The sequence below is a fragment of the Cetorhinus maximus genome, chromosome 13 (genome assembly GCF_964194155.1).
Source record: "Cetorhinus maximus chromosome 13, sCetMax3.hap1.1, whole genome shotgun sequence".
In the NCBI taxonomy this organism is placed as follows: Eukaryota; Metazoa; Chordata; class Chondrichthyes; order Lamniformes; family Cetorhinidae; genus Cetorhinus; species Cetorhinus maximus.
In genome coordinates this window covers 78,819,645-78,963,823 of record NC_135891.1, presented here as the reverse complement: position 1 = coordinate 78,963,823, position 144,179 = coordinate 78,819,645, and the positions used below count along the sequence as shown (strand labels likewise).

The window sequence follows — 144,179 nt, the reverse complement described above, 5'->3', positions numbered from 1 at the left end:
CTGTTCTGCAGTCCATTAAAATGCTCATGACGTTGCAGTCTGTGCTGGGGGGTGGTGAATAGCTGTGGAGCACTTGGTGGTACTTTGATGCCTCTGTGTTGCTTGAGTGGGCAGATAAGCTAGAAGCCCAGCTCCAATCATATCAATGGCTACAATTGAACTGTCTCAGTTGCAGAGGAATGGTCAGTTTATATAAGGTGCCCCTAATACCTGGCCGCTTCCCTCGCCCACCCTAACCCCCACCCTGAATGCTTATGCTCTATATTCAACCACAAGGCAGCCCTACCACCACCCCCCCCCCAACAACAAGTTGCCTCAAAAGCAGGGCTGCCCTTGACCCCCAGCACCCCCCAGCCCCCATCCCCCATCCCACCAAACACACCTCAAGCTTGAAGTTCAACAGACGACCCTGGCGAGTGCTGCACAACTGTACACTCACCTCGAGTGCCCTCAAAGTGCAGGCTGCCAACTGCACGTCGCTTATGTGCTGTTGTGAAACACATCGGCGTGCTTTCCCGCTGACTGGACGGACGATCCAGCAGGGAGGAGGAACAATTCCGGCGGGCTGGCCTCATAATGACATGCTGATATACTACAATGAGATTCCTGACATCCGACAGCAGGAAATGCAGTCCAGCATCGACGGGCTGAGCAGACAATCGCCAAACTGGCTTCATGCCATTGTGAAACTGATTGTGCCGTGTTGTCCGCTCATGCCACCAAACATGCCCGACGCCAGTATGCACGGAAAATCCCAGCCTATGTGTTAGTTGTCCTACCAATACCAGGTAAACTCATAAAAGCCCAGTTCAGTGGCCCATGTAGAGTAGCAAAAATCACTCGGGAAAGGCAACTATCTAACTGAGACCCCAGATTGGGGGAAAATGCAAAGGCGCTGTCATGTCAACATGATAAAGCAATATCACAGCCGAGGGGGAGACAAGCAGGTAATGATCTGTCCCATTGCCTCCAACCTAGAGGACGAGGGTAACATTGGGGATGAATTGGAGGGAAATGTGGGTGATGCCCACACTGAACCCCCTGCTACCCGGTTAACCAACACAGAGGTACTAGTGAACGTAGCCTCCTTATTCACCCACCTAAGAACAGAACAGTGAGCAGACTCGACAAGGCTGCTCACTGCATTTAAAGGCTTATGCAGAGAAAAGCCTGACTGCGCCACACTAGCTTGACATGATGTGGATGTGAGAGAGGCCCCTCCAATAAGGCAACATCCCCATTGCCAAGGCCCAGAAAAGCCAGCCCAGGTTTAAGAGGAGATTAGCTACATGCTGGAGCACTGACTAACAGAGCCTAGCAGCGGTAACTGGAGCTCCCCAGTTGTGCCCATACCCAAGCTGGACAGCTGCAAAAGGTTCTGCATTGACTACTGAAAAGTTAATGCAGTGACCAGAGACGACTCCTACCCGATACCCCGGCTGGAAGACTGCGTAGATAGGGTAGTAAAACAGCCTAATTTACAAAGATAGATTTACTCAAGGGATACTGGCAGGTTCCCTTGGCTGCCCATGTGAAGGAAGACGTGTGTGTGTGTTTTAAAGAAATACAAGCAAGGACACTGAGCAAAAGGTGGCTGATAATGTAAAGAAACCACTTTATGGAAATTTCCTATGTGGATTATACTGACAGACCTGTCCTGAGAGAAGCTGGAATGTCACACCTGAGAAGGTGTCATGGCCTTCTTCAAGCAGAGGCACTTAAAAGGGAGATCGGAAAGATGCAAAAGACTGAACTTTAATCTCCTGTGGTTGAGGAGACAATAGACTGATTACCACGTCTCAGCAGTCATCTAAAATCCATCTCCTGTTGATTCATATCTCAGAATGTGGGAAATGGTCAGAGATGAAAGAAAACAGACTCTGGGTGCAAGACATGTTTCCCCCCCCCCCCCCCCCCCCCCCGCCCCTTTCAGGAATACACAGGGAAGAATGGGCTAAAAGGCTAGCTGCAGAGCAGTGTGCTGGTGTGCTGTGTGTGACAGCAAGAAGATGACCAACTAGTCACCCCTGTAGTTGCAGGTGAAGTCTCTCTCTCTCTCTCAGGCTCAGCAGAAGCCACAATCAAAAAGGAAATAGGACAGCATCTTCAGCTATCCTGTAGAATCATGTGTCTCCAAACAACTGCAAAACTGCCAAAGTCAGCTCTACTGGAATCATCCAACTTAACTGCTGCAATGTTTCACCATCTACGCCTCATGGACATGCAAGGGACTGATTTGTATATGTTTTTTAAATTTTTGTTTGGGGCTCTTAACTTCTCGTTTCTGATCTGTGTGAATATGTGTTGTGTTTTTATTAGTTTTCTCAGGTTTTTAGTAACTAATAAACGTATTCTTTCTTTGGTCCCTTCAACGAGAAAGCCTGGTTAAATTGGCTCCTTCTAAAAAAAATACATTTGGACTGGGGAAAGGTATCCACGAGGGAAGAGGTCCCTTTTAAATTAACCTTATTGCAACCAACCGAGGGGGTTGAATAAAGAAAGGAAGCCAGTTCATTCCTCCTCACCTGGGAGCATAACAAAAGTTCAGGAAGTTAACACTTTGGGGGACAATGGGCTTTGGATCGCTCTGCCAGGGAGGGTATTGGAAACATATCAACCATCACGTTGTTAGAATGCTTTAGGGTGCATATCAAAGTAACCTAGCATCCTTTTCCTTCACTTTTTTTTTAGCAATGGAACAACAGGAGGAAGAGGAAATCATAATCTTTCCTCATTGTATGAAGAACAGAAAGTTTAGTTAAGCAAGGACAAGGGGGTGATACGCACTCAGGTTAAGCAAATACCCTGATAAAAGACTAGTTTCCAAGACATCACATACCACAGTAAATGCTAATGATTCAGCCTATGCATTTACAAAGCTGGTAGAACAGAGACAAAGGCTGAAAAGATTAGAAGCAGGCGAACCACCTGAAAACATGACCTGGGTAAAAAGTGCAGCTATATCTGTACGTAAGCCAATGGTTGCATTAAAATATAAGAAAGAACATGTTCACCTACCCCCACCCCCACCCCAACCACCTACAAGTGCACAGTAAGCACAGGGTGACCAGCAGCTGTGCAGGGAGCCTGGAGGGCTGTTATGTTACTGGACTAATTAATCCCATGGAGCATGGATTCAAATCCCATCATTTCAGTTAGAGAATTGTACATCAATTTTACAAAATTCTGAAAATAACATTCTGGTCTCAGTTAAAGTGACTATGAAGCTGTTGCATTGTCAGGAAAAGCCAAAAGGATCATTCATGTCCTTTATGGAAGGCAACCTGTCACCCTTAGCTATTCTGGTTGATATAAAGGTGTGATTGATTTGTAATTGTCCTCTGGAGTGGCCCTGATCACAAAGTCACTCAGTTATATCAAAATCTCTGTTCAAGAAAATGACCCACCTGCCCACTACCTTCTCAGGGTAAGAAATGCCAGTCTTGCCCGTAATGCCTGAGAGTCTATTTTTCTAAGCCATCATAATTGTACCGTCACTGTCTCTCAATATGCGGACATTGTCACTGATTGGCAACCAATGCTGATAACAAGAATCAGTCTCCCCCACCTTGTCCCTAGTTACTGATTTTCTTCACATCCTTTGGAACAATTCAGCTCCATACAAAGCCCTTCCACATCATTCTGCACCATCTTTGAATATAGCTGTGATGTTTTCAGTTTCCTGTTTATTAATGAGTATGGAGGCTAGCAGAGGTCCCTGTGAGCCTCCTCTCGTCACTGCTGCCTCGCACAAGCTATGCTCATTTATCACTTGTCTTGTGCTGTGTAGCCAATTATCAGTCCAATTGCCTACTGTAAAAACCAGTGTATAAGATACCACTAATAACAGAGCACATTCTGTTTTATCTTAATAACAGTGGCTTTTCTTTACTTTAATCTACAGTACGGCATCTTTGAAAAACATATCCTTCTTCTCCTCTACTTTTTGTATCCAAGCATTCCCAGTCCAAGTACGGCACAGGTTAGACACAGAGCAATGCTCCCTCAGTCTTATTGAGTAGAGTCATAGAGTCATAGAGTTATACAGCACAGAATCAGGCCCTTCGGCCCATTGTGTCCATGCCGGTCATCAAGCACCTATCTATTCTAATCCCATTTTCCAGCCCTTGGCCCGTAACCCTGTATGCTATGGCATTTCAAGTGCTCATCTAAATACTTCTTAAATGTTGTGAGGGTTCCTGCCTCTACCACCCCCTCAGGCAGTGTGTTCCAGATTCCAACCACCCTCTGGGTGAAAAAATCCCTCCTCAAATCCTCTCTAAACCTCCTGCTCCTTACCTTAAATCTATGCCCCCTGGTTATTGACACCTCTGCTACGGGGAAATGTGTCTTCCTATCTACCCTGTCTAAGCCCCTCATAATTTGGTTTACCTTTATCAGATCCCCCCTCAGTCTTCTCTGCTCTAAGGAAAACAACCCCAGCCTATCCAGTCTCTCTTCATAGCTGAAACGCTCCAGCCCAGGCAACATCTGGTTAATCTCCTCTACATCTTCTCAGTGGTGCCTCCTGCCTCCTGCCACCAAGCCAATTTTGGATCCAATTTGCCAAATTGCCCTGGATCCCAAGGGCTCTAACCTTCTTGACCATTCTCCCATGCAGGACCTTGTCAAAAGCCTTATTGAAGTCCATGTAGACTACATCAACTGCACTACCCTCATCTACACGACTAGTCACATCCTTCCTATGGTGTAGCAACCAGAACTGCACACAGTACTCCAGCTATGGCCTAACTAGCATTTATACAGCTCCAACATAACCTCCCTGCTCTTATATTCTATGCCTCTGCCTATGCCTTCTTAACCGCCTTATCTACCTGTGCTGCTGCCTTCAGGGAATTATGGACATGTACACCAAGGTCCCCCTGATCCTCTTTACTTCCAAGGGTCCTACCATTCATTGTGTATTCCCACGCCATGTTAGTCCTCCTAAAATGCATCACCTCACACTTCTACTCCCTGGTCAGGTACCAACTGGGTTTTAAGCAAGGTGAAGTGTTCTCTATTCTGCCCCAACAAAATGATTCAATCCAATTCTCATAAGAATGCCCATCCATGGCATGTAACCACAGCCTCCGTAGCTCCTAATGTTATTCCTGAGCAGAGTTGTCAAGGTAGATTTGCCTGGCCCCTTCTACCCTGGTGTTGGACAGGTTGCAGAGCAGGTATAGCCTCACCTCCCTCGTTAGTTTTGGTTTGATAAGCATGCCTCATAATGCAGCCCAGCTACACGTGCCCTGCCCTTGTTCACCCACTGGGAAACCCCAGGGCAACGTAGAAGGGCTAGATACCTGGCAAACCAGGCCACCTCCCCCTATTTTTCTGACCATCGCACTCAGGGACGATGGCTATTTTACAGGGGAAAATGTCAAGAAAATTGACCACACTAAATGAATGCTACTTTATGCTGAATTAATATCTTGGAGCAAGTGACCAAGAATTGGGTCACACTTGCCTGCAAACCTGAAGATTGATGCTTCATGCCCTCACACAGGTGACCAACAGGATTTCAGTAAGTAACAAAGGTTGACATTTGAATGGGCATTCTGTCTGCTGAGTAGATCGGTCACTGAATTAATCTGTCACACCCATTGGAAACCGTGTTGCCTTTGAACTAATTTCACTAAGGACAGAAAAAAATGTTTGACTAGCCCTGGTGGGGCAAGGTCTAGACTCAGGTTCCATAGAGAGAAGGATAATTTTCTCTCCCCTGCACTAACCAGGCCTCAATCTCCTGCCCTTCTTAAACCAGTCTGAGTTCCCAGAGGATCGAGCGACCTTTCCAAGATTATTTTCCCCACTGCCGCACTGTGAAAGATACCCAGGAGTAGCTGGAGGCAGGACACATACCGCTGCAAATCTCCACAGGATCGAAGTCCACATAACAGGGCCTTGTCACATTCAAAATACCGTTACTCAGCTAATGTTATAGCCTGGGGTCTACTTTCACACAACATCTCTTTAGAATTTCGAGCTGAACAAATACAGTGATATTCTGCACGACTGCATATTCTGCAAATTCCACTGACAACACTGTATAACAGCTGGATCTGGGAAAGTCAGCCCCATATGAACAAGTTTATTCAGCAATGAAATAGAAATTAAACATTCTTTTTTTAACGAGTATCATTGATGACTTATCATTTTGTTTGATTTTCCATCAGTTTTCATACTTGCATTGTCCTTGTACATTTCTCTGTTTACACAACATGAGGGGAAAATGGCATTATTAAAATAGATGCACCAGCTGTGTCATATATAGAAAGAGAAAGAAAGCCTTCCATAAAGGTAGTGCTTTATTAAGCCTGTGCCCAGAAGTAACAGGGCTGAATCTTAAATCTATTGGTGGGGTGAGGGAAGTGGAACAGAAACTGAGTGGTCCGCTCGCTCCCACCACCTGCCGCCTCACCTCGTCCAGTCAAGCATCAGGTGCCAATTAGTGGCTGTCCAGTAGGCAAGAGCAAGTGGGTGGGGGGCTAGGGGACAATGACTCCTTGCCCAGTCGGGACTGCGGGCTAGGGTGGCAGGCAGTGGCAGGCAATGCCCAAGCAGGAAGTCAGCCACAGCTACAAATTTAAAGGTAAAAGCATAAAAGCAAAATACTGCGGATTCTGGAAATCTGAAACAAATAAAGGAAATGCCGGGAAAACTTGGTGGGTCTGACAACACTCATGGAGAGAGAAAAACAAAGGTAACGTTTCGAGTCCGAATGACCCTTCTTCAGAGCTGGGGAGAAGTGGAAATGTGAAGTGGAACTGGAGGAACAGCACCTCATCTTCCAATTAGGCACCTTTCAGCCTTCTGGGCTTAACATTGAGTTCAACAACTCCAGACCATGAACTTTCTCCTCCATCCTCACCCCCTTTTTTTTATCACTTTTCTTCTACATTCATTTTTATTTTTTATCCACTCATTTTATTTTGATTGTTATTCATTCGATTGGGGCGTTAACAAGCTCAATAGCTTAGTAATTAGTCATTTCAAAATGGCAGGGGGGCTGCTGATTTCCATGCCTGCTCACCTTCCAGAATTTTGGAGTAGCAGGGTGATGTCATATTGCCGACCCAACGTCATCACGCCCTATTTTACGTTCGGGCAGGGGAGGGGATGCCCCACCCGATTTCCAAATGCACATTCCAGCCCATAGGCCTGGAAACTGAATTGTGCTTTGTCCATTTTACAGGCATGATGTGGATATCTAGAGGTCCAATGCGGCAGGCAACATGTGCATGCTCATTTTGCCCTGTGACTCTACTGCTCACTACAATGGAAAAGGAGTCCCGAATTTCTGTGTGAACAAAGCATTGAGCCCCTTGATTATTGAACTCAGGGACCTAATGCATGGTTGAGGCTCCTTTGCAAAATTTGGCCACCTCAAAACCGCAGCTTTCACTGGGTATGCTTTGTTCTATTTGTTCATATGGCAGCTAATGCATGGGTCTTAAAGACATTGTCTGCCCAAAGCAAGGTTGTTCACCTCTGCCTGCTGGTTTGGCTGTGTGGGTACCAGCGGGTGGCCACATCTCTTTCACACCTGAGCCCATTTTTCTTGCTTGTATTGCCTGCACCTCACAAGTAGGTTTCTTTGGTGGCCCCAATGATGCTTAATGGGGGCATCAGGGAAACAAGTGAAGGCTTAGGGGAAGCAAAATTGAAATATCTGCCAGAAAGAGCTTCAAAACTGACAAAACAAGCTTCTATTTGGCCCATTACTTATCTGTGCTGCTCAGTCCTTATGGATACTCAGATATATTGCATTGTTGCCATAGGTATGATGCTGACAGTGGATCAAGATGAGGGAGGTGGAAGAATAGCATTTCTGTGGCACTTAGTTACAAATGGGGTCTTTTTTTGCTTCCTCCAGCAAAAACAAGTGCTAAGTGCTACTGGAGCGGAGGTGCCCATTCATTTTATACCTGGAAATGGTTGATGAAGGAAGGATGATGGGGTGGGGGGGGGAGGGGTGACAGAGTGGGGCAGTGTGTGTGTGGAAGTTGTTTAAATCAGAAGACCAGGGACTATGAATCTGACCTCCATAGTAATCAGAACCATTAGAGTCACCCAGGCTCACCTTAGGCATGAGATGGCACAGCCTCAAGTGCTACCCTCCCCAGCTCAGGCAGTAAAAACTCTTGTGGGAGACAAGTACAGAATCTGTGGCTAATTCCAGGAAATAAGAAATTTCAGCACACCCCTCCCCCGACTCCCCAAGGTAATCAAGGAAACTCCTGGAGACCATGCTTACCCATAATGTATCAGTAGACGTACTTAAGCTACCCTCTTTCCTTCCCAGAAATAACCAACTTCAACCATTGGGCTGGTTCATGACATCAAAGGCCCCCTATCTCACTTTACTTTTAAATCTGTTCAGTCGGCCTGCCTGTCAAACATGTTTCCATCACCTTGATAATGATGATCTGTGTTGTATTCACTGGTGGCAATAAATTTGCTTTTCTCCTGGGTATTGTTTTCTGGTTGCCATAGCCACGGTGTTGACAGCAGAAGGAAGTTGCAGTAGGCATTAGGATGTCCTTTCCATGTTATGGAGCTACATCGACAGAAGAACTGGCCATGTGGTCCAACCAGCCTGTGCCAATATTTACCCTCCACATGAACAAATTGTCTAATCACATTTAGACCCTATTAAGCTCTTTTTCCTTAATCATTATTCCAATCTCGTGCTGAATGTTGACAGAGCTTCTGTCTCAGCCACTGATCCTGGAAATATTTCCATCGCCTCAAGATTTCCTGTGTTGAGGAGGTTTCCTGCCCTCCGTCCTAAAGCTTTCACATTTAATTTTCTATCTTCGGCTCCTCCTTCCAGATCCCTCGATTACTGGAAATAACTCCGCTTCTATCTATCCTGTCCTAGTCTTCCTTAATTGCTCTCATAAAAAAGACTCAAAGCCTTTGTCATATTTCTAACTTCTCAAATCAGAAAGAGAAAAAGCAAGAATCTGGCATCTTACTGAATTATGCTAAAGAGGAGCAGCTTCATCGGACTGCCCTGTCAGAAATGCTTGTTCAATGCTAGTGAGGTGGCAATCTGGCATTGCATCTCCCAGAAAAACGCTCCTCAATTGTCTAATGGAGGTTGTCTACCTGCCTACCCATTGACATTGAAAAGTTCCAAGGTTTGGATACTCCCAGTCAGAACCTACTTTTGCTGAACCCTATCCTGGAAGGAAACATTGGGGTTTACCTGACTGTTTAGAGCCTTCCTTTAAGTAATAGTGTTGCCTTTGACATTCAGATTAGACTTGGGATGCAGTGGTGCTTGGAACAAGAAGAGAGGGGATGTGATTTTTAAAGTGTATTTATTCTTTCATGGGATGAGATTGTCACTGGCAAGGTCAGCAATTGTTGACTATCCATAATAGCCCTGAACTGAATGGTTTACTAGGCCATTTCAGAGGGCAATTAAGAGTCAACCACATTACTGTGGGTCTGGAGTCACACGCAGGCCAAACATGTAGGGTAAGGATGCCAGATTTCCTTCCCTAAAGGACATTAGTGAACCAAAACAAAAACAGAAATACCTGGAAATACTCAGCAGGTCTGGCAGCATTGGCGGAGAAGAGCAAAGTTGACGTTTGGAGCCCTCATGACCCTTCAACAGAACTAAGTAGAAATAGGAAAGGGGTGAAATATAAGCTGGTTTAAGTGGGGGGGTGGGGTGTTGGGACAAGCAAGCAGTGATAGGTGGAGATAACCAAAAGATGTCAGACAAAAGAACAAAGAGATGTTGAAGGTGGTGATATTATCTAAAAGAATGTGCTAATTAAGAGTGGAGAGCAGAACAAGCAAGGTAGCTCTAGTGGGGGTGGGGTGAAATAAACCATGGGTGGAATACATTTAAAAATAATGGAAATAGGTGGGAAAAGAAAAATCTATATAAATTATTGGAAAAAACAAGAAGGGAAGGGGAAGAAATGGAAAGAGGGTGGGGATGGAGGAAAGAGTTCAAGATCTAAAATTGTTGACTCAATATTCAGTCGGAAGGCTGTAAAGTGCCTAGACGGGAGATGAGGTTCTGTTCCTCCAGTTTGCGTTGAGCTTCACTGGAACAATGCAGCAAGCCAAGGACAGACATGTGGGCAAGAGAGCAGGGTGGAGTGTTAAAATGGCAAGCGACAGGGAGGTCTGGGTCATGCTTGCGGACAGACCGAAGGTCATCCAGTCTGCATTTGGTCTCTCTAATGTAGAGGAAACCGCATTGGGATCAACGAATGCAGTAGACTAAGTTGGGGGAAATGCAAGTGAAATGCTGCTTCACTTGAAAGGAGTGTTTGGGCCTTTGGACAGTGAGAAGAGAGGAAGTGAAGGGGCAGGTGTTGCATATTTTGCGTTTGCATGGGGAGGTGCCATAGGTGGGAGCTGAGGAGTAGCGGGTGATGGAGGAGTGGACCAGGGTGTCACGGAGGGAACGATCCCTACGGAATGCCACCAGGGGGGGTGAAGGGAAGATGTGTTTTGTGGTGGCATCATGTTGGAGTTGGCGGAAATGGCGGAGGATGATCCTTTGAATGCGGAGGCTGGTGTGGTGATAATTGAGGACAAAGGGGACCCTATCGTGTTTCTGGGAGGGAGGAGAAGGCGTGAGGGCAGATGCGCGGGAGATGGGCTGGACACGGTTGAGGGCCCTGTCAACTATCGTGAGTGGAAAACCTCGGTTAAGGAAGAAGGAGGACATGTCAGAGGAACTGTTTTTGAAGGTAGCATCATCAGAACAGATGCGACGGAGGCGAAGGAACTGAGAGAATGGGATGGAGTCCTTACAGGAAGCGGGGTGTGAGGAGCTGTAGTCGAGATATCTGTGGGAGTCGGTAGGCTTGTAATGGATATTGGTGGACAGTCTATCAGCAGAAATTGAGACAGAGAGGTCAAGGAAGGGAAGGGAAGTGTCAGAGATGGACCATGTGAAAATGATGGAGGGGTGGAGATTGGAAGCAAAGTTAATAAATTTTTCCAGGTCCCGACGAGAGCATGAAGCAGCACCGAAGTAATCATCGATGTACCGGAGAAAGAGTTGTGGGAGGGGGCCGGAGTAGGACTGGAACAAGGAATGTTCCACATACCCCATAAAGAGACAGGCATAGCTGGGGCCCATGTGGGTACCCATAGCCACACCTTTTATTTGGAGGAAGTGAGAGGAGTTAAAGGAGAAATTGTTCAGTGTGAGAACAAGTTCAGCCAGACGGAGGAGAGTAGTGGTGGATGGGGATTGTTGGGGCCTCTGTTCGAGGAAGAAGCTGAACACCCTCAGACCATCCTGGTGGGCGATGGAGGTGTAGAGGGATTGGACGTCCATAGTGAAGAGGAGGCGGTTGGGGCCAGGGAACTGGAAATTGTTGATGTGACGTAAGGTGTCAAAGGAATCACGGATGTAGGTGGGAAGGGACTGGACAAGGCGAGAGAGAAGGGAGTCAAGATAGTCAACAAATGGGGGGGGCAGGAACAGGCTGACACGATCGGTCTGCCGGGACAGTCCTGTTTGTGGATTTTGGGTAGGAGGTAGAAGCGGGCCATCCGAGGTTGGGCGACTATCAGGTTGGAAGCTATGGAAGGAAGATCTCCAGAGGAGATGAGGTCCTGGAAACAATGGCTTGATGTTTAGTGGTGGGGTCATGGTCCAGGGAGAGGTAGGAGGAGGTGTCCGCGAGTTGACGCTCAGCCTCCGCGAGGTAGAGGTCAGTGCGCCAGACAACAACAGCACCACCCTTGTCAGCAGGTTTGATGACAATGTTAGGGTTGGACCTGAGAGAACGGAGTGCAGTAAGTTCAGAGAGAGACAGGTTAGAATGGGTGAGAGGAGCAGAGAAATTGAGATGCATTAGTGAACCAGATGGGTCTTTACAACAATTGATGATAGTTTTATGGTCACCATTACTGACACTAGGACCGGGTTTTTGCCATGATGGAGGGGCTTTCTGTTGTGGTGGAAATCCAGGAAATAGACAAAATTTCTGAGTCCCACCTCCAAACCTGGCATTTCCCACCTTCACAGGGGTAGGACTGAAGTTGAGCTGGGGTTTGCATATGCATAGTTCGCGGAGGCAGCTGGCCATTTAAATCACCAGCTGCCTCCACTGAAGATGGATTTTTGAACCCTAGCTACGTGACTCCCGGAGTGCACAGAGCAAGCCATGTTAGAGGAGGCCTGAACTTGGCTAATTCTTTGAATGGCTAGGATACCCCTCTGGGGAGGTAAGGTACCCCTTTGGATAGGGTCCCAGGCATCTTTGGGAGAGGTAAGACAGTCTTTGGGAGAGGTGTGGCATCCTTTAGGATTGTTAGGATTAAACATGATTATGCACAAACTCATTGGAATTGTCAAGCTGTCAAGGAAATGTCAAGTTGTCTAGGAACTGTCAAGCTGTCCAGGAGGTGTCAAACTGTCAAGGAACTGTCAAGTTGTCCAGGAAGTGTCAAAGTTGCTGAGGAAGTGTCAAAGGATGCTAGGTGAGTTGACATAGAGAGGGTAAGGGCAGAGGGTGGTAGTTGGGGGCTATGGGGTGGCATCATTTGGTATAAGGGAGGGGGGCCATGGAGGTGGGTAGAGGGGCATGGGCTGGCATAGGAGTTCTGAAGGGCCATGATGGTGTGTACTGGGGTATGGGTTGGCATAGGTGGAGCATAGGGAGCATGTGGGGGATGAGGGGTGAGGGCTGGCGTAATTTCTTTTTGTTTTTCTTATTTAAACACAGTGCCAGAGCACAGTGGCAAGCCTGGCATCCAGCCTACCTCCACAGACATTCTGGGTTCACCCCCACCTGACCTAAAATCCAACCTGGGACATTTTGGGCATGGGCTTAGCTTTTAATTTTGGATGATATTAATTGAATTTAAATTCCATTAGTTGCCGTGGTGGGATTTGAACCCGTGTTCCAAAAGCATTAGCCTGGGCATCCGGATTACTATCCCAGTGACAGTACCACAATCTCCCCCTACTCTTGGGATTGGTGCTTCACCCCCTGTATTCCTGGTGGCCGGGTGAGGTTCCAGCCTGTTGTCCTTTGGATAAGATGTCGAACCAGTGCCCAGTCTACAAAGAGAGCCCATGGCACTATTCAAAGGAAAACAGGGAACTCTCCCCATGTTCAGACTGACATTGCCTTTCCGAGACAAGTCTACCAAAGTAAAAACAGGAGCAGGTGAACTGATTCACTGCACGTGGGATCTTGTTGTGTACAAATTAGCTCTAGTGATTGCCTGCTGTAACTTCACTTGAAACTATAATTAATATCATGTAAAACTCTTTGGGATGCCATGGGGGCATGAAAAGACAATGTATTCTTGAAATCCTTGTTCTAATTGCTAGTCACATGACCCTCCACCACCGCCCCCACAGGCCCCCAAAAACCTCATGCTTATATCTTTACAACTTTGTGCTGCATATAATGCCAATTATCACATTTGGCTTTTATTGGTTCCCAGAATCATGCAACACTATAGTGTAATCTACATCGACAAGTGTAGAAACAGGAGAAGGTCATTCAGCTTCTTGAGCCTGCCCCATCATTAAATTAGATCATGACCAATCTGCACCTCAACCCCATTTACCTGCCTTTGCTCCATATGCCTGACACCCAATAAAAACCACCCATCTCAGTCTCGAAAATTTGACCTCAGGTTAAGATACAGGTCAGCCATGACCTAACTCAATGGTGACACAGACTCAAAGGGTTAACTGGCCTTTGCATGTTGCTATGTTTTCAATCTGAACCCACCCAACGCCTCCACACTCATGCTTCCAGTATGGGCTGCTGGAGAGTAATCATCAACAGGACCTTAGCCAATTCCCTCATGCCCCCAACCCAGGAATACTGAGGCTAAATGCAGCACTCCTCTCCCCACCCCCTCCGTCTGCCTGAAATCAACAACGTCCCACATGACCTGAGATCAAACCTGGACTGAAGCATTGAACACATTCACTTTCTGAGATACTGAGGGAGCTGCTGGGTGTAATCTTTTTGTTGTTTTTTAATTTATTTTTTGCTTCCCTGCAATATTAAAAAACTCTGAGACGAATTAACAGATCTCAGCCAGGATAGCAATGCAGAGGTATTCAGTGCCTCCAGGCTAGGGAATAATACATTATATGTGTACATGCCTGGATTGGATTTAACTCTAATGACCACTATGATTATTGGTCCGACCACCCAGGCGCACTTGTGAAAAATGGTTGTTTTATCAAGATAGTTGAAAACTGTCAGCAGCAACAGAACAAAACTCCAGCATAAGTACTTTCAGCAGAGAGGAAAAAAATGGAAAAAGATAAGTAAAACTAGACAACTTTCAAGCATGAGGGAGTTTCATTTTCACGTGTCCAGAGAGAGACACCTGGGGAAAACATTACCTGGCACAAACCCTAACTAAGGAAATCTCAACCTGGGAGAAGATTAATGTGGGACAGCTCTGAGGCAACCCACATTTGGAGTAAATCCAACTTGGGAGTGAAACCTGGGGTAACTCCTTGCTTGCAATAATTAGGATTCTATTTGTGGACATGTTGTCTCAAGTTGTAACAAAGGGTAAAATTAAGATTGAGCATAACCAAAATCCATTAGGCAGTGGCACAGCTGGCACTAATTATTACTGCCATGGGTATTGCTTATTGAGTCCTCAGAACCACCCACAACCCTAACCCAAACCTTTTAGTAACCACACTGTTCATGCAAAGCTTCAAATATCTTATCCATTGTCTAGAAGATCTTCACTTTGCTCAGGATGTCCACTCATTAACTCATTTGCTTCTTCATTATCGTGTCCAGTCTTCACGGTCTACGTTTTCCTCTCGGATCACCCCCACGTAACTCAGCCTGTGCGCGTTTCGCATGCAATCAATTTGACTTCGGCTTACCTGGGCAATATATACGGATTCAGCGGTGAGGAAGTAGCAGGAAGGATTAATATAATATCTGAGAACCAGTGATCCTTCCAATTTGGGTGAGGAAGACAGCTTTTAAAGGTTTGTAGCCGTGTAAATTTGTGGCCTGTTTGTCATTGGCAAAAACGGCAGCAGAATGGTGCAGCCCTGCTCTTGGGAGAAGAAACAGAGAAAGATCTGGATTTATGCAGTGTCTCTTACAACCTCAGGGTGTCCCAGAGTGCTTCACTGCCAATGAAATACTTTTGAAGTATAATCACTGTTGTAATGTGGGGAGTGCAACGTCCAATTTGTACACAGAAAGATCCAACAAACAGCAATGAAAGAATAAGCATATTTTTTGTGTACCATTGGGTGAGAGGTAAATATGGACACTGGATACCCCTCAACCTCCAATGCAAAGTTTCAATTGGCTGTTCTCTGGGTCAAATATCCATCAGGCAAAATCTCTGGAACTGGAAGTGGAGTTGCTCCCATAGTTTTTAAATGGGTCCACCTATTTTGTATGGGATTTTCCCGTCTTTGCCAGAGAGATCCCTGGTAATGAACATCAACAACAGCCGAGGGAAGGTCTGGCATTGACAATCGCTGCTCCAGATTTCTCTCCTTAACTCCTCAGAAAAGGATACATGTGATACAATAGGCAGAGGGGAATTGGCTCCAATTTCATCAACACTCTCCTTGTTGAAATTCTAACCTTCATCCTATGTGAACTCCAAACTATCCAAGACTCTTGTCCCGGCCACAGGATAGGAAGGACTATATTTATATCTATATCTATACCTATCTATATATCTACTAGGCTACTTAATAAAATTATTTATTTTAAAAATGGAGAAGGCTTTACTCTGACTGGTCATGACTCATACCAGAGGAATTTCTAACCTTCTGAAACCAGCAGGGACTTTGTTTTCTTTAAAGAGGTGCTAATGTGACTGCCAACAATCAAATTCCAAAGAATGCACCAATGCCCTTTGGAATTCAAAGGCAGCGCTCCAACCAATGGAGACGAGATGTCTGCAAAGGGCAAAAGACCTTAAAACACCTTTTTAAAATTTATTTATAGAATGTGGGTGCAACTGGCCAGGCCAGCATTTATTGCCCATCTCTAATTGCTCTTGAGAATGTAGTGGTGAGCTTGTTGTAAGCCTCAAGTTTCCAGACCTGGGAAAATACACCCTTTGTCCAACACCCAGGAGAAGGAGTGGGAGGTATGTCACATGATCTCCCCCAAGCTGTTAGAACATGTATGTGAAACTGAACCCAAGCAGTCTCCCATGTTACCATCTAACAGCAGAAAGAGCTCTGTCCAGGTAAAGTGTCTGACCCTCATCTACACTGTGAACTACTGGAACATTAGAACTCCTGTATCTGTGCCTATAAGGCTCATTCATCTCTACTTGCCTTCTCCCATTTCAAAAATCCTCGCTTCTGGAAAGTCGGATCACCGTGCAACAGTTTCAGCCTACTAACATCGGAAGGAATACGCCACTGGACTTTTGACTCTGGACTCTGGACTCATGTGAAACTATAATTCTTATTTTTATTGTTGTCTTGCCCTGTACCCCTTTCTTTCCCTTATTTTCCTTTTATTGTATGAGTGCAAAAAGGGGCGGACACTGAGAAACGCCTTTCCCGCGTTTTGTGTGTGTGTAATTTAAACCACCCTCTTATTTTACCTTACCCTGAGTTTGCTGTGGGGTCAGTAAGAGAGGATTGGATCACTCCAAAATGAAGGATTGGGAAAAATACACCACCACCTATAAAGGGGGAAATTATGAATCAAAAACACCTTTCTGTTTATGGACGGGTAGTGAGTGGAGAAATCGGGGATGTTTAAATTAATCCCCCTCCAGTCCATAACAGGAATTGGGAGCTCAAGTCCGGAAAATCCCAATTTGAACTTGGCAAGAGCCCAAAATGGATACTGAAAGAAACCGATTGAAAGCCAAAGAGGGAATATTCAGTGGCTGGAACTAATTTTAAGACATGTAACTTACCACAACAAATTCCTTGTCCTAACGCTAAGAAAATGGCAACATTTGATGCCCAAATATTTGTTCAGCAAGAGAATGCAAGCGGGGAATCGTTGGCAGCACTTAGCGCAGATCAATTGAAAGCTGTAGCTAGGGCGATGCAGTTTAAATTTCTCAGCAAGATCAAAAGAAAGGAAAACAAAAACAGAATTACCTGGAAAAACTCAGCAGGTCTGGCAGCATCGGTGGAGAAGAAATCAGTTAACGTTTCGAGCCTTCACGGCCCTTCGGCAGAACTGAAGCATAGTTAGGAGAGGGGTGAAATATAAGCTGGTTTAAGGTGGTGGTGGTGGGGGGGGGGAGAGAGAAGTTGAGGGTGTGGTGATTGTGGAGATAAGCAGTGATAGGAGCAGATAATCCAAAGATGTCACAGACAAAAGGATCAAAGAGGTGGTGAAGGTGATGATATTTGTCTAAGAAAAGTGCTAATTAAGAATGGAAGATAGGATACTCAAAGTACAGCTCTAGTGGGGGTGGGGTGGAAAAGACTAACAAGGTTTTAGTTTTAGATTTAAAAACAATGGAAATAGGTGGGGAAAGAAGAATCTATATAAATTATTGAAAAAAAGGGGGTGGGGGGGAGAAACGGGGTGGGGATGGGGGGAGGGGGAGTTTAAGATCTAAAGTTGTTGAATTCAATATTCAGCCCGGAAGGCTGTAAAGTGCCTAGTCGGAAGATGAGGTGCTGTTCCTCCAGTTTGCGTTGGGCTTCACTGGAACAATGCAGCAAGCCAAGGACAGACATGTGGGCAAGAGAACAGGGTGGAGTGTTAAAATTGCAAGCGACAGGGAGGTTTGGATCTTTCTTGCGGACAGACCGCAAGTGTTCTGCAAAACGGTCGCCCAGTTTGCGTTTTGTCTCTCCAATGTAGAGGAGACCGCATTGGGAGCAACGAATGCAGTAGACTAAGTTAGGGGAAATGCAAGTGAAATGCTGCTTCACTTGAAAGGAGTGTTTGGGCCCTTGGACGGTGAGGAGTGAGGAAGTGAAGGGGCAGGTGTTGCATCTTCTGCGTGGGCATGGGGAGGTGCCATAGGTGGGGGTTGAGGAGTAGGGGGTGATGGAGGAGTGGACCAGGGTGTCCCGGAGGGAACGATCCCTACGAAATGCCGTCAGGGGGGGTGAAGGGAAGATGTGTTTGGTGGTGGCATCATGCTGGAGTTGGCGGAAATGGTGGAGGATGATCCTTTGAATGCGGAGGCTGGTGGGGTGATAAGTGAGGACAAGGGGGACCCTATCATGTTTCTGGGAAGGAGGAGAAGGCGTGAGGGAGGATGCGCGGGATATGGGCCGGACACGGTTGAGGGCCCTGTCAACGACCGTGGATGGAAAACCTCGGTTAAGGAAGAAGGAGGACATGTCAGAGGAGCTGTTTTTGAAGGTAGCGTCATCAGAACAGATGCGACGGAGGCGAAGAAACTGAGAGAATGGGATGGAGTCTTTACAGGAAGTGGGGTGTGAGGAGCTGTAGTCGAGGTAGCTGTGGGAGTCGATAGGCTTGTAATGGATATTGGTGGACAGTCTATCATCAGAAATTGAGACAGAGAGGTCAAGGAAGGGAAGAGAAGTGTCAGAGATGGATCATGTGAAAATGATGGAGGGGTGGAGATTGGAAGCAAAGTTAATAAATTTTTCCAGGTCCCGACGAGAGCATGAAGCAGCACCGAAGTAATCATCGATGTACCGGAGAAAGAGTTGTGGGAGGGGGCCGGAGTAGGACTGGAACAAGGAATGTTCCACATACCCCATAAAGAGACAGGCATAGCTGGGGCCCATGTGGGTACCCATAGCCACACCTTTTATTTGGAGGAAGTGAGAGGAGTTAAAGGAGAAATTGTTCAGTGTGAGAACAAGTTCAGCCAGACGGAGGAGAGTAGTGGTGGATGGGGATTGTTGGGGCCTCTGTTCAAGGAAGAAGCTAAGGGCCCTCAGACCATCCTGGTGGGGGATGGAGGTGTAGAGGGATTGGACATCCATGGTGAAGAGGAAGCGGTTGGGACCAGGGAACTGGAAATTGTTGATGTGACGTAAGGTGTCAGAGGAATCACGGATGTAGGTGGGAAGGGACTGGACAAGGGGAGAGAAAAGGGAGTCAAGATAACGAGAAATGAGTTCCGTGGGGCAGGAACAGGCTGACACGATCGGTCTGCCAGGACAGTTCTGTTTGTGGATTTTGGGTAGGAGGTAGAAGCGGGCCGTCCGAGGTTGGGTGACTATCAAGTTGGAAGCTGTGGGAGGAAGATCTCCAGAGGAGATGAGGTCCTGGAAACAATGGCTTGATGTTTAGTGGTGGGGTCATGGTCCAGGGAGAGGTAGGAGGAAGTGTCTGCGAGTTGACGCTCAGCCTCCGCGAGGTAGAGGTCAATGCGCCAGACAACAACAGTACCACCCTTGTCAGCGGGTTTGATGACAATGTTAGGGTTGGACCTGAGAGAACGGAGTGCAGTGAGTTCAGAGAGAGAGAGATTAGAATGGGTGAGAGGAGCAGAGAAATTGAGACGGCTAATGTCACGCTGACAGTTCTCAATGAAAAGATCAAGAGAAGGTAAGAATCCAGAGGGAGGGGTCCAAGTGGAGGGAGAATATTGGAGGTGGGTAAAAGGATCCGTTGAATGGGGAGAGGACTCCTGCCCAAAGAAGTGAGCACGGAGACGAAGACAGCGGAAGAAGAGTTCAGCATCATGCCGAGCCCGAAATTCATTGAGATGAGGGCGTAAGGGTATGAAACTAAGTCCTTTGCTGAGCACTGAACGTTCAGCATCGGAAAGGGGAAGGTCAGGGGGTATAGTGAATACGCGGCTGGGGCTGGGATTGGAAGATGGGGTGAGGACGGAGGGACAAGCAGGGGTGGAGGGTCCCAGATGGGTGTTGGTGTCGATGAGTTGTTGGAGCTTGCGTTCCTTAGCACTTGAGAGAAAGAGAAAAAGTTTCTTGTTGAGGCGACGGATGAGGCGAAGAATAAAATGAAACTGGCGGCACGCACAGCTTTGAAAAAGGGTGCGGCGGTGCTGTTGGAGGGAGAGGTCGAGTGTGTTCATATGGCGGCGCATGGCACTGAGTATGGATCTCAGCATGCGGCGCATGGCACTGAGTGTGGATCTCAGAATGCATTCTGAGATCCACACTCAGTGCCATGCGCCGCCATATGCTCCTATCACTGCTTATCGCCACAATCACCACACCCTCAACTTCTCTCTCCCCACCCCCCCGCCCCCCCACCCCCCCACCACCCCACCTTAAACCAGCTTATATTTCACCCCTCTCCTAACTATGCTTCAGTTCTGCCGAAGGGCCATGAAGGCTCGAAACGTTAACTGATTTCTTCTCCACCGATGCTGCCAGACCTGCTGAGTTTTTCCAGGTAATTCTGTTTTTGTTTTGGATTTCCAGCATCCGCAGTAGCTTTTAGCTTTTTGTTTTTATCAAAAGAAAGGAACTAATCCTGGTGTTGGTAGAACATCTGGGTATGACATTACCAGTAGAGCAGTGAGATGGAGAGCTCAATCGTGGCCCTGAGTTGCCTCCCCGAGCCAATTTCAAGCTGGAAAAGCTTCAATTGGAGCTAGAATTTCAAGTGAGGGAAAGAGGAAGAGAGGGGGAAGCTCAAGAGAGGGAATAAGAGAGGGAATGGGCTCACCAGCAAACGATGTTGGAGATGATATTAAAAGCTCAAGAAGCAGAGAGGGAATTCCAAAAGGAGATGAGGGAATTAGCTATATTGCGGGTAAACGACTTGGTGAGGCCACAGGTACTGTACCCCATGGAGCCAGAGAGAGGTTGAACAACCCAAACGGTTCCAGCAAAACTCCGCAGTGTGGCAGAAGGCTGAAAAAAGTTCAGAGACCCTGCAGGGGGCAAAATAACCCATCAGGGATAGGGTGGCTCAGGGAAAGCCGTCTGGATTTCAAAAGGCTGAGGTTAGGCCAGTAAAATTCAAAGAGGTCAGGAAAATGGATTTCAAAACAAGTGAAGTGAGTGACCCCAGAGGCCGAATTGGCCAACATCTATTTCTTTGCTAAACTAAACAGGGAGCAGGGCCTTTCCCAGGCAGCAAACTGATAGTGAGGGAATCACCTCACACAGTCAAAAAGCCCCTTAGCAGAACAGTAGAAGTTAGCCAACCCCATGTGAGTCAGGGTGTCCCAGAGGACATTGGTCTGAATAGGGACTGACTCACCCTATAGTAACTACAATGGGGAAATCATTGCCTCGTGAACAAGCCCACGCCAGCCATTGCACAAAAGGCAGAGCAAGTGTTGCACCTTACTCCCAGGCACCCAAAACAGGTGAGGAGCACTCATCTGAGGAGCTGAGGGGAAGCAAAAAGGCTGGGATGGGAGTAGCAAAGGGTGGATGAGATGCAGCCAAAGAGGGGCCCTTCTCCCTAGTGATAAATAGGGGCACAGAAAGTCCCCAAGCTCAGCCAGCAAATTTCAAAAGAAGGGAGATCCTATCCCTGATGGATGGGCAGGAGGCCTGGCTGTCTGAAACCTTCTTTTCAATTTTAGAAGAGGGACACTGGCCCAGCCAGCAAACTTAAAACAAAGGGATCGACATCCCTGCTGGTGAGTTGGAGGCCTGGCTACTTAAACAAGCCTTTCTGAATTTGGAGGCAGACCCGGGGGACTCCCCAAGTATCGCAGAATGAAATAGAGACCAGGGAAGCTCTAGAGCAGGGGAAGAAATAGTAAGGCTGACACCCCATGTAGCCAAGAAGCCTGAATAGGTTATTAAGCCTGGAAAATAAAAAGGTTAAGGACTTGCCTGAAGTATGCCTGGCAGAAACCTTCTTTCTGACTTTACATAGGGACAAAGGGAGTTCCCAAGCCAATAAGAAGAGAGGGAGGGAGATGCCTCCCCCAGTCGAAAAGCCTCCAGGGAGGGTAGCTGGAGCTGCACCTGCGCTCGAGGGTAGGGGTGTTCCAGAGGACATGGAATATGTTAGGAGAGCGCCCCCGCCCCCCCCAATGCCCGAGCAGGAAGCCAGTGATTGATTTCGCTGACCACTTTATGGAGAAAAATGTGGAGCAGAAAAGTTCCCAAATTAGTCCAGAAAGAGAGAGGGTGATGCATCACGGAGTTGTTAAGCCACCTGGAGACACAGCAAGACTGGACCATTCCCCAGAGGGCAGTACTGTCCCAAAAGACTGAACCTATCACATGACTGAGCAGCAGAGGGGCCCCAACTAGATTGGACTCCAGGCTCACCCACCATCATGCAGAATTGCCAGAGGACTGGACAGAGTTAACCACCCCCTTTAAAATGATCCATAAGCCCCCACCAGGCTACAGCCCTGGCGCCATATCCAGCATGGATGCGGGAGAGGCCCCTGCCAGGAGGCCATCATCCTGTCATCCCAGCCCAGAAAGGCTGGCCCAAGTTCAAGGGCCAACTGCCCACCTGCTGCTGTACCAACTAAAAGCAGTTAGCTCTGGAAACTGGAACTCTCCGGTTGTGCTAGTACCCAAGCTGGACACTGAACTGGAATCCCCTAAAAAGTTCAAGGTCCCTTTAAAAAATCCCATTCTCCAGACCCTCAGCTGAACCCCAGTCTCTGGGCTCGAACATCTGAGCCCACAAGTTACCAGGAACTAGGCTGGACAAAAGCAACTCAGTCCTATGATCCCAGGGCCTGGCACTCACAGAGTGAGATGTGCAGCACTCCTCTGCGGATCACCCAGAGCAGTCTGACCATCAGTCGCCCCCAGTGCTAACCATCCTGTAAAATCCCCAGACCCTTTTGAAGATATTTAATCAGGAGGTTGGAATGCCTGACCCCTAAAAGAGGGAATTCAGAACTCTAGCACCGAATAGACTTCCCCAGGCAGATGAATTTCAGATCCTTCCAAGTCACCTAAACCTTCCCAAATCCCAGGACTGGATCATGTCCTGGCAGACACCTTGTCCCAGGTTTAAACCACTAAACAAAAATGTAGCAAGGCACTGCCATTTCGCCTGCTACCTGAATGCCTGATGTGCCAGTGTGAATGGGAGAATGTCTGTATACTTCTGCAATTCCTATTCTTCCTTTCCTAAGACCACATAAAAAAAATTGAAACAAATTGGAATTCCTTTCATTTTTCTCCAATGGGGGCGGCGTGTCCCGGTGAGAAAATAGGATCTACATCAACCTGGCGAATTTATAAAATTATTACTTTTATTTTCAAAATGTACAACCCTGACTAGCCATGACTCATACCAGAGGAGTTTCTAACCTTCCGGAGCCAGCAGGGACCACATTATCTTTAGAGGCGCTAATGCCCCTGTGACTGCCAACAATCAAGTTCCAAAGAAATGCACCAATACCCTTTACATTTCTAAGGCAGAGCTGTGGCCAATGGAGACGGTGTGTCTACAAGGACAAAAGGAGCCCTGACTCTTCTAATAAACACCTCAAAGTTCCAGACCTAGAAAAATACATCTTTTGTCCCACATCCAGGAGAAGAAGTGGGAGGTATGTCACATGACCTCCGCCAAGCTGCTAGAACCTGTAATATTGCCGTGTGGAACTGAACTCAGGCAGTCCACCATTTTATCATCTAACTGGTAGCAGCAGAAAGAGCTCTGTCCAGGTGAAGTTCCTGGCCCTCATCTACACTGTGAACTACCAGAATATTGGAACTCCTGGACCTGCGCCTTTAAGACTCATTCATCGCTACGTGCCTTCTTCCAGCGGGGAAGTCCTCGTTTCTGGAAAGGCGGATCACCCTGCAACAGTTTCAGCCTGCTAACGTTTGAAGGAATACACCACTGGACTTTTGATTCTGGGTTCAGGACTCATGTGAAGCAATGAAATAGCTCTTATTTTTGTTGAGATCTTGCCCTGTACTCCTTTCTTTCCCTTTTCCTCTTTTATTGTATGAGTGCAAAAAGGGGCAAATGTTGCGAAACACCTTCCCACATTTTGTGTGTGTGTAAAATAAACCAACCCTCTTATTTGACCTTATCTCGAGTTTACCGTGGGGTTATTAACAGAGGATTGGATCACTCCAAAACTGAAGGGTTGGGAAAAATACACCGCTACTTATAAAGTAGGAAATCAGAAATCGAAAACACCTTTCTGTTTATGAAGGGGTAGCGAGTGGACAAATCAGGGCTGTTTCAATTAATTACGGACCCTCTGGGTCCATAACACTCTGCTGGATAACCTGATCTGCATTAACCTAGGTTTGCCGTTTCCCATCCTCAGTGACCCACACTGGATTCAGGTCTCCCTACTAATTGAATTTAAAAGGTATCCCTTGATTCACAAGTCCTTCCAGAGATCCTCTTTTCTCTCCTTCTCCAACCTCCTGTACCCTCCAGTTCTCTGATTTCGACAACCTATAGATGCTTTTTTCCTTCCTCTCACCCATTGACAATGGAGCCTACAACTGTATCATCCCTTCCTTCTTCAAAATTCCTTGCCAGACCTCTTCACAGCCCTTGGGCTTTAAAAAAAACCTTCTTAAAAGCCATCTCCCTGACCAAGGCCATCCCTCTGACCGAGGCCATCTCCCTGACCAAGGCCATCCCTCTGACCGAGGCCATCTCTCTGACCGAGGCCATCTCCCTGACCAAGGCCATCCCTCTGACCGAGGCCATCCCTCTGACCGAGGCCATCTCCCTGACCAAGGCCATCCCTCTGACCAAGGCCATCCGTCTGACCAAGGCCACCCCTCTGACCAAATTTTCATTCCTCCCCACTAACCCTTTCCCTGAGGCTCAATTCCTCCACTGTGATTGGAATGATGTCCTACATTAAAAACAATATCTAAATGCAACTCGCCATTCCAATCCACCACACCTTCTCCGTTGGAAACAATAAATCAAAAATAGAATGACTTATTCCTGCAATTCAAAACTGTGAATTGAACTAAAATAAAACTGAATTATCCAAATCATTTAAGTTAAGCTAAGTAAGCAACATTGTAAAAATTGAATAATCAAATAATTGAATAAATAAAAATATAGTTAAGAGTGTATCACATATCACTTGGTTTTGAGCATGGATAAATGTAATAACAGCAAATCTGTTGCATTTTACCAGTGCACTGAGGAAAATATTTTTCGCAAGTGAGTTATGATCTGGAATGTGCTGCCTGAAAGCATGGTGGAAGCAGATTCAATAATAACTTCAAAAATTGAATTGGTTAAACACAAAGTGGACAAATTGCAGGGCCATGAGGAAAGATCAAGAGAGTGGGACTAATTGGAAATCTCTCTCAAGGAGATGACACAGATCTGATGGACCGAATGGCCTCCTACTCTGCTGGATCATTCTATGATTCAGCAGCACCTGATTAATTTTGGTTAACTGGCCTAGTAACAGATATGGAAGCTGATCGTGCTGAGGCTTGTCTCATGGGAATGCCTAGTTTACCAACAACAATTTTAAGGTAAACCCCTTGACATTGGGGAAGAAAGAGCGTTACAACAGTTTGAAGTAAAAGCTTAAGGATTAAGTTTCTAAATATTTTCAGCACAAATAACAGTGAAAACTGGGCAGACTGAAACAAAATAATGCAAAGGACTTCAGAATCTTGGGAGGCAGCTCCTCCAGGCTGAGGGAGAGGAGGCCCTGACCTAGGCCTGTGGCAATATGGCCCCCTCCCTCTGGCCTCTTTCAATACTGGGAAGGGTTTAGTTGGCACAGAGAGCCATGACAATTTAAATTATAGCAATTTAAGATCCCTTCATCACCCAATCCTCTCTCTGGTTCCCATTAGACACCATGAGTAAGCACAGCTGGTCAAATGTGGCAGCCATTTTGTGCAGAACAGGATCCCACACACCGCCCTGAGGTGAGCAATCTGTGTTCGCACTCACAGGGGAGGAATATTGACCAGGGAGTCCCAGTCTGAATCCTTTCCCCCATCGGTCTTCCCTCGTGCTTCCCGCCCCCCCCCACCCATCCCATCCACTCCCAATTCTTCTTCCAATGCCATCTCGTGCCTTCCAGCAACTCTGAGTCCTCGGTTCAATGCCTCGCCCGAAAGATGAGGCTCGTGAGTGTCGTCTGGGGTAATGGGGTTTTGAATCCTGGAGTCGGGCTCCAGAGCCCGCTTTTGACCCCCCCAGCAACTAAAACAACTACAGGCCAGGCAGTTTAAATTCAGTGGTGGGGAATATTCAAGAAACAATATTTCAGGACAAAATTAATAGTCACATGGACAAATGTGGGTTAAGTAAGGAAAGCCAGCATGGATTTCTTAAGCCATGTTTGACTAACTTGCTGAAGTTTTTTGAGGAGATAACAGAAAAGGTTGATGAGGGTAATGCTGTTGATGTGGTATATATGGACTTTCAAAAGGTGTTTTATACAGTGCCACACAATAGACTTGTGAACAAAATGATAGCTCTTGGAATAAAAGAGACAATAGCAACCTGGAAATGGAATTGGCTGAATGACAGGAAACAGAGGGTAGGAGCTAATATATATTCTTCCTGCTGGAGCAAAGTTTGTAATGGAGTTCTCCAGGGGTCAGTGTTGGGACCCTTGCTTTTCCTAATATATATTAATGACCTAGACCTTGGTGTACAGAACACAAAAATTGGAAGCATTGTGAACTGTGAGGAGGATAGTATAGAACTTCAAAGGACATAGACAAGTTGGTGGAATGGACGGACAGGTGGCAGATGAAATTCAATGTGAAGGAATGTGAAGTGATTCATCTTGATAGGAAGAACATGGAGAGACAGTTTAAAATAGGGGGTAGAACTCTAAAGGGGTAACAGGAGCAGAGGGAGCTGGGTGTATATGTGCATAAGTCATTGAAGGTGGCAGGTAGAGAGATAGCGATTAATAAAGCATAGAGTATCCTGGGCTTTATTAATAGAGGCATAGATTACAAGAGCAAGGAGGTTATGTTGAATTTGTATAAGTTCGACCTCATCTGGAATATTATATCCAGTTCTGAGCGCTGTACTTTAGGAAGGATGTGAAGAGAGAATGCAGAAAAGATTCATGAAAATGGTTCCTGGGATAAGGAACTTCAGTTGTGAAGATAAATCGGAGAAGTTAGGACTATTTTCCTCAGAGAAAAGAAGGTTGAAAGGAGTTCTGATAGAAGGATTCAAAATCATGCAGGGTCTGGACAGAGTAGATAGAATGAAACCGTTCCCACTCATGAAAGGATTGAGAACAAGAGATTTAAAGTAATTAGTAAAAGAAGATATGAGGAGAAGCTTTTTTCTTTTTTAAGTATTGGGTGGTTGGGGTTTGGAACGCTGTGCCTGAGTGTGTGGTGGAGGAAGGTTCAACTGAAGCATTCAAAAGGGAATTAGACTGTTATCTGAAAAGGAAGAATGCGCAGGGTACAGGCAGAAGCCAGGAGAATGGCACTAGGGGAGTTGCTCATTCGGAGAGCTGGTGCAGACACAACGGGCTGAATGGCCACCTGCTGCGCTGTAAAAATCCTGTGATTCTGTGGTTCTGTAAGTAAACTCTGCATTTAAAGACCTTATATCCCAGTTTCCATGATTTTTCACACTAACTGCAAAGCCTATTTGCCCAAAATAATCCCCATTTCTAACACCAACCACATCTCCTGGATGGAATGGTGATTTTCCACCAATTGTATCTGTTTGGAGGGTGAGGACCCACGTTGTACCCACGATCTTGTGTGCACAGGCACCTGTGGTACCTGAATTCAACATTAATCACCTGTAACTATGGAAACCAGCTGTCAATTGAAGGCAGACCCCGCTGCGTTTTTCCTGCTGCTGTTGTAATTACTTTAAATTCAGTTTAAATTTGGCTTAAATTGGTCTAAATTCTGTCAAGTACAGCAGAGTAGGACACACTTGTGTGGCTTCAATTGCCTGCTGATCACAGGTCATATGTACCAAGGGCGGATTAAAGCAGTCAATTGATGCCAATTAAAAAGTAAGACCAAGAGCATTAAATCAGTCAATTGAAGAATGGCTCATTCTTCCTGATGCCACTCCTCCTTCAGGTGTCCAAGGATGCTCTATACCAGTCACCAACTGATTACCATTGACTTTGCTACTTTACAGCGCAGACTCATGAGAAATTTTCAAGTTCAGGTTTTCACCTCAGCAAACCCGGCTCACATTCTGGGTGCATTTTACCAATTGTGCCCCTAGCAGATGCTCCATACCCGGAGCATGTTAATAACTAATGTGGGAAGGACAAATTGGTTTTGTCTTTGTGAATATTTTATACTTGCTTCTTTGTCTATGGACTAATTATACTATACTTTGTCTTTTATAAACATATAATGTATGTGTGTGGGTGTCTGTGTATACTATATATATGCACAAATTGGTGCCATTTGCTACATTACAACAGTGAGGCCACTTCAAAAATAGTTCATTGGCTGTAAAGTGCTTTGGGATGTTCTCTGGCCACTTGTGCATCCCTGATTTTAATCAATCAACCATTGGCAGTTCTTGCTTCATCTGCCAAAGCCTAAAGATCTGGAATTCCCTCCCTAAACCTTTTCACCTCTCTACCTATCTTTTTTTCTTTTAAGGTGTGCCTTAAAACCGACCTTTTTGACTCAGCTTTTGACCTTTTTCCCTCATTTCTCCTTATGCAGCATTGTCAAATTCTGCTGTATGGCACTCCTGCCATGAGACATTTTTATTAAGTTAAGGGCGCTATATAAATCCAAGTTGTTGTTCTGAAGTCATCAAAGATGCTGTATCAATGCAAGTATTTTCCTTATTCTTTCATGCATACATACATGCACACACGTGCACAGATACATATATGTGCACATATGTTTTAGACATAACCTATCACAGTAGCTGAAAGCGGGCGTGTGCTTAAAAGCTATTTAATTTTCAAGGACTTCCTTGTAATGCCCTGAAGAATGACCACAACCCTCCCACTCACGCCTGCCGCGAAGAAGGGGTTAAAGGTATATCATCACGGCTCGGTGTGGAGTGAGACATAGAGGTGATGTGCACAGCCTTTAAGGCTGGTGTTGGGAAGGCTACTGGCTCTCAGGAGTGAGATTGCTGTGTGATTCAGTACAGTTTGCAGGTTGAATGCGGGCCATTATGCTGGGGACTGCCAGCTGCTGCTCCATGTGTTAATAAACCGTATGCTCTCCTCTCTCACTGCCTCCTGTTGGATGTGATGGAAGCTCCTCTCCTCCTCTCCCTTTGTTTGACACCATCTCTCCCAAGCCCGGAGATTTCTCTCTGGTAACAAGCGGCCGCTGATTGCTCTGTGCTCGCAGTGAGCCAGGAGTAATTGTCCTGGCTGCCCCTCCAGCAGAGGACAGGGAGGAGCTGCTTTCTGCCCTGGCTCTCACACTCCCAAATGCGGTGGACTGGTCTGGAGATGGCGAGGGGATCCCGCAGCAGCTCCGCCTCGGTTCCTGGCGAGATACAAGGATGAGAACACCCCTATCCTGCTGCATTTTCCTGCCAACATCTGTCTGGATTCCCTCCACCCTTCTCTCCGCACAGGAGACAGGCAGATAACGAAAGACTGCACAGAGGTACCCCCGATCTCTGCATCTTCTCAGTTAACAAAAGGTGAGCAGTTTTTAACAAATAAATCTCTGGATTGCCTCCAGACAGGCTGGCTGAATGAATCAAAGAGGCAATGTGGCAGGGCTTTGGCTGGAGTTTCTTTGTATCGGTGCTCGGGGTTGTGTTATAAAGGGTGGCCCCTCCATTCTTTGTAACAGAAAATTAATCTCACACAAAAGTGAGGCACTCCTGTCAATAAATGGACATAGCGAGCACCCAACTGCTTTCCGGCCACTCTGTGTCGACTTGCACCCCAGCCAAGCCTGCCTGCCTGCCTCCCCCCTTTCTAATTTGTGCCATGTGTCCTCTAACTTCACTATGGGGTTTTTTTTTTTCACTCACTTCGGTGATTGTGGACCGTTCGCAAATCTCTGAGCACTGCGGTTTCTGTCCTCCAGCCCCAGGATGGCGAGCAGACAGACGCTTACTCAGCTGCCAAAGAAATCGCACATCACAAATGACATATTAATGTGCAGCTTCATCTGAAGTGCAGTGACTGTTATTTTTCCCCCCTATACAGCAATGGGATGAATAAGCACTGAATGTGTTATTTTCAGTGGTGTTAGTTCAGAGGGACGTTATGGGACACCCCCATGTCCCCACCCCTTCAAATAGTCACATATAGCCTTCACTATCCACCTGAACCACCTTGTTAGCTCCAACCTTGGTTTAACTCTAACCTGAGGGTGACAGCTCTGATAGTGCAACAGTGTGTGTGTAAGAGTGGTGGTTAAAGTGGCAACACCTCTAAGTCTGAAGATCAATGTTGATCCCCAATCCAGGGATCACCACATGATCCAGGATGACCTTACAGTGCAGTACTGAAGGAGTGCTTCATTGTCAATGGTGATTTTGGATGAGACCAGGGCACATCCGTACTCTCAGGTCCCATGTCACTATTTGAAGAAGAATATAGTCATTATAGCACAGGAGGCCATTTGGCCCAAGAGTAGGGGCGTTCTCTCTGCAGCCCCTGCCAACATTTATCTTTCCACCTTTGCTTTACCACTCTGCTGTTTGTGGAATTTTGCTGCTGCATTTACTATTTAAAAATAGTGACTGCATTTCATTGGCTGTAAAGTGCTTTGTGACATACTCAGTGGAGGTGGGGGGGTGGGGGGTGGTGTCATGAAAGGCACAGCATAAATATAAATTATTTCTTTCACATCAGTACTTCACTGGAACATTAGCCTAGGCTAGTACGTTCAAGCCCTTAGAGCAAAACTTGAATTTATGACCATCTAACTCCAAGCTGAGCTCCCTATGAAACTGAGCCAATGTATAATGCAGCCAGGTCATCATCCCAGCGTTTAAGGTAGCCATTTGAAAGTGAGTAAGCAATGTTAGCCCATGTGTGTGCAAAGAATGGCCTGTCTGATGGTAGTATAAATACAGGAGGGTGTGTGAAGGTGGGGTGAGGGGCATTATATGTCATTACAGCAGTGACTGCACTTCAGAAGTCATGGGCTTTGAAGCATTTTGGGACATTGTGAAAAGAGTTGTGTAAATATATGTTTTCTTTCTGTCTCTCATGTTGTTTGCAACACCATTATCCATCTTTCTGGTTATTCAATCTGATCAATGTACAATGCCAGAGGTTTAAAAACATAAATTGTACAAGGTGAGGTTCTTGTACAAGGTGAAGATGTTCACATCACAATCTGGGCTGCTCAATTCTCAAACCTTCCAGTCAAACTTCTTCGTTCCCTTTTGCTGCAGTTTTTCACAGGTTAAATCTCCATTTCTGGCTGCTGCAGCGGGTTATATACTAGATGCTTGCTTCGAAAATCTGGGTTAAATGTAACCAAGACAATTGATATGTTTGTGTTCTTTGCCTGTATGAAATGAGCTTTGGCAGTCTTGGTCCCTGTGGACATAGACCCATAACACAAAGCTGCCACTAAATTGGCAGGCTATGCAGCATCACGGACAGGAAGGGCCTTTAATTTAAACGGCCCTGATTTCTCCTCTCATCACCCATCCATAAACAGAACGGTGTTTTGAAATGATTCCCCCTTTATAAGCATTGGCATGTTTCCCAACCCCTCAGTTTTGGTGTGATCAATTTTTTTAATAAATAATGCAACGGCAAACTCGAGGTTGGATGAACTCAGACAGTTAGTTTATTTGCACACACTCAAAATGGGGGTTCGGGGGGGGTGTTGCTATGTAGCCCCCTGTGCACTCAAACAGTAAAAGAAGGATAGAGAAAGAAAGACTTACAGGGCAAAGACCACAGAGGAAAGTATTATTTTTTCACATGCGCCCAGGGTTCAACCATCTATTCCCTCACAGAGGTTAGCAGGTTGAAAACTGATGCTGTATAATTCACTTTCACAATGTTCAGCTTTCCAGTGGAGTTGACTTCACACAAGGTAATGGGCAGGCAGAGATGAATCAGTTTTGTAGTTCCAGTAGAAACAATGTAGGTGGGGCCAGGTATTCGGCCTGGGCAGAGCCTCTTTGCTGTGCTGCTGCTGGAGATGTTAAAAATGACAAACTGAAGGTTTTTCAGCGTAGCAAGGCAAAATTACTGGTTACACAAGCTAGAGCAATCCATGTCACATGACTCCCACCTCTTCACAGAGTCTTTGATGAATCGTGTGTATCCCCTGTCTGGGTTCCTGAGATGCTTAAATGTTTCAACCATAAAGACTTGAAAGAAAGGTTTTGGGGTCCTTTGTCCTAGCAGATGAATAGGTTCCAGTTGACCAGTTGACTTCTGAAATGCAGATGGCCTCTGCATAGTTCTCTTGGAATTTGTTCTCTGAAGCCCGCAGGGGTTGTTAGTGTCACTTCAGAGATAACGAGGTGCGAGTTTCCCTGATACTGCCAGAAAGTTTCTTTTGTTCATGGGTCACAGACCGACATAGCTTCAGGCATTTTAAAGAGCGTACAGCTTTTAAAATTTTAGAAATTAGTCATGAGGCTATCTATCTATATCTTTAGTGTGAGCTCTTAGTCCCCTGACAGCAGAAAGGCCACAGGGTGGATTGATGTAGGATCTTGAGAAGAGTCTGAAGCTGGACAGAGTGAAGGAACTTCACTCAGCACCTCAAATGGCTTAAGGCTGTTTGATGATGAGAGGGGTGCCCTGAGATGAATTCTCTTCCATATTAGTGACATCTCTTAGGTCAATTAGTTCAAACCCCACAAAGAAAAAACATTTTTATTGACATATTTATTGATAAAGCTTTCTGGCAAAAGAATCTCGGGCAACCTTGGTGCTTGGCTCATGCTGTGTTATCCCTTTTGCAGGGTGGTTTCTCTCCCATGGCTATAGATTCAGTGGAGCTTGCACCTTCAGGTCATTTTAATGGGTCTGACTGGGCAGCAGCCTGTGTTTGAAAACCAGGGCAAATAACTGCATTCTGACTTGAGATTATTGACCACCAGCTTTGCAACCTTCTCCATGTTCATAGACGATAGCTGGGAGCTCTCTCAGGTGTGATAGTCTTTCAGGTGCCCTTGCAGGGGGAGGAAAGAGGTGCCACTTCCCAATTTTAGCTTCCATGGTTTTGGTGTCTGACCATCTCAGGTCCTTTGATCTGGGGCGGAGGGGAGGGCATGGGTGCAAGGACTGAGGACTACTCATTGCGGATACTGCTTAGCCTAGGACTTGGCCATCAGAGATCCAGAACAGTGAGGCTGGACATGCAGAAATGTCCCTCCGCCTCACTTGCTGCTCCTTTAAGTACTCACACGATTGCCCTATGCTAAAATAAAATCCTAGAAGACTGAGGACAATTCAAAAGGCATTGGGACCCAACCTACCAGAAAGAAAACAATTGTATTTATAGAGCACATTTCACAACTTCAGAATGCCCCAAAACATTTTTCGAAAGCATTTTATTGGCTGTAGTGTAGGAAATGCCACAGCCTAATTTTCAAACAGCCAAATCCCACAAACCACATAAAATGCTTTTGGGATATTGGTTGCTGGGTAAATATCAGCTAGAATGCCAGGAGGGAGATTTGAACCCACAACTTTCAGACTCAAGTGTTACCAAACTGAGCCACTGATCAGGTCTCCAACCCTTATTCGTCTGCTTTGCTTTTGAGAAATAAATGTGTCCTGGGTGCAGAGGGAAAGCATCATGGAAATAGCATGGAACACAAAATAACCCTGAGGAACTGACCAAATTGACAACTGAAAAATAGAAAAAACACACACATGTGGGAGCAAATCTCCATTATCTAGAAGGACCAAGGCAACAGGTGCATGAGAACAACATCACCTCCAGGTTCCCCTCCAAGCCACACAGCATCTTGACCTGGAAATAGATCAGTTGCATTATTGCCGCTGGGCCAAATTCCTGGCATTTCCTTCAACGGTACTGTGGGAATACTTTCACCACATGGACTGCAGCAGTTCAAGAATGTGGTGCACCAGCTTCTCAACAGCAACTAGGGAATGGCAATAAATGCCAGCCTTTCCAGTAATGCCCACATCCTGAGAATGAATAAAGGAGTGCAATGCTGCAGTGTAATTGTGGAGGTTAGGGGTCTTTTATATGGAATATTAATGGACCCTTCGTAGCCAGCGTATTTGCCTTTATTGAATGGTTTAGTTTACATCGTTAATGAAAAAATGAATTTTCCACAGTTTAAAGCATTGAAAATAAGTTGCTTCCCACCCTTCACGTCCCCATACTATTGCAATTACGACTCACCAGAACCGACTCTTGATAACGCTCAAGCCTCCGAGTGAAAAGGTTGTGGGATTAGATGCCATTTCAGAGATTTAAGCACACAATACAGCACAGCACTGAGGGAATACTGCATTATCAAGGTATGGCCCTTTGGACAACATGATCAATAGATAGTCCTTCTGTCCTCTTATGTTGACATGGAAGATCAGGGAAGTTCTTCCCAGTGTGCTGGTCACTATTTATGCCCCAACCATGAAACATGAAAACAGATAATCTGGACGTTATCACATTATTATTTTCTGGATTTTTCTCATCCATAACTATCTTGCGATCTTGCAATGCGTGAAGCACAACTTGCACTTGTAAGCCGTGTGTATTTGTTGTGCTTAGTCAGGTCAGAGTGCACTTTGTGCTGAGCCTGTTATGCAATTGGCGCTCTCAAAAGAGAATGAATAATTGTAATATTGCGGATTGCAGCCTCACTGAGAAACAGGCTATCTGAAGATCCTAAGTCCTGTGTACGTTCTATTTGAATAATTGAAAAATGCCTGGTTCAATCAAGAATGGGTTTATGTATTTACACCTGCATAAAGAATTCTGAATAAATAGGAAGTGGCTCAATTAACTGGTTTTTCCCATATGTGGATCAGAATCTGTTCATCTGGACTCGGCTAGACTGCTGATGGGATGATATTGAATCTTGCTTTGAATTGTCAGCTGCTTCACAAGCATTTACAATTGACAGAGTGGCTTTTCATTAAGATTGTTATCCTTTCAGATATTGGTGGAACCTCTTGAGCTCAGCCTCACTTCATGAAGCTGCTCAACTGTGTGGAGTTCAGTGAATTTAAAAGGAAGAGAAGAGAAGGGTTGGAAGGAATCCCAATTTGTGCCACTGTCCGTTTTTTCTTCTTGTCACATTTTAACTCTTGTTCTGTTTCTTTCTCTCTGTCACTATGGTTACAAAGCAAAGGAGGAGGGTATGGGTAGTTTCACAAGGTTTGCAGTAAGATGTGTGGGTGGGGAGGCAAAATTTGGGGGCGGAGGGGTGAGGGAATTAGAGAGAGAGGGACAGCTGAGTGTGAGAGAAGGTAAGAGGATAATGGCCAGAGACAGTGAAAAACAATTAATTGGACAGAGAATGTTACATCTTAGACTGTTCACCTGTGAGTAACGTGCTGATTATTTCAATTCCATTTTATTTATTTAAAAATATCAGAATGACAGTAGATTAATATTTCAGGTGTGAGTCCACCATTACACCTGGTGAAGAATCTTTTGTTCTTCAGGGTCGCTGATGCACCTACTGTCCATTTTCAGCCTTTCCTGTTTTTAGTTTAGATGAACAGCGGTTGCTCTGATTTTCTTTTTGCAAGAGGAGCAATATTCTCTCTCAGAGAGGCAGTTAACATATGTGATGCTACTTCTGTGCAATGACCGTTACCCTACCTATAAAAGCAAGACTGTTCTCCCTGGTGTCGTGGCCCACACTTATCCCTCAACCAACATCACTAAACCAAAATGTAAGTCTTTTTTTTCCTATCTGGCTTTCTATTGCTCCCCTCCTCATTCCAGAAAAGGACGCCCTTTCCATTCAAGCTGGTTTTATATTGCCGCCTCTGGTATGTGTCATAGCTCTGGTGCTCAAATGGTCAGTTGTCATCCCAAATGTGAAGAGATTGGATTTGCCTAGATCAATGCCCAAGCCTATCTTTTTGTTTACTGTCCTTGAGCAAATGGCGGCCAACATAAAAGCAACTACTGTTTCTGACTGTCTTTTGGAAATTCTCTAGGGTGTGAACCAACGTCATAATATCATTGGGTGTCATTAGCATTCTCATGGATGAGTTATAGGGTTGCCAACTGTGATTAAATGTTTTCCTGGACGTTTCATCCCATGCCTTTCCTCCACATTCTGGCCATTAGTTGGCCAAGACGTCCATCCTTGTGACGTACTGTCTTTCTACTCCAGTTGGAAAGCAATAAGACTCATTACTCAATTGGATGATGCTTGACTGTCAGCTAATCAGCCTTTTTCTCTCATTTTCAATATTTTTATATCTGGTAAAGAGAAATGTTTAAAGAAACCAACAAATAAAAAACAATCTTTTTTAAAAATTTCCTGATGATTTTTCTCCAGGATTATACACAGCAGTGTCCAGGAGATGGATCTTCAATTGCTGGAGACTCCAGGCCAATCCTGGAGGGTTAGCAACCCTGCCAAGTTAGTAGAATTTGGGCTCAAGTCCCACTTGAGAGACTTGAGTACACAACTTATGCTGACATCCCCAGTGCAGTACTGGAGGGGTGCTGGACTGCAGGAGGTGCCTGTCAAGTTCACCTAAAAGATCACATACTCTAAAAAAGAACAGCAGGAGAGGCCAATAATAGTCCCCCAGCCAACATCACTTGAATACAGATGATCTGGCCATTATTATATTACTGTCTTTGGAAGCTTGCTGTGCACAATTGGTTGCCTTTTTTCCTACATTGCGAGTGATTACATTTCAAATATCCTCCTTTCTCTGTGGTTTTGAGAGAATATTTTCTCTGGAGTATTGTTGGTAAGGGCTGTGTCTACCTTTCTGCCAGTTTCTCGTTCACCCACAGACACTGCTATCTCTGCCTACCTTGTATTAGTTTTCTGTCAGTAATCCGCTGTATTCTGTAGTTGGTGGTAAGAACATCTTGGACATCTTTGTGGGTATTTATGGATGAAAACTGCATTATTAGGCTAAGCACCAGAGGGGAGAAACTTCTTTACACAGTGCATAGTTGTGATCCGGAATGGATTGCCTGAAAGGGGTGGCTGAAACAGATTCAGCATTCAAAAGAGAATTGGATACATATTTGAAAGAGGGAAATTGTCAGGACTATGGGCAAGCAGTAGGGGAGTGAATATCTCTTCTGCACTGTGTGATTATACATGTTAAGAACAACTCTTGGACGTCACATTGCTCAACAACTTGCCATCCACTGAGAGTTGGATCAAACAGATAATAGTCTCCTGATTGCATACACACAGGGCCATAGCCTTGTCTGCTATTCAGTACCTCATCCTGACTGTGCTGTAGTGCGGTGGCAACCCGAAGGAAAGGGCAAAGGTGCCATTGGAAAATGGGTGTGAAAGGGAAGGCGGGGACCAACTCGAGTGATAAATGTACAGTAGCTGTGGGGAGGATAGGTTTGGAGATAAGTAGTTCAAGGAGGCAGCATGATTGGAGAGGGGGTGGGGTGGGGGTGGAGTGGGCAGGTAAGGGGAGTTAGAGATACTTTGCTGATCCAGTTTAATCAGGAATGGGTGGATAGTCTTAAGAATGATTGCAGAAGGCAAGAATGTAATGAGTAGCGAAAGTGTTCCAGTACATGCACATGAAACTTATTTAGATTCAGCTGCTACTGCACTGACTTTCAACGTTCACCGTCAGTTAGAGTATGTTACATACAACACTTTTAGAGCTACTTAAATCTATGCAAACTGATGGAGTTAGTTCCACCTTCCAGTTTGTGCGATTTGTGCTGCATGGAAATGAATTTCACTTGTGCATTTGAAGCATGGAGAGTAATGAGGCAGGACGCCATGTCGTAGAACATTCCTTCATTAACGCAGTGCTTGGGAGAAGCAAATTAGCTCAGAGCTGCTTCTAATTGTTATTTTTATGCTGACTTGCTGCTGTGCTACTCAAAGGATTAGATGGAAAAGCCTTCAGGCCACAGCTGTCAAGGGGCTGTGCCCAAACAATGTGAACTGTGTGAAATCAGAGTTTCACTAGCTGACGTGCCTCCACTATTAAGTCAGAAGGTTTGGCCGTTCATTATTTAAACCTCAATTAAACTGTGAGGGGAGCGGGTACCATGGCCATTTGCAAATCATTGATGCCAAGCCAATTTTCACCTGCTTCACCTCCTGGGTGCAAATTGGAGCTAAAGTGGTTATCACGATGCTGCCAGACCTGCTGAGATTTTCCAGGTAATTCTGTTTTTATCATGAGTCTCTGCTCTCTAGGCTTCATACTGAACTTCTGTGGTGTTCATGAGGGAGCAGAGGACAGAAACGTTATTTCAATGATTCTGGTACATCCCTTCCAATCTCTTCAGCCAACCATTGGCAGCCGTGACTTTGGTTTCCTGGGCGCAAACTCTGGAATTCCCTCTCTAAACCCCTCCACCTCGTTATCTCTCTCCTCATTTTGAGACCCTCCTTAAAACTCAGAGAGAAATAGAGTTAATGTTTCGAGTTCAAAATGACTTCTTCAGAAGATCTTTTTTCTGATAATGCCTCTTGGGACCTTTTACCATTTCAAAAGTGCAATATAAATGCAAATTCTTATCACGAGGTGCGACTGATATCAGTGAACCTCCTGGTTCCTTGTCCTGTGTCCCCAGTGATCATTGGGCTGAATTCAACAAAGCCAGATGATTCTAAAACCAATAGCATTTCCTACATTGTAACAGAGACTTCACTTCAGGTGCATCATTGACTTCATTGGGGTGTCCTGTGGTCATAAAAGACAAGCTCCTTCTTTCAGTTCTGTCAGTTGACAATAGAAGAGCTACCTGCCCTTCCTCAAAAGTGTCCCAGGACCCTTTATGCCCATCTGAGTGGGCAGAGGGGGCCTCCATTTAATCTTCGCTCAGAAGGTTAATGCCTTTCCTAAGGCACAGCTCCCTCACTATTGTGCTGAAGTGCCAGCTTATTTTACACACTCAAGTGTACAACAGGAATTGCACTGATAGCCTTCCGACACAATGGGTGAGAATGCTACCACTGACTCAAACTGACACTTGGAGTTGCTATTAGATGTACTGTCCCCACAGTTTATAAAGTGTGTGTTGGTGTTGATGCAATTTGCCTGCTCTGAGCATTAGGTGGCTTAAAGAGGTAGCACTATTATAACTAAACAAAATTGTAGGTCATCACCATAAAGGCTGTAATCCAACACCATTTAGAGGGATTAAGTACACAAGATAATTAGACCTGAACAAGGTGCTATTTATTTATTGTACATGTTTGTTACTGCATTCAGAATTGAGTAGTGCACTCTGTAACCCAATACTCGTTCAAGCTGATTGAATGTACAAGGAAATTGCAACTTAAGGTGCAAAGCACTCAAGCAAGCATCTGTTTCTGCTCAAAAAAACCTGGAGTACTTGAAACATGGGAAGCAGAAACTTGAAATTGACTCTACAGAAATAGAAAATGGTTAAAGTATTGCCTGATTTAAACATGACCGTTTAAGTGGTGGAGACTGTATTTCCCAATCTCTCTCACCTACCAAGGTTGAGTCATACCAGACATGCTGTTCATCTCTTAGTAGTATGAAGTAATTTTGTTGGGAGATGGGAAATGCATTAATATTTGTTGTTTTGAACTCAGGGATATATTCCTGAGGTGGGTTTACAGCCAATGTTCAAACCAAAAATGGAAACTGGGAGACTGCTCAACCAAATCCAGAAATTTCCTAGACTTGAGTGAATAGTTGGCTGTTGGTGATAATGAGTCCTTGGCTTGCAGGGTGAAAGGTGGTGCGTTAACACGTGTAGAGGATATCCTGGTGGTGATGAAGGACAATGGACATGCAGAGGGACTGTGTGACATGAATTTTTGACAATCATTAACTCTGTGGTCAATGTGAAGCTGTTTCCTTGGCATTGTCCCCGTTTGACTAGACATTATTGAGTCTACTGTGATCCTATTGAGCTTTATGATTGGTTGTTTTACATGGGAACACATCAAGTTGTGAAAAGAGAAAATAAAAATAAATTGCAAATGTTGAAACTGTGGAATAAAAAGCAAAAATAGCTGGAGGCACACAGCCAGCCCATGAATTCTGTAAAGGCCTCAGTTGCTTTTACCTAGTGTAAGACCCACACTTGAGGCCCCATTCAGCCAAATGTAAAACTGCCAAGGCTTGCTAAGATTGAGTGCCAGAAAGAGATGTTAGAAGAAATTCTTTTGAACTGTTGCATCCTTTGTTTTCTGGAACCTGATCACTCACTTTATCTGTCTTGCCACCTCGCCCATCCTTTCAAAAAGCTCATAGGTTTCCTTCTCTTCCCGCTCCAGCCTCAGTTTCTTTAGCTTCCCTTGTCCAGTCAACAATTTAGGCTGAATTTTGTACTCGCAGCAGGGGCCACATCGATTGACCCAAAAATGGGGGGAGGGACAACCTCAGGAGCTGCTGGCCAATTGGATGTCTGGCAGCTCAGCAGACTCAGCAATGCCACTCGGAGCCATGGCCACTATTGGCGCTGTGCCTGGAAGACGAGGACACCATGGGAACATATCAGTTAGCAAGACCCTGGAGAGGGGCATGGAGGCTGGGGGCAGGGGGGGTGATTGGTGAGGGCCATTGCTGCTGCCGGCTCCCTCCATGGGCCAAAGGGTGTCTGAATAGGCAGCCTCCCACCCTAGAGGCTGCTAGGAAACCTGGTGGTCTCTTTATGTGCTGAAAACCTCCTTCCCTCACCCCCACCACTCCCCCAACCACTGGTAAAATTCCAGTGACTGTAGGGGGAGGCCCTTAATTGGCTCAATTGCCCTCTAGGCTGGAAGGCCATCCAGCACCTTCCCTGCTGCTGGCAAGATGGCATTGCAGCAGGAAGGTGATGGGCATACCACCCCCACCACCCCTCGCCATTTTATGATTTCCCACACTACCCCCCCCCCACCTCCAAGCCCATCCCCAGAGGGCTAGTAAAATCCAGCCCTTTCTTTGCACTTCAAAAAGTCCTCCTGTACATGAGGAATGTTCTAGAAAGGTAGCTTTTTCTGAACAGAAAGGAAGAATGCCTTTCATGGCCTCAGAATGTCTCAAAGTGTTTTACCGTCAATGAGGCACTTCTGAAGTATAATCACTATTGCAATGCAGGCAATCACAGCACCAATTTGTGCACAGCAAGATCCCACAAACAGCAGTGAGCTAAAGCTACCAGATAATCTGTTTTAGTGACTTAGTTGAAAGATAAACATTGGTTAGGAGACTGGGGCGGACTCCCCTGTACTTTGAAGTAGTGCCATGGAATCTTTTCTTTCCACGTCAGAGGATAGAGAAGCTCTTCTTGCATCTTTTCTGAGCAATAATACCTGTAACAGTGTAGCACACAATCCAGTGCAGTTCTGACGATCAGCCTAGATTACATCCACAAGTCTCTAGAGTGGGGCTCAAACCCGCCACCTTCTTATTCAGCCACAGCCAACACCCACAGGATGGGGCTCCATCTGAAACATTCACCCACCTTTTCTCTTTGCAGATGCCCATGGACATTTTCTCTCTTTAATCACCCTGTAACAGACATATCCAGAGACTAAGATGCCAGCTTGCTCCTCAGCATCTGACACCATCACTCAGAGACAGGTGTTGCTTGGCACTTAGGAATAGTGTCCATTGCTTGGCATTTTCCCACAATAGCGGCGACTGAAGACAGAACCTTTGGTTTCCCTTGTCTTAATAACAGCTTACTTCTATAAGGAGCCTTTAATGTACCAAAATACATTAATGTACCAAAATACTGCAAAAATCAAGGCTGACACATCAGTGTAACACTGAGAGAGTGCTGCACTGATGGACATGCAGGCTTTCAAATGTGACGTTAAAGCGAGGCCCTATCTGCCCCCTCAGGTGAATGTAAAATATCTCTAAACATTATTCCAAATAAGAGCAGTGGAGCTATCCCCTGTGTCCTGGTCAATATTTATCCTACCATTAATATCTCAAAAAAACACAGATTAGCTGGTCATTCCCACACTGCTTAATGTGGGAGATCACTGCACACAAATTGGCTGCTGCATTTCCTATATTACAACAGTAAGCATACTTCAAAAGATACTTCATTAGCTGTATAGCACTTTGGGGCATCCTGTGGTCATGTAAGGTGCAACTATAAAATCAATTCTTCCTTCAAGGCACATCACAATGTTATTATTGAAAGGTGAGCCGGACTTGGTGTGAGTTAGGATACTAGCAATATTGTTTTAGATGGGCTCAAGTTTACAGAGGGTGGAAGATGTGTGGATGACCAGAGAGTTGAGTCTGGAGGCTAAGACATGAATGAAGCTTTCAGCAGTACATGGGCTAACGTACGTGTGTGGATGAGAGATAGAATGGGAATAGAAGTCATCTTGGTATTGACCACCTGCTGGTTCTCATCCACATACTGCCTCTGTCCTCAAAAAAAATACTTGACCCCTCTGTTCTTGCAAATCACTTCCTCAGCTCTAAGCTTTGTTTCCTCTTCAAAGTGTTGAACGTGTTGTCACCTCCCAAATCCGTTTCCGTCTTTCCCAGAACTCCATGATTGAATCCCTCCAATCAGATTTCCACCCCTGCCACACTACCAAAATGGCTCTTATCAAAGTCACAAATGACATTCTATGTGAAGGAGACGATGACCATGGTAAACTTTCCCTCCTCACCCTTCTCGACCTGTCTGCAGTCTTTGATATGGTTGACCACACCATCTTCCTCCAATGCCTTTCCACTGTCGTCCAGCTGGGTGGGACTGCACTTGCCTGGTTCCATTCTTACCTATCCTGTCTTAGCCAAAGAATCACCTATAATAGTTTCTCTTCCTGTTCTCACATTGTTCTCCCTGGTGTCCCCCAAGGATCTATCCTTGGCCTCCCCCTATTTCCCATCTACATGCTGTTCCTTGGCAACATCACCCGATAGCACAGCGTTAGTTTTCACATGTAAACACCCAGTTCTATCTCACCATCCTCTCTCTTAACTCTTCCACTGTTGCTAAATTATCAGACTGCTTGTCTGACATTCAATACTGATGAGCAGAAATTTGTGCCAGTTAAATATTGGGAAGGCTGAACCCATTGTTTTCAATCCTTGCCACAAACTCCATTCTCTAGCTACCAACCTCACCCCTCTCACTGGCAACTGTTTGAGGCTGAACCAGACTGTTCGCACTCTTGATGTCATATTTGACCCTGAAATGAGCTCCTGATCAGATATTTGCACCATCACTAAGCTCACTTATTTCCACCTCTATAACATTGCCTGGCTCTGCCCTGCCTCAGCTTATCTGCTGCTGAAACTCTCATCCATGCCTTTGTTATCTCCAGACTTGACTCCTCCCCTGGCCAGCTCCCACCTCCCACCTTCCAACTTCCCTGAACTTAAGGTTGTTTTAAAACTCTGCAGCCCGTATCCTAATTCGCACCAAGTCCTTCTCTTCCATCACCCCTGTGCTTGTTGAACTACATTGACTCCTGGTTAAGTAATGTTTCGATTTTAAAATTCCAATTCTTGTTTTCAAAGCTATATGTGACCTCATGCCTCCCTATGTAACCTCCTCTCACCCACAACCCTCCAAAATACCTACCCTCCTCCGATTCCAGCCTCTAGCACATAGCCGACTTTTAATCACTCCACTAATATAAAAACAATAAATTCTGGAAGTACGCAGCAGCTCCTGCGGCATCTATGGAGCCTGGGATTTTCTCTGCAGATGTTTGCCTGACATGTTGGGTTTTAGCAGCACATTTTGTTTTTATTTCAGATTTCCTGCATCTGCAGTATTTTGCTTTGTATTGGTTTAATCACTCCACCATTGGCTGCTGAGGCCCCAAACTATGGAATTCTCTTCCTAAATCTCTCTGGTTCTCTACTTCACTTTGCTCTTTGAAGTCTCCCCTTTCAAATCTACCTCTTTGACCAGGTTGGCAGCCCTAATGTCTCCTTTTGTGGCTCACTGTCTAATTTTGTTTGATTATGCTCCCATGAAATGTCTTGGGACGTTTTACTAAGTTAAAGACACTGTATAAATATAAAGTGTCATCGGAAGGTCAGTTCAGAAAGTCCCAGGTTTAAATCTATGCTGAATTGACAAATCCCCTATGGGCAATAAAAAAGGTGTTATATTTGGTCTCAGTGCCTGTGAGCAGGAGCATTTCTCTTTCTGATCACTGCCCATTGACAATGTGATTCAATATTAGACGATCACATCTTTAGATTTACATGTGTTGCCCTTCATGGAAGAAAAGCAAGTCACTGTCTCAGTGGACATATAAAGAATAGCCACTGAGATAAAGTCCTGGAGAGGTGGGTTGAGGGCAATGGGCGTTGCGAGAAGGGTACTTAGTACTTGTAGAATCATACAGAGCAGCAGTCAGTGCAATCATGAGAGGGAAGGGAAGAAAGGAGAACAAAACTGAATACAAAGGGTGGAATCGTCCCAGATTTGCACAAAGTGTGGCAGCAGGTGGGAAAATAGTCATTTTACCCACCGGCCACAATTTCGAGCTGTATACTCCCATTCCACCTCATTAATTATGCAGCCATGTGCCGTCTCGCTGGGGTGCAGCCTCAATTTGCCCGCCAAGCCGTTACCTCGCTGCTTCATCACTCGGTGCCATATTTAAACTGCAGCCGCATGCACACTTTTCAATGCTTGCAGCCCAGGGCTGCTCCGGTGAAGACATGGCCCCAAGAAAAGTGCAGCCCCCTGATTCAGTGACACATCCCTGGGACACCTGCTGGACACCGTGGAGGCCCACCGAGCTGGCCTCTACCCCCGCTCTGGTCACAGGAGGGCCATTAGTCTCACCACTCTGGCTTGGGAAGCTGTGGCAGAGGCAGTCAGCGCCAATGCTGCACACAAGGGGTTGGCCATCCAGTGCAGAACGATCTCATCCATGCTGTCAGGGTAAGACAACCATCTCATCACTCTAAACTCACACACTCACAAGCCCACCACACATTTACTGGCATCTCACTCACTGCCAGCTCAAGGGACATCACCGCTCACTCTCTCTCCCACATACCCTCACATCTCCATCTGGCCTCATTTCCTCTGGACACTGCCTCCTCAGCCCTCACCACCTTGAGGCCACTTGCACAGGTCAACATGTGCCCCTACCCACACCCTGGATACCCCTGCTTCCCAAGTACAGCCCTCGCCCTGCAGCCTCTTCCCTTGCCTGAGGCCACTTCTCCCCCTTGCCCAAGCAAGCCCCAGCCCTGCAGCCATTGAAAAGCCCCCCCCGCCTTATGGCTGGTCTGATAGGTAGACACCGACCCGTGAGCCCCCCCAAATGTGATTTGGTGCTGTCTGCGAAGCCTGGCGCTGATGACCATGAGTGCTGCCCGAAGCAAGGTAGGCAAACAAACCTTGAAGTCCCGAGCTGCAAGGAACGTGCCCACATGATCCAGTGTGGGGCAATGATTCCGGTGAGCAGGGCTTATAATGAGATTTTAAAGTATTGAAATTAGGTTCCTGTGTTTGACAGGGGGAAACGCAGCCTGCCATTCACAGGTGGAGTGGATGATCGCAAACTGGTTTCATGATGGCGTGAAACTGATTTTTGGCCTTCTCACCACATTGTCCCCCGCCCACCCCCCCAACCCACCATGATGCTGATGCCGACGCCAACACCAACGGGGACAGGAAATTCCAGCCAAAGAGTTTTGTGAACCACTTAATTTACATGACCTCCCCGCCACCCCACTCCCCTCAGCATTAGAATCAAGTGGTTTGCCCGGCACTCAGTAACATATCTGGGTGTAAATTTGGGCCCAGCTGCCTCCTCCTGGGATCCTTGTTTTAACTCGCTGCACATTCAGGTCAAATTGTATTGAACAGCCAATTTTAAATGGGAGTGTTGTTTTTGGTCTCTGATGGTTGTGGGAGTGAGATTGCCCCAGTTGTAAGCTATCTGTGACTGTTGACTGAAATGGTAAACAGCAATCTCCTGTGAGAGAGCAGATGTCAAGGCCCAACCCACCAGGGACAACCAGGAAAGGCTTCGAACATCTCCATTTGGCTGTTGACAGAATCCTGTCAGCTTCCAGGTTCCGAAGGAAACAGAGTGAGTGAAATAATATTAGATGAATAAATTATCTATTTCATCGAAAAGGTTCACAGTAGTTTGACTTTCTCAAACCACGAGGAGAAACCTGGATTATAGTCTAAACATTGTGAAGGTAACTCATGGCTTTTTTTGTGCTTAAGTTTAATTTTATATGCAGTACACTAATCAAATAACTGCTTGTTGGAATGCTGGTGGAAGGTAGAATATTGGTTAGGACAGTTCCTTTTTTTAAAGAATAATTCAAGGGATGTGGGCATTGCTGGAAGTGATGGATGGATATTTATTGACCTTCTTTGTGAAGGTAGTGGCGATGAACCATCTTTATACCAGGCTTGTCAGGGCAATGAAGAGTCTGCCATATTGTTGTAGAAATGGAGCCACATTGAAATGGCAACTTTCATTTATGTATTACATAACATTGTTAAATATCCCAAGGCTCTTCCCAGCAGCATTAATGGACAAAAATTGATACCAAACCAAAGAAGGAGACATCAGGTGACCGGAAGCTTGGTCAAAGGGGTAGGTTTTAAGGAGCATCTTAAAAGGAGGAGAGGTGAAGGTTTAAAGAGGGAATATCAGAGCTTGGGGAATAGGTAGCTGAAGGTGCAGGGTGAATGACAGAAGGCCAGAATTGGAAGAAGAAAACATTCTTCAAGGGTTGGTGGGTTCTAGAAAACTAGAGACGGTGAGGAGAAAGGCCATGGAGTGAGTTGAAAACAAGGCTAAGAAATAAAATAGAGACATTTGGGAGCTGGGAGTCAGTGTAGGTCAGCAAACGCAGGAGTGATAGGTGAACAGAACTGGTACAACTATATAAGCCAGACATGGTAATAATGATAGGTCTCTTTTACGAAAACATTGGTGAAGTAGTGAGTTTTTATGACAACCTAACAACTTTATGGTCATTTTTAAATGGTACCAGCTTTTCCTTAATAGATTTTTCTTTTAAAATGAAGTTGGCTTTCCAAGCTGCTGAAGTGGGATTTGGAAACTCAGAGCCGGATTTTGGCTACTGAGGCGGATAGCTTGAGTCAGGAAATTTCTTGACTCGCTGAATTCGCCTCAGGTAAAAAGTGTCCAGATACACACAATTTTTACACTGGAGGTGGGGTGGGGGTTGGGGAGGGCGGTGGGTGTGGGATGGAAGAGGCATGAGTTGGCACTGAGTTGTCATGGAAAGTATAAGGGGCCATGCTATGGGGGTGGGTGGTGGGCATGAGTTGGTACTGAGCTGTAAGATGGGCATGGAAGAGGCATGGAGGGCATGGTAAGACCTTTGTAACCTACCTTTCAAAAGGCTCCTGAATCCAGGCTATGGATCATGATCCCTCTGAGGGGCCATGAACCACAAGTCATGGCCCGATTCCACATATTGCAGCCACAATGGTTCATTACCTGCACCCTTATCCTGTGTTGGTGAAAATTGGAAATGCCAGGAATGGGGGCAAGAAACTCAGAATTGGGTCCCACCCACCATTTTTAAATGACTCTGGAGTCATTCTGACTGTGCAAAAACCCAGGCCTCATTCTCTAAATTGCTAGCCCGGCAACAGTCCACTACAGTACCTGTCATGCTTTTCAATAGCGCTATGGAACCTTTAATATCTGCCTGAATGAACAGACAGGGCCTTGGCTTTATATCCTATCAAAACAGTAAAGATCTCTGTGTTAAAGCAGCTAGATTATATGGTCAATAGCAGACTGGGGAGTTTGGGGATTTGGAGGAAGGGACATTATCTTGTGGTGTTACAATCATCCTGAGTTTTAATATGGCATATTATATTAACAAGGAAATACATTATTAATAGAATAATAAATTGTTCCAATATAATGTTACACAGGAAACACTGAGCTCCATTAATTAAAAGATCAACCAGCCTTGGATTTGAACATAGAAACATATAAACTAGGAGCAGGAGTAGGCCATTCAGCCCTTCAAGCCTACTCCACCATTCATTATGATCATGGCTGATCATCCAACTCAATAACCTGCTCCCGCTTTCTCCCCATACCCTTTGATCCCTTTCACCCCAAGAGCTATATCTAACTCCTTGAACATACAATGTTTTGGTCTTAACTACTTTCTGTGGTAACGAATTCCACAGGCTCACCACTCCCTGGGTGAAGAAATTTCTCCTCATCTCAAATATAATGACTTAGGTGTCCAGCAGTCTAATAATACAAGAGGCAGTGTTTTAGATAGATGGGTGTCTGTCATGAAGCTATTAATGTATATAATATTTTGGAAAATATTTTCCTTTTAAAATAGAGGTTTAGTCTGTGGGTGTGTCTTAATTAGATTAAAGCCAGTTAGTCTGGGTGCTTTGATGGGTACTAGTTTTGATATGTAAGAGAGATAGCATCCACTTGCATTTTTGAATAGAGCATTCAAGAAGTGGGGTGAAAACTTGACACCTTTCTAACAGCTACCAAGAAATATGTTTATATTACTAATAAAATTGGTACAATTAATAGGGTTTCATTGTTAAAAGTTAAAGTTCAAGGAGACTGGTGAGACAACGGGAATTTGAATTCAATCAGTGGTGATAGGTATAACTTCAGTAGTTTTCAGGTGTGCAGGCAGAGGCAATATAAGATCAAAAGGCTCCAACTGGCTCCAGAGTAAAAATAACCTCATTTTGAATTCGTAAGGTGAAAATGCTTTGCCTAGTGTTTGGTTAAGTCTATGGGTTGCTGTTGCCTTAATGGAGATTAGTTTGGGAATTTGTTAAAAGTTATGATAGTAGTAATTTGTAGCCATGTGTATATATATTTTTAACATGTGTGCATTAACAAAATGTTTCAATTAGTTTAATGTAAAGCCTCGAGAACTGGTGGTCTGATTCCTGAATTTAGAGTTGCATCTCAAACACAACACTTAAAATTGTAGGTTATGACAGTTGTTTAAAGTTTCCCTCTCATATTTTTAAATAACTCCGCTTTACCAATTGCATCGATCATAACAATGTCTCTTTCTAAACCAGATTGGCAGCTACGATTTCTGTTGAATCCAAAGCAAGTTCAGAAGTTGGATGCAGCAGAAGAGGCTGTCTCGACTGCAGTCTCACTGCTTTCACATGGCAGTGTAGGAGTTCAGAGTGTTGAAGATTACAGGAACAGAAGGCAGAGCTGACATCCAGCATAAGGATAATTTAGACTGCCTCCCTGTTGAGTTGTTAATGTCTGTGGGACACATTGCAGTGGAAGACCCATCTGCTCAATCTGATTCAGCCATGCACAGTGGTAGCACTCTCACCTCAGCATGGCTTTTAGAGGGCAGGAAAGTAGAGTTGAGGTTACAACCAGAAGGGCCATGATCTTATTGAATGGTGGAGCAGGCTTAAGGGGCTGAATGGCCTACTCCTGCTCCTAATTCTTGTGTTTTCTGAACCAGGAGTTTAGGATCACCCACTCCTTACCCATTGTTCAGTTGTTAAAACTGAGGCCCCGTCTGTCCTCACAGGTGGGTGTGAACCATTCCACAAAACTATTTTGCAGGGGAGATGGGGAGTTTGTCCCACTGTCTTGGCCAATATTCATCCCTCAATGAACTTTGCAAAAAAAGATTATCTGGGCATTGTCACATTAATATTTGTGGGAGCTTGCCGTGCACAAATTGGCTGCTGTGTTTCTGCATCAGAACAGCAATTACACTGCACAAGTGCTTAATTGACTGTAAAGCGCTTTGGGAGGTCATGAAATTCATGAAGGGTGCTATATAAATGTAAATCTATGACTCTACTGGGGTGACCTGTTACTGTACTCACTCCTGGCCAGCTTCCCACCTTTCATCCACACAAAACTTGAACTTATCCAAACCTTTGCTGCTTGTGTCCTAATTTGCACCAAGTCTCATTCACCCATTGGCCCTGTGTTCACTAACCTGCATTGGCTTCTAATTCGGTCATGCCTCAATTAAAACTTTTCATTTTTAATTTCAATTGCCTTTCCCTATCTCTGTAACTTCCTCCAGCTCCGCAACCACTCCAAGGTCTCCACACTCCTCCAATTGAGGCCTCTTGTGTGTCCCCACTTTTCTTCACTCAACCATTGGCATCAGTAGGCCCTAAACTCTAATTCCCTCCTTAAACCTCTCCATCTCTCTCTCTCTCTTTTCTCCTCGGTGTAAAATACCCCTTAAATCCGACCTGTTTGATCAGGCTTTTAGTCACCTGTCCAATATCCTCTTATGTGGTTTGGTGTCAAATTGCTCCTATGAAGCAACTTATGATGTTTTGCTGTGCTGTGTGCTATATAAATGCAAGTTGTTGTTGGTGCAACATTCTATGATTTCATACTGGGGTGGCTGGCGCATTTCTGTGCACTCACATTTTTTCCCTACCCAGTTCCCTGGATCAGATCCCGAGATGGTAATCTCTTCCTTTTGCTGCACTCCTACTCAGTCTTCACTTGACAGATTTTTGACTTTACCTTTACCGTCCCCTTCATTGTCCCTTCGCTGTGGACTGCTGCTCTTCTGATCCCAGTCTCCTCTTTCCATTAGGTTTAGGCCATCTAGAATGATCTGTGTACTGGTGTAAAGGGCACACCAATGAAGCAAGCACTCCCTTCTTGAGCTTCATAGAATGTTCGTCCAAATCCAGCAAGGTTATACACACAGGGTCTGATCAGGCTCAGTCCACTGCCTCATGTACTGTGAGCTGGAGTTGCTGCCAAACAAAATCTGACCCTATTAGTATAACATCCTTATTAACTGTTCCTACAAAACATCTCTGCAGTTTCAGGGTCTCAGTTGTTTCCTGTGGTCAACTAACTAACTCAACACAGGTCTGACAGCTGGTGGAACATAGCTGAGCATCTCTCCTGCCCGCAGTCTTCATGCCCAGCAGTGTGGTCAGTGCCTGTCCTCAATTACCCCAAATCACTGTGAAATGGTTCCCTTGACAATGTAATAGCTGGCTATGGGGCCATGATAAATAGCCCGATAGTCTGCCCTGCCATTGGATTCAAGTACACCATCCAGTCCTCTTGTGGCCACAATACCACTGCAGCAATATGTTCAAAATCATTTCATGAAGGCCTCAACTTCTTCCTCAGGGCCTACCTTCAACAATTAAGCAGGTCTCTTGACCTGTCATTGTTGCTTTTGCTCCCCTAAGCATTCAGAAATCTATTGGAAGAACTGTTGCTGTTGTTGTGTTAGCTGACAGCTAATTCAGAATCCTTTATTGTCAACTTTAACAGTAGCTCTCCAGTGGTTAATCAAAATCAATAATCCACTTCCGACAAGTGATCTAGAGCTCCTTGTTTTATGATAGCCAACACAGCAGTTCAACCTATTGAACTAAAGGCAGCTCAGCACTCTTGTGTGCTAATCCTTAGGCCCCGCACACACACACACACACACACACATGGACACCCTACCTCTCCTCCATCCAGCAGCCCTGCCCCTGATCTGAAGCGTAGCTTTTAGCACTCCATTGTTTCTCTATTTAATTAGGGGTGCCTATGATGATATTGCGGCCAGGCTGACTCCCATCATCCAGGCCCCGCTAGTGCCCTAACATAGTGGGATGTGCAATTGATCATACATTCTATACTGGGGTGAATGGTCTGATTTTAATTCATTCACACAATGTGTGCATCACTACCAAGGCCAGCATTAGTTGCCCATCTCTAATTGCAAATTGCCCTTGAGAAGGTGGTGGTGAGCCACCTTCTTGAACTGCTGTGTCCATGTGGTATAGGTACACCCACAGTGCTGATGGAAGGGAGTTCCAGCATTTTGACACAGTAACAGTGAAGGAACTGTGATATAGTTCCAAGTCAGGATGATGTGTGACTTTCAGGGGAACTTGCAGTTGGTGTTTCCAAGCATCTGCTGCACTTGTCTTTCTAGGTGGTAGAGGTCGCGGGTTTGGATGGTGCTGTTGAAGGAGCCTTGGTGAATTCCTGTAGCACATCTTGTAGATAGTACACACTGCTGCTACTGTGCACTTGGGGTGGTGGAGGGTATGAATGTTAAGGTAGTGGATGGGTAGATGCCAGTCTTGTCGATGTACTGGAACAGCTTGGCTCAGACCGTAGCTATTTCTAGACATCAAGTCTTCAGTACAGCATCTAGGATTTTGGCAGGTCCATACCCTTTGCTGCATCCAGTACATTCATCCATTTCTTGATATCATGTATGGAGAACTGAATTGGTTGAAGATTGGCATCTGTGATGGTGGGGACCTCAAAAGGAGGCTGACATGGATCGCCCACTTGGCAATTCTGGCAGGAAACGCTTGCAAATGTTTTAGCCTTTTCTTTTGTGCTGATGTGTTGGGCTCCCCCGTCATTAAGGATGGAGATGTTTGATGTGACAGGAGTGCAGAGCTTAGATCTAATCTGTTGGTTGTGGGATCCCTGAGCGCATGCTGCTTCAGCTGTTTGACATTCATGTAGTCCTGGGGTGTGGCTTCATCAGGTTGACACCTCATTTTTAGGTGTGCCCAGTGCTGCTCCTGACATGCTCTCCTGCACTCCTCAATGAAACTCAACGATCGCCCGGCTTGATGGTAATGGTAGAGTGAGGGATGTGCCAGGCTATAACATTACAGATTGTGGTGGAATACAATTCTGCTGCTGCTGATGGCCCACAGTGCCTCAGAAAGACTGTCTAAGAAGAAGAGACAGCACCTCATGGATGCCCAGTTTTGAGCTGCTAGATCTGTTCTGAATCTAGCCCATTTGGATACAAAATTGGCTGAGTAACAGGAACAAAGTAGTCATGAATGGTTGCTTTCAGAATACAGTAGGGATCCCCATGGGCCAGTGTTAGGATCCCTTCTCTTCCTGGTATATATTAATGGCTTAGTTTTGGTTGTACAGGACACAATTTCAAAATTTGTGGATAGCACAAAAATTGGAAGTGTTGTGAACTGTGAGCAGGATAGTGATAAACTTCAAAAGGATAGAAACAGGTTGGTGGAATAGGCAGCCAAATGGCAGATGAAATTTAATGCAGAGAAGTGTGAAGTGATTCATTTTGGTAGGAAGAGCAAGAGAGGCAATATAAAATAAAAGGTACAATTCTAAGAGGGGTGCAGGGGCAGAGGGACCTGGCTATATATGTGCACAAAATACTGGGGGTGGAATTTTACAGCCCCATCGCGGTGGGGGTGGGGTGGGGGGCGGGGCCTTAAAATGCGGTGAGCTGTTCAAAAGTCCATTGACTTCAGCGGGACCGTAAAATTCCACCGGTGTAAAATTCTGCCCTGAAGGTGGCAGGACAGGTTGAGAAAGCGGTTAATAAAATATACAGGATCTTGGGCTTTATCAATAGGGAAATAGAGTACAAAAGCAAGCAAGTTATATAAACCTGTATAAAACAGTAATTCAGCCTCAACTGGAATATTGTGTCTAATTCTGGGCACCACGCTTTAAGAAGGATCGAAGGCACTAGAGAGGTTGCAGAAAAGATTCACGAGAATGGTTCTAAGAATGAGGAACGTTACTGTGGATAGAGTGGAGAAGTTGGGACTGTTCTCTTCCGAGAACAGAAGGTTAAGAGGAGATTTGATAGGTGTTCAAAATTATGAGGGGTCTGCACAGAGCAGGGAGGGAGGAACTGTTCCCACTGGCAAGAATCAGAGGACACTGATTTAAGGTGATTGGTTAAAAAAAGCAATGATGACAGGGGGAAAAATATTTTCATGCAGCAAGTGGTTAGGATCTGGAATATGCTGCCTGAGAATGTGGTAGAGGCAGATTCAATTGTGGCTTTCGAAAATTATCTGAAGAGAAAATAATTGCAGCGCTATGGGGAAAAAGTGGGAGAGTAGGACTGAGTGAGCTGTTCTTGCAAAGATCTAGCACTGACACGATGGGCCAAATCGTGGCCTTCTGTACCATAACAATTCTATGATTTAGCAAAGTGATAGTGCCACACAATACGATGGATGGTATCCTCAGTGTGAAGACAGGGCTTTGTCTCCTGAAGGACTATGCAATACTTGCCCCTAACAACATGGTCAAATCTGCGGCACATAGTTTGGTAAGCATGAGGTCAAGTAGGTTTCCCCCTCTTATTGGTTATCTCACCACCTGCTACAGAGCCTAGGGCTCAGTGAGCCCTGTCACTCATGGCACTACCGAGCCATTCTTGGTGAATGATATTGAAGCTCCCCACCCAGAGTACATTCTGTGCCCTCGCCACCCTCAGTGCCTCCTCGAAATGGTGTTCAACATGGAGGAGCATTGATTCATCAGCTGGTGAGGGGGGTGGTGTTGGGAGGGGCGGTGATGAAGGGGAGGGGCGATGGGTGGTAATTAGCAGAAGGTTTCCTTGCCCATGTTTAACTTGATGACATGAGAATTCTTGGGGTCCCCACTGTATACATCTGTGCTGTCACTTCTGGTGTACCTGTCCTTCCAGAGGGACAAGACATAATTAGGGACAGTGATGGAGGAGTCTGGGACATTGGGTGAATAAGTACATAGGTGAGTATGACTATGTCAAGCTGTTGCTTGACTAGGCTGTGGGACAGCTCTCCCAATTTTGGCACAAGTCCCCAAGGTGTGAGTGAGGAGGTGAGTGTGTTCTTTTGTCATTTCTGGTCTTTAGGTCGATGCTGGGTGGTCTGTGCATTTTATTCTTATTTTTTCTTGTGACGATTTGATACATGAGTGGCTTGCTAGGACATTTCAGAGGGCAGTGAAGAGTCAACCACATTGCTGTAGGTCTGAAGTCGCATTTGTTCCAGGCCAGGTAAGGATGGAAGACTTCCTTCCCTCAAGGACATTAGTGAAGCAGATGGATTTTTACAACAATTGATGATAATTACGTGGTCACCGTTACTGAGACTAGCTTTTTATTCCAGGTTCATTAATTAATTGAATTTAAATTCCACCAGCTGCCACGGGCAAATTTGAACTTGTGTCTCTGGGCTATTACTCTGGATCACTGGGATATTAGTCCAGTAATATGACCACTATGTTACCATTTCTGTACTCTAAGATTCTACAATTCTATGCTGGGTGGATGGCCTGTTTTTGCACTTAACAACCTGTGATTCTATCATTCTCCTGATTTCTGACACCTTCTTCCATTCTTAGTATGATGTTCGATTTGCAATTATTTCCTGCTATTCATTATTTGCATGGATTGAGAGTTAATGAACGTGCTATAATGGCTGGAGTATACATTGCTTGATATATATGCATTCAGAAAACACATTGCATTGTATAAAAGACCTGGTTATATTGTTGGTAGAATGAAATCAGGATGGAATTGAAGCAACTCTTCCTTCTTTGTGACAGGATATGTGACTTGCTCCTCGTCTTGCAGCAGGTAACGTCAGAATGATCTCTGCAAAGGAAATGCAGAAGAAGAAGCTCTCGAAGGACAGCATGACCCTGCTTCCCTGCTTCTACTTTGTCGAGGTGAGTCACATGCTGTACAATATGTCTCTGGCAATTAATGCAACCTGTAGCTAAACAGTACAGGGAAGATCAGAGTAACTTTCTGATAACATAACGTTTACTCAATATATAACTTTTCCTTCAGGCCCTTCTGCGTTTTACAATCATTTCACTTGGACACAAGCAGGTGCTTCGTACACCTGCCTGCCATTCTATAAATCCTATCTACAAAGCACATACTCAGACTGGTGGCATTCACCGGCACTCAGAAACTAGGGCCAGAATTTTTCATTTGGCTCAAGTGTAAAATCGCGCGCGATGACGTAGGGTGAGCGTCCCAACGTCATTGTGCACTCGCACAACATTTTGGTCGGCGGGCGCACGTTAGAGTCGGCAGTGCACCTCCCGAGAATTAAGAGGGCTTTTAAGCCCATTCACAGCACAATTAACTGGGATTTTTCGATGCCCGTCCAATGTTATAGTTGGCTGGCAGGTGAATCGGCCAGGCAGCCTTTTCATTTTTCTGGAAACTTCATCTAAGGGTGGGATGAGGTTTCCAAGATTAATTTTTAAAAAGAGAAAAATGTTTGGACACAAATTCCAGCCTCCATATGTTTAGGTGACTCATTCTAATACGTGGGCATTTTTTTCAGGCTTTTTAAATCTATTTTTATTGAATTTAAATTCTTCAGCTCCCTGAGGTAGCTCTCTGCCTTCAGGGAGCTTTCATTCTGGGCTCCCCTGAATTCAGCGCTCGCCCTCCTCCGACCCCCACCCCGGCAGTGCTGAGCCTTTCCGCACGCCTTTCATGCCGGCTGGCCGTTAATTTGCCAGCCAGCATGAAACCGCGGTTGGATGCCGATTGCAGCTGCCGCCGACCCGAAAATCCTGTCCTAGGTTATTTATTTTGCAGTGGACATTCAAAAAAAAAAGAGAATTTATGTGATATCCCTTCATAACCTCAGGGCACCCTAAAGCCAATGAATTACTTTTGAGGTGAAGTCATTGTTGTAATGTAGGAAAAGTGGCAGCTAATTTGTGCACAGCAAGAACCCACAACCAACAATGCAATAGTGATAAGATAACCTGTTTTTAGTAATGTTGGTTGAGGTCTAAACATTGGCCAGGCCACTGGGGATAACTCAAAACAAAAACAAAAATAGAAATACCTGGAAAAACTCAGCAGGTCTGGCAGCATCGGTGGAGAAGAGCACAGTTGATGTTTCGAGTCTTCATGACCCTTCAACAGAACTAAGTAAAAATAGAAAAGGGGTGAAATATAAGCTGGTTTAAGGGGCTGGGGGTGGGGGGGTGGGGGGGGGTAGTTGTTGGGACAAGAAGAGATAGGTGAAGAGCCAGTGATAGGTGGAGACAACCAAAAGATGTCACAGACAAAAGGACAAAAAGGTGTTGAAGGTGGTGATATTATCTATAGGAATGTGCTAATTAAGGGTAGAAAGCAGGACAAACAAAATACAGATAGCCCTAGTGGGGGTGGGGTGGGGTGAAGGAATACGAAAAAGGCTAAAAGGTAGAGATAAAACAATGGGTGAAAATACATTTAAAAATAATGGAAATAGGTGGGGAAAGAAAAATCTATATAAATTATTGGAAAAAACAAAAAGGAGGGGGAAGAAACGGGAAGGGGGTGGGGATGGAGGAGAGAGTTCATGATCTAAAATTGTTGAACTCAATATTCAGTCCGGAAGGCTGTAAAGTGCCTAGTCGGAAGATGAGGTGCTGTTCCTCCAGTTTGCGTTGAGCTTCATTGGAACAATGCAGCAAGCCAAGGACGGAAATGTGGGCATGAGAGCAGGGTGGAGTGTTGAAATGGCAAGCAACAGGGAGGTCTGGGTAATGCTTGCGGACAGACCGAAGGTGTTCTGCAAAGTGGTCACCCAGTCTGCGTTTGGTCTCTCCAATGTAGAAGAAACCGCATTGGGAGCAATGAATGCAGTAGACTAAGTTGAGGGAAGTGCAAGTGAAATGCTGCTTCACTTGAAAGGAGTGTTTGGGCCCTTGGATGGTGAGGAGAAGGGAAGTAAAGGGGCAGGTGTTGCATCTTTTGCAGTTGCATGGGAAGGTGCCGTGGGAGGGGGCTGAGGTGTAGGGGGTGATGGAGGAGTGGACCAGGGTGTCACGGAGGGAACGATCCCTACGGAATGCCGCCAGGGGCGGTGAAAGGAAGATGTGTTTGGTGGTGGCATCATGCTGGAGTTGGCAGAAATGGCGGAGAATGATCCTTTGAATGCGGAGGCTGGTGGGGTGATAAGTGAGGACAAGAGGGACCCTATCATGTTTCTGGGAGGGAGGAGAAGGTGTGAGGGCGGATGCGCGGGAGATGGGCCGGACAAGGTTGAGGGCCCTGTCAATGACCGTGAGTGGTAAACCTCGGTTAAGTAAGAAGGAGGGCATGTCAGAGGAACTGTTTTTGAAGGTAGCATCATCAGAACAGATGCGATGGAGGTGAAGGAACTGAGAGAATGGGATGGAGTCCTTACAGGAAGCGGGGTGTGAGGAGCTGTAGTCGAGATAGCTGTGGGAGTCGGTAGGCTTGTAATGGATATTGGTGGACAGTTTATCACCAGAAATTGAGACAGAGAGGTCAAGGAAGGGAAGGGAAGTGTCAGAGATGGACCATGTGAAAATGATGGAGGGGTGGAAATTGGAAGCAAAATTAATAAATTTTTCTAGGTCCCGGCAAGGAAAAAATCAATTTCTGGTGATAAACTGTCCACCAATATTCATTACAAGCCTACCGACCCCACAGCTACCTCGACTACAGCTCCTCGCACCCTGCTTCCTGTAAGGACTCCATCCCATTCTCTCAAACAAAGTCTGTCATAAAGTCTAAATGATGGCATCTCTGACAGTGCTGCACTCCCTCAGCACTGCATAGGAGTATCAGCCTAGATTATCTGCTCAAACCTCTGGAGTGAGACTCTCTGATTCAGAAGAGAGTGCCACCAATTGAAGCACAGCTGGCACAATTCTCAGAATGCAAACAAGTATGGACCATATTGTAATATGAAAGCAGATCTTGTGTTACATAGAATTTCATTGAGTCTATAGCACAGAAACAGGCCATTCAACCCAACTGGTCAAGGCTGGTGTTTTTGCTCCACACAAGCCTCCTCTTCATCCAATCCCATCAGCACATCTGACTGCTCCTTTCTGTCTCATGTGCTTATCTAGCTTCCTCTTAAATGCATCAACGCTGATCTCTACAACAACTCCACATGGTAACAGGCTTCACATTCTAACCCTCCCTTGGGTAAAGAAGTTCCCCATGAATACCCTTTTGGCTTTATTGACCTTGCCAATATAACATACACGCCTCACATCTTAACAGTGCTTTAGTTACGCAAATATCTGGCACTTAAAACATAAGGAGAAAGACTAGGTCAATTAGCCCAATTTGGTGATGAATGAATGATCAGTTGGCCATAGGCAATGGTATTCAAAAATACAACTTCCAGTGTAAATGAGAGAGGATTTGCTGACATTGAATAATGACTGTAAGAATCTACTCTATCATTCAATGAAAGAGATGGATGTACAAGTCCAGGATTGTGTAGCTTCCCCGTCTCTCACAAGCTGGCGCAGTTGGGTGATAAAATATAAGCTAACTGATACTGAGCCTTACAGACTATTCTGTAAATGGAGGCTCGGCTCAGCTGATCCTTACAAGCTGGGGCAGATTACGAATGAAAGGGCAGGGGGTGGGAATTAACTGGTGATTGTCTTCACAGGGAAGGAGAAGCCCAGCACCCAGTACAGATCCTTGTAAAATGAGCCCACTCTGAGAATGAATGAGGAGAGCTGGTCACTTGGCAAAGACAATTGTATTGAGTATTAGCACTGGGGCCCTCCGATCGCCCATGCAGTACATTGTTTTTTCAAGAATTTCTCAGCTTTTCTGCTGAAGCTATAGTAATATTCCAGTAAATCTGTCCTGCTCCCCCTCAAAGCTAATATATCCTTCCTCGGGTGTAATGCTGAGAACTGAACACAGCATTGCAACTGGACTTTAACCAGAGCTCTGTGCAACTGAAGGATCACTTACACCCATTTGAAATCTGGCCCCCTTGAGATAAGAGCCAATATTCTTTAGTCTTTTTGATTGATTTTTATACATGACAATGAGCTTTAAATGATGGTACTTGGTACTTGGACTCCCAAATCACTTTGTTTCTTTACAGCTCCGAATTTCTCTCCGTTCAGAATATATTCCGAATTATCTTTCTTGGGTGCGAAGTTGATTACCTCTCACTTCCTCACATTGAACTCTATGTGCCAGAGTTACAGGTGAATATTTGGGAGAGACCCCCAGTGCAGCTCAATTCCTCAATAAGCCTGCCCCCAACCTCTGCAGCAGTGCTCCTGGCACGAGCTTTATCGTGGTTTCATCCAGGATGAACTTGATCTTGGGTGATGTTGGGAAACAGCCAATAGTGAATCTTCAACCTGCCCTAAAATCAGGCATAAAATGAGCGGCAATCACCAGTTTGTGCTGCCACCAAAGCCCAGTCCCCCTCATTGTCCGTGTGCATCAGATGAACTGAAACTCCTTAATATAATGACAGAGAATTTCAAATTATTCTGCTGCTGCTACACTGGATAGGAGGTCAGTGTGTTACACTGGAATCTCCAGTCTCAATTACAAACCAGATAACCGCTCTCCTGATAATTTCTTTTTGTTTTTATCCTTCCATGAGATACAGGCATGACTGGCAAAGGCAGCATTTGTTGCCTATCCCTAATTGCCTTGAGATGGTGGTGATGAACTGCTTCCTTGCAGTCCATGTGGTAATCTGTGGAACTTGGCAGGGAATCGAGAGTGCCCCAAAATTGTGTATTAAGGGAATGGAGACAAGGACAAACTGAAGAAAAAGGCCGGGGGGCCCATTTTTAAATTCCCAAATAAAGGAAGTTAAATGTAAATATATGTAACGAGGAAAAGTCTTGCTTGATGCAGGTGGATAATTGAATGGTGGTGTGGATAAAAACAAAAGAAAGAGCTTACATTTATAGAGCACCCTTCACAACAAAAGCTAATGAAGCATTTATGAAGTGTAGTCACTTAAGTAACATGGGAACCTCACAGCCAATTTGCACACAGCAAACTCCCATGAACAGCAATCGTAATAACTAGATAATCTGTTTTTTGCTAAATTGGTTGAAGAATGAATGTTGACCTGTACTAATGGACTGTTGCAGGGATCTGTGCTGGGGCCTCAACTGCAATATATATTAATGGCTTGGATGATGGAACCAACTGTATTTTTAGCTAAATTTGCTGATGATACAAAGATAGTTAGGAAAGCAAGTTGTGAGAAGGATACAAAAAGTCTGCAAAGAGATATGGATAAGTTAAGTGAGTGGGCAAAAATTTGGCAGATGGAGTATAATGTGGGAGAATGTGAGGTTATCCATTTTGGCAGGAAGAATAGAAAGGCAAAATATTATTTAAATGAACAGACTACGGAATGCTGCAGTACAGAGGAATCTGGATGTCCCTGAACATGAAATACAAAAAGTTAGCATGTGGGTACAGCAAGTAATTAGGAAAGCAAATAGAACATTGGCCTTTATTGCACAGGGGGGTGGAGTATAGCAGTAGGGAAGTGTTATTACAACTGTACAGGACATTGCTGACAGGGCTTCTGGAGCATTGTGCACAGTTTTGGTTTGCTTATTTAAGAAAGGATATACTTGCATTGGAAGCAGTTCAAAGAAGGTTCACGAGGCTAATTCCTGGGTTGAAGGGGTTATCTTATGAGGGAAGGTTGAGCATTGGAGTTTAGAAGAATAAGAAATGATCTTATTGAAACATAAGATTCTGAGGGAGCTGGACAGGGTAGATGCTGAGAAGATGTTTCCATTCAGGGGGGAATCTAGAACACTTCTATTGGGGGCACAGTTTAAAAATAAATGGCCTCCCATTTGAGATGGAGATGAGGAAGAATTTCTTCTCTGAGGACCATTAGTCTTTAGGAATTCTCTTCCACAGAGAGCAGTGAAGGCTGGGCCATTGAATATATCCTAGGCTGAATTAGACAGATTCTTGACTGGAAAGGAAGCCGAGCGTTATGGGGAATAAATAGGCAGGAAAGGGAATTAAGGCCGCAATCAGGTCAGCCACGACCTTGTTGAATTGTGCAGCATGCTCGATGGGCTGAATGGCCTACACCTCCTTTTTCTTCTGTTCTGATGATCTTATGGACATATTTTTAGAGATTCAAGCGTATTATGAAAATTACACTGAGAATTTGTAGGTGTTTCTGTCTCCCCTAACTGAAGAAGTTCTCAGTAAGCTAGCTTGCAAAAGTTTGGAAAGAGACACAAGGCTTCATTAGCAGAATTGTTTTCCTTTCTTTATTCATTCATGGGATTTGGGCAGCACTGGATAGGCCAGTAATTATTGCCCACCCTGAATTGCCCTTGCTGCATTTGGACATAGACTGCTTCAGTATCTGAGAAATCGCAAATGGTGGTGAACATTGTGCAATCATCAGTGAACATCTCCACTTCTGATCTTATGATGGAAGGAAGGTCATGGATGAAGAAGCTGAAGATGGCTGGGCCTAGGACACTACCCTGAAGAACTCCTGCAGTGATGTCCTGGAGCTGAGATGATTGACCTCCAACAACCACAACCATCTTCCTTTGTGCTAGGTACGACTCCAACCAGTGGAGAGTTTTCCCCCTGATCCACATTGACCCCAGTTTTTCTAGGGCTCCTTGATACCACACTCAGTCAAATGCTGCCTTGATGTCAAGGGCAGTCACTCTTACCTCACCCCGGGAGTTCAACACTTTTGTCCATGTTTGAACAAGGCTGTAATGAGGTCAGGAGCTGAGTGACCCTGGCGGAACTCAAACTGAATGTCAGTGAGCAGGTTATTGCTAAGCAAGTGCTGCTTGATATTACTGTTGATGACCTCTTCCACCACTTTACTGATGATCGAGAGTAGATTGACGGGGTGGTAATTGGCTGCATTGGATTGTCCTGCTTTTTGTGGACAGGACATACCTGAGCAATTTTTCACACTGTTGGGTAGATGCCAGTGTTGTAGCTGTACTGGAACAGCTTGGCTAGGGGTGTGGCAAGTTTTGGAGCACAAGCCTTCAGTACTGTTGCTGGAATTTTGTCAGGGCCCAGAGTCTTTGCAGTATTAGTGCCTTCAGCGTTTTCTTGATATCACATGGAGTGAATTGAGTTGGCTGAAGACTGGCATCTCTGATGCTGGGGACCTCCAGAGGTGGCCGAGATGTATCAACCTCTCGGCATTTCTGGTTGAAGATTGTTGCAAATGCTTCAGCCTTGTCTTTTGCACTGATGTGCTGGGCTCCCCCATCATTGAGGATGGGAATATTGTATTCATGGCGGAGCGAGAATTACTGATCTGAGAAAACTGTCTCACACTTGTTCATGACCTTGTTATATTAAAGTGAACTGTAGCAATCACTCTCATAGTAACAGAAATTGATGGTTCTTAACCTGAGTTATGAAGTTAACCCTTTATATGCATTGGAGATGCTTTCTTCCTGATATGGGGGAGAAGGTGGCATAATGGTATTGCCACTGGACTAGTAATCCAAGGAACCAGGGTAATGCCCTGGGATCCGGGTTTGAATCCCACCAAGGCAGATGGTGAAATTTGAATTCAATAGAAAAATCTAATGATCACCATAAAACCATTGTCAATTGTTGTAAAAACCCATCTGGTTCATTAATGTCCTTTGGGGAAGGAAATCTGCCACCCTTACCTGGTCTGGCCTACATGTGACTCCAGGCCCACTGCAATGTGGTTGACTCTTAAATGGCCTCTGAAATGGCTGAGCAAGTTCTCAGGAGCAATTAGGGATGGGCAATAAATGCTGGCCTAGCCAGCGATGCCATGAATGAATAAAAATAACATTAAAAAAACTCCATCCCAAGACTCCTTATTTTTATAAACATTCTTAAAACCCATCACTTTGATTAGGCTTTCAGCTACCTTCCTAACTCTCCCCCCCCCCACCCATAGCCCAACATCCTTTCACTTAAAAGATTTCTTCTGTAAAGCACATTTGAAACATTTTTCTGCATTACAGCAATGATATGTGTGCTCGCTGCTGCAGACTTATCGAATTGTCTGCTCAGTTTAACGGAGTTTTTGTTATTTTCAAACAACCATCAATAAAGGGTCTGAGGAAGATAAGAGTTGAGATGAAAATGAAGGTTGCACGTGCCCTGGAAACAGTGTTTCAACTAGCAACTGTGCATTGAGGTAGATAAAGCCTGAGGGACAAATGGAGAGTGCCCTGTGCCCCAAAAGGACTTCCATAGCAGTTACCCAGTCGAAGGGTTCACATGGCAACAATAAATGGTGAAAGCAAAGCACAGGTTGCTGGGGCACTGCATGTGAACCCTATGGTTAGATTAGTCTTTAAAACTCCGTAAGGTGATGCCTATGATTGGTAAAATTACTGAACAACTGTACACATTTGACTCATGTGGTCTGAGCAAAGTGTTTATGCTCCACACCAACCTCCTCTTGCCTTACTTCATCTAACCCTATCATTATTTTCTTATGCAGAAGCAAAATACTGTGGATACAGCAAGTCTGAAACAAAAACAGAAAGTGCTGGAAATACTCAGCAGATCTGGCAGCATCTGTGGAGAGAGAAGCAGGGTTAGTGGGTGGAATTTAATGAGGGCGACAGCAGGATGGCCCAACGCCTGCCACCAAAACTGGCAGCATCTCTGCCAACCCAAACTCCCAAGCCCCGAGGAATTAAGTCCCTAATTGGCATGGAAACCCTGCACCAGGGCTCCCAGCTCCAAGGGGGGCATTTAACTGCTGCATTTGCCACAGAAGGGTGGAAACCCCACCCCTGAGAGCTGCCAGCTAACCAGATGCCAGCAGCAATCCATAAGTATCCTGGGCTTTATTAATAGGGGCATAGAGTACAAGGGCTAGCAAGTTATGCTGAGCTTATGTGAAATACTAGTTAGACCTCAGCTGGAGTATTGTGTGCAGTCCTGAGTGCCACACTATGGGAAGGATGTGAACGCACTGAGAGAACGCAAAAGAGGTTTACAAGAATGGTTCCAGGGATGAGAAACTTCAGTTATGAGGATAGATTGAAGAGTTTGGAGAGGAGGAGGCTAAGAGGAGATTTGATAAAGCTGTTCAAAATGATGAGGGAGCTGGACAGAGTAGATAGGGAAAAACTGTTCCCGCTTGGAAAAGGATCAAGAACGAGAGGGCACAGGTTTAAAGTGATTTGCAAAAGAAGTAAACGTGATGTGAAAAAAACTTTTTCACGCAGCGAGTGGTTTGGGTCTGGAATGCACTGCCTGGAAGTGTGGTGGAGGCAGGTTCAACCGAGGCATTCAAGAGGGCATTAGATGATTATTTGAATGCAAGGGTATGAGGTAAAGGCTGGAGAACGGCATTAAGTCATAATGCTCATTTGGAGAGCGGGTGCAGACGTGATGGGCTGAATGGCCTCCTTCTGTGCCGCAACAATTCTGTGATTGTGATACCAGCAGTGCCACCGGGAATGGTGGCTGTTGGCGCTAATACGCTTTGGCCTTCACCAAGATTCAGTGTGGGATCCCTGGAGAAAGGCAAGTGACAGCGGGGTGGGTTGCTAGCGAGAGGGGCTGGGGTTTGTAGGAAAAGGCAGGGAGGGTGGCACTCATTTGGGGAACCCCCTTCTGAATGTCAGATCCCCGCTTGCCACCCCCACCCATTGCTGGTTTAATACCAATGGCAGTGGGATGGGACCCTTAATTGGGCATTAATTGGTCACTTAAGGCCTCAACTGGTATCTGGGCAGGAAGGCTCCCTGCAAACCTTCACGTTCCCGACTGAATCAGGGGAGGTGGGGAGGCGGCGAGGTACCCATCCCAGTGTGGTGGGGGTGGTGGTGAAGGTAATTGTGGGGTCAGTTATATAGTTACCCATGTGTTAGACTAGGGCTGGTATTCCCCGTGCCAGCCAGCGCCGGGTATATTTGATGGTGTGAGCGGACAATAAGGCGCAATCGGTTTCACGACAGCATGAAACCACTTTGCAATCGTTTGCTCGGTCTGTCGATGGCGGGTCGCATTTCCCACCATCGGACGTCAGGAACCTCATTGTAATACACCTGCGTATCATTATTCGGCTTGCCCGTCAGACTCATCCACCCCCCCACTGGATCAAGACTCATGTCGGTGGGAAAACACGCCGGTGTGTTTCACAACAGCACTGGTGAACTGCACTTCACTCAGGACTTCAAGGTTTGTTTGCCTACCTTGCTTCGGGCAGCACTCACTGTCATCAGCGCCAGGCTTCACAGACAGCACCACATCACTTTTAGGGGAGCTCATGGGCCGGTCTCTACCTAGCAGATCAGCCATATGTGGGGGGCTTTTCAACAGCTGCTGGGCTGGGGCTTGTTTGGCAAAGGGGGAGAAATGGCCTGAGACAAGGGAAGAGGCTGCAGGACGAGGGCTGTACTGGAGAAGGAGGGTATCCCAGGGTGTGTGTGGGGGCACATGTTGATCTGTGCATGGCCTCAAATGGTGAGGGCTGAGGAGGTAGTCTCCAGAGGAGATGAGACCAGATGTGTGTGAGAATGGGTGGTGATGTCCCTTGAGTTGGCAGTGAGTGAGATGCCAGTGAATGTGTGATGGGCTTGAGTGTGTGAGTTTAGAGTGATGAGATGGTTGCCATACCCTAGCTGCACGGGTGAGATCATTCATCCTCTATCTGCATTGGATGGCCATCTTCTTCTGTGCAGCATTGGCACTGACCACCATTGCCATCACCTGCCATGCTGGATTGGTGATGCCGCTGCCCATCCTGCAGCCAGCGCGAGGATAAAGGTCATCACGGCGGGCCTCCACATGGCATTCCAGTGATGTGTCACTAAACCTGGGGGCTGCAGTCTTTGCCTTTCGTGGACATCTTCCCTGCAGTAGTTGTGGTCTGGGAGCACTGAGATGTGTGCACGCGGCTGGACTTTAAATATGATGTGCAGCGTGCTGAAGCAGCGAGGTGATGGCATGGCGAGAGAATGAGAGCTCGCCCACCATTGAACTAGCGTGTTTCCCGGGAATGCATGATTAATGTGCTGGGTTTGGGACAATATGATGTGAAAAGCCGCCATTGCGGCCGGCAGGTAAATCATTGTCCGCCCGCTACCGCACTTAGTGCAAATCTGGGGCGATTCCGCCCTAGGTTTTAATCTTTCTAGCATTTCCTCGGTAACTGTCCAGGTAAGTACCATAGGCCTCTCCCAAGTCTCCCACTCTAATTCAGGGTCTGAGCACAGAGCTTTCTGCTCCCGCCAGCAATGGAAATGGTGGTGGGTGGGACCACTTAATTTAGTGAGAGGCAAAAACCTGTTTCGCAACGGCGGGATAAACTGTTGGAATGTTGTTCTTTTGACTGTTGAGGCGGTTCGATCTTCCAAGTGAATGATGTCGGGAACTCCATTTGCAACATTAGCATCTCATGCATGCTCATAAAATGGCCATCTCACCAGAATTAAGTTCCCCCTCCAAATTATGTTCCCCACCAGCAAAAATTTAGAATGTTCGGTTTTACAACTGTATATAAGTGTGATGCACCTGGTGAGCTTCACCTCTTCCATGACTTTGAGGTCCGTAGATGCGCTTTCTCCTTCTTGGGGACATCACGTGAGGGTTGTAGGGTGGAGCAAAGGCTGGACAGGGAGGGCTTATGGGGGAAGGGTGGGGAGAGTGCCCATGGAAGGGGGAAATGTCCATGGAAAGAGCGGGGAGTGAATGTCCAGGGAAAGGGCGGTGAACAACCAGAGAGAAGGGGGGAAGAATGTCTGGGGAAAGGGGGTGTAAATGTCAAGTGACAAGGAGGAGGGGGAGAACGTCTGTCTGGGGAATTGGGGATGGGAGGGAGAACTCGGTGCTGGTGATAGGAGGAAAGCTCAGTCAGAGCGGGGAGTGGGATGCGGTAGGGTGGCAGGTCCAGAGTGAGAGCGTGGTAGGTAAAAGTCTCATCAGGTGGGTCATGGAGGGGAAGACAGGTGGCTCAGATAATGGGAGGGCCGGTCAGGGTGGGCATGGGGACTGTAATAGGTGCTGGCTCTGAGGGGAGGAAAGACATGTGGAGGGTGGATCGTGATAAGGTCCAGGGTAATGGGGGGGGCGCATTCAAGGGGGTGACAGATGGGAGAGGAATGGTGATATTGGGTGGGTCTATGGTGATTGGGGGAAGTTGGTGGGTGATAGGAGGGGGGTAGAAGATGGCGGAGTGAGTTTGAAAGGTGACATGCACTATTTTTCCAAACTGACTTGACCACGCAGTTAGTCAAACAGTGAGATTCCTCAAGGTGGGAGGAGGGTCCTTAAGGCGTGTGGAGTTCAAGGTCAGCACAAATGGCCGACTAAAGGGACACCCTAATAATCATGAGGCGACTGGGTGTTAGCCATGCTCACTTGTGTTCTCCTGTCTATGGTGAAGGCTGCAGTGCAGCGGGTTTGTTTCCAACTCATGGGTCTCGTTACATCGAGATCCCAGCAAGGTGTGGAGTTGCAGTTCATTCTGTGCCATTTGCTGTCGGCTGCAGTCAGAGGCAGGGATGAAGGGAGGGATAGAGGTGGATGTTTCCAAGGGGCATGGGTTGCAAAGGCAGCAACTCCCGACTTCAAACCTCCATCCTGCTGGATGAATGGTCATGGCCGACAAGGGATCATGTAGTTAGTCTTTCTACGCTGCCAGGGCAATGGTCTCTCTATAGAGTTTCGAGAGTAGTGAAGACAAGTGGATAAGTGTCTACTTGAGGCTTCTTGCACATGGCTCTCATCACCCTGGTCAAAGAGCAATGTCTCCATACACATTCATGTATGAATAGGAGGAAAATGAAAATCTGGTGCTCCAGGATGTCCTTTACCTGGAAGGATTGGGGTGGGGATGCCACGTCTAGACGGAGGCCAGGCGAAGGGCTGCTGGCTTTGAGATGGAGGGAAACCTGTAAAGAACATGTTCACTAAATGTATCACTTCAATTCATTCACACATCCACTGAAGCATCGATGATGCAGGCTGTGGGCATCCCTGCCCCTATACTGGTTCTCATCCAGATGAGGAGAAGGAAGGCCCAATGCCAAGTGGCAAAGGGCCAGGAGGAGCAAGGGCCTGAGCAGCAAGAGGTAGCGAGGCATCTGTAAAATCAAGAGGCTGGCGAACATGGACCACTACAACAGCGAGCATTGCCCCACCAAGTGTGTATTGCCAGCAGTGCTCTTACCTAGAGATGAACAAAAGGCAATGCTGGAGGCACCCTTGTTAAGTCCCAAGATGTGGTTGCTCATATCTGTGAGCTTCTCCAGAACAAGCTGGGGCCACACGGACTCTGAGGAGTAATACGGAGCTCCTGGCCTGTAATGAGTGAATATCTATTTGGGTGCCCTTTAAATATGGTGCCAGGACCTTTGACCCCATGAGGTGAGGTGAGCGACTTCCTGCCCACCTCGCCACAAGATTTGCCGATCTCCTTTTGGCGCATATAATTAAAGAGCTGAAAAGTGGAAGATCGTGTGTGTTCAGCTGTCCTGTCACCCAGTGGGAATCCCGTCGACTTTCCCGCCCGTCACTGGACTTGGTCTCCAGAATGGAAAATTATGCCTGGGGACATTCACAGACTGTGCTGGGGAGCAGGAGAATTGCCCACCGGACGTTTAAACATCCAGGGAAATTCCCATATAGGTCTGTACATCAGGACTTCCATAGGGTCCCGATGCACATCTTCCATCATACGCCTGACATCCGACGATCTGGAAACTGGAAAATCTGGCCCATTTTCTTTCTGTAATGACATAGTACGATTAACTAGAATGGGAGTAACACTCTCTAAGTAGGATTGTTGATTTAAAGTTATCCTAGACCTACTCTGCTTAATATCTAAACCAATATATTTAAAAGCTTCTCCAGCTGGACTCTTAATTTTAAGTTCTACTCTAACCTTATTAGTAACACAATTCCCAAATTCCACAGAACCACCCAATTTTTTTAAAAAAATCATCAAAATACGTTAAAAATATGCCTGAAAGTTTTCCTTTATGATACCAATAAAACATTGTGGGATCTACTTTAGATTGAACACAACCTGTTTTCAGCAAAACAAATCTCACTGAAAAGTACCCACACCCCTGAGGCCTCTTTCACGCCAAAGATACATTTGTTTAGTTCCTGCTGCCCTTTTGGGTGATTTCAGAAACACTTCCATCTGGGACAAAACGTGTGTTTATTTTTTATATCAGCTGATCTACACTCGAATGAATATGTGGCCAAAAGCTAAATTTTTTCAAGATTACATTTCCATTTGTAGGATAGTCCATCTGTGTGACTCTTCAAAACCCAAGCAACTAGCTTCAGCCTTCAAGTCAAATCTGCAAGTACTTTTTCAGTACAAATCCACTGATGTGACCAAGCTGATGCCCCTAATCTGGTACATCAGAATAAACTCCAAACTCTCTCCAACTATTTAATTCCCCCTGTTTTGCATCTTATTAGTTTGTCCTAAAGTTCATTTGCAGTCACCAAAATTTCACAATAATAAGGACTTCTGTCCTGTTCTGAGGTTATTCTGTGGCCTGTGTGGCCATTGTCTAATCTACGCAAACTATAGCCTGTGCTTACGCTTTTACATCTGACAGGACCGCTAGTGCAAGAGGGAGATCTTACAGTAACAGAGGGTCTTTCTCTGGTATGTGATCACTTTCTAACACAAGCACACCAGAATTCAGCTCATAGACACATTTATTTTGTTTCCATGATTTTCTTTCTGCATCTGCTGCCCCTTTGGGCAGTGTGAGAAGTACATGTCTCTGAATAGTATCAATCGATGGACAGTTCCTTGTGAACTCCTGGGATTCATTCACCTATTATAGCTGTTCTAATTCTGTCTTCTGCTGTAATAGCCAGATTTGCTAACTGTGCTTTCATCCTCATTCTGCCTGTCTTTAATTCTTCCATTACAGTGACACTTGCGTCCAGTATCTGGACCATTTTGAGATTAGGCAATCAGTGATTCCTCTCTTTTTAGTGTCACTGCAGAATTTCCATTTGTTCCATGAAGCCGGAAATTCATCCTTTGTGTTTTCAGTGTTCTGTCCTTTACAATTGTACACACAGTAATACTGCCTCTGCTCTATTCTCAGAGATGTGCTTCAACATCAGGATCTGTTCTGAAACTGTCAAACATAAAACTGTTCCATTCAGAGAGTTCCCTGCTTGTTTTACTCACCCAAATTCTCCATGTGTTCTGAACTGTCAAACAGAAAACACAGACTGAAATCCAACCCCACTGCAATTGGTTTTTGCTTTACCCTTTGCTTGTTAGCTGTTCATCAGCATGGCAACCCCAGGTCACATGCATATTTCTTAGAGACTAATGATGTCACAATCAGGAAACCACCATAATCAGGAATTCAAATTAACCATCTTTCAGAATGCTCCCCATCCCACTTCTGTCTTAAGGGGACATCGCACAAAAAGAAAATAAATGTCTCCCAAAGCACATGGGTCATCAAAGGATTAACAAGGGAAACCTATTCAAACTTTGTGGCCCAAAGGGTATTGGAGATGTGGAGTAAATCACCAGGAACTGCTTTGGACATTTTAACTGGGTTTAAGAGAATGTGCAGTTATGTTTCTCGAGAGACCAGGGATTTGGTGAGATGGAGACATGTTCATTAGAGGGATGGTTTTCAGCCTCATCAACTGGGTTTTCTATTCATTTACGGCATGTGGGCATCGCTGGCTGGGCCAGCATTTATTGCCCATCCCTAATTGCCCTTGAGAAGCTGGTGATAAGTTGCCTTCTTGAACCGCTGCTGTCCGTGTGGTGTAGGTACACCGACAGTGCTGTTAAGAAGGGAGTTCCAGGATTTTGACACAGCGACAGTGAAGGGACAGCGATATATTTCCAAGTCAGGATGGTGAGTGGCTTGGAGGGGAACTTCCAGGTGGTGGTATCCCCATGTATCTCCTGCCCTTGTCCTTCTAGTTGGTAGTGGTCATGGCTTTGGAAGGTGCTGTCTAAGGTTCCTGCAGTGCATTTTGTAGATGGTACACACTGCTGCCACTGTGCATTGGTAGTGGAGAGAGTGAATGTTTGTGCATGGGGTGCCAATCAAGGTGGCTACTTGCCCTGAATGGTGTCAAGTTTCTTGAGTGTTGTGGGAGTTGCACTCATCCAGGCAAGTGGAGAGTCTTCCATCACATTCCTAAACTGTGCCTTGTAGATGGTGGACAGGCTTTGGGGAGTCAGGAAGTGAGTTACTTGCTGCATGATTCCTAGCCTCTGACCTGCTCTTGTAGTCACAACATTTATATGGCTAGTCCAGTTCAGTTTCTGGTCAATGGTAGCCCCCAGGATGTTGATAGTGGGGGATTCAGTGATGGTAATGCCATTGAACATCAAGGGGCAATGGTTGGATTCTCTCTTGTTGGAGATGGTCATTGCTTGGTATTTGCATGGCACAAATGTTACTTGCCACTCGTCAGCCCAAGCTTGGATATTGTCCAGGTCTTGCTGCATTTGGACATGGACTGCTTAAGTAACTGAAGAGTTGCAAATGGTGCTGAACATTGTGCAATCATCAGCGAACATCCCCACTTCTGATTTTATGGTGGAAGGAAAGTCATGGACAGTTAAGGTGAAATGATGCTCTATGAAACCCATCTATAAAACAGGGACAAGCTTTTTCGGCTTAAAGTTCTCTTTGTCTTCCAGATGGGCTTTTCCCTAATTGGGCTCAGGTTTTTACTGGATTTTCTCTTGAAATTCCATGATGGCCGGGAGTGGCCTAATTGTGAAGCTGAAGTCACTGCTTTTATATGGGGCAGGCTGAATGGATTAATTGGGCTCATTCTACCTGGAATCTTTCATAGGGTGTTCCCAAAATTTCTTATTTATAATTGATACACAACAGTGTATATTACACAGACTAGCGAGATGTTTTGGAAAATCCCGATTCTTTACTCACTGCTTCCTGATGTGCACTGGTTGTGTGCAAGCTCTGCTAGTGATCTAGAGCCTGACAGTAAGCAACTTACCTCTTGCACATTTTGGGCATTTACCTGGTCAACACAGCACAGTGGTAGCAGAGTGACAAGTGAAAGAGGGGTGAATGTGCAAAAGGAGTTGGAGCTGTAGTAAAAGACAGTCTGTAGCTGTGCAGTGACCAATACCATCTTTCACCTTGTGACAGAACATAAGTCAATCTGCAATGTAATGTATGGAACTTAGCAGGGCCAGGGAAGAGATTTTATGAATAAGTGCTCCTGGTACAATGCTTTGTGTAACAGGAGTGCATATCAGGAACTCACCTACAGAGATTACCTTATCCATCAAAATGAATGGGGGATGTCAAACAAAGGAAATTACAATCCAAGTTCCCAGTGTGTGCTCCCAGGATACAAGCTCCGTTCTAACTGCCCAGCTTCATGAGCACAGGCCTAAAATCTCTCCCACCTCCCATGATTTCCCCATTCCCCCAAGCCCTTTGTTTCACTGGAGGTGCTTGGCCACATTCCTGCCAAGTGACACCCTCCCACTTAGGTAGGCTCATTAAAACGGAAGCCTCTGAGGGTCAAAAATGCAACTCTTCAATGGCTGAAATAATACCTGACCTAAAGAAAGATGGTCGTGGCTGTCAATTGGCTGGTAACATTTATGCCACTTAATCTTGATAATAATAATCTTGAACAATGGAAGCATGACCATCTCCCCTTGGTTTTCAATGGTATTGCCATCATTGAGTCCCCCACCATCAATACCTTGATGGCAGTTACAGGTCAGAGACTGGGAACTCTGCAATGAATGGCTCACCTCCTGACCCATCATTGCCTCTCCAGCTGCAGGGCTGAATTCAGGAATGTAATGGAACAATCACCATTTTCCTGGATGGGTGCAGCTGCAGAAACTGGAGAAGCCCAATTCATCTAGGAGGGAGCACTTTACTCGATCAATCCCACCCTTACCACTGGACTCAATATCCATGCCCACCATGACCAGACACTCTGACTGCTCTACATATGACCTAACAGTTGTGGTTCTCAAACTGAGGTCCACAGTCCCCTGGGGTTCTGTAGGGACTTTCCACTAAATAATCTCTCCGTGGATGAGAGAGAGAGATAAAAACACAAGGGGGAAAAGGAAAGAAAGAAAAGACAAGCCACCCATTTTGTCTAAATTAATGGTAGTTCATGTTAGTCCTGCAAGGGTAGCTGACAAGGTGTCCATGCCTGAAGCCTCTGTCTGCTCATCCTTTTCAGGGGGATGGGCACCTTGGCTGCCATGGGTTCCATTGATGAGTCTCCCATTGACTTTCTGCAAGAGGGGATGGGGTTGGTGGGAGGCCAGCTGCTGCTGTGATACTCAGTTGCATTCAATATGGACTAGTGCAGCGAACAAGTGTCTTTATAGTTACCTGGCCGCTGAGCATCTCCACATTTCCTATGTATATTGATCCCTTGTTAGTTCAATTCTTGTATTTGTGGAAAAGCTATCAGTTTGCATTATTTAAATCTTCCACCATGTTACATCTGTTATGTGAATTCCTTAAGATGGAGAAACTGAGCTGGATTTGCACAGATCTGTGAAATATTCCTGAGAGTGTCACATTCAAGTGTCATAGAACTGGAGGCACTTGCTTATGAGAAGATTTTTTTAAAAGTTAACATAACCTAGTTTGAGTCGGCTAAACATCAGAATATGTTGTGACTGCTGTTAATAGTGATGTAGTCAATAGCTGTTTGTATTGAATGTGATCTGTGAACTGATTGGGTATGTAGGTCATTAACAGGCTATCTTTGACCACAATAAAAGACATTCAGATGGGATGTACTAGAACGTTAGTAGAGTCACACTCATCCTTTATCTCTGTTATTTGGTCTGTCTCATCACTGTTTACAACAGTGAAATGGTCCTCAAATGGCTTCTCCAGGTAATTATCTGTTTGCTGTAGGCTATCCCCTTCCCTGGATCAGCTACTTAATCCTTGTGGTTCAGAGGTCTACTCCAGATATCAATGACTCAATGTACACTTTACTTGTGTAACAAACAACACTTTTATTAGCCTAAATCCCTTAGCACATAAATCAATATTAATGTAAAAATACTGATACAAATATCTGCTAATGTACACTCACAATCGGGTTGCTTGGTTTCTTGAGAGACAGACAAGATCAGGTTGTCAAACCATCATGTTCTGTAACTCACGTTCACAGCTGACCAGGCTACCCTCTGTTCCGTCTGCAGCCACGAGTCTCCTGCACACCCAGTTTTTATACCCTTCTGTCGGACCTGCATTCTACATTTGTTGTGATGTCACTTTCTCATTGGCACAGCCCTTTCAGCCTCAAGTTACCCCCCCCAATGAGATGATGGGTCCTTGGGGTCATCACAGCTGCCCGCATCCTGATTGCAGTGTTCAAACCAGACTGGGCTGGTCCTTTGTTCCAGGGTTCTGTGTGTGTAGCTGCAGTTTGACTCCTTTCTGCCTACATGTCTGGGCATTTTCTCTCTCTTCTGGTCATTGTCTGTTCACAACCTGACCTTCTTCCTGTCAGCTCTCGGTACACCAAGCAACCATTTTGCGTTATGCTTAAAAATATTTTGTTAAATCTCTAATACTACATTTGGTACGACTTCTACAAAGAAAACCGGTAAAATCATTTCAAAGACATGGATCAAAGAAACAAACTACAAGAATATCAATGTCAAAATCTCAACATCTGTAATAGCAAATGCTGAGCAAGTTCCTTTCTGACTATTTCATCGTGACCTTGTTCTAACTCTATGTGTATTATAAAGCATTATCATTTAGATTGGTTTGGCATGATTATTAATCCATTTGAAAATGTTTGCTAGAACAATACCTGGAATGGGCAGGTTGTCTTATGAGGAAAGGTTGGACAGGCTAGGCTTGTATCCACTGGAGTTTAGAAGAGTAGAAGGCAACTTGATCGAAACATATAAGATCCTGAGGGGTCTTGACAGGGTGAATGTGGAAAGGATGTTTCCTCATGGGAGAATTCAGATCTAGGGGTCGCTGTTTAAAAATAAGAGGTCACCCATTTAAGACAGAGATGAGGAGAAATTTTTTCTCTGAGGATTGAGAGTCTTTGGAACTCTCTTCCTCAAAAGGCGCTGGAAGCAGAGTCTTTGAATATTTTTAAGGTAGAAGTAGATAGATTCTTGATAAGTAAAGGGGTGAAAGGTTATTGGGGGTAGGTGGGTATGTGGGGTTGAGGTTACAGTCAGGTCAGCCGTGATCTTATTAAATGGCAGAGCAGGCTCGAGGGACTGAGGGGCCTACTCCTGCTTCTAATTTGTATGTACGTATGTTTATATGTAAAAGAGGTCCTTCAACATAAAAAAAATGAGAACCACTTACCTATGGAATGAACTATAGCAACTCACCATTCCTTCTTCTGTAATACCTCCCGACACTGTGATATCTGCCATTGAGAATGGCAAGAGAACCATTCTGGTGTGAACATATCTCCAAATTGCACACACTCCCGATTTGGATATAAGTGACCGATCTGTCAGCATTGCTAGTTCAGAGTCCTGGAATTTTCTAACAAGCATTATTGTAGGAGCAGCTTCACCATAAAACTGTGACCATTCAGGAAATAGGTCCATCACCACCTTCTCAGGTCAATTAGAGATGTGTGGTAAACATGGTCATGCCAGACTTGCCCAACATCAATATTTTGTTCCTGAGTTAACTGTACTTGCATCCCTGATGGATTTACAAGATGATGGGGAATCTTTAGTTTAATGGGTACACCTTAGCTTGCCCAGAAACACACCATGGCAAACTGGCAAAGTAAGCTATGAGGAGGACTTAAAGAGGCTGCAAAGGGATGTAGATAGGTTAAGTGAATCAGCAAGAAGATGGAAGATAGTGTATAATATGGGGAAGTGTGTAATTATCCATTTTGGGAGAAAGAATTGAAAAGTAGGTTATTTTTCTAAAAGGAGAGAAGCTAGTAAATATTGGCATTCGGGGGATTTGGGGATCCTTTTACACAAATTACTGGAAGTTAATATTCCGGTACAGCAATTCGGAAGTCTATGTTTGTCTCATTGCAAGGTGGTTGGAGTATATGTGTAAGAGAGTCTTGCAGCAATTATATAAGGCCTTTGGTGAGACCACACCTGGAGTACTGTGCACAGTTTTGGTCTCAATGTCCACGGAAGAATATACTTGTCTTGGAGGCACATGCAGCAAAATTTCAACTAACCTAATTCCTGAGATGAGTGGACTGGATGAGTGGACTACACTGTGAGGAGAGATTGAGTAGAGTTTAGAAGAATGAGATACAATCTCAATGAGACATATCAAATTCTTAGAGGGCTTGTCAGGGTAAATACTGGAAGACTGTTTCTCCTGGCTGGAGAGTCCAAAACCAGGGATCACTGCACCAAAACTGCCGATCAGAGTTGGAACCCCTGTGTCCAACTCTGATCAGACAGAAAACTATCCACTTACCTGAGTCTGTTGAAAAGGTTCTGACTTCTGATAGAGGATCCTCCAGAGTGCCCTCAGCACAGGATTCCTTTCATACAGCAGCAAGGAACATCTGTGCAGAAGCCACACTCTCTTTTTTACAGCACTAGCTGTTGTGTTCGGGTAAATGTTTAAAAGCCCCCAAGCTTCTCAATGTGTTAGTGAATGAGTTTGAGTGAATGGATGAGTGTGTAAATGGGTAGGTGGGTAGGGTGGTAGTTGAACAGGGTGACAGCTGGATGGGATGACATGGGAGGGAGGCAGTTGTATAGGGTGGAAGGTGGGTGTGATGGGTAGGTGGGTGGAGGGGGGGTTGTCGGGTCAGTTTGGGAGGTATTGCCAGATCGGGGGCTAGTCAGGTCTTGTTAGAGAGGAAGTCGGGGTGGAGTCGAATGATGGGGGCTAGTCAGGTTGGGTCAGGGGAGAGTTGGGGTTTGGGGATGTTATACTGGGTGGTGGGGTCTAGTCAGGTCAGGTCGGGGGTGGAGTTGGGTGGTAGGGGCTAGTCAGTTCGTGTTGGTAGGGGTGGGGGGTGGTTTGGTCAGGGGGGCTGTTGAGTGGTGAGGGTTAGCCAAGCTGGGTCAGAGGGGAGTCAGGTGGAATATCGGGGAGATCAGGGGGCAGACAGGGGTTGGGGTGGAGGGGTTGGGGAGGTTCAGTTGTATAGTTACCCAGGAGTTAGACTAGGTTTCTTTCTGTCTAACATTTCCTTGGTAACTACCCAGGTTAGTTATGTTGGAACTATCCAAAGTCTCTGGCCCTAACTCGGAGTTGGAGACATTTTCGGAGGGTCCCGGGGAACAAGAGGATGGCCCATTGGAAGTTCAAGCTTCCCAAGCAATTCCAACTGAGTCATTGCATTGGGACACCCACAGTGTCCCGAAGTGCATCTTGCGGGGTACGTCTGGCCTCCAACAATCTGGAGACCGGAAGATCAGAGCCAATGCCTCAGGATAAGGGATCAGCTGTTTGAAACTCAGATGAGGAGAAATTTCTTCACTCAGAGGGTTGTGAATTTTTGGAATCTTTGGTATGGATGCTCAGCCGATGAGTATATTCAGAGCTGGGTACTACAGAAATCGTTATGGGGAGTGGGTAGGAAAGTGGAGTTGAGGTGGAAGATCAGCCTGTCATATTGAATGGTGGAGCAGGCTCAAGGGACAATATGAACTATTCCTATTTCTCATGCTCGTAACTCTGCTGCAAGTACCTTAAAACTCACCAATTCTCATTCACCCATCACCAATGACCCTGTTGTTTTTTGTTGGGCGTGTCCTATTCATTTAAGCACATGGTACCTTTAAATGTTATCTTAAAGGAGACAACTTGTACGTGACCTGCATGGTAACATCTGGGTTGTTGCTTGGCCAGGTACGCACACAGCTTAAAGAAAACATTGCCTATTATTCGTGGGTTCACTGACCTACATTGGCTCCTAGTCCAGCAACCATTCAATTTTAAAATTCTCATTGTTGTGTTCAAATCCCTCCATGATCCCATGCCTACCTATGTCTGGAGCCTCTTCCAGCTCAAGAACAATGAATTCCTTTTATTTAGGTTTCTTGTGCGTCCCTGATTTATTTTGCGCCTACTTTGACAGCCATGCCTTCAGCTGCCGAGACCCTAAGCTCTGGAATTCCCTCCCAAAACCACGCCACACCTCTCTCCTCCTTCTAGTCACTCCTTAAAACCAATCTCTTTGACCAAATTTTATTTACCTGTCCTAGTATTGCATTGTCTGACCCCATGTTAAATTCTGAAATTGTTCCTGTGCAGCATCCTGACATGTTTACTACATTATATGTGCTATATAAATACAAGTTCTTGTTGTTGATGAGTCTGCTGTGATAATGAACATGCTGTTTGCAGTGTTTCTGTGTAATTATTCACTAGTTACTGATCATATGAGCATTGTTCCTTCTCCTCACAACATATTGACCTTTTTTAGCTTGATGATTACATCCTGCCAGTCTGAATCATACCCTGTCAATAAGCAGCTACTGCACATGACATACAGCCTGGAATCTTGCTTTGTAAGCTCCTGGACACTGACCCCCACACAGTCCAGCAACTTTCTGATAGTAATTGAACTGCATCGGGGGTATTGATGTGACTGGTAGTTCTGTATCAGCAATAAAGTAATGGCACATCAGATCTGTAGACAGGAATTGTGATCACTTGAGAAAATTAAACTTGTGACTTTTTCCTCTTTACACACACAATTCTTTAGAAGCAATGAACTACTGTGTGTGTTCTTGTGTGTGCACATGTGTTCTTGTGCCTGTGCAATGACACAGTAGTTGGTAAAAGCTGAGTTATTTAAAATCCCAGAGGGAAACTTTAAACAACTGTCATAACCTATATTTTCAATTGGTATGTTTGAGATGCAGCTCTAAATTTTGGAATATGACCACCAGTTCTCAAGAGGTTTTTATATCAAACTAAACGTGACCTTTATTAATATACAACAAATTAAACATATACATATGGCTACAAATTACTACTATCATAACTTTTAACAAATTTCCAAATTAATCTCCAACAAGGTAATGATAACCAACAGACTTAACCAGACACCAGGCAAAGTATTTTCACCTTATGAATTCAAAATGAGGTTCCTTTCAATTTGGTTCCTTTGCAGACAGTTGTAGGCTTACAGCTGCTTTGATGCTACATGCCTCTGCCCTGCACACACAAAACTCCCTTCTGTTATACCCAGCAGTTCTCTTTGAATGTAAATTTTTATTGTATCACCAGGCCCTTTGAACTCCTTTCATAGTACCAATTTTATTAGTAATATAAACATTGCTTGGTATCCCCTAGCTAGGTGCAAGATTTCACTTCCACTCTTGACTGCTCTATTCAACAAAATGCAAATGTACTTCTACTCCTGTTTACTTCTCAAAACTACCATACTTCAAAGCACCCAGACTAGCTGGCTTTAATCCAATTAAGACACACCTATAGACTAAACCTCTATTTTAAAAAAATAATTTCCAATAACATTATATACATTAATAGCTTCATGACAGCATGTATGAGTGTTCTTTTGCATGCACATGTTCTTGTGCATGTGTTTTTGCAAGTGGACGTGTCTTCTCGTGAATGCATGTGTCCTTGTGCATGTGTTCCTGTGAGTGCATGAGTGTTCTTATGCATGCGTGTGTTCTTGCATGTGCGTGTGTTCTTGTGCACGTGTACATTTTTCAGTGCATGTGTATGTATCAGTGTGGTGTCAAGCTTTCATATGGAAACATCAACTTGTCTTGAACATAAGGGACATGCTAAGACTGTTCATAGAAAAGGACAAAAATATCAAATGCCAAGCCAGAAAAACTGGTCCGATTTGGCCATCTTTCCTACACAGCACCTCAAAAAAATACTTCATTGGCTATAAGCACTTCGGGATGTTCTGAGATTGTGAAAAGCACTATACAATTGCCAGTTTTTCTTCCCACAATATTGCCCTGTAATTTGTATTGTCCTAATAAAAAATAACTTTATGTTCACGGGATCTTTCTTTGTATTTGCTTTATCTTACACTAGACAAAGAGCAGGGATGAAATTAAAAAGGAAATTAAGAAATCAAAGAGAACACGAAAAAAGTATTGTCATGTGAAATCAAGGGAAACTCAAAGATATTTTACAAATACATAAAAAGTGAGAGAATAATGAAGGAAATAATAGGGACAATTAGAGACCAAAAAGGTAATGTGTGGAGGCGGAAGATATAAGAAAGGTTCTGAATGAATGCCTTGCATCTGTTTTCACAAAAAAGAGGCATGAAACAGACATTGTAGTTAAGGAGAAGTGCGAAATGTTGGAGGGGATAAACATATTGAGGGAGGAAACATTAAGGTGTTTAGTATCATTAAAAGTGGATGAATTGCTAGGGCTGGGTGAAATATACCTTAGGCTGTTAATGGAAGCAAGGGAAGAAACCGCAGAGCCTCAGATCATCATTTTCCAATCCTTTTGGACTACAGGCATGGTGCCAGTGGACTGGAGGACTGTTAATGCTGTACCATTGTTTAAAAAGGGAGGAAAGGATAGTCCGGGCAATTATAGACCAGTCAACGTAATTTTGGTGGCATGCAAAGTGTTGGAAAAATTTCTGAGAGACAGTATAAATGGTCATTTAGAGAGCCACAGATTAATCGAGGAACAGTCTGCATGGATTTGAGACTGACTATCTTCATTGGATTTTTTAAGGAGGTAAGGAGGGTGGATGATGGTAGGGCATTTGATATTGTCTACATGGATTTTAGCAAAGCTTTTGGTAAGGTCTACATGGCAAAATGGTCAGAAAAATAAAAATCAATGAGATCCAAGGGAAAGTGACAAGTTGGATCCAAAGTGGGCTCAGTGGCAGAAAGTAAAGGATTATAAGTAATGGTATCTTTGTAACTGGAAGGCTGTTTGCAACGGGACTCCATACTGGGTACACTGTTGTCTGTGGTATATATGTAATGATTTAGTCTTAAGTATGGGGGAATGATCAAGGTGTTTATAGATATTATGACAATTGGTTGTGTGGCTGATAGTGAGGAAGAAACTGTAGTCTGCAGGAAGATATCAATGGACTGGTCTTGTGGGTAGAAAAATGGTGAATGGAATTCAGTTGGAGAAGTCTGAGGTGATGCATTCATGGTGGGATAATCAGGGCAAAGGAATTCACAATAAATGTTTCGGATTCTGAGAAATGCAGAGGGACAGAGGGGCCTCGGAGTGTACGGCCTGAATTTTCATTCCCAGGTCAGAGGGGCAGAGTCGGTACAATTCCTGGCTTTGCAAATCTGTCCCAGGAAAAGGTGCTCCAGAAGGTTGGATTTTCAGTCCAAGTGAAAATAGGAGTCATGGTGGGTGACCTAGAAAAAGGTTGGAGGCTGCTGGGTGTGGAGGAGGGCTGGGCAACAGACTTGCCTTGGTGCTTCAGCACTTTATCGAGGCTATGAAAATGCACAATAAAACAAAAAAAAGCTCTCCAGCTCTTATACCTCACCCTCCCCAATACACTCCTCACACCCTATTCATGCTAAGCCATGCCACCTCATGCACCCATCAATCACGCATGGCCCCTCACACCTTCCATGCCAACCTATGACCTTTTACCTATCCCCCAATGGCCTTTTATAGCCCCTATGCCAACCTATGCTCCTCCACTCACCCTGATGACTCTTTAGACCCCAATGCCAACTTTTGCCAACTAATGCCAGCCCATGCATAAGTCCCACTTCAAAGAGTTTATAACCACTTGAAACAGTCAATCAAACTGTGAACTGACAAGCACTCCACTGTGATAATGAAAGGTTGTGAAATCAGTCATGTAGCACTAGTCTTGCAGTGATAACCCTGAGACTTATGTCAGTAGTCAAAGTGAAATAGCAAGCACTGATTTTTTTCTTGACACTGCAGACTGTTTTTTAAAATTAAAGGGCAGGAGTTGTAAATCCCTTGACGGATTGACAGCTATCTTGACAGTTCCTTGTATATTGACAGCTCCTTGACAGCTACCCTGACAGTTCACTTGACCGTTTCAGTGAGCGGAATTTTCCATTTTTGAAACTAAGTGCACTGGTGGGTGGGTTTCGTGGTACATATCCCACTGCTCAGAATAGTGGGAAATCATGCCCGATTCACACTTGAAAGCTCATTAACTATGCTCAGGTGAGTATAACTCCGTATCACCTGGCAGGTCGGCAGCTAACTCATCTGCTCTGCCGTTATCTGCTGCAGTCAAAGGCCTGGGCATCATATTTAAATGACATCGGAGCATGCATATCTCACTGTCTCCAGCTCACCTGCCTCCTGAAGACCGTTAGACATGTTGTCGAGCCAAAAAGAAGGCAGCACCCTGCTTCAGCCACCAGGCCTTTGAGGCTTTGATCAGAGGAGTGTGGGCACACAGGAATGCCCTAAATCCCAGGGATGGTTCCAGAAAACATACCAGCCTCGCCTCTCTGACCTGAGAGACCATTAGAGGGGATGTCAGCGCAGCTGGCAACCACGCCCAAAATGAAATCCAGCGCAGGAAGAGGATGAATGATCTCATCCGCTCCGCCAGGGTCAGTCATCCTTCAATTCCCTCCAATATCAAACTCTCATCATGGCATCATGTACTTAAAGAGCTACTGCCTTCAGAGACCTCACATAACCACTAGGGGGGGACACATATCACCACTGATTGGCTAATGGAACCTTTCACATTGCCACCATCCCATCTATCATGCTGCACACGCTCCATCCTCAGACCTGCTGGGGAGGGCTCACCACACACAGGGGACATGCATCTTTCCCAACATCTGCTCCATCCCTTCTCATCACATGCCTTTCTTTTGTCTTCATCTAGGGCAAGCTTGCCCAAAACAGATGGGAAAAAGAGCAGACCGGGGGTGGGGGGGTGGTGCATGGCCAACATTATTGACCTCAGTGAGTTCGAGGAGGCAGCAGCCGAGATCCCTGGAGAGGACAAGGAAGGGGGGATCGGAATGTCTCAGCAACCGAGTAAGGATCACTCCTCCATGAGTTCATCACATCCTGACAACCACGGTGAGTGACATGTAGTCTTACGTTCCTCATGCTTATCAACTAAAACTCTGTTATAGGCACCAGCAATTTGAGGCCAACGAGGGTGCCCACCATAAGTCCAAGGCCCCAGACCACATTAGAAGATGAAACTGAGGAAGAAACATCACAGCGCTCACCCACACCCTCCACCAGCACAGGGACACACACCTCAGTGAGGCATAGCTTGGGCTCACCTACTGGAGAACATCTCAGTGACACACCCCCGCAGCAGTCCGAGACAAGGACAGCCCAGGTCTCAGGCACTAGGAGGGCTGCTGGAGACCATTCAACTTCTGATTCCAAGTCAGATGATGAGCCTCTGGAAGCAGCCGCCAACTCAACGCTGGAGATGCAACAACAGGCAATGGACGGAATATTAGGCAGAGATTCAACAGTCACTCAGCAGACTAGGGCGAAAGATGGAGGAGTCCGTCCACATTCTCTCTGATATAGTGCTGCTGACATGTGAGCACCTCAAGGTCACCGTGGAAAGGTTGGCAACTACCATGGAGACCTTGGTCCAGCAGGTTTTGCCAGGTTTGCACTCAGCCCTGCACTCCATGGCCACACACCCTCATGGTAACCATCAAGACGGAGGTGACAGGGGCATGAGACACCTTGACCTCCCTCCAGGGGCAAAAACCTCCTCAAGGAGTCGGGGTGGGGCCCTCAGGCACCTGCAGGGAGGATGAGCATCAGCCGGACACTCTGGGGGGCCTCTTCTCAGAACGCTCCAAGGGCGCCCAGCTCCTTAGAATCCTCTCTGCTTGTGACCCCATCCACTTCAGTTGCTCAGGCCAAGGAGGATATATCTGCCCTGAGCAAGAGACCCTCATGAGGCTGTGGCCCTCCAGGCCTTGGGCCACCAGCAAACATTCATCAAGGTCATCGCAGACATCAGGAAGTAGCAGTCAGCAGGCTGTTTCCACCTCTGCTGTGGATGCCGGAGTTGCACCTAGGCGTAGTGGTAAGGTTGGGAAAATGAAGAAATATTCAATTTGCTTTTAGGCCCCAGGTATGCCACCACTCCTCCTGCCCCCATCCCGGCAGCGCTGGGCATTTCAGCATACACTTCACGCAGGATGGCCGTTAATTGACCAGCCCACCGACCATGCCCACACATCGGCCTAAATATCCTGCCCTTAGAGTGTTTTCAGGAGAATTTTCTACAGCAGTATGTTTCCAATCCAATGAGCAATGAGGCATTGCTGGATGTGATTCTTGGGAATGAGGGCCAAGTGGATCAATTGTCAACGAGAGAACATTTAGGGAACATATAAGGTTTTGGTTAGCTATGGAAAAGGACAAGGAGTAATCCATAGTAAGACTAATTAACTGGGGGAAAGCCATCTCCAACAGGGTAATAATGGATCTGGCCCAAATAAATTAGATCATCAGGCAAAACTGTAATGAACAATGGACTGCCTTTAAAGAAGAGATAATTCAAGTGTAGTCAAAGTATACTCCCACGAAAGGGTAGAGCTCCCTGGATGATAAAAGAAACAGAGATTAAGTTGAAGCAGAAAATGTGTGCTCATGACAGATGTCAGGTGGATGATATAATTTACATCAGCTTGGTTCTCAAAGGTTCAGGGAGGAACTGAAAAAGCAAATAAGAGAAGCAAGGAGAGAGTGTGAGAAGAGACTGGCATTTAACATAAAGCTGTATGAGAATATAAGGAGTAAAATGGTGGTAAGAGGATGAGTGAGGCCGACTAGGGACCATAAAAGGGTTTTAAACATGGAGGCAGGGGGCACGGGTATGATATTGAATGAATACTTTGCATCAGTCTTTGTCAAGGAAGAAGATGCTACCCTGCCATGGTGAAAGAGGGGGCATTTCAGATATTAGAATGGTTTAAAATTGATAAGGAGGTGGTATTGGTTAAGCTGTGAAGGCACCAGAACTGAATGAGATGCATCCAAGGACACTGACAGAAGTAAGAGTGGAAATTGCGGAGGCACTGGTCATAATCTTCCAATCCTCATCAGACTCGGGGTGGTGCCAGAGGACTGGTGAATTGAAAATGTTACACCCTTGTTCAATAAAGGGTGTAAAGGTAAGCCCAGCAAATACAGGCCAGTAAGTTTAACTTCAGTGGTGGAGAAACTTCTAGAAACAATAATTCAGGACAAAATTAATAGTCACTTGGGCAATGGCAGGTTAATTAAGGAAAGCCAGCCTGGAATTGTTTAGGACAAATCATCTTTAACTAACTTGCTGGACTTATTTGAAGAAGTAGCAAAGAGGGTTGATAAGGGTAATGCTGTTGGTGAAGTGTATACGACTTCCAAAAGTCATCTGATAAAGTTATGCACAACAGACTTGTGAGCAAAGTTAGAACTCATGGAATAAAAGGAACATTAGAAACATGGGTACAAAATTGCTGAGTGACAGGAAACAGTTTAGTGGTGAATAAATGTTTTTCGGACTGGAGGAAGATTTGCAGAGAGCGCTGACGTAAGGGTGGCCACAGGTGAGTGCTGAATGAAAGATCCCTGAAGGCAGAGAGCTTCCAACACACGTGCACCCACTGACCAAAATATCACCCAAGTGCGGGATGATGTCAGGACGCTTGCCTGATGTCATCACGTGCGATTTTGCATCCGAACAGGTTGGGCACACGCCCACACGCCGACATAAAAATTCTATCCTAGGAACTCTTTCCCCTCTCTGCCCTTTGCACTACTATTACCCCAACTTATATTTAGATAATTAAAGTCCCCCCTTAAAACTACTTGATCATTTTTTAAAAATTCATTCACGGGATGTGGGCTTCGCTGGCTAGGCCAGCATTTATTGCCCATCCCTAGTTGCCCTTGAGAAGGTGGTGGTGAGCTGCCTTCTTGAACCGCTGCAGTCCATGTGGTGTAGGTGCATCCACAGTGCTGTTAGGGAGGGAGTTCCAGGATTTTGACCCAGCGACAGTGAAGGAATGGTGATATATTTCCAAGTCAGGATGGTGAGTTATTTGGAGGGGAACCTCCAGGTGGTGGTGTTCCCATGTGTCTGCTGCCCTTGTCCTTCTAGATGGTAGTCGTCGTGGGTTTGGGAGGTTGGGAGGTGCTGTCGAAGGAGCCTTGGATTCTTGCACTTCTCCATAATTTCCTTGCAAATTTGTTCCTCTACATTATCTCCATGAGCTGGTGTCCTAAAGAATACACTGAGCACAATCATTGCACTTTGATTGTTCCTTTGCTCTAGCCAAATAGACTCTGTCCTTGACCCCTCTGGGACATCCTCTCTTCCTCAGTCTTCAGCACTGCAATATTTTCTTTAATGCCCACATGCTCCCTCACACCTTAACAAACCCCCGTACTCATTCACACCTGTACAAGCTCCCATGCCCGTCACAACTGCACAATCCCCCATGGCCCCTCACACTTTGCACATTGTTTCTATTCAAATAATCATCTAATGCCTTCTTGAATGCCTCAGTTGTACTACCTCCACCACACTTTCAGGCAGTGCATTGCTAGGAATAGGAAACTTTAGTTATGAGGAAAGACGAGATAGGCTGGGGTTGTTTTCCTTGGAGCAGAGGTGGGTGAGGGGAGATTAAATAGAGGTGTATTAAATTATGAGGAACTTGAAGAGATTGGATAAGAAATATCAATTGGCAGAAAGATCAATAACCAGGGCACAGATTTAAATTAATTGGTGAAAAGGTTAGAGGGGATTGAGAAGTAATTTTGTCATCCAGAGGGTGGTGCAGGCCTAGAACTCTCAGCCTGAAAGGGTGATGAAGCAGAAACTCTCATCACATTTGAAAAGTATTTGAATATGCTCTTGAGGTGATATAATCTAGAACTATTGCACTAACTTAGTCAAATGTTGGCGACAAGAGAGTGCATTAAAGAGATAAAAGATCTGTGGACAGAGAAGAAAAATAGAAAGACAAGCGAATGGCTTTAGTATTAGACATGGCTCAGGTCTGGCCACACTCGCCTCTGAGTCAGAAGATTGTGGCTTCATAGCCCCACTCCAGAGACTTGGGTGCATAAGCAAGGCCAAAACTTTAGTGCCGTACTGAGGGAGTGCTGCACTGCCAGAGGTGCTGCCTTTTGGATGAGACTTTAAACTGAAGTCCTGCCTGCCCTCTCAGGTGGACATCAAAGACTATTTGAAGAAGAGTAGGGGAGTTAACCCTCGTAACTTGGTCAATATTCATCCCTCAACCAACCCGTGCTGAAGCAATGACCTAGTTATTTATCTCAACGCTGTTTGTGGGAGCTTGCTGGGTATAAATCGGCTGCTGTGTTTCTTATATTACAATAATGACTACAATCCAAATGTGCCTCATTGCTCTGAGATATCCTGTGGTCATGAATGGTGCTATAGAAATGCAAGTTATTTTTCTAGTTTTAAGAGCTGAAAGTCAGCAAATCTCAGAAGTCTTTCTAACAGTAATAAAAGTCTTGAAAGAGATTTGTGTAGAAAATTGCTTTTTCTGTAACAGAAGAAGTGAAGATAGTGTTAGTTGGCAGGCAATAAATAGCAAAGATTGCTTGTGCGTCAGGGGAGAGAGAAAAAATCTTCCAAATGTTTTCATTTAAAGGTGGGTAATGAAGTCAGATATATTCAGCCCATTTCCCTAAGAAGCTGTAATTAAAGTGCAAAACTGCTGACAGATCTTCCATTGACTTGTCAATTTTGCCATGAAATACATTGGAGTTGGAGAGTATCAAAGGGAAGCATATCACTGGTGCTGCTGGAGATAGTCTTTGGCAGAATTGAAAATGGCTTCATGGTGCATTGTTGGTGCGAAGCTAGGTGTTGTGCCTGATCCATGTGATGTGCTTTTAGCTGAACAGAGTGCTGGTATAGAAGCAACTCCTTCATTAACTCTTGATTTGTAGTAGCCAGATATATACACGCATGCCTTTATATATGTATTTAATATTATATAAATCTATAATATATAATATTATACAAATATATATATTTAATTGTATATATAATATATTTATTTATGTAATACATGTACAAGTCATCCCCAGCAATAAAGCCCTGTACTGATTGTGAAGGTTTTTAGGTTAACAATCTTGAACTCTCAAGGGTCTGTTGAATGCTGCTGCAAGAGGGGTCTCCAGAACCTGCCTGAGGGAGGGCCTCACTCTGAGATAATTCATACCGGGTGTTGTTTGTGTGAGAAGGAAACCACTATGTGTAATGAATAAAAAGACCATGCCCAGTCCTGAGGCCCTCGTTGACAGGAATTCATTGGAGTTAGCGAGTAAACCAGTTTTCTGCTCAATTCTTTAGAATTCTGCCCTTAAATGAAAGAATCCAACCAGTTTCTGAAAAGGGTTTTCATTCTAATGCAGAGACAGAAAGAGTTGTACTTTACCAAGGGGAGCTCAGGGGTACTGTCTGTAGTGAGGTTCTGCTTGATGTTTCACAGTGCAACACTGGTACCTCTCATGGTGCGTGTGTTGAGGGGACATGTTGCTAAAGCGTGAGAGAGGTTTGGGCCTGCAGACCGAGTAACCCACTCTGTCTTCTTCTTGAACACAGAATGGGCGTGGAAGGTGGGAGTGGGAAACAGGATATTCTTGCATCAGTTTCTGAGGAACAAAATATGGTCAAAAATGTCCACTTTTGTGGAGCTAAGTCTCATGCACCAAGAGCACCTGAAGTACACCTGATGCCATTTTCATTCAGGCAATATCCAGGTGTTGCCCATAGCCATCTTACACCAGCAATAGGCCCCTTCCATTTCTAAATGAGGGGCGGGCCTAGTCTATTTAAGGGCCCCTCCCTGAAATAGGTCTGTCCTAACAGCAAAAGTGCTGGAATGTTCTTCAGTCTAACTGGAGGCCTTTAACCAAAAAGAAAATGCTATGAATATCTCCTGTGAAGAATCTTGGGATCTGTTGCTATATTAATGGCATTAAATACATGAAAGTTGCTATTGGGAGAGACCAATAGGATGTTCAAAGGGAGAAAAACTATAAGGAGGGAAGACCTGGTCCTCAGCAGACCTTGGTCTAGCTCGTAACATTAATTATGACATAATTAACAGTAAAAATGACAGAACGTTAGATTGTAGAGAGGCACAGGAGGAATCATCTACTTTGGATTGAATGGCCTTCCATCATCCTTGACTTTCCTTCACATAGTTGCTTTTGTTTCTCACAATTTCTTTCCCCTGGCCGGGGGTCGATGTTGGGAGGGGAAGATGGGGAGCTAGGGGTGGTGGGAGGTTTTCCTCTGTTGTCTTTATTTCCTCCACCTTGAATGGCCAAGTGAGCTTGGGTGAGTGGTGAATCCTAGACACAACCTCACATTGTGAAGTTGAGGTGCGGTTTGTTAGGGCATCTGTACATTGACTTATCCTATTTCATGACTGCTGGGATTTTGTTTCTACTTGCATTTTACCACAAAGTTACAATATATTTAAAATATATTTGAGAGAAAAAAATGTGATATTTTTGTGCCTCTAAAAGTTTAAAAATATCGATTTGAGAAATTTTTAGCTTCTGGGTCTTAGGTTCAATATGAAACAAAACAGGGTGAAATTCTCCTCTCATGATTGGTAAACAGGATCCAATGAGAGATTTATTTGAACAGTTTCAGTGGGCTCAATAAATGGCATAAAACTGGCCACAGTTCCGGATTAATTAACACCAAACTGGCAATCTCTTAGAAGTATGTTCAATGTGAGAAATGGAAATCCCATGGTGTTGCAGTAGGTGGCACTCATGAGTCCAGTGGTTGGGATAGAGGCCACTCTGTCAGGCCAAATGGTAGCTGGCCCTGTGCCATACCAAATACCAGCGATTGGTAATCAAAATGGAAAAACGTTCATTCCTCTAGCACATAAAACATTGTCATTATCAGCTCTCCGTTGTTCAACACAACATGATTTACAGGATGTGCTGAACTGCTGTAGAACCAGCAGCATCATCCAACTAAGTGTCCTATTTCCATTGTAGAAGATAATTGCCTAGGGACAGGTTACCAGCGAATAACAGGGAGATTAAAAAAACACTTGCTCAATGATATAAAGAAACAATATGATGATTAGTTATGTGTCAGGTGGAACTTCACAGGGCATAAATGACCTGAGATTTCCAGGAATTTTGGAATTGAGACACAAATCACAAAATGGTTTCAGTTTTGATCTTCAGCCTGCACCGAGCGAACTGAGCTGGGGATAGGCTGTAGCACTCCTCAGGATGAAATAAATATAAACACAAACCCTGTCCATCCACACTGTTCACCAGCAGCTTCGAGAAACATCTGGCTGATACTCACCCTGTGAAAATAACAAGATGCACAAGGTTTCAGCACACATGCAGACCTGGGAGATGTCCCTAAATTGAATCTTGTTGAAAACCTCATCCATGCCTTTGTTACCTCCAGACTTAATTATTTAATGCTCTCTGGATCGGTCTCATATCTTCCACCCTCCATAAATTTAAGTTTATCCAAATTCTGTTGCCTGTATCCAAACTCACACTAAGTCCCATTCACCCATCTCCCTCTTGGCAGCTGACTTACCCTGGTCAGACACTGCCTCGAGTTAAAATTCTCATCATCGTTTTCAAATCCCTCCATGGCTATGTCACTCCCTATCTCTGAAATCTCCTCCACCCCCACAACCCTCCATGATATCTGTACTCCTCCTAATTCTGGCCTCTTGAGCACCCCTGATGTTAATCACTCCACCATTAGCGACTGTGCCTTCAACTGCCTCAGCCATTAGCTCTGGAGTTCTATCCCAAAACCCCTTTGCCTCTCTACCTCTCTCTCTTCCTTTCAGGTGATTCTTAAAATATTCCACTTTGACCAAGTGTTTGGATGCCTGGCTTAATATCTCCACTGACTCAGAGTTAATCTTTATCTGATTATTGTGAATTTCCTTGATGAAGACAATGGCCTGGATTTTCATCTTCAAAGTGGGACCCACAGGTCGGGCCATTTCCCGACATTGCAAACCCAACTCCTGCCCGCAACGCACATCCACACTATTTTCATGGTGGGGATGGGCTAGAGTCAGTGCCACTATCTCCTGAAGAAGGGCAGATGTGGGGAATGGATATGGGCGGATGCTGAGGTGGGCAGGTTAGGAGGTCTGCCTCTGTTCACTGGAACATTGGCCAGGTTTCTACATAAGTGTTAGACGCCCTAGCCCTCACCACCCCACCCCCCCACCCCCCCCCACCCCCGCAAATGCCCACTTGTACAGTATCCATTAGGGAAAAATTCATGAGCACTGTTATAACATTGGGAAGTCTTTGAGTTCCTCTCGCACCTCTTCCACTGTCACAATAAATAGCCATTCAAAAATCTTTTCAAAAAACCTTAATCCTCTTAGGCAGTTAAAACAAAGCTTATAGTCCCTTTGACAGCTGTATCAATAGCCCCTGATGAGTTGAAACTATTAGTAGAGTTTGGAGCTCAGCCAAGCATTCAAAATGCGATTCCATTGCACAGCTGTGCCAACAAAACCTCTAGAACGTAATACAATAAAACCTTTGAAGTAATGGAACAGATGGCTGGGCTTCAATAAGTGTAAAGATTAAATCAGATGGTCCAATTGACACATTAAAATCTGAATCTCAATATTGTTGAATGCATCTGAAGACTTATCCACTTTCACAATGCTGGCTAATTTAATGGTCACTTACCTTTTCTAAAGGTTGTCTTATCTGCAATCACTGCATTAAAAGACATCCTTTAACTTGTCATACAATATCTAATTGTGACATGTTAAGTTGTCAACATCTTTTGAACTACCTGTCAAAACATTCCCAAGTGCAGACAAGGGTCCACATGATTCATCAATCCTCTGAGGTGCTGTAAACCATGTTTCCTACCAAATGGAGTCGACTCCATGGAAATAGAAAATAGTCTAAAATACACCCCTCCTCCCCCCCCCCCCTCCCCAACAATGAAGTAGACAAGGGCGGGATTGATGTGAGCGGGCGCACTACCAGCACCCTTATCCCGCTCCTTAAAAAATCCCGCATGCCGGGAACACGGGTGGGAATCCCACAATCGGGTCCTGCTCACTCCCAATCCTACACGGACAGAGGCATGATAATCTGGCCTGATAAGTCACTCTATGATCAGTAACCACCAATTGTCAAAGACCCAGGCACACCATTGCATTTATAACCAATTATTTATGAGGAACAGCCATAGTTGCTGGGCCAATTTCAAGCATTTCTTGGAATAACAGTCATGGGATCTTTACATCCACCTGAGCAGGAAGTTGGGACCTCAGTTCATCTGAAAGAGCCTCCAGAAAGATGGCACCTTCAGCAGAGCAGCCCTCCCTCAGTACTGTGCTGACATCCATGGTGGGGCTTGAAACCACAGGTTCTTATTCAGAGGCAAGAGTGTGTTTAAAAGTAATGAACTGCTTTTTGACCCATTGTTGTTGGGCAAAGAGGGTGGTGGTGATGAGATTTAAGTTAGTGTTGTGCTGAGCTACTTACATTTATTGTTCATATTGCAGCTTCCCATTGTGGCTTCATCAATCGTTACACTTTACTTCCTGGAGCTGACAGACCTGTTCAGACCAGCCAAAGTGGGTTTTCAGTGTTATGACCGTGCATTGAGCATGCCCTATGTGGAACCCAGTGAGGAACTCATCCCATTACTGATGCTCCTCAGCTTGGCATTTGCTGGACCAGCAGCCTCTGTAAGTAACCTAAAGTATACTCGGTGAGTACTGCTTGATAATGACAAAGCAACAGGAAGAGACCATTCAGCCCATCGAGTCTCCTCCACCACACAGTTAGACCTTGACTGAGCTGTACCTCAACTCCATTTACGCACCTTGATTCCTTATGCCTGAATGGCCTAACCCACCAAAAATCTATCAATCTCAGTTTTGGATATATCAGATGACCACCAGCCCCAAATGTTTGGGGCAGAGAGTTCTAGATATCCCCTACGGACAGAGGCATGATAATCTGGCCTGTAAGTCACTCTATGATCAGTAACCACAACTGTTGAAGGCTTCAGGTGTAGCGGGGAACATCATTGCATTTATAACCAATTATTTATGAGGAGCAGTTACAGTTGCTGGGACAATTTCAGGTATTTCTTGGTATAACAGTCATGGGATCTTTACGTCCACCTGAAGAAGTGCTTCCTGATGACCCCTGAATGGCCTTGCTTTAATTTTAAGGTTTTGCTCCTTGTTCTAGACACATCCATCAGAGGAAATAGTTTCTTTTCACCTAGTGAAGTTTAATCATCTTAAGTACTGCAATTAGAGATAACATGGAACTCTGAGTAACCTTATTATCTCATCTCCAACGCACATTGGGAAACGGGATTCTTTGAATCAACTGATCTGAAGGTTATGGTAAATTCTCCCTACAACACTGTAACCTCCCCAGTCCAGAAATTCATTGTTCAGAAACACCAGTTGTACAGAAATGTTTTGAACCGATCCAACCAACTCATGCTATCATTTTAATACAGTACTCTGGGAGCGGAAACATGAACAATACAGTATTTGGATAATGATTATTATTACTGCTTTATAATGTTTCATCACTGTTTAATGCTCCAGGTAAATATTTATATTTTTGGTGTTTTCTGGTTCACACATTTGTGATTATGCATTCTGACGTCATTCTATAATCCAGAAAATTCCAAAATCCAGAAAGGAAGCATTCCGGACTGGAGAGGTTACATTGTATAATCTTCAGATTAGTTGGCAGAATCTTTTCACCTCTTAGTACTTCTAAGAGTATTTTCATTGAGGGCATGTAAACAACTTTCTGGCTGAAGACAGTTGCCCAGGCCTCAAAAACAAATTGGTAACCTATGTAATTGAGTGTTGTGAGGTCTCAGGGGCTACGCATTGGGGTAAATTTCTGCAGGGTCTCTCCCCAAATGATCCCCTATCCAAGGCAGAGAGTGGGCAGAAATGGCAGAAGCAACTGTTTCTCTGATTTTCCACATGATCTTTCTCTGAAATGACAGTGGGCGATTGGGGGAACTCCCCACATGTAATTTATTTAAAGCTTAAAGTGAGGCCTTCCAAAATCTTTAAGCTCAGGAACTTCAATCATGACAAACCATTCAGTCATCTAACCGTATTCTGTCTTAATTTTTATTTGGTGCTATCCCAACTCTCACCCCTTCCTGGTGTGGTGCTCTTTATGTTATGTACAGTATTTGGTTCTGCTCACAAGGGCTCATTCTTAATGCAGATGATGGTGATCTTGCCCTCAGCCACAGAACTGGTGAGAGCCCCATATTGCCGCCTTTGGGGAAGGCCTGCCTGCCGAATTAAGTACCCCTTGAGTGGCTTCCCTGGGATCAAGGACCCTGTGGGTGGAAATCCCACCCCCCATGAGCTGTTGGCCAATCAGAGGCCATCAGCTGTGCAGTGCTGAGGGAGTTGTGGTAGCTGCCGGTAATGCACCTGTCCTTGGCCCAGGATCACCAAGGGACCCAATGGCATAGGTGACCAATGGTGGGATGGGGTTGTGTGAGTCAGCAGCAAGGGTTGGGCTTAGTTCTCAGCGGGCCCCACCGCGCCCTTCCTGATGCCAGATCCCTTGATCAAGTGCTGAGTGCCTTTGAACAAGAGGCTACCCCTTGGGGGTCTGTATGCAAATGTGCCAGGGTTTGGTTTTCGGGCTTCTCACATGGCAACATCCCTGCATGCTGCTGGCTAAATGCCATCAATGGCGGGATGAGGCCCTTAAGTGGGCATTAATTGCCCATGAGCCTTCCTGCCCCAGAATTAATTGGGACAGAGACAGGAAGGTGGCAGGGTCTGTCACCCTCCAGCCCAATTAAATGTCCAAAGGGGTGAGCATTGTTGGAGGATGAGAGAGGGGGTGGATTTCATTGGGGGTAAGAGAGAGGATGAGAATTGGCGGGGGTGAACACTTTTGGGGGTGGGGGGTGAACATTGTCAGGGATGTTCGAGGGGGGTGAGCATTGTCGGGGGTGGGAGTATGAATATATTGAGATGAGTGAGGGAAGGGTGAGCATTGTTGGGGTGTGGGGCTGTGAATGTTGTCGGAGGGAGAGGCTGTGCAATGTTGAGGTTGACAAATTCATTTAAAAACAATATAAAGTAATGAACTGAACCTTAAGGGATGTGTCTTCAGTTTATGACAAAAACAGTACCATGCTTCCACTGGAATTATGCTGGCCACTTGGTCTCCTGACTTGGTTCATCGCTGGATTCAAACTGGAGCCAGGATCAGAAGGTGCATCGGCTCCAGTGTAAAATGATAAGCAAACATTTTAAATCGCAGTCAGCAGTGGGCAGACAAACTCTGCCGCTGACCGGAAAACCTGGGCCATTATATTTTGCAGCCATTTTCTTTTCATCATACCTTTCCTGTGTGTGGTTTTCTACTTCAGATTATGATTGGAGAAGGGATTGTCTATTGCTGCCAATCAAAGCTGAAGAATAAAGAAGGTTCTGAGGGCAGCATTAATGCGGGAGGCTGCAACTTCAATTCCTTCCTCAGGCGGACTGTAAGGTTTGTTGGTACGTTCAGTAATACTATGCAAACTGCTCGTCAAGTTCTTTCATAGGAACATCAAAACTATTAGACAAAGACAGGCCAAGGTCCATCTAGTTCACCATCCTGGTAGTTGCATGATACACAGTAATAGGTTTGTTGACTAATCACAGCAATCAATCTCGATCTATTAGTCTATGACAAATGTCAAATCCTCGTTGAGGTGTGCAGAACAGACATCAGGAACCCCCTATGCTTCTTCTGCACTCCCACTTTCTTAGGAAAAAAACTAAGCCAAATTAAGGATCAACCAATTGCCAGTCAAGGAAAGTTAGGATTAAACAGGGAATGGTAAGTAGGCCTTAGCTTTTGGCTGGAGACCACTGATCATAAGGCATAGCATGTTAACAGACTCAAGGGTCTATTCCTATGTTCTATCTTCCTCTGAAAAACCCAGACAGAAGACGTGAGCCCCACCCAGAGTGTGAAGAGCTTTGGGAATCACATGCCCATAGTGCCATGTTAGTAAGGCACCCTCATCTTTAGATCCCATCAGACATTTTGTGGTAGAGTTGCTTGCACCAGTAACCAGCAGTCAAGGATTAGTGGGGAGGGGAGGTGAATGACAGTGTTGAAGAGACAGGCTTCAAAGAACCTTTTTGAGTGTGAGGAGTGATGAAGCAAAATGGAGGTGTTTCATCTAGAGAATCCCATAGTTTTGATTATAATGGCTGATGGCTCTGCTAGCAATAGTACAGGGTTAGAAGAAGGGTTGTATCAGTGTTAAAGGATGGGCTTCTTTTCCTTCGATTCTCCAGTGTCCAGTTCAAGTGCATTGAGAAGGACTTTACCCATCAGTTGCACTAGTTACGTGTCAACATTGATACAGTGTCCTGTTTTACTGTAAAGACCCTACTCGGTGATCCCATGTTCCCAGCAGCTCACATGGAGCACAGGTAGAAAATTAGACCTATCCCTATCCTCAACCAATACTTGACATAGTTTCAATGCTGTTGGCATGGGATTATGCCATGAATCTATCCACTCCAAGACTTGCTATGTAGAGCTCAGTACAGAGGGTGGCTATGTTCAAATATACAAACAATGACAGGCAGGAAAAGACCCCATTGTTCATCCAGTCTGTCACATAAGAGCATAAGAAATAAGAACAGGAGTAGACCATTCGGCCCCTCGAACCTGCTCCGCCATTCAATAAGATCATGGCTGATCTTCTTGTGTTTCAATTTCCACATTCCCATCTGACCCCGATAACCATTGATTCCCTTGCCTTAAAGAAACTATCTATCTCTGCCTTAAAAATATTCAATGACCCCGCCTCCACCACCTTCTGAGGCAGAGAATTCCAAAGTTGCACAACCTTCTGAGAGAAAAAAATTTCTCCTCATCTCTGTCCTAAAAGGGCGGCCCTTAATTTTAAAACAGTGCCCCCTAGTTCTGGAATCGCCCACAAGAGGAAACATCCTTTCGACATCCATCTTGACGAGGCTGTTCAGGATCTTGTATACTTCAATCAAATCACCCCTCGCCCTTCTAAGCTCCAGTAGAAACAAGCCCAGCCTGTCCAACCTTTCGCCATAAGACAACCCACCCATTCCAGGTATCAATCTAGTAAACCTCCTTTGAACCGCCTTGAATGCATTTACATCCGTCCTTAAATAAGGAGACCAAAACTGCACACAGTATTCGAGGTGCAATCTCATCAATGCCCTGAATAACCGAAGCATAACATCCTTACTTTTATGTTCAATCCCTCTCGTAATAAAGGATAGCATTCCATTAGCCTTCTTAACTACTTGCTGCACCTGCATACTAACTTTTTGTGACTCATATACAAGAACACCTAGATCCCTCTGCACCTCAGAATTATGCAGCCATTCTCTGTTTAAGTAACACTCTGCTTTTTTGTTCTTCCTGCCAAAGTGAATAGCTTCACATTTTCCCACATTAAACTCCATTTGCCAGATCTTTGCCCACTCACTCAACCTATCTATATCCATCTGCAACCTCCTCATGTCCTCTTCACAACATACTTTCCTACCTATCTTTGTGTCATCTGCAAATTTAGCTACATGTCTTCACTCCCCTCATCTAAGTCATTGATGTAAATCATAAAAAGTTGAGGCCCCCTGTGGGACTCCACTCATCACACCCTGCCATACAGAAAAAGACCATTTATGCGTACTCTCTGCTTTCTGCCAGCCAACCAATCTTCTTTTCATGCTGATATGTTACCCACTACATCATGCGCTTTTATTTTCCATAATAATCTTCGATGTGGCACCTTATCAAATTCCTTCTGGAAATCCAAGTACATAGAAAATAGAAAAATAGAAACATAGAAAATAGGAGCAGGAGTAGGCCATTCGGCCCTTCCAGCCTGCTTCGCTTGAAGCACAGTACGTCTACAGGCTCCCTTTATCCACTGCACATGTTACTCCTTCAAAAAACTCCAATAAACTGGTTAAACATGATTTTACTTTCACAAAACCATGATGATTCTTCTCTATTGCCTTGAGCTCTTCTAAGTGCCCAGCTAAAACCTCCTTAATGATCAATTCTAATAACTTCCCCATGACAGACATCAGGCTAACTGGCCTATAGTTTCCTGTTTTCTGCCTCCCTCCTTCTTGAATAGAGGGGTTATATTTGCTACTTTCCAATCTGATGGAACCTTTCCAGAATCTAGCGAATTTTGTAAAATTAACACTAGTGCATCAACGACCTCATTAGCCACCTCTTAAGATCCTAGGATGTGGTTCATTGGGATACGGAGACTTGCCAGCCTGCAGCTCCATCAGTTTGCTTGGTACCATTTCCCTAGTGATTTCAATTTCACACTCAGCATGCCTTAAGCATCACAATATACAGGGTGGGATTTTGCTGAGGTTGTCCAAAATCTGGAAGGAGCCATGGCGAGAAGTCAGTCACGATATTCCCAGAGGCAGCCAGTTAAGAAGCTCCCTCCAGGAGCCCCATCCAGTTAAGGATAGTGAGTGGAACAGGGAACTGGCAAGCCCAAAAGGAGGGCCTGCAGTGATGTCCAGTGGGAAGTCCTACTGGGAGAAATGGGTGCCTTTGTAGGTAGGAGAAAGCACGGGAGCCTCAGTATGGAGGAGCCCACTGAAGATTAAGTGTGACCATAGCTACCTGGCCATTAGTGTGTAGGGGGAGTCCCTCTGGCACGCACAACTCTGGAAGGGCGATAGACTTAAAGGATGCCTCACTGGCCCCACCCCCTGCAACCCTGGCCTGCCACCTCCAGTCAATGGCTGGCTTCTGCCTCAGTGGCAAGCCCATCATCACTGGGAAGATCCCAGCAGTGTCACCAGTTTGGGGACTTAACTGAACCTCATTAGTTTCCTGGTGCTACCAGGTTGGTGGGCGGTATCAGTCAGACCCCACCTCCGGCAAGATCGCTCAGAAGTAAGATCACACTGGGAGCTGCCTCAACATGAGATTCTCCCACTTTGCTCCCAATCCCGTATCCAAACCCATCTCTGTGGGATCAGAAAACATTCAACCCATAGACTCCATACTCCACCCAAAAACCACATAATCATTTGGGAGGGGCAAAAATGCAAATAAAAACCCAGGCCAACTTGAGGGAGAAAATCTTGGAAATTCTTCCAGGGCTTCAGTTATTTGAAATAAGTCCAGGAGATTATTCTGGCCCTGATGATTCTCCCCAGCACCTAGCTCTTGTACAAGGTGATCTCCACTTCAGACAGGAACAGGTACAGCTCACACATGAACAAATTCAGCAAATCAGTATTCATCAACAAGCTAGCCGACTGCTCCACAATGTCACCCTAAGATTACACTCTTTTAGCTTATTTTCATAAGTAAAATGGTCTAAATTGGGAATTAATCTAATGACCCTCCTCTATACTCTTTCCAAAACTGCATCACCCACCATGATCAGGAATGTGATGGTAAATAGTTACTAGCCACAGTTATTTACACACATTGGACCAAATCCCTTTTGACTGCCCTACTACAGTCAGCACAATATCACGACATGTCTAGTTTAAGCTACACATATATATCAGACAATAATCAGATTAGTTACATATGTACATCATATGAATTCTATCAGGTTTTCTAACAAATAATTCCCCCAGGGTTAATCTAAAATGATTCTTCATCACCCGAGCATTCAGCTGGAATCCTCTTCCTTACCAATCCTATTTGATTAGCCAGGAAAGCAGAAAATGGTGGAAACCCTCTTCAGATCAGACACTATTAAACATGGCTTCATGCTTATGTTGACTAACTGCATTTTGTCCATTTAAATGGCTCGCTGTTAGCTGTGAAGGGAGCCTGCACTTGGCTTGTATTATCGTCTGTAACAGAGTGTTACAATTATGCTCTTATGCTGTTAAATATTTGGAGAGTTATAGTTGGTGATTGATACTTTGTTATTTGGTTAGTGAAGCATCTGAGGCTACCTCAGTTAGTGCAGATTCAGGCAGAAGACCTTCCTTCCATTTAATTCCTCCCTATCCACAACACTCCCTTGGTGGTTTTTCAAATAATAATGATTGTTAGCCGTGGTTCTCTCACCTCTGAGAGAGAGGACTGTGAGTTCAAGTTTCATTCCAGAGGCTTGAACACATAATCTAAGCTGACAGCAAGAGTGTGTGAGTTTGTTGGAGGTGCTGTTGGTTGAATGCCCCCTAAATATGGATCAGAAAGATTCCATGGTTATATTGAAAAAGAGAAAGAGAGCTCCTGGTGTTCTGGCCAAAATGTACCCTTCAAATAATATCAAATTACCTGGGCATCATCTCATTGCTGTTTGTAAAATCTTGTTGTACAGAAACTGACTCGTGGGCTTCCCTATAATACATAGTGATTACACTTCCAAAGTATTGCATTGGTTATAAAGCATTTGTGACATTGTGAAAGACACAGTAAATGGAAAATTCTTTCAATCCTGATTTCCACTGGTTGACCATAGCCTGCCTAGTTCAAGCTGATTGACAACAACGCACTGCTACCTCCACAGTGAAAGGGTTGGGCTTTCATGAGATAGATCTGATGGAAGAACAACCTGTAGTTCATTTGAACCCAACCCTTTGGTTTTCCATTGCAGCATCCAGCTGTTTCTCAGATGAGTGCTGGTATCCTGACCTTGGTCACTCTTCCTGGCAACGTTTAGCACCATATGGTCAACATTGCCAAAGTTTCTGGCTGTATGGTACCCAGACACTTTTTCATGTGAATGGTAGTTGGTTGCTGGTATAACTAGATTCCAACTGGTGCGGGTTAGAGCTCTGCTATGGGCATTTATTCAACCCTTTAGATAAATGGCTAGTTTATTAAACCTCTCTAGGGGCACAGGGAGGGGTTGGGGCAGGGAGGAGGGGAGGCAGAAAGGAAAAGGAACTTGCATATATATTTAGATTTCACAACCACAGGACCTCCTAACTTGACACTTTACATGGAATTAAAGTACTATACTTTTGAAGGATATTTGAAGGACTATTCTCACATGGGGAAGCAGCCAATGTGGGCACAACAAGCTCCCACAGACAGCAATGAGATAAATTACCAGATAATCTGTTTTAGTGATGCTGGTTGTGAGATATGAATATTGGCCAGGGCACTGGGGAGAACACCCCTGCTCTTTTTCAAATGGTGTAATGGAATCTTTTACATCTGCCTGAGGGGTTTAACATCTCGTCAGAAAGACAGCAATGCAGCACTCCCTCAGTAATTCACTGCTGTGTCAGTTTAGAATCTGTCGCTGGAACCATCACTATGTTTTACCTCAGAGCTGAGAGTGCTATCATTGAATTACAGCTAACATGTAAAATGCACTACCTTAATTCATCATCGAGGAATACTAAACTTGGGCTTCTGCAGGGCCTCTTTCAACTGAGAACAGGGTGGATTTGAGCTTTGAAATTTCCAATAATTTATTTTGTTCGGGATAGCTTTCAGCAGTCTGTTCTTTCTCAATGTGGCTTTGACTCCAGTCACTGACATAAAAGGTCATTACTGCTTTTGATTTTGCATTGGTAATGAATTTGAAAGCTAACATCTGCTTCCTTGCCCTACACTTCAAAGAAAGCTTTTACTTTGTTGAACTCTTTGCCATCTGGGCCATTTTCTCCAGAGAGACCTTGCTGCTTAGTCGGGTAGTTGCATTGATGAATATTTCTCCCTGTAGGAAACAGATAGAGAGAGTCAAACCGACAAAGAAATTGTAGAAATAGGTAGTGAGCGCATTATATTGGTTCCTGCTTATTGTTGGAACTCTGGCTCTCTTCAGTGCCCAGTGTTTAGAGCAATATCAGCATTCTCTGGAGGTTGCCAGAGCCTAAGGGAGATGTTTTCTGACAGGTTTAATTCCGATCTCACTGTGATAAGCCCGTAGCTCAAATTTCAGCATTAATTAACCATTAATTTGGTGGGGAATAGCTACAATGAGTGTGCCAACATATCAGTGTCTTGGCCCAGGAGTGGAGCCTGGAGAAAGTGTTAAAGTAACAAGATCAAGGCACTCGGCACCAAACGTGAGTTTCATCACAGCAACGGATGGTTAAAGTTGGTCCAAACCTCTTTGTTTTGATTTTGGAGGATTTTTAAGCAGTTATCACAAAACGGCAGCAGATTGTTGGCATGCTGTCAGCATATAAGACTGACAGTGTGGATTGATCAGCAGAAAGCAGACACAATAGCATTGATACATTTAAGGGAAAGGGAGATAAGTACACAAGGGAGAAAGGAACAGAAGGAGGTGCTAATAGGGTGGATGCTATGGGGTGGAAGGAAGCATGTGTAACCTGCATGGACCTCTTGAGTCTTCTGATTCTGTGATTATCTGAATAAATTCAGTTATCTTTGCGATTGTCATTCTGCAGTGACATACTTTCTTTTTGGTGAAGGTATTTCACAGCTCCCTCTTTTTGTAAACTTTCCCCTGGAGTTACCTCCCTCAGAATATTAAGTTGAGATGAATTGGAGGGAGTGGACCAAGGATAAATTGATTTTATTCATCCCATTCTCTTTGAAGCTCTATTTGTACTTGGGGAAGGACAATGTGATGAACTCTTTCACTTGCCTCTTTCACTCCTCCTTTCCTTCTCATCCAGTGATGTTGTTTCTCCCCATCCCGGTTGTAAACTCATAAACAGCTGTTCCTCTCTGGTATCTCATCCAAGTCACCATTATTTACTCGTGGGACTTGGCGATGACTATCAGTAGGCTTTTATAAAGCCAAATAGTCAAGCCTGGACTCTTTCTCACCTGTCATCTACATGTGTCTGTTTAAGTGTATGTTGCCACTGTAGAGGAATCCACCATCTTAAACATTCACTCCTCTCACTATTGATGAACAGTAGCAGCAGTGTGTACCACCTACAAGATGCACTGCAGCAACTCATCAAGGCTCCTTCAATAAAACCTTCCAAACCCACAGCCATTACCACTTAGAACGACAAGGGCAGCAGATACACCATCACCTGGAAGTTCCTCTCCAAGCCACTCACCACCCTGACATGGAACTATATCTCTGTTCCTACACTGTCGCTGGGTCAAAATCCTGGTACCCCCTTCCTAAAAATACTCTGAGTGTACCTCAACCACGTGGCCTGCAGCAGTTCAAGAAGATAGCTCACCTCAAGGGCAATGAGGGATGGTCAATAAATGCTGGCCTAGCCAGTGACACCCACATCCCATGAAAGAATATAAAGAAAAGGCTCTAAACTCATTTCCCTCTTGCTTATCCCTGTTCCTGCTGCTTCTGGGGATCGCAAGGTGAAGCCTGGCTGTAATCCCCATGCTAGCGATGCCAATGGTCGTCAAGATGGAGTGGGTGGGCCATGACGTAGCCACGTTCCTGTTCTCAGCTTTTATCTGTTGAAGGCCTCAATCTTAACTGAGGCCTTCAGTGGGATATAAGTTGATGTCTTCAGGGCTTTTCTTTCCTTTTTAATATGTTGACAATCCCGTCATTCAGCCACAGAGTCAGTCCTGGAGGGGCCAACTGGTGGGGTACCGACTGCGGGTGGAAATCCCTAATGGCCAAGGCCATGTCAGGGTCAGGGATGGCGTTACTTTTTGCAGAATGGGGTGTGGTCAAACTGAGCATCTCTGATATTTTATCCATTTTGGTTTTGCAGGTGTGCATGTATTCGGGCTCTGTGCTACGGCCCTTGTGACCGACATCATACAGCTGGCAACTGGCTACCATGCTCCCTTCTTTCTAACAGTGTGCAAGCCGAACTACACCCTCCATGGCATCTCCTGTGACAACAACCCATACATCACAAAGGATATCTGCTCTGGCTCGGACCATCACGCAATCGTCTCTGCAAGGTAATTGATTTATACTCAGTCTCCAGATTTAGGCATTGCTGTTACCAGTTCTATGGAGGTTGTGTGGCACAGCAGAGAGGGTCCCTGCTTCTGAGCCAGAAGCTCTGGGTTTGAGTTTCATCCATTGATGGCCAAGGAAGGTGCTTTCATAACATGGCCAAACATGATGATGGTCAACCTGCAAATCCTTCCAACACAGGCCATAAAGGCAGGAGAGATTCCTGGTCGGCTGTGTCAGGGAAAGAAAGTTGGAGCCTCAACCATCACTATCCATAGTTGCAGACTACAACAAGCATATAAAAGTGCATGTTGCCACAGCAACTCGGACTCCATAGGGAGGATTTTCTCCCTGTCGGGAGATTGGACGGGAGTGGGCGCACAGCCAATCACCACCTGCAATTGGACTCAGCACCGCCATTTTACATGGGTGGGCCAATTAAGGCCCGCCCAGCGTGACGCGCACCCAGAAGCGCTGAATGCTCCCTGTGCAGGTGGGGGGAGCAGGCTGAGGCAGGGCCTGTGCTCTTTCGCGCATGCACGCGAAAGAGCGCAGAAATCTCCCTGAGGCAAAGAGCTGCCTCAGGGAGATCAGTTTGATCGTTAAAAATTTTAATAAAGACAGAAAAAAACATTTTAAGACATGTCCCCTCATGTGACAGTGTCACATGAGCATGGACATGTCAATGAATTTTATTGAAAAATTTTATTAAACTTTAAAAACCTTCATGAAACCTCATCCCGCCCATGGATGAGGTTTCATGATAAATGCGAAGGCCGCCTGGGCTCTTCGCCTGCCCGCCAACATTAAGGTTGGACAAGCAGCTCAGTTAACTATTTTAATTGATATTTAAATGGCCTTAATAGGCCTCGACAGATCGGCGGGCATGCAGCCGACACTGGTGCACGCCTACTCAACTGAAGATCTGAATGACGCCGCGACTCATGCCCGACGTCACCGCGCATCATTTTACGTGTCGGCGAGCGGAGCTTGCCCCAGAAGATTCTGCCCCATGTGTGAACTGTAACACACCACCACCATCTTCCTCACTGCCCTGAGGCCTTCCTCTGTTTGATAGGACTGATTGACTGACGAGGCTTATTAAGCCTCTTTCATAGAGTCATAGAAAGTTTATGATGCAGAAAGAGGCCATTTGGTCCCTTGTATCCCTATTAGTGGGCGATAAACTACCGAGCCTAATCTCACCTTCCCGCACTAGGTCTGTAGCCCTGCAGGTCCCAGCTCTTCAAGTAGACATCCAAGAACATTTTTAACTATGATGAGAGTTTCTGCCCCCATCACCCTTTCAGGCATGAGTTCCAAGTCCCTATTGCCCGCTGCCGGAAAAAAATGTTTCCTCATCTCTCATCGAAGCCTTCTACCAGTTACTTTAAATCTGCTTCCCCTTATTTTTGACCCATCTGTTAAGGTAAATATGTCATCCACATTGATTCAACCAAGGACCCTCATAATTTTATACACTTCAATTAAGCCATCCGCACCCTGTCAAACAATCCAAGCCTTCCTCATAACAAAAATTTTCCAGTCCAGCCAACCCTTTTTAAAGGGTTGTTAGGTTTTAATCATGTTAGAAACATAGAAGTATAGAAAATAGGGGCAGGAGTAGGCCATTCAGCCCTTCGAACCTGCTCCGCCATTCATTATGATCATGGCTGGTCATCCAACTCAATAGCCTGCTCCTGCTTTCTCCCCATATCCTTTGATCCCTTTCACCCCAAGAGCTATATCTAACTCCTTCTTGAAAACATACAATGTTTTGGCCTCAACTACTTTCTGTGGTAATGAATTCCACAGGCTCACCACTCTCTGGGTGAAGAAATTTCTCCTCATCTCAGTCCTAAATGGTCTATCCCATATCCTCAGGCCGTGACCCCTGGTTCTGGACTCCCCCACCATCGGGAACACCTTTCCCGCATCTACCCTGTCTAGTCCTGTTAGCACTTTATAGGTTTCTATGAGATCCCCGCTCATTCTTCTGAACTCCAGCGAATATAATCCTAATCGTCTCAATATCTCCTCAAGTGTCAGTCCTGCCATCCCAGGAATCAGTCGGGTAAACCTTTGCTGCACTCCCTCTATAGCAAGTACATCCTTCCTCAGATAAGGAGGCCAAAACTGCACACAATATTCCAAGTGTGGTCTCACCAGGGCCCTGTATAATTGCAGCAAGACATCCCTGCTCCTCTCGAATCCTCTCGCTATGGAGGCCAACATGCCATTTGCCTTCTTTACCGCCTGCTGCACCTGCATGCTTACCTTTAACGACTGGTGTACAAGGACACCCAGGTCTCGTTGCATATTCCCCTCTCACAATTTATAGCCATTCAGATAATAATCTGCCTTCCTGTTTTTGCTACCAAAGTGGATAACCTCACATTTATCCACATTATATTGCATCTGCCATGCATTTGCCCACTCACTCAGCTTGTCCAAATCACATTGAAGCATCTCTGCATCCTCCTCACAGCTCACCCTCCTACCCAGCTTTGTGTCATCTGCAAATTTGGAGATATTACGTTTAGCTCCCTCATCTAAATCATTAATATATATTGTGAATAGCTGATCCCTGCGGTACCCCATTAGTCACTGCCTGCCATTCGTAAAAAGACCCGTCTATTCCTGCTTTTTGTTTCCTCCCTGCCAACCAGTTTTCTATCCATCTCAATACCCCCTTCCCATGTGCTTTAACTTTACACGCTAATCTCTTATGTGGGACTTTGTCGAAAGCCGTTTGAAAGTCCAAATAAACCACATCCACTGGCTCCCCCTCATCAACTCTACTAGTTACATCCTCAAAAAATTCCAGTAGATTTGTCAAGCATGGTTTCCCTTTTGTAAATCCCCGCTGACTATGTCCGATACTGCCACTGTTTTCCCAGTGCTCAGCTATTAAATCTTTTATAAGATTTATAAGAATTTTCCTCAATATCGACCTCAGGCTGATTGGTCTACAATTCCCTGTTTTCTCTCTATCTCCTTTTTTAAATAGTGGGGTTATATTAGTTACCCTCCAATCTGTAGGAACTGTTCCAGAGTCTATAGAATCTCAGAAGATGACCACCAATGCATCCACTATTTCTAGGGCCACTTCCTTAAATACTCTGGGATGTAGATTATCAAGCCCTGGGGATTTATTGGCCTTCAATCCCATCAATTTCCCCAACACCATTTCCCTACTAATACTGATTTCTTTCAGTTCTTCCCTCTCACTAAACCCTGTGTTCCCCAACATTTCTGGTATGTTATTTGTGTCCTCCTTTGTGAAGACAGAACCAATGTATGTATTTAGTTGGTCAGCCATTCCGTTGTTCCCCATTATAAATTTCCCTGTCTCTGACTGTAAGGGACCTACATTTGTCTTCACCAATCTTTTTCTCTTCACATACCTATAGAAACTTGTATAGTCAGTTTTTATGTTCCCCGCAAGCTTACTCTCATACTCTATTTTCCCCTTCTTAGGGCAGAATTTTGCCTTTGTTGGGCGTGCGGGCCCCACTGGCTCGGTGGTGGGCGGACAGCCGACCCCAGCCGCTGAAACGAAGCCCGCCGCCATTTTGAGTGGGTGGGCCAATTAAGGCCCGCCGAGTGGCCTGCCCAACAGGAAGCGCTATGTGCTTCCTTTGCGGGTGGGGGAGGGATTCCCCAGCTGTCAAAGTGCGCTCTTTCGTGCATGCACGCGAAAGAGCGCACTTCTCCCTGAGACTAAGTGCTGTCTCAAGGAGATTAGTGACAGTGCACAAAAGTTAAAAAATAGAAAAATAAAAATATTATTAACATGTCCCCCTCATGTTACATGAGATGGGACATGTTAATAAAAATGACATAAACTTTATTAAACTTTTTAAACACGGACATGGATGAGGTTTCATGTATTATCTGAAGCCCGCTGGGGCTCCTGGCCTGCCCGCTAGCCTTAAGGTTGGACAGGCAGGTCTTTAATGATCTTACTTAGCCTGTCAGTGTCCTTAATTGGCCATTGACAGGTCGGCGGCAGGCAGCTGATTTTGCTGTCCGCCTGCCTTTCTAAAAATTTAAAGGGACCAGGATGACTTCGGGGGTTCCTCCCGACGTCATTCCACGTCATTTTCCCGTCAGCGAGTGGGCCCCGCCCCCAAATCACTAATGGGAAAATCCTGGCCTTAATCAATCCTTTGGTCCTCCTTTGCTGAATTCTAAAGTGCTCCCAATCCTCAGGTCTGTTGTTTTTTCTGGCCAATTTCTAAGCCTCTTCCTTGGATCTAATAATATCTTTAATTTCCCTTGTAAGCCATGGTTTGGCCACCTTTCCTATTTTACTTTTGTGCCAGGCAGGAATAGACAATTGTTGCAGTTCACCCATGCGCTCTTTGAATGTTTGCCATTGCCTATCCACCATCATCCCTTTAAGTAACGTTTCCCAATCCATCATAGCCAACTCACGCCTCATACCATCGTAGATTCCTTTATTATGATTCAGGACCCTCGTCTCAGAATCAACTACATCACTCTCCATCTTGATGAAGAATTCTATCATATTATGGTCGCACATCCCCAAGGGGCCTCGCACAACTAGATTGCCAATTATTCCTTTCTCATTACACAATACCCAGTTTAGGATGGCCTGTTCTCTAGTTGGTTCCTCAACGTATTGGTCCAGAAAACCATCCTGTATACATTCCAGGAATTCCTCCTCTACGGTATTGTTAATAATTTGATTTACCCAATCTATATGCAGATTAAAGTCACCCATAATTACAGATGTTCCTTTATTACATGCGTCTCTAATTTCCTGTTTAATGCCATTCCCAACATCACCACTACAGCTTGGGGTCTATATACAACCCCCACTAACGTTTTTTGCCCCTTAGTGTTTCTCAGCTCTACCCATACAGATTCCACATCGTCGGAGCTAATATCTTTCCTCACTATTGCGTTAATTTCCTCTTTAACAAGCAATACAACTCCACCGCCTTTTCCTTTTTGTCTGTCCTTCCTCTATACTGAATACCCCTGGATGTTCAGTTCCCACCCCGGTCACCCTGCAGCCATGTCTCCGTAATCCTGACTATATCATACCTGTTTACATCTGTTAGTGTGGGGCTGGTGTCAGATACAGGCTGGACTGAAGTTTCGTTCCCTAATTCTTTAGTTATGACAATCTAATAGCTTCATAAAATCATGGAGTCATCAACTGGCACAGCACAGAAAGAGGCCATCGACACTGTGTCAGCTCTTTCGAGGAGCAATCCAGTTGATCCCATTCCCACCTTCTCCCCGTGTCCCAGAAGGCAGCCACTTTTGCTCTAAGTTTTTGTCAAAAACTGAATTCAAAAATTCCCATAATACCATGGAGGAATTTCAACTTGCATTCTCTGATTTACTGGTACAGGCACGTAATGATTACACTACCACTGTCTCACTCATCAATGGTTAAAAGAACACAATGATGCAGTCACTAAATAGATTGATGTCAATTCACTAATAATTATTCCTACTCTTGTAGGCATAACCTTGAATACAAACCAAAAGAAAGGCACTTTGGGTCTGTTCATGCTATGAAAGATGTGCCCTGCTATCGCGGGCGGGATGAGGTTTTATGAAGTATTTAAAAATTTAATAAAAATTATTTTAAAAATTCATTGCCATGTCCCAGCTCATATGACACTGTCACATGAGGGGACATATTTTAAAAGTTTTTAATTGCTTTATTTAGATGTTTAAAAGTTAAACAAATCTCCCTGAGGCACCTCTGTGCCTCAGGGAGATTTCTGTCCCCCCTTAGCGCATGTGTGAAAGAGCGCAAGCCCCGACTCAGGGAATCCCCACCCCCGCCTGCACAGGGAGCACTCAGTGCTTCCGGGCGAGCGTCACGCTGGGCAGGCCTTAATTGGCCCGCCCACGTAAAATGGCGGCACGGACCCGATCAGGGGCGCCGATCAGGGGCGCCGATCAGGTTCGCGCTCGCTCCCGCCCGCCCCCGCACAATCCCCCCCCCAACGGGGGGATCATTCAGTCCCAGAGAATAGTTGAGGTGCAACCACTTTTATGTGGGACTAGATTCACATATAAACTGAATTCAAAGTCTCAAACTGCTAAGGTAGGACTCGAGCTCCATTTCTCTGCATTATTAGTTCTAAACTCTAGATTACCAGCCAATCAATGTAACCATAACATTACCAATGGTGGACAGAGGAATGTCAAACTGAATGTGTTAAAAATTGGCCAGTTAGTTGGCAACAGTCATTTCTGGCCTGATATTTCTTTGTCTTTCCAAAATGATTTTGTTATCCCAAAGCAATGGGCAACACCACCAACCCTGACCTGTCGGTCGTGTCTGTGGCCCAGACTGTCCTTTTGTCCAGCATTACCCTCAACCCTTCCTAGCTCTTCTGTCCATATGACTCTCCTTCTTAGTGCTTGGGCATTTATTGAGGGTGCTATACAGTAAGATAACATTCTACTCCTGTTCAATACACCACATTGGGGGAGTGTTCCTGTGTAGCCCTGCACCTCCTACATAAACAGTGAGCTTGAAAATGGGGCCTGCACTCTTCTGACATTGAGTCATCCATTCTATTTGTGTGCTGGTGAAACTCCAATGATGAACTAACACTTGTGGGTGGAAATTGTATAACATAATATTAGTAACAAATGAACATATTAACTTAACCAAGACATTAAGGTATTCAGCACTGATACTGCACAAGTCTGTAATAAGTAACCGAATGCTCCTGGAGGTAACTGAAATGGAATCAGGCATCCAGTGAATTTGATGCTGTTGAACTCTGATAGCATAGAATGAATTGGGGTCCCAAGGTCAAAGCCTTCACTCCCTCCCTGAGAGGGAATTCAACAAGCCACAGAAATCTGGTGGAGAGACTTGAGGGGAGAATTTTAAATTCCTCCATTCAGTCAAATTAGAAACACTCCATTCAGCACTTGGTTCCTGCCCGGCATCCATTTTAACAAAGCCGTTTATCAGATGGAAGAGGTGCCTGCCTGACCTAATACATTTAGGCAAATTTGTGGGGGGGTCACATCAAATTAGCTAGGACCCATCTTAGTTACACCACTCAGATAGAAACCATAACACACATCACTTAGATAGGAGCCTGATGCAATTCTAATGACCAACTGAGAGGGATGTTGTCTGTGAGCACCATGTTCAATATAACCTGGCATGTACAAAGCAGAAGCCCTGTAGGGTAAGAGTTGAAGTTTACTTTATAGGGCTCAGAGAACAGTTGAGCTGCTCCAGGCCTCACTAAACAAGTTAGGTCTGCTGCCACCTCAGTCCCTTCACCCACCTTCCCAGTCCTGTGGGCACCTAATATCCACGGGCAGAGTGTTGGTGAGCTGCCTCTGGGCATCTATTTCAGGTGGCCATGTAAATAAGGCCCTGCCATTAAAATGTACCCAAGTCCTCTGACTGCAGCTCTGGGGAAGGTTGACCACATGCCCTGCCAGCTTCCTGTCTGGGAGTTAATGTTTCCCCTTTGTGGATGGATCCAGAATGACAAAGTCTTTTCATCAGGTCCTTGCAGAGATATTCAGGATCATGGGTCCTTAACAAGGTCAGGACAAGTTCAGCAGCACAGGGTCTGTAAATGTTAGGAACACATGGCTGCTATAGTGGTCTTGGCACATTGACTTGCATTTACAATACATCTTTTGCAACCACCAGATACTTCAGAGCAGTTTACAGCCAATTGTATACTTTTGAAGTCTAGTCACTGTGTAACGTAGGAACCACAGCAGCCAGTCTGCGCACAGCAAGCTCCCACAAACAGCAATGTGACAATGACCAAATAATATGTTTTTGTGATATGCTGATTGAAAGATGAATATTGGCCAGTACACCATGGACAGCTACCCTGCTCTTCTTCAAAATAGTGCCATTGAATATTTACGTCCATGTGAGAGGGAAGATAAGTATTTGGCTTAACATCTCATCTGAAGGATAGCACCTCCAACAATGCAGCTTTCCCCCAGCACTGCTCTGGGATGTCAGCCTCGATTTTTGTGCTTGAGGCCTGGGGCAGAATTTCATGCTTGTGACTGGGGTCTTGCCCCGCCAACAGGAGCCCCATGTAGCCTTAGTCACGGAATGCCCTATGAAATAAAGTGCCCATCAGGCACTTAACTGGCCAGTGTTGGGCTTTCCTAAGGATTAAGGACCCTAGAAGCAGTGGCAGCTGATGGTAATGCATCCACCCAAGGCCCAGAATCAACAAGGGACCCATGCCAAGGGTGATTGAGAGTGGGGTGGGAGCCTTCAGATTGTTGTCATAGGCAAGTGAGTAAGGGGGTCAGAGGCAAGGGCAGGGGGTGGATTTCAGCATCCCCACCCTTCCCAATGTTATGCCCCTTAATCAGGTACTGAGTGCCTTTGAATGAGGGACCTTCCTCTCATCCAGGGATACAGAAACAAACCCAACAGCAACACCTGAGTTTGACACACTAATTCGGCCGCGGGTCAGTGCAATCATCTGGCATTTTCTATCGTCCGCAGCTGTTCAACAGCTGAGTTAGCCATTACCTGCTTTGCAAGCATTGATCCAGCATGTGTTCGTGGTGACTCTCCAATCTCAATTCTTCCAGGTCTTTCCGTCTTCCCCGCAGCCAGCAGGGCCAATTTCACAAGGCACCTGTCGCCATCCCAATCACACACCTGTTAATAAACTGACACAAAACTGGGAAGCATTGAGATGGGACTAGGAGAGCAGGGAAACCTCAGCTGTCAACAGCTCGTGACAATCAGCAAGTCAGAAAAACAAGTCATATAAGAAGACGAGAAGTGTACCCTGACAACTCAGGAACGCGAGAGCCAAGATTATTAGAATTTTGTGATATATCCAACATCTGACAGCAAGAATAGAGACACACGCCAAATTATAGTCCTGCAGTCTCGACAAGAGAGACAGCAAGGAATATAAATGCTGTAATTAGATTAAACTCTGGATGCCAGATAGCAGGGAATGAATGGGGGATATTAAGCAGCTGGAAAAACAGAAATCAGAATCTAGTTTTTAAAATACATTTGAATTCTCCCTGAATTGCAAATCCTTTTGGCATAGTGAAAAGATCTAACATGATTATAGCACACAACCAGTCAAAAAACCAGCAGGAAAGATTGAGGGACAGTCAATCAGTGTTTTAAATTATAACATTGGAGATATTGCCTCAGAGGCCGAGATTGAGGATACAAAGTATTTTACAATTAGAGTAAGCTTTTTTTTAAGTAAAAAAAGCTAATGATATTGGGGTTTAGAGCACTAAATTATGAGGAGAGAATGCATAAACTTGGCTTGTATTCCCTTGGAGCTTAGAAGATTTGGAATGATCTGATTGCGGTCTTTAAAATATTAGAAGAATTCTCTAGGGTGGATACAGAGAAACAATTCCTGCTGGTGGGGGAATCAAGAACGAGCGGACATAATCCTAAAATCAGAACTAGGCCACTTAGGAGTGAGATCAGGATGCACTTTTTCACACAGGGTAGTGGGAATCTGGGATTCTCTCTCCCAAAAGACTGTGGATTTTGGAAGTCAACTGGAGCATTCAAAATCCGATTGATGGATTTTTATTCAATAAGGAATATGGAGCTAAGGCAGTTTAAGATGCAGATCAACCATGATACAAATGATTGATAGAACAGGCTTGAGGGGCCGAATGGCCTAATCCTTCTAAATTCCTGTTTAAATCTTAATTTTAAAAGGATTTGGAATATTGTTGACTGAGTAGCCAATATTTTTGAAAGATGCTTTTTAAATGACCAGAAATGATTGGAAGATTGTCGAAATCATAGTAAAGGAATCTCACATTCATTCTTCAAAAACATTGTGATCTTGACCCTTATTTTCATAAGCATTCATTCATTCTTTCTTTCTGGCACATGCACTGTGTTTTTCTGCCCTCATTACCAGTTGCAGTCAGCTGGCTATGATTTCCATCGATACTTGATACAGTGATGCTCCAATTGAAAGAAAAATAGTCACTTGGTAGCACAGAAGTTGAATATTGCTAAAAAGAGAGTCATGTTGTCGAAGCTTTTCATTTTGCACTTATCAGGACAGATACAAGAATGCCAAATTTCAAAAGGAACATCAATTTATACTGCACCCCTTTTCTCATGCAGTATAAATTGTTGTTCTCTTTGAAATTTGGTGTTCTTGTATTTGTCCTGGATGTAAGATGAAAAACTTTGACAGCATGTCTCTTTTTTCAGTAATACTGAAAGAAAAATCTTTGCCTTCACATAACATCATGGGAAGAATTTTCCGGTTGGCGAGCGGGGGTTGGGCTCGCTCGGCGACATGTAAAATGACGCGCAGTGGCGTCGGACGGGTGTCCTGACGTCACCGCACGTCATTTAGATTTTCAGTTCGGCGGGCATGCAGCTGAGTCGGCTGCATGCCCACCAAACTGTCAAAGGCCTATTAAGGCCCGTTCAAAACTAATTAACATAGTTAAATGAGCTGCCCGTCCAAACTTAAGGTTGGTGGGCAGGCAAAGAGCCCAGGCAGCCTTCGCATTTTTCATCAAACCTCATCCACGGGCGGGATGAGGTTTCATGAAGTTTTTATAAATTAAATAAAGTTTTCCATTAATGTTCCTTGACATGTCCCAGCTCCTGTGACACTGTCACATGAGGGGACATGTCTTATAATATTTTCTTTTCTGTATTTAGCTTTTAAAAACTTTAACTAATCTCCCTGAGGCACCTCTGTGCTCCCTGAGGCACCTCCCGACTCAAGGAATCCCCCCCTGCCCACACAGGGAGCGCTCAGTGCTTCCAGGTGAGCGTCATGCTGGGCGGGCCTTAAACGCCCACCCATGTAAAATGGCAGCGCACACCCGATCGGGGCGCCAATCGGGTGCGCACTTGCTCACGCCCACCCACGCAAAACCCCCCCAGCGGAGGGAAAGTTCAGCCCAATATCTCAGATGGCTGATGGCCTGAAGCAGGTTGGAGAGATAGTATTGCCGAACTGGAACTTAGTGTCCATTAGGGTAAGGGAAGCAGAGATTTGAACAAGCTCAAGTTTATGGAGGTAGGAAAATGGGAGGCCAGCCAGAAGTGCATTGGAATAGTCATGTCTAATGGTAACAAAGGCAGGAATGAGGGTTTCAGCTGCAAATAAGCTGAGGGTGAGGTGAACATGGGCGATGTTATGGAGGTGGAAGTACGTGGTCTGGTGTGGGTTTAGAAGCTCATCTGAGTGTCAAATCAGATACCAAGGTTGCGAATGGTCTGATTCAGCCTTACAAAGTTACCAAGGAGTGGGATGGAATCAATGCTTAGCGAATGGAGATTGAAGCTGGGCCCAAAGACAATGGCTTCAGTTTTTCCAGTATTTAAATGAATGAAGTTTCTGCTCATCCAGAATTGGTCATCAGCCAAGCAGTGGAACTGATCAGACATTGGAAGGATCGCGCCAGGTGGTGTTGAGGTAGAGCTACATGTCAACTCAATACAGTGGTTGTGGCCAGGAAACCTGATTTCGGAGAGATGCAAGAAAAATTAGCATAGATTTGGGAGTCAATAACAAGGATTTTGGAGAGGAAAGTGAGGTTGGATGTTGAGCTGGGATAGAGGGATCAAGTGATTTTTTTTTGGAGGGGGTATGAGAGTTGTGATGATGGCAAATTTGAAGGAGAGATGAATGGATAACGTTATCAGCTAACATGGCATCCAGGAAGGGAAGGTGGGTGATCAGCAGTTTATTGGGAATAGGCTTAAGGGAGCAGGAGATAAGTCTCGTGAGCAAGATAAGCTCAAAGAGGGCATGAGGGGAAATACAAGCTACAGAAAGATGTACATTCAGGTCTCAGACAGTGGACAACTTTAGGGGAAGATTGGCCTGGTGGACTTAGAGAAGAAGGCAGTTGAACTTCAATCTTTTATGAGGGATCATTCCACATGAACATGGTTGCCAATGGGTGGACATCCTAACTAGCCACCTACTAGGAGGCCTTTTGAACTGACTGAGAATCCCTTATATTGTGAGCTATTTAATTGGTGAGTTATGCCATATAATTTGGAGCCCACATCTGTTCTCCTGTTTCTTCTTGGCAGTGCGACCCAGCCTTACTTCAGTATGAATAGTAATGACTCCATTTGCATACATAAACCAGCAGCTTAATTATCATGTATGTTGCCAGTGATTTTCACAAGCTTATTCACTGTTCTGTCAGAGAATAGGACGTGGTATTATTAAAGAGAATTGGTTTTCTTTTGCATTCTCGTTCAGCCAAATGAAAACTGCAACAATGAGAACGTCTTTTTGTGTCTTAGCTGAGCTCCAGCCATGACCAGTGAAATCAGTGTTGCAGCACAGTGGATCTGCTTTTGTCCCAGGGTAGTGCTAATTCCTCCACTAATTCCTCTGCATAAAGAGTCTTTGTCTGCTCTACCTTTATAGCTCAGTTCCTTGGTTAGGCAAGAGCCTAGCGCTCTATGCTTTTCCCAGCCTTTGCTTTTCTCACAGCCCATTTCACTGTATCATCCAGGAGCTCATTCTGTGCCTTATCAGCTTCAGTCTGCATCATATCAGGAGAAAGCCTCATTACTGGAGTTAGTGATAAGTAAACTGAGGATCCTCAAAGGATGCAATTCAATGCTTGTACTGAATTAAGGGTACCTTGGGTATGTTTTATTGCATCTGAAGATCATATTTTGAGGCAATGTTAAATGAGCAGAGTGTTTTTTGTCCCTTCTAAATAATCTCTGAATTTTGTTTATCTGGGAGCGGGGGAGAAATGTCAGCCATCAAGATGGTGTGGGTGGGGCAGGCTTGATAGAGCAGCTGGTCTTTTCCTTATTCTTGTAAATTCACATGCTAAATTAAGAGGAAAGGTTTCATAGATTAGCCTTGTATTCTCTCAAGTATGGTGGTGTGTTACAGTTCATTCAGGGAGTCCGAGTTGCCAACATACACTTTTACACACATGTTGTAGCTTGGAACCATGGGGCTCCAACTTTCTTTCCATCACATGGCTGACCAGGAATCTCTCCTGCTCTTACCGCTTGTCATTGGTGTGTGTTGGAAGGATTTACAAGTTGATACTTGACCTGTTTGGCCACATTATGAATGCACTTTCCTTGACCATCAAGCCCTGGGGTGGGCCTCGAATGTGGAGCTTCTGGCTCAGAGGCAGGGACATTACCCATTGTGGCACAAGACCTCCCCTCTCAATTATAGAAGCTCTAAATAAGGTGTGATTATATGATTAAAATATTTGATAGGGTAAATAGAGATAAACTATTTCTTCTAATTGGGGCGTAATCTTAAAAGTGGAGCTAGGCCATTCAGGAAGCATTTCTTCACAAAAAGGGTAGCTGAAATTTGGAACCCTCTCTCCACCAAAAAGCTGTTGAGGCTGGGGAGGTCAATTGAAAACTTCAAAACTGAGTTTGATAGATTTCTATGACATAAAGGTGTTAAGGAATCAAAGCAGGTAGATGGTTTTAAGATCCAGATCACCCTCTTGAATGATAGAAAAGGCTCCTCCATGGGTTGAAAGGCCTCTTCGCACCCCTAATTTCCTCTGTATGCAAAGTGTTCTAGTGCAGCGGTCAATATTTTGGTCTGGGCACCAAAGTATCGTGGCCATGAATTTCCACATTTCTAACACTTTGTTTGACTGATGGTGCATAATTGGAGAAAATCAATGTTAGTTTAAAAAACAACCTGGGCTGTGTATTCACCCTGACTTTACCTGCTGTAGGTAAAGTCTCATTGGAAATCACTGCAAGCCTGGTGAAATTCAATGATCTATATCGCTCAGTTCAACAGCACTGGGACTGGAATACTGCAGGTGAAACTTCATTTTACCTTATCCTTCTGTTGAAAGAACACGTGCTACGATGAGTAAAATGGTTGCTTTACAAAGAGTTAAGAGGAAGAATTACAGATCGCAGGCCTGTAATAAACAATGAGCAGAGTGTGTTTAGCATAATACTTCATTATGTTTTATCCACAGGAAGAGCTTCCCTTCCCAGCATGCCACAATCTCGGCCTTCGCTGCAGTGTATATCTCGGTGAGTCTCTCATTTATTTGGGCCGACACTGGAGGAAGGAAGATTATATTCTACATGAAAATCCTGGACTCCTTGCAGTACAGTTATCACTCTTCTATTTATCTGAGCTTCCACAAAATCTCATTACATTCACTTTTCATAGAGTTTGAATGTCTCAAATTACTTCCCATTATGTGGAATCTCACTGGAGAGAATTTTCTCCCCATTGGGGGAGCTGAGCGGGAGCAGGCACAGGCTGCGTATCGCCATTTTAGATGGGTGGACCAATTAAGGCCTGCCCGGTGTGACACGCACCCGGAAGTGCTCAGCGCTACCTGTGCGGTTGGGCGGAGGAGGCTGAGTCGCATGTGTGCGCAAGAGCACAGAAATCTCCCTGAGGCAGCTCCGTGCCTCAGGGAGTTTAATTTCATAATCAAAAAGTCAATAAAAGATTTTTAAAAATTATTCGGACATGTCCCCTCATGTGACAGTGTCACATGAGCTGGGATATGTCTATGGATTTTATTAAAAACTTTTATTAAAGTTTAAAAACCTTCATGAAACCTCAACCAGCCTGTGGATGAGGTTTCATGATAAATGCGAAGGCTGCCTGGGCTCTTCGCCTGCCCAACAACCTTAAGGTTGGACGGGCAGCCCTGTTAATTCTTTTAATTGACATTTAAATGGCCTTAATAGGCCTTTGACAGTTCGGCGGGCGCGCAGCTGACTCCAGTGCGCTCTCGCCAACCTGAAAATCTGAATGACGCACAGTAACGTCAGGACGCACGCCCGACGTCACCGTGTGTCATTTCACGTGTTAGCGTGCGGGGCCCACCCCTGCACGCCGACCAGAAGATTCAGGCCACTGTTCCGAGTCATTCCCATTACATTTAACCTGAGTGTTCCCAATCCCCTTTGTAAATTTCGGATTTTAGATATTTTCTTGGCATAGAAACATTGACCAACACCTTAAATAGTCTGAGAGCTTATGTTCAGGAGAGTGACACTACCCAATATGTAATTGTAAATAGCATAGCCCTGAGGTGTAATAATAAGACTATCTTGTAATCTGAACCAGCCTTTGTGTCACTTTGCACCTGTCTTCACCTGCACTGCTCTGCCAGACTCTGTCTGGAATATTGCATTCAGCTCTGCATGTTGCACCTTAGGAAGGACAGATCAGCCATGGAGGGGGTACAGCACAGATTCACCAGAATGATACTAACACAACAACAACTAGTTATATTTATACAGTGCCGTAAACATTATAAGGTATCCCAAGGTGCTTCACAGGAGCATTATAATGCAAAATTAGACACCAAGCTACAAAAGACAATATTAGGGCAGATCATGGTCATAGAGGTAGGTTTTAAGGAGTGTCTTAAAGGAAGAAAGGGAGAGAGTTGGAGAGGTTTAGGGAGGAAATTCCAGAGCTTGGGGCCCACGCACTTGAAGGTACGGCCATCAATGGTGGAGTGATTAAAATCAGGGATGATCAAGAGACCAGAATTAGAGAAGTGCAGATATCGCAGAGGATTGTGCAGCTGAGAGAGACTGCAGAGATAGGGAGGGGTGAGAATTTTAAAATCGAGGCGTCACTTATCAAGGAGCCAGTGTAGGTTGGCAAGCACAGGGGTGACAGGCAAATGGGACTTGGTGCGAGTAAGGATGCAGGCAACAGAGGTTTAAATTACCTCAAGTTTATGGAGTTAGAATGTGGCAGACCAACTGGGACTGGGTGACCAACTCTCACGGAGAAAATTATGGGACATTCTGAGCATGGGAGCCCGTTGCATTGGAGGAGAGGGGGGTGCTGCCAGGGCTGTGAGAGTGGGAAGAGAGAACAGGTCTGTGAAAGTGTGCAAACAGGAGGAGAGTGGGTATTGCGCGTGCTCGAGATTTAAAGGACAGGGAAAATCCCGTGAAATAAGGGACGGTTGGTCACCCTGAACAATGAGACCATAGGAATAATTCAGCCTAGAGGCAATGAGGCATGAATGAGGGTTTCAGCAGCAGATATGGAATCAGGTGATGTTACATCGGTGAAAATGGGCATTCTTAGTGATAGCGTGGGTATGTGGACAGAAGCTCATCCTGAGGTCAGGTATGAAACCAAGGTTGCAAACAGTCTGGCTGAGTCTCAGACAGCTACCAGGGAGAGTGATGGAGTCGATAGCTGGAGAATGTAGATTGGAATGGGGACTGAAGACAATGGTTTTGAACCGTCCATTATTTAATTGAGGGAGATTTCTGCTCATCCAGTACTGGATATCAAATAAGCAGTCCGATAATTTAGAAACATTGGAGGTGTCAAGAGAGGTGGCAGTGATGTAGAGCTAGGTGTCATCAGCGTATACGTGAGAGTTATGCTGTAATTTTAGATGATGTTGCCAGGGGCGATATGTAGATGAGAAATGTGGGGATTGGGGGCAAGGATAGATTCTTGGTGACATCAGAGGTAACAGCATAGGAACTGGAAGAGAAGCCAATGCAAGTGAAATTCTGGCTACGATAAGATAGATAAGAATGTAATGAGGCAAGTACAGTCCCACACAGCTGGAGGAGAACAGTTGGAGGGGGATGAAGCGGTTAACCATGTCAAAGGCTGCAGACCAGTCGAGAAAGATTAAGAGGGATAGTTTACCTTTGTTATAGTCACATAGGATGTCATTTGTGAGTTGGGCTTAGAGGATTAAATTATGAGGGCAGGTTGCTTAAATTTGTCTTGTTTTCCCATGAGATTTGAAGGTCACAAGGTGACCTGATCAAGGTGTTTATAACATTAAAAGATAAAATGATAAGGCAGAAATGGAGAAACTATTTTCTCTAATGGCAGAATCAAGAATGACAGGACACAATTTTAAAATAATTGCTAGGCCATTTAGGGGGACAATCGGGAAGCACTTTTTCACACACAGCATGGCAGGAATATGGAATTCTCTTCATCAAAAGTCTGTAGTGGTGTAACAATTGGAGCTTTCAAGACTGAGATCGCTAGATGTCAGTGTAAGGATATCAAGAGATATGGAGCTAAGGCGTGTGAATGGAATTGAGATAGAGATCAGCCATGACCCAACTAAATGATGGAACATGTTGAGGGACTGAACAAAACCTTTATGCTTTTTTTTCAGATGTACTTTAACTCGACGATATCTGACTGCACCAAACTCCTAAAGCCAGTGCTGGTTTTTGCCTTTGCAATTGCTGCAGGTATTTGTGGCCTGACCCAGATTACCCAGTACAGGAGCCATCCAATAGATGTATATGTGGGCTTCATCTTTGGGGCGGGGATCGCTGCGTATCTGGTGAGTGACCAATAGCATAGAGCCTGTCACATAATCTTGTAAATGCTGCATTGGCCGGTTATGGGGAGGGAATTATTCTCGGGGACCAGTCTCTGCAAGACCTCTCTCACTCTGTCACCTCTCTTCTAAATGGGCACCTGCGAAAGTTACGGTGAGCTATCAGGAGATGCTCTGAGCAGATTCACCCCTGTGGAATCTCAATGGAAGTAATCGAAGAGAATCTAAAAATGAACTAAAACAAATCTTTTCAGGTATGCAACCACTTTCAGAACTTCGGGATGTCCCAAAACATTTTACAGCCAACTGTAAACTTTTGAACTGTCGTCACTGTTGCCATGTTGGGGAACGTGGCAGCCAATTTGCACATAGCAAGATCCCACATGCCATCAGATGAGGTAAATGACAAGATAATTTGTTTGTTTAGTGATATTGGTTGAGGAATAAATGTTGGCCCAGGATACCTAGGAGAACTCCCCTGCTCTTCTTCAAATAATATCGTGGGACCTTTTAGGTCTATCCAAGAGGCCCAGTGTGGCCTCGGTTTAACATCTCACCTGAAAATTGCCATCACCAACTCACTCAGAATTGTACTGGAATATCAGCCTAGATTATGTCCTCCGTTCTCTGGAGTGGGACTTGAATCCATGGCCTTCTAACTCACAGAGGAGACTGTTACTGACTGAGCCACAGATGATATCTGGCAGATTGAAAGGTAATGGCCCAAAGCTTCCAGTCTCCAGGTCGTTGGGGACCCTGTGGAAGTCCTGACGTACTTACCTATGTAAGAATTTCCAGGGAAGTTTCAGCTTCCAATGGACATTTCCCCTCCTCCCCGGGGCCCTCTGCAAATGTCTTCAAATCTGAACTAGAGGAGAGTCTTCAGATAGTTCCAACTTACTTACCTGAATAGTCACCCATGGAGTGTTAGACAGATTAAAACCTAGTCTAACTCCTGGGTAACTACAGAACTGACCCTCTAATTTCTGCCCCTAACCCACCAAAACCTACTTGATCCCACACAAGCCCCCAAACTAACAAACCCCCCTGACCTGACATGCCTCAACTACCCCCCACAACCCAACCCGACTAAACCAACCCCCCCTTGACCACCCGTCTACCCACAGATCAAACCGCCCCCCAACCCCCACCCCCCCAGACCTGGCTACGTCCCTCCCCTGAATTGACTACCTGACTACGCACCCCACTACTCCTGACACAACTACCCCTAGACCTGACCACCACCTTTCCCACCTTTCCCACATGCCACCCTGCCCACCTACCACATGCCCCACTCCACTTACACACCTGCCACCTCACCCATCCTATGCACCTACCCACTTACCTCACCTAACCTACTTACCTCACTCATTCACCCACTCTCTCATCCACTCACTGTCGTTCAAACTAGACATTTATACATCCCATATGGCAGCTAGCACTATAAAGAGGGGGTGTGTCCTGTCTTCTCTCCACCCCACCGCCCCCGCCTTGCAGCCCCCGACTCCAATCAGCTGCGACAGAGCTCTCTGAGGGACACGACACTCCATATTTCTGGAAAAGCCGGGCTTGGAAGGTCCCAATGAAATGTGGAGCAGTGTCAAGTCGGCGGGGGGGGATGTTCAAGTGGAGCAGCAATCAGATGTTGATTGCCACTCCTCGTAGATCTGGGCCATTGATCCCAATCAGGCGTAGCACCTTTCATCAAGCCTGTCCAGACTTTTAACTGATTAACAGTCCAGAAGCTCCAGTACTGCCAGTGTTCTGTTTATAGACCTATTACAATTGATCTTTTTTCTAATTTTTACCACAGTCGTCATCGCTGCGCTAAAGCATTTTGATTAAACGTAACCCACTTCCAGCCTGAGTGAGTGAATATTTATTAATGAGGCAGTTTCTGATTCTGTACAATCAATAAGAAACACTAGAATGGGGACACAATATGCCCTGGAACCATAGATTCTCATTAATTAGGCATCGAGAGACATTAGCAGGAAATTATCTTATCATTAGAGTACTTATATTCCAAATCTGAGCTTCGTCCCTTCAAAATCAAGGCATCAGAATCAGACTTAATACCCTTTCAATTTTCATTTTTGTCAAGGTAACTTCATAAATTATATGAAGATGCATTTTAGCAGAGTTAATGTCACACCACCATGTGTTTATACATTTAGAAAAAGCATTCACTGTATCAGAATCGAACTATTCCCATTTCAGGTAACCAGGGTCAGGACAAGCATTTCCAGACCAAGTACAGCACAGCTAAGTACAGGGTAAAGTTCTCTGTGATCTACCCCAACAGCATTAACTCAATCCAACCTTAGATGATCATTTCATATTGAGGCAGTGTGACATTCTTTTCCAATTTCCTGCCTAAGTCATGCTGTAGCCTTTATGAATAAGACCAATTAGTGATGGGTTCTAAAGGCTCATACCCACACTTATTTTACATAGATTCCTTACAGTCGATAGATTGGGATAAGCGGGTTGGATACAAGAAGATATCGAGTAGAATGGGCCTATATTCTCTGGAGTTTATAGGAACATGTAAAATTCTTAAAGGCCTTGATTCAGTTTCCCCTGGAAATGGAGCCTAGAACTAGGGGGTCATAGACACTGAATAAAGGGGTCAGCCATTTAGGACTGAAATAAGGGGGAACTTCTCCTCTGAGGGGTGTGAAATTTTTGAAAGTCTCTACCTCAGAGGGCTGTGGATGCTCAGTTATTAAGAATATTCAGCACTGAGATCGATAGATTTTTGGACTTTAAGGAACTCAAGGGTAGTGGGGAGATGAGGTAGTGGATCAGCCATGATCTTATTGACTTAAGGAGCAGGCTCTGGGGGGTCAAATGGCCTCCTGTTGTTCTTATGTCCTTATGTTTCTATATAGACTGGACTGGATTTGATTCCAGGTTCTATATATGAAAGGCTCTGTATCTAACTCATTGTGCCACTCAGTTCTCCCCTCACACCTCAATTTTATGATAAAAGCAAAATATTACAGATGCTGGAAATCTAAAATAAAACAGAAAATGCTGGAAGAACTCAGCAAGTCTGACAGTGTCTGTGGAGAGTTAACGTTTCGAGTCTGTATGCCCTTCTTCAGAGCAGGGAAGACCTCCAGAGGAGATGAGGTCAGTGACAGTCCTGGAAACAATGGCTTGATGTTCGGTGGTGGGGTCATGGTCCAGGGGGAGGTAGGAGGAAGTATCTGAGAGTTGGCACTCAGCCTCTGTGAGGTAGAGGTCAGTACACCAGACAACAACAGCACCGCCCTTGTTGGCAAGTTTGATAACAAAGTCAGGGTTGGATCTAAGAGAACGGAGTGCAGCAAGTTCAGAATGAGACAGGTTAGAGTGGGTGAGAGGGGCAGAGAAATTGAGGCAGCCGATGTCACGCCGATAGTTCTCAGTGAAAGGATCAAGAGCAGATAAGAGGCCAGAGGGAGGGGCCCAGGTAGAGGGACAATACTGGCAGCAGGTGAAAGGATCCATTGAATGGGGGGAGGACTCCTGCCCAAAGAAGTGAGCGCAGAGACAAAGGCAGCGGAAGAAGAGTTCAGCATCGCACCGAGCCCAAAATACATTGAGATGGGGGCATAAGGGTATGAAACTAAGCCCTTTGCTGAGCACAGAACGTTCAGCATCAGAGATGGGAAGGTCAAAAGGTATGGGGACTACACGGTGAAGGCTGGAGTTAGAAGACGGGATGGGGTCAGAGGGACAGGAAGAGTGGAGGGTCCTGGATGGGCATTGATATCAATAAGCTGATGGAGCTTCTGTTCCTTTGCACCTGAAAGGAAGAGAAAAAGTTTCTTGTTAACGTATCGGATGAAATGAAGAATAAAATTAAACTGGAGGCAAGAACAGCTTTGAGATAGGGTGAGGCAGTGCTGCTGGAGGGAGAGGTCGAGTGGGTTAATATGGCGGCACATGGCACTGAGTGTTGATCTCAGGATGCGACGAGAACAGCAGTCCGATGAGCGTTGTATGTCCCGGAGATACCTGTAATCCTGGATGGATTTGAAACATGAGGGATGGAACTTCAGTTGGAATCCACGTGGGGTAAGTTGGAGACGGAGACAGTCACTGAGGAAGGAAATATGGCTGTGAAAGCGAGTTTCCGCTTGTCAAACACCAGGAGAGAAATGGAAAGCAATGAAGGTGAACAGGGCAAAAGAGACAAGCGGAAATCCTGTCAGAGAGAAGAGCAGTACTTCTTCAAAGTAGGCATTCCTGGAAGAGAAGCAGTAGTGAATTAAACACTAAGATAAAAGCAAAATACTGCGAATGCTGGAAATCTGAAACATAAACAGAAAATGCTGGAAAACCCCAGCAGGTCTGACAGCAGCTGTGGAAAGAGAAATAGAGTTGACATTTTGCGTCTGTATGACTTTTCTTCAGCTCTAAAGAAGGGTCATACAGACTCGAAACATCAACTCCGATTCTCTCTCCACCGATGCTGTCAGACCTGCTGAGTTTTTCCTTTCAGTTTTTATTCCTCAATTTTATGATCTAGAACCAGAAAAGCTATCGACATCAACTTGCATTAATATTGCGCCTTTAACCTAATAAAATGTTCCAGGTACCTCATAGGAACTAGCAATACCAAACAAAAATTGCCACCAAACCACACAAGGAGATATTAGAAAATGAAGAGGTAGGTTTTAAGAAATATCTTAAGGAGGTGAGAGAGCTAACAAAGCAGAGTTATAAGGAGGGAATCCCAGAGCTTAGGACCTCAGCAGTTGAAGTAGCTTGCATTGGCAGAATGATGAAAATTGGGAATGCTCAGGAGGCCAGAATTAGAGGCATGTGAACATCTCAGAAGGTTGTGGGGCTGGAGGAGGTTACAGAGATAGGAAAAGCAGGGTGAGGCCACAGAGGGATTTGAAAACAAGGATGGGAATTTTAAAATTTAGGCATCGTGTAACAAGAGCCAATGTAGATCAATAAGGTGATGGATGAATGGGTCTTCATGCACCTTGTTAGTAGGTGGATAGTAGATTTTACAATTAGTTCATGTTTATGGATGCCGTAAGATGGGAGGCTGCCTAGGAGAATATTGGAATAGCTGCATTTGCTGCCAACCGGCATCTTTATAGGGGGGCAATGTGCGATATGAACACAGCTTATTTGCTTTCATGAACTATGTACCATGCATCTGAATAAAATGGCACAAGTGTCAATAAAATGCTTGTGAGCTAGATATTCTGAACCAAGTGATATGTGGGATCCGTGGAATCCACAAACGCAGAGCATATTGCAATAACTTGAGTTAGAAAGCAAAATGAGTTGACGGTGTGCTGGGCAAACTGATGCATGCACATCATTAGATTTCTGAGCCTACGCAGAGCAGTGTGCATGGGCAGATGGGTTTGGGCAGCCATCTTGCAGGACCATGCTGCATTGGCAGGAGGCACGGTGTATCGGAATATCAGATCAGGATTTATACAAATGCCAAGCTTTGTTAGAATATCTCACTGTTTTGCTCATATGTTGATCTAGGAGAAGAGGGAATGATAATGGCCCTTAGTTATTCTTAGATTAATGATATTTTGTGCCATCCAGGGAACCACAAAGAAATTAATGCTGCTTTGTTGCTCGTCCTCTTGACTGCATCGCTGTTGCTGCTGTTCACTAGGTTCCTCATCTGTTTCTTTCATCCTTCAGTGAGCCCATCTGGCAAGGGCCAATCAAATTACAAGTCAAGACCAACAAAAGTTGCACCTTGCTAGGTACACTACAGAGCGAAGGGACAGGTTGGATAGTGAAATAATTCATTGTTGCCCACTGCAATATCTGCCAACTAGTTGTTTCCATGGAGACCTTTACCACAGTGTTGGCTATCGGCATTAATTATACATCTGGACTTGACAAGTGATGAATGTTCTAGGATAATTATAGCTTAGCAAATGTTACAACAATATACTGGTTTATTGAAGCAACTCTTAATGTGTATTTTTTATGAGACTTGAGAAAGGATGAGTGCTATTCACAGAGTACTGTCTTGTCAGAAGTAAATACAATAATTAACTGAGACTTAAAACATCACCCTAACAAATATGGGATTTTATATGTGAGGACATTGCCATTTGAAAGGGGCTGCAGGCCACCATTAGAAAAGTACACACTATGTGGTACCATTTATTAGAATGTTTTACAAACCTGGAAGTAGGAAGAGGCCATTCAGCCCCTTGAGTCTGTTCCACCATTCAGCTACATCATGGCTGATCCAAACGTCAGCTTCATTTACCCATCTTCGCTCTATATCCTGTGCTGAGCTCACTTAACAAAAACTTAGCCATCTCAGTCTTGAAGATTTCAATGGACCCTTCGCATCCACAGCCTTTTGGGGGAGAGAATTCCAAATTTGAACTACATTGTGTGAACAAGTACACCCTGATTTCATTCCAAAAAGACCTAGCTCCAACCCCCTCCATCAGAGGAATCTTTTTCTCTATTTACTCAATCAAATCCCTTTATCATGTTAAAGACCTAATCATTTCATCTCTTCAACCTTTTATATGCAAAAGAGTACAAGTCAAGTTTTGCAACCCATCCCCAGTAATTTACGTCTTTAAGCTACTGAGAAGAAGCATTTGTCTCACATCAAGATGGAAAAGATATGCTGATAACGTTAGATTAAGTAAGGTGTGAGGAGGCTCATTGTAGCACAGACCAGTTGGGCTGAATGGCCTGTAAATTCAAGACTATTCTTGTGAGCTCCTACAATTCTGTTAAATGCAAATAGTGGGCTTGGTGCACTGAAGAGATTGAGGTGAATGCCCCCTCAGTGGAGAAGGTCAGCATGTCCAATGAAGTTATGATGGTGCAGGGACAGAGAGTGAGAATATCCAGTGCCCACGTTACATTGAAGAGAAATTGGATTCAGGGTTGTAAGGAAGAGTTTAATTACCTGGCATTAACATAGCTCATCACGGCGAAGACAATATGTTTTGAAATTAAGAAGTGTTTTGATCTTTTTCATCTTCAATACAGATGTTCCTTAATTTCAAAGCTTAAAACTCAATCATATCTCTGTCACAAAGATTGGAAATTATTGTCCCTTCTTTTACTTTTACAGGGATTTCATGCTGTGGGTAACTTCAAGGCCTCGGAGGACGCTTCTCCTGCGAAACCTCCTCCTAAGGGTGGGCTTAGGCCCCTGACACATCTACGCCACGACTCTGTCTATCAGCAAAGCAAATCCCTCAGCACGGATGAACTGAATCCGCAGCCAAGGCTTGATGGTCTGGATCACCACTTAGCACAACGAGAGAAAAATTCCCTAAACAGCCTGAAACGTGCCAGTGTCGATGTGGAACTACTGGCGCCACGCAGCCCAATGGGCAAGGAAAACATGGTGACATTCAGTAACACTTTGCCCCGTGTCAACACGCCAAATCTGGATGAAGCTGCCCGGCGCCATATGACAATCCACGTCTCGATGGACGCCTCTCGGTCCAAGCAGCTCATTTCCCAATGGAAGCAGAAGTCAATTGATAGCATGTCTTTGGATCATGACCCGACTATCAGCCAATCTCAGCCCCAAATGAGGACAGCTTTGGAGCTGAGGGGTACAGGATTTGATCAGGATGAGCCAACGCCTTCATCTCTGTATCCCACAGTGCAAGCCAGGAACTCCGACAGAGCAAGTGGCGCACGGGTACTGATCCAGTCAAGGCCTGGACCCTCACAGCTGGTTCATATTCCTGAAGAGACCCAAGGAAGTATCAGCACCTCCCCCAAAAGTAACTCAGCTCGGGCAAAGTGGATGCTCATGGCGGAGAAGGGGGGAGTCCCGAGACCCAACAACCAGCCACGCATCATGCAAGTCATTGCCATGTCGAAACAACAGAGCATGATAACGGTAACGCCAAAACACTCTGAGGGGTCAAGTAGCTCAGACTCCTTGCACTACAAATCCCCTTCCGAGCGCGACTCCTCAAGTATTGTCACAGTCGATGCCCATGGGTCCCATCCAATAGTGCATGTCTCTTCTGGAAATGGCAGTGTGGGACCCTGGGAATGGAAGTCTCCTCAGGGCAGTACAGATGTTCACGATGCCTATGAGTTGAATGACCTGAATAGGGACTACAGGAGCTATAGGTCAGCCAAAAATAGTGGCATCTCTCCTGGCTCTTCTGCCAGTGACCTTGAGCAGGAAGATACTCGTTTCTGCAGTGTTGCCACAATCAATGTCGCGGGAGCTGAGAGGAGTGAGACCAATTCAGAGACACTGACCATTGCCTCTAGCCGGGACTCAACACTAAGGAGAAAACCCAACCCCGTATTCCTAGGTGAGCGGGAAGCCAGCACAGATAGTGATCAGGATGCTTACTTCAAGAAACTTCAAGCCAACAGGAGATTCAAAGACTGAACAGGGCCTTTAAAATGGAGAGGCATCTCTTGTACATATCCTATTGAAACTTTCAGGGTACCCAGCTCCCTATAATGCTTTACTCTTGAGAATTGAATATCCATATGAGAATTGACTATCCATGCAATACATTTATTCCCACATTGAACAAACTGGGAGTATTAAAACAGTTTCCATGGAGATCTCTGTTTTCAAACTTATCCAGCTGATAATTCATACCCTTCTTCAAAACTGATTTCATTGCAGCTTGAGCCTTTCCTTGACTTAGAAAACAAGCCAAAGGCTAGCAATAGAGTTCCAGGTCTAAATGCCCAAGACCCTTCATGAGATATTGGTCAGCTATTGTTAAGAAAGAAGGAATTACATTTACTAGCACCTTTCACAACCTCAGGATGTCCCAAAGCGCTTTGGAGCCAATTAATTACTTCAGAGGCCAGGCTGTATGGGCCATTTCAACTCGCATGTTACTTGTGTTCTTATCTACTTCAGACTTATGGAATTGTAGTCTTGTATTTAAGTTGTGGTTTTAAATTGGTAATGGTTAAAGAAGCAAGAAATGAAATTCGTGTAATTAGTGGTTGACCCAATGGCGTAATACTATTTAATATGCTGATCAGCATTCTGAGTCAAGCATGGTACTTTGTAGAAGACAGGTGGACAGTAATGACTTTGTATACCTGTGCCAAACAGTAACCAACCCTTGCAAAATAAGTGTTGGCATGAACTTGCAGATAGTTTAATTGTATAAGGGATAGTTGGGTGCTAAAATTTTCTGATTGACATGGTTATTGATTGTAAATTGGCAAGCAAAGCGATCTCGCTTGACTTGCTAGAACAAGGCAGCAATCTTGAGCTAAGATAAACTGAACAAAGGCAAAATACTGGATGCTGGAAATCTGAAATGAAAATGGAAAATGCTGGAAATGCTCAGCAGGCCAGGCAGCAACTGTGGAGAGAGAAACAGGGTTGAAAGGTCAACTTACAACATTAACTCTATTTTTATCACCCCAGATACTGCCTGACCTGCTAAGTATTTCCAGCATTTCCTTTTTTCTAAATTTAAGAACAATTGTGAATTAATCCCAACATATGATCTCTATGATATGGGAGAATATGAAGCACCTGAAACAGATCTACTGTAAACAAGCTATCAGGTCTATATGTAGGACATGTATTGTCCAATTTTGAAATGCAAGCAATATATAGGAATGCAATATATTAATTAGATATTAGGGTCCATGTTAATACCTACATCAACTGGGATGTGGATGACAAATGATGCTGTCTGTAGTGTATTTCCTTTTAGGTTAAATTTGAGGTTTGCACATCATAATCCCACAGTTCAAGATTGACCAAGGCTCTTCCCAGTGCCAGCTCTGTGACTTGTTACCTCATTGTCAGATTGAATCTAAGCAATTCTCAGCCACTTGCTGAAGATCAGTCCAATCCATAGGTGTCACACCTTTGAACACCCACCTCCCCCTGCCAAGATTCACACTGATGTCAGAACTGTACAGAAAAACATAGCAACAGGAGTAGGCTGAACAGGAATTAACCCCTCGAGCCTGCTTCAGCAACTAACAGCTACTGTACTCTCCTTTTGTGGAAGATTGGGAGGGGTGGAAAATGAGGATTCAGTGCTGTGGAAAACAGATGAATTGGGAAAGAGGAGCAGTTAGCCTTTGACCTCTTCAGGACGGAATGGCAGCTTTGCACAGAATTACGATAATGTTTTCTTTGTTCCAGCTAAAGTTTCAGTTGCTGAACCTTTTTGTGATGTTACAGTTGCCTGTGAACCTCTTAATGACCAGAATTAGAAATGTATAGAGTCATTTTTATGAATGTCACTGGCTTGTTCTGAAAGCTATACAGAATGTTTACTTGTAACTTAATCTGAAAATAATAGTCGCCTGCTTAATGTTTAGTAACACGTGCTCATGTTAGACAGGATGATTGGTCAGTTTTTTTAAGCATAGTAAAGTCAGCTCACTCAAAGCTGGAGTCAACCCCCTTGGACCTCTAGAAGGAGTTTGCACTACAGCAACTATGCCATTCATTCTAGAGGATTCCATGAGGGAGTGGGGCAGTCGAGATTCAATGCTGGGTAAGATTGTCAAAGATGGGTAGAGAGTTTATCAGTCAGCGACAGGCTGAGTGGAGATGGAATATTCCAGAATACTTGGAAATGATGGACCGATGGACTGTCCATCAGTATAGATGGCCACTGTCAGTCAGATACATGACACCGCCAGATGAAGCAGAGACAATAAAGGGTTGAACTGAGTTAAAGTTAATTCCATGATATTGGGAAACTGGAAGCCCAAGTGGCTGAACACAGGTACACTCATGGAAACCCAGCATTTAAAAAAGTGGTTGTGTAAATAGAACTTTACTAAGAAGGCGAATACTAGTTGTAAACAGCACTTCTTCTAGTGATTGTCTGAATTATTACTGTTTATAGAATAACTTTGTTATTAATTGTGAGGAATGATATGCCTGATTTAGTGATTATTGTGCTCTATGTTAGTGATTTTAATGATAGGTCTTGATGTACTGAAGTATTTTGTACTTTAAACGTGTCATTTTGACAGAAAGAAGCTTTAGAATTAATGGTGAATTCAATAAACACTGTTTTAAAAAATAGTGTGCATTAAATAAGTCTCCTCTGCCTCTGAGGAGCAACACTGCCTCAGTTCCTTTTCAGTGTTGTTACTCAGCCTCGATTTTAATCGTTCCTCCATTGGTGGCCATGCCTTCAGCTGCCTGGGCCCTAAGCTCTGGAATTCCCTCCCTAAATCACACTGTCTCGATCCTTCTCTTCTTTAAGATGCTCCTTAAAACCTATCCGATTGACCAAGCTTTTGGTCACCTGTCCTATTTTCACCTGATGTGGCTGAGTGTTAAATTTTGTCTAATAATGTTCCTGTGAAGCACCTTGGGATGTTTTTAGTATGCCAAAGGTGCTATATAAATGCAAATCACAGCAGAAAGGTGGGAAGATGAATGGAGCTGTTGAGATGAGGAATACAGTATTGGAAAATGGAAGCTCTTTCACTCTGTACCCAATGATATACACCAAGTACTAACATGTCACATACAGCATATGCCAGACAGATTTTTCTTCTCTGTTGCTATAACAACATAAGGAAGCTGGATCAGTAAACTACCTGCCCCGGAGCATCAATGTAAACAACACCAATCGTATTTTCAGTATTCACATTTTTTTTTCAGATTTGAAAATAGTTTTGAACCAAGAATCTAATCCATAGCTCAAAGCCGTTAAAATTTATTGAGCATATCACATGACCACAAGTTCTCCTTTTAAAAGAAAGACTTCCAGCCATTCAGAACTTTTCATGACATTCCCAAAGTGCTTCAAAAGTCAATGAAGCACTTCTGCACTATAGTCACTCCTGTTGTGTAAGAAACACTGCAGCCAATTTGTGCACAGCAAATTCCCAAAAGCATCAATGTGATAATAACCAGATCATCTGTTTTTGTGATGTTGATTGAGGAATATATGTTGGCCAGGACACCAGTGAGAACTGCCTTCATCTTGAATCATTCTGTGGTATCTTTTACGTACACTTATTCACGGCTTCACTGAGACTGCCTATCTCCCCTCCGTAACATCGCCCACCTTTGCCTCGGTCTCGGCTCATCTGCTGCTGAAACCCTCGTTCATGCTTTACCCCTAGACTTGCCTGTTCCAACATATTCCTACCACATAATAGTATAATAATAAACTTGAGGTCATTCCAGAGTTTTGCTGCCCATATCCTAACTCACCAAGACCTGTTTCCCCATCATCCATGCACTCGCTGACCTACATTGGTTCCCGGTCAAGCAACATTCTGATTTTAAAATTGTCATCCTTCTTTACAAAATTGCCCTCCACCCCCACCCCATCCCCTCCCCTCAACCAACTGTGTAATCTCCTCCAGCTCCAAAACCTTCTGCTATACCTGTGCTCATCTCATTCTGGCCTCTGAGCAGCTCTGATTTTAATCACTCTGTACTTTCAGTTATTTGGGCCCTAATCTCTGGAATGCTCTCACTGCCTTTCTATCTTATCTTGCCTTTAAGACATTCCTTCAGACCTACTACTTGAGCCAATCTTTTGGACTGGATTTTTACTGTGCCTGGATGACTCAGTAGCTCCTTCAAAATAATGCCCGGGACCCAATTCCATGATTCCCGATCCCATTTCCGGGGTTTCCGATTTTTGGGAACACCTTTAAAGGCTGCAGGCTGGTTCAGGTGGCGAGCCCACACCCTGCACTCCCAAACCGACCGGCTCCATTGTAGGGATAGGCATGTCCTAATTCTCCACAATTTTCATGGCGTTGGATCAGCTTTTCAATGAGTCGTAGTTCACGGCATCTCAGAGGTGTCGTGAACCATAGCCTACATGAGGGGAACTTTAAAAGGTAAGCTCAAAAGGATTCTCATCATACCCCCATGCTAAGGTATGCCCCCCACCCACCCCTATGGCCCCTCATTCCCCCATGCCAAGCTATGGCACTTCCATGCCCTTTCACCCACTATACACTATAGGATCAATAAATCCCTTGACATCCAATGGCATTACCATCGCTGAATGCCCCACTATGAACATCCTGGCAGTTACCATTGTCCAGAAAGTGAACAAGGCCAGCCATATAAATACTGTGGCTATAAGAGCAGGTCAGAGGCTAGGAATCCTGCAGCGAGTAACTCACCTCCTGACTTCCCAAAGCCTGTCCAACATCTATAAGGCCCAAGTCAAGAGTGTGATGGAATGCTCTCCACTTGCCTGGATGAGTGCAGCTCCAACAACACTCGAGAAGCTTGACACCATCCAGGACAAAACAGCCCGCTTGATTGACACCACATCCACAAACATTCACTCCGTCCACCACTGATGCACAGTAGCAGTAGTGTGTACCATCTACAAGATGCACTGCAGGAACTCACCAAGACTCCTTAGGCAGCACCTTCCAAACCTACAACCACTACCATCGAGAAGGAAAAGGGCAGCAGATACATGGGAACACCACCATCTGGAAGTTCCCCTCCAAGTCATTCGTGATCCTGACTTGGAAATATATCGCCGTTCCTTCACTGTTGCTGGATCAAAATCCTGGAACTCCATTCCTAACAGCACTGTGGGTAACCACACCACAGGGACTGCAGCGGTTCAAGAAGGCAGCTCACCACCACCTTCTCAAGGGCAATTAGGGATGGGTAATAAAGGCTGGCATAGGCAGAGGTGCCCATATCCCGTAAACAAATTTTTAAAAAATGTTCTTTTTTACACATCCTACTGTCACAATAGGGTTCAGTGGCTTTATATAGTGTATAGTGGGTGAACGGGCATAGAAGTGTCACTGCTTGGCATGGAGGGCATGAGGAGCCATAGAGGTTGTTTGAGGAGGCATACCTTGGCATGGGGAGTGTGTGTGGGGGCGGTGAGGGCTCGAGGGTCTTTCTATTTTTATGTTATTTTATTTTAACTGTGAAGAAGTCCCACAACACCAAGGCAGGCCTTTCAAACAGCCCTCCTCCTCACCCGGCAGCCCCTGTGGCTGCCTCCGAGCTTATCCCAGATTGGCTTGTCCAAATGCAGCCCACACCCACCCACCTCCACCACCACCACCACCACCACCCCCACCCCCCAGCCACAATGAAAATCCTGTCCATTGTAATGTGACTTTAAGGGATTGCAACATGACATCACTTGATAGAAAGTGTGTCATGCAATCTAGTTTTAGTTTCACTTTTGCTTTCAGCAGGCCACACACGCAGCTCTGATATCTTTAAGCTTATTATCCATGTATATCTGTTCACTTGTAGCTAGAATTTAATAAAAACCCACACCATGTTTATCCAATCCCTTATGAGTGATTGGTGCTTTTAGTTCACTTTTAGAAACACAAAGCTGTCCTTGGAGGCAGTTTCTCCCAAGGCGGGTGGGCCAAGAGGGAAATTTTCCCAACTCCCGTTACCCGGCCAAATATCTCCTAATGTGATTCCGTGTCACATTTTGTTTTATAATGCCTCTCTGAGATGCCCTGGGAATGTTTTATTATGTTAAAACCACCATGTAAATATAAGTTGATGCACTGGAGAGGGCAAGTTTAATACCTCGTCTGAAAGATGACACTTCTGGCAATGCAGCATTCTCTTTTATTTTATTTGTATTATTTAGTCATCATTATTTTATCTAGGTTATTTAAGGCAGTAATGAGAAGAAATTCCTTCACTTAAAGGATTGTGAATCTTTGGAATTTTCTAACTTAGAGAGCTGCGGAAGCTCAATTGTTGAGTATATTTAACTCGGAGATCAGGCACCGAGGAGTATGGACATAAGGCAGGAAAGTGGAGTTGAGATAGAAGATCAGCCATGATCTTACTGGATGGCACAGCAGGCTACATTTTACAATCTTATGTAATGGAGTGTTAGCCTGGATTAAGTGCTTGAGTCTCTGGAAGCAAGTTTGAATTCATAGGCTTCTGTCTCAGAGGTGATAATGCCACCAGCTGATCCACATTGACACTTTTCAGAAGACACAACACACACACGGAACACAATCCGGACTTCCATTACATATAAAGTACATCTATAAATGCAACTGAAACAAATAATCTAAATTTAAAGAACAAATCAATCAGCCGAAACAGGGAATGAGGAAAATAGATAAGCATAGTCCTAGTAGTTCGAGGCATGATACATAGAGGCTCATATTCTTTAAAATTGCACGCAATAATGTCAGGCAATTAATATTTGATTAGGCAAATTTCAAAATCCAAATTCATAGGGAATATAAATTATTATAATGAGATTTCAACAGAAGTTTAAACAAGCACAACTAAATTGGTACTAGAGATGATTAAAGTCGGATGCCAAGACAGTGTCAGGATAGAATGTCGATAGTATTTATTTCCAATAGATCTTAATAATTGTCTCTCTTACCATCTTCAGGTAATCCCACTGGAGTGTATAAAACTTTAGGTATTAAATAGAGAGATGGGACTGGGTCAACATGTATTACATAAGACCATAAGAAATAGGAGCAGGAGTAGGCCATTCAGCCCATTGAGCCTGCTGTGCCATTCAACAAGATCATACCTGATTGTGATCTGAACTCCACTTTCTTGCCTGCCCTCAATAACTCTTGACTCTCTTGACAATCAAAAATGTGTCTAAATCAGCCTTGAATATATTCAATGACCCAGCTTCCACTGCTCTCTGGGAAAGAGAATTCCAAACAGTAATGACCGTCTGAAAAAAGAAATTCTTCCTCATCTCCATCTTAAATGGGAGACCCTTTATTTTGAAACTGTGTCCCCCCCCCTAGTTCTATATTCCCCCACATCATCTCCGCATCTACCCTGTCAAGCCTTCTCGGAATCTTAAATATTTCAATAAGATCACCACTCATTCTTCTAAACTTCAGTGAGTATAGGCCCAACCTGCTCAACCTTTCCTCAAAAGACAACCCCTTTATCCCAGGTATCAGCCGAATGAACCTTCTCTGAACTGTCTCTCGTTAAGTAAGGAGACAAAACTGTAAGCAGTCCGCTAGGGGTAGTGTCATCAATGCCCTTTATGGTTGTAGCAAAACTCTCCTAGTTTTATACTCTACCAACCAGCCCCCCGCCACCCCAAACCCCCATCCACCCCTTTCAATAAAGGTCAACATTCCATTTGCCTTCCTAATTACTCGCTGTACCTGAACTCTAACTTCTTGTAAATTCTTACTGAGGTTGGTTGAGTTAGTCAAACTTGCTCTGCAGTCCCTCTGTAAGATTGTTGTGGTGAGGACATCAGAAAGGGTGTGACTTACATTGAAATCACAATGTTACTGCAGCATTAGAGGGAGATGGTAATAAATACCCAGCCTCTGCCCTACTCTTTCAGCCGGAGTGTTGAAGGGCTGGTCCGGTTTGGATTTTCATCAATGGTGACCCTCAGATGTTGATGGCCGGGGACTCAGCAATGGACGAACTGTTGAAGATTAAGAGGGATGGATGGGCTTCCTCATTAAAATGATTATTCTTGCAGCTCAATGCTTTATTGGTCTTGATTCCCAAAGGTAGAAATAGTCATCATTGGGCTTTCTTTCTCTGATGGAATTCTGTGGGCAAATTAATCAATTTCACAGAGCAATGCCATACACTCCCATGAATATGCGGCAAACATTCAACATTTTGGACAATTTTCAGGAATCTGGGGTGGCATTCTAAGACGGGTAGTGGACCCCTTCCAAATGCCAATGAGGGCCTAATGCCCAGTTCAGACCCCTCTGAGAAATTGGGCTTCCCCAGGGTGATGCCAGTCTGAAACCTGTGCAGCTTTTCCAAGCATTTTCCAGGCCTAGACAACAGCTGCCACCAAGAAGGTTCAAAAGTTAAATTTTTAAAACAATAAATGTGAAGCCAGGGGTTCCTCCCAGGTCCACCCTGCTCCTCACAACTGCAATCAGCCTTCCACCCACTATCCTCCACCCTCTGTACCTGCCCTAAGGATATAAGGCCTGAGATTCACAAGCTGCAATGGATGAGCTGTTTGTGGGATTGAGACAGGTGCTTACAGTACACCCAATTCATTAAGAGACCCAAAAGTCAGTTTCAGGGTGGGTTTAGGTTTGTGCACACGCAAGTCTGGGCCTAAAAACATGACCAATCGAATTTCACCCCTGCAGTATGCAATACTTTGATCAATTAGTTTGTAGATTGCATATCTGACATTTTTTATTTTTGACACGTTATTTTCCTCTTATAACTTGTTCCTATCATTTTCAATTCAAGGCGGCCTTAGTTTCAGAGTAGTTAAAATATTTTAAATGCACAACCAAGATAGGTCACTGAATGGGACCCTGAATGAGCTCTCTACTCCATTGACTGGGTAAGCACTGTTCATCAGTTGGAACATTGCTGAACAAGTATTGGTGAGCTGTTGGCCCCCTGATTCTGCCTATTAATCATGGATTCTGAGTGTATGAATTTCTATGCCTCAGTGCCATCCAGAATTGTGTACTAGTCGCATTCAGCTTTATATGGTGAGCGCATCCACAATGATTCAGGGAGAGGACAGCCAGCACAACAAAGAAATTGATTGCCATCGATGAACAGAATGGTAAGTTTGTCACGTTTGTAACAAAGAGGATGTGGCAGGTTGGCAGAAGCAGACACCAGATGGATATTGAGAGGAAGTAGAGCCAACAGTAGCCCCGCAATGAGGAAGGAGATTTGCAGAGCAGTTATATGTGAATGTGGTCATGCAGCAGTCACACAGCTGTCTGTCAGATGAATTCTCTGTTGTGATGAGCTTTGTCAGTTTACAGTTAGTCCCCTATAGGGATAAGTACAAATCAATGGCAGAAAGCCAAGACAATGCTTCCAGTGTCTGGGACAAACAGAAGCTTTGCTTCCATTTCCTCCCTTTGATTCTTTCCAAGCTACAAGTTCAACAGCATTGAGCAGGATCAATTCCAACTCATCCAATTCAGACCTGCATTCCGGCTTCAACCCCATAATATAGAAACATAGAAGCTAGGAGCAGGAGGTGGCCATTCGGTCCTTTGAGCCTGCTCCGCCATTCAATATAACCATGGCTGATCCTCTATCTCAACGCCATATTCTTGCTTTCTTTCCATACCCCTTGGTGCCCCTAATATCCAAAAAATTATCAATTTCTTTCTTGAATATACTCAGTGACCCGGCTTCCACAGCCTTCTGTGGTAGAGAATTCCACAGGTTCACCACCCTCTGAGTGAAGAAATTTTTCGTCATTTCAGTCCTAAATGGCCTACGCCGTATCCTGAGATTGTGGCCCCTGGTTCTAGACTCCTAACCAGGGGAAACATCCTCCCTGCATCCAGTCTGTCTATCCCTGTTAGAACTTTATACGTTTCAATCAGATCCCCTCTCATTCTACTAAACTCTAGTGAATATAGGCCCAGTCGAACCAATCTCTCCTCATACAACAGTCCTGCCATCTGCAATATCGGTGAACCTTCGCTGCACTCCCTCCATGACAAGTATATCCTTTCTTAGGTAGGGAGACAAAAACTGCACACAATACACCAGGTGTGGTCTCACCAAGGCCTTGTATAACTGCAGTAAGACATCCCTACTTCTGAACTCAAATCCTCTTGCAATGAAAGCCAACATACCATTTGCCTTCCTAATTGCATGCTGCACCTGCCTGTTTACTGTCATTAACTGGTGTACAAGGACACCCAGATTCCTTTGTACATCCACATCTCCCAATATATCATTATTTAAATAATACTCTGCCTTTCTGTTTTTCACACTGAAGCGTATAACTTCACATGTTATACTGCATCTGCCATGTGTTTGACCACACACACAACTTGTCTAAATCACCCTGAAGCCTCCTTGCATCCGTCTCACAACTCACAACCCCGCCCAGTTTTGTGCTGTCAGCGAACTTGGAAATGTTGCACTTGGTTTCCTCATCCAAGTCATTTATATATTTCATGAATAGCTGGGGTCCAAGCACTGATCCCTGTGATACACCACAGTCTACCGTCCGGAAAAAGACTCATTTATTCCCACTCTCTGGGCAACATTTTCCCCCCGTTGGGGGGGAAGTGCGGGAGCGGGCGTGGTCAGGTGGCCCTCCAATCGGCGCCTCCGATTGACGGTGTGCCACCATTTTTTGTGGGTGGGCCAATTAAGGACCGCCCAGCAGGATGTCCACACAGAAGCGCTATGTGCTTCCTGTGCTGGCGGGGGTGGGGGTGGGATTGCCAAATGTGGAAGTGTGCTCTTTTGCACGTGCACGCGAAGGAGCGCTCCGATCTCCCTCTCCCTGAAACTAAGTGCTGCCTCAGGGAGATCGGCTGCCAAAGTGAAAAGGTTATTTTGTCGAAAATTTAATTTACCATCCATGTGCCCTCATGTGACATGAGTTGGGACATGGACATAACTTTAAATAAAAGTGAATCTTAATTTTTAAATTCAGTCATGAAACCTCATCCCACCCGTGGATGAGGTTTCATGCTTTTCCTGGTGGCCGTCAGCGCTCCCGACTTGCCCGCCAACCTTAAGGTTGAACGGGCAGGTCCACTAATTGGTTCAATTGCTTTTTGAATGGCCTCAATTGGCCGTTGACAGGGCGGCGGGCACACAGCTGATTCGGCTGCGCCCCCGCCGATCCGAAAATGCAAATGACGCGGGATGACGTCGTGAGTTCCGCCCGACGTCATTCCCAGGTCATTTTATGCATCGGCGAGCAGGCCCCACCCCTGCTCACCGATGGGAAAATTCTTCCCTCTGTTTCCAGCCTGTCAACCAATTCTCAATCGATGCCAGTATATTACCCCAATCCTATGTGCTTTAATTTTGCTCACTAGCCTCTTATGTGGGATCATACCAATTCTACTAGTTACATCCTCAAAAATCTCCAGTAGATTAGGTAAGCATGATTTTCCTTTCATGAACCCATGTTGACTTTGTCTAATCCTGTTAATGCTTTCCAAGTGTTCTGTTAACATGTCTTTTATAATAGACTCTAGCATTTTCCCCACTGCTGATGTTAGGCTAACTGGTCTGTAATTCTCTGTTTTTTCTCTCCCTCTTTTTTTTAAATACTCAGGTTATATTTGCCACCTTCCAATCTGTAGGAACTGCTCCAGAGTACATAGAATTTTGGAAGATGACCACCAATGCATCCAATGTTTCCAGGGCCACTTCCTTTAGTACTCTGAGATGTAGATTACCAGGCCCTGGGGATTTTTCAGCCTTTAACCCCATTAATTTCTCTAGCACCATTTTTTTAAATAATACTGATTTTCTTCAATTACTCCCTGTCACTAGACCCTCAGTTCCCTAACATTTCTGGGAAATTATTTGTGTCCTCTTTTTCGAAGACAGAACCAAAATATGTGTTCAATTATTCTGCCATTTCTTTATTCTCCATTATAATTTCCCCTGTTTCTGCCTGTAAGGGACCTACATTTGGCTTTGCTAATATTTTTCTCTTCACATATTTAAAGAAGCTTTTATAGTTTTTATGTTCCCTGCAAGTTTACTCTCATACTCCATTTTCCCCTTCCTGATCAATCTTTTTGTCCACTTTTGCTGAATTCTAAACTGTTCCCAATCCTCAGGTTTGCTGCTTTTTCTGGCAATTTTATACATCTCCTCTTTGGATCTAATACTGTCCTTAATTTCTTTTGTAAGCCATGGTTGAGCCACCTTTCCTGGTTTATTTTTGCGCCAGACAAGAATGAATAATTGTTGTAATTCATGCAGACGTTTCTTAAATATTAGCCATTGCCTATCCACCTTCAACCAATCCATCATTGCCAACTCGCTCCTCATACCCTCGTGGTTCGCTTTATTTAGATTCAGGACCCTAGTTTCGGATTCAACTTCTTCACTCTCCATCTTAATGGACAATTCCATCATTTTATGGTTGCTCTTCCTCAAGGGACCCCGCACAACAAGATTGTTCATCTATCCTTTTTCATTGCACAATACCCAGCCTAGGATATCCTGCTGTCTAGTTGATTCCTCAGTGTACTGGTCTAAAACCCATTACGCACACACTCCAGGAAATCCTCCTCCGCAGTATTATTGTTAGTTTGGTTTGTCCAATCTATATATAGATTAAAGTCACCCATGATTACAGCTGTACTCTTATTGCATGCGTCCCTAATTTCCTGTTTAGTGCCTTCCCTTACATGTCCGTTACTGTTTGAGGCCTATAGACACCCCCACCAATATTTTCTGCCCCTTGGTGTTTCCTATCTCCACCCGAACAGATTCCACATCATGGTTTTCCAAGCCAATATCCTTCCTCACTATTGCATTTATTTCCTCCTTTACTAACGGTGCTACCCCACCTCCTTTCCCTATTTGTCTGTCCTTCCTAAATACTGAATACCCCTAGATGTTCAGTTCCCATCCTTGGTCACCCTGCAGCTATGTCTCTGTAATTGCAACTATATCATAGCCATTTATATCTATTTGTGCTGTTAATTCACCTACCTTATTGTGAATGCTCCATGCATTAAGATACAATGTCTTTAGACTTGTCTTTTGAATCTTGTTAGTCATCTTAGCTTTATTTTGCACTATGACCCCATTTGTTTCTCACCCTTGTTTTTCTGCCTTCCACTTTTGCTTCTTACTTTTCTGTCTTTCGGTTCTATCCTTGTTTCCCCCCTCCCCCTGTCTCCCTGCTCAGGTTCCCATCCCTCTGCCATTCTAGTTTAAACCCTCCACGACAGCACTAGCAAACACCGCTCGAGGACATTGGTCATGGTCCTGCCCAGATGTAACCCGTCCTGTTTGTGCTGGTCCCACCTTCCCCAGAACCAGTCCCAGTGTGCCAGGAATCTGAATCCCTCTCCTCTACACCTTTCTTCAGCCACGTATTCATCCGATATATCCTGTTACTTCTACTCACGCTAGCACATGGCACTGGTAATAATCCTGAGATTACTACCTTTGAGGTCTTACTTTTTTAATTTACGCCCTAACTCCTTATATTCAGCTTGTAGGACCTCATCCCTTGTTTTACCTATGTCATTGGTATCAATATGTACCACAACCACTGGCTATTCACCCTCCCCCTTCAGAATGCCCTGCAACTTCTCCGACACATCCTTGACCCTGGCACCAGGGAGTCAACATATCATCCTGGAGTCTCTTCTGCAGTCGCAGAAATGCCTGTCTACCGCTCTTACTAATGAATCCCCTGTCACTATAGCCCTGCCCCTCTTCTTCCTCCTTTCTGGTGCAGCAGAGCCACCCATGGTGCCGTGGACTTGGCTCCTGCTGCTTTCCCCTGAGAAGTCGTCTCCCCCAACAGTATCCAAAACGGTATATCTGTTAGAGGGAGGGATAGCCACAGGGGACTCCTGCACTACCTGCCTTCCTCTCCTCTGTCTCACCCACTACTCACTACTCTGGTCACCCATCACATTTCTGCCTATTCAGTCTTTACCTGTGGTGTGACCACCTCACTGAATGTGCTGTCCACGATAATCTCAGCATCATGGATGCTCCACAATGAATTCACCTGCAGCTCCAGATCCAACATGCAGCTAGCAGCAGCTGCAGCTGGACACACTTCCTGCACACATAGTCACCAGGAACACTGGAAGTGTCCATGACTTCCCACATAGTGCAGGAGGAGCATATCACTGGTGCGAGCTCTGCTGCCATAACTTCCTTTTAGATTAAGCTCGTTAGTTACTCCCTTTAAAGAATACTAACTACACTATTAGCCTTATTCCACTCCAAACATTCC

The 144,179-nt window shown here is 44.8% G+C and overlaps 1 protein-coding gene across 1 annotated transcript; it reads left to right on the top strand.

The window, feature by feature from the left end:
- The first annotated feature begins 28,909 nt into the window (after nucleotides 1-28,909).
- LOC144688735 (phospholipid phosphatase-related protein type 3-like) lies at nucleotides 28,910-132,592 on the top strand. The gene is made up of 8 exons (XM_078555630.1): nucleotides 28,910-29,438; nucleotides 55,176-55,298; nucleotides 92,864-93,049; nucleotides 95,749-95,878; nucleotides 104,003-104,198; nucleotides 118,183-118,240; nucleotides 121,351-121,524; nucleotides 128,612-132,592. The coding sequence occupies exons 2-8, from the start codon at nucleotides 55,218-55,220 to the stop codon at nucleotides 129,905-129,907; spliced, it is 2,121 nt and encodes a 706-aa protein (XP_078411756.1). The 5' UTR covers nucleotides 28,910-29,438; nucleotides 55,176-55,217; the 3' UTR covers nucleotides 129,908-132,592.
- The last annotated feature ends 11,587 nt before the right edge of the window (nucleotides 132,593-144,179 follow it).

Excerpts from the sequence above, each read along its gene's own strand:
- LOC144688735 (XM_078555630.1), top strand. The coding sequence starts at position 55,218 with ATGATCTCTGCAAAGGAAATGCAGAAGAAGAAGCTCTCGAAGGACAGC. Across the intron at positions 55,299-92,863 it reads CCTGCTTCTACTTTGTCGAG|CTTCCCATTGTGGCTTCATC; the intron begins GTGAGTCACATG and ends TTCATATTGCAG. Across the intron at positions 104,199-118,182 it reads CACGCAATCGTCTCTGCAAG|GAAGAGCTTCCCTTCCCAGC; the intron begins GTAATTGATTTA and ends TTTTATCCACAG.